Source organism: Talpa occidentalis, unplaced genomic scaffold (genome assembly GCF_014898055.3).
Source record: "Talpa occidentalis isolate TD23 unplaced genomic scaffold, MPIMG_talOcc4v2.1 talOcc4.6, whole genome shotgun sequence".
Taxonomy (NCBI): Eukaryota; Metazoa; Chordata; class Mammalia; order Eulipotyphla; family Talpidae; genus Talpa; species Talpa occidentalis.
The window spans coordinates 117126946-117258360 of record NW_023604972.1 but is presented as its reverse complement, the minus strand read 5'-3'; the positions used below and the strand labels follow the sequence as shown (position 1 = coordinate 117258360).

Below are 131415 nucleotides of genomic sequence, written 5' to 3'. Positions count from 1 at the left end.
AACCAGTGCTGCAGAGGCTGCGGGCAGCTTCGCAACCCAGCGCTCAACTGCTGCGCCACCGGGGAGGCCCTCATTTTTTAAATTATAACAAAGTACTATTCTGTTGTGAATATATGTGCTACATCTTCTTAACCCATTCGTTCATCAATGGGCGTAGGTTGTTTCCATATCTTGGCTATTGTAAATACTGTTGTAATGAGCATGGGTCTTCATATATCTTTTTGAATTAGTGTTTTTGTATTCTTTGGGTCAATATGCAGGAGTGGAATAGCTGGGCCTTAGTGTATTTCTATTCTTATTTTTTTGAGGAAACTTCATACTATTTTACATAATGGTTGCACCAATTTACATCCCACCAGCAATGTCTGAGGGTTCCCTTTTGTCCACATCTCTGCCAACTCTATTGTTTCTTGTCTTTTTGATAATAGCCATTCTAATGTATGTGAAGTTCAGGTATCTAATTGTGCCTTTGAGCTGAAGTTCCCTAACAATAATGGATTATGTGCTTGTTGGCCATCTGTATGTCTTCTTTAGGGAGATGTCTATTCTGATCCTTTACCCATTTTTTTTGTTTGTTTTTGTTGAGTTGATGAGTTGTTTATATATTTTGGATATCAATCCCTTGTTAGATGTGTGATTTGCAAGTATCTGCTCCCAGTCATTAGATTGATCTTTCATTTTGAGGATGGTTTCTTTCACTGTATGGAAATTTTTTAACTTTTAACAGTAATAAAATTCACATGCAATAATCTTGCTTTTCCTTGGGTCACCAGAATACTCATGTTTGTACAGGAGAGTTCTGGTTTTTAGAAATATACCAGAATTTACTGACTTCAAGGTCATCATTAGATCACATGGGACTAGACAGAGCAGCCTTTCAAATCCAGCTAACATAACATTTTCATTAAAATAGTTGCAAACCATTATCTAACAAAAAAGATCTGTATCTAGACTATATGAAAAATTCTCAAAACTCGTCTAGCTAGAAAATGGGCAAAATATATGAACAGACTTTTTTACTGAAAAGAATGTACAGGTGGTATTTAAGGCTGGGGATTGGGAAACTCAATATCACTAGCCATTAGGTAAATTAAAATTAAAACCTCAAAGAAATTTGGCTACCTACTTATGAGAATGGCTAAAACAGAAAACAGTGATAATACTGAATGATGACTAGGATGTGGAGAAACTGGAAAGTGAGTCACTCGAGCTTTGCTCATAGTGTAAGTGATCAAACCAGTTTTTTCGTTCCCACTCATACAGTCAAACTCTGAACCACAAAAATATCTTTGCACAGAGGAGTTTATTATATGAGATGGCCACCAAGGGAGTCAGCAATTTGGTTATCAGCCCAATGAAGCCAGCTCCCCAAATGGTGTGAGTGCTGTGATTATATAGGGGTAGAAGGATTGCGAGCAAGTGAAGGCCATAAAGGAAGTGAAGACCGGAGGTGGTGCCAGATGGTGTGGGCTTCAGTGGTTATAAATATGTAACTTTTTCAGAAGAGAGTGTTCCTCCTTTGGAGATAGAAAGGCTTGCCCGGATGCTTTCCTTAACTCTAAAGGGACATAGAGAATTCTGCTGAAGTAACACAATTAATTCTCAATGTTCCCCGGAAATTGAGAAATAAATCACACTGGAGGGGGATGCCAGGGAGGAGAGCAGAGTGCTCAGTTCAGTATTTGATTCTGCTTAGTTTAATTGTTTCTATTCTAAAAGGTTTTAGACTACAAAATTAAAGGGGTCCAGTTACAGTAGGAATGGAAGATGGTAGAGTCACTCTAGAAAAGTTTGGCAGCTTCTTAAAAATTATACAGATAACTACTGTACAACCCGGAAATTAAACTCCTGAGAGTACTTGATGGTTACTGTTGTATGTCAGCCAGACTGACCATAGGGTGCCCACAAATCTGGTTAAATATTATTTCTAGGCGTGTCTATAAGGGTGATCCTAGAAGAGATTAGTTTTTGAATTGGTGCAGATGGCGCTCCCCAACCCATCATCTAACCCATTAAAGGCCAGGAGAAAACAGAAAGGAGAAGGAAGGAAAAATTCTGTTATCTCCCTTCCTGATGGCTTGAGCTGGGACATTAGTGTTCTCCGGACCTTAGACCAGACTTACACCATGCTGCTCCAGTTCTCAGGCCTTCAGTCTTGGTTTGGAACCACATCACTGCTGCCAGCTTGCTGACAGCAAATCGTGGGACTTTATAGCCTCCACAATCACATGAGCAATTCCTCATATAAACTATACATAATATTCACACATATATAACTATTATGTATGTACTATTATATATGCTGTTATATAAAGTAATACTAATAATTGTTATTATTATTAATTCTGTCTCTCTGGACAACCTTGACTAAGAAATAAATTTATAATGATAAATGGAGTGCTGTTGTAACCAAAACCTAAAAATGTGGAAGGAACTTTGGAATTAGTTAATGGGTAGTAGCTGGTCATTTTTCTTTTCAGGGCTTTCTAGAAAAAGTTGTCATTGCCATGAAGGGCTATTAAATGTAATTCTGGCGAAGCCTCAGAAAGAAAAGAGGAGAGTTGTAGAGAAAGCAACCACCTTCTTAGAGAATGCAAATATTGGCTGTACTTCGTACGGAAGTTTGGGAGAAATATAGATGGTAAAGGTCATCTTGATGAAATCTCAGACAGGAATGAGGAACATGTCACCTGACACTGGAGAAAAGATTATCCTTGTCATAAACTGGCAAAGATCTTGACTGAATTGTGGTGATGTTTTTAGTGTTTTGTAGAAGTTGGATCTTGCAAGCAATGACAGTGGAGTTTAGCTGAGATTGCTAAGTAAAATATTAAAAAGTGGTGGCGCAGTGGTTAAAGACAGCACTATCAAGCTATTGCCAGCCACTGCAGCAAGAGTTCGATCCCTGGGCCAGGGAGCTAACCCATATGGCGCAGCAGACCTATCCTGTCTCGCCTGCTGCTCCCCTCAGCAGTATATTTCAGTGAATCTGCCTGTTCTGCTCCCCACTCTGTCTCTGGTGAATCCTCTCACCACCTGCACCTCTGGCTATACCCCAGTTCTTGTATGCATAAATAAATAATAAATCTTTTTAAAAAGTGATTTGGTTCCTCCTTACTGCATAAGGTAAGATGTGAGAAGAGAGAAATGAATAGAAGAAGGAACAGTTCGGAAAAAAGGAACTAGAACATAAAGATTTGAAAAATGCTCAGCCTGTCCATACTGAAAAATAATGAGAAAGCATGTTCACAAGCGAATAACATGGGAAGCTGACTGATAAGGAGATTAACACAGGTGTGAATTTCAGGTCTAATCATCCATACCTGACTTAGACAATATTTAGATGATACTTTGGAATTCAGTTTTAAGAATTGATGCTGGAACAAGTTGAGACCTTTGGAGATGATGGGATGGAATGAATAAATTGTGCATGTCCAAGGATATTGAGGCTCAGAGGCAGAATGCTATGGACAGAGTATTTGTGTCCCCTACCAATTCATTTGTGATAGCCCTAATCTCCAGTTTGATGATATTTGGAGCTGGAGACTTTGGGAAGCTATTAGTTTAGATGACATCCTGAGATGAAGCCCCTATAATGAGATTTGTTTCCTTATAAGAAGAGGAAGAGAGCAACACCTCCCTCCTTGCCCCATGTGAGGGTACAATAGCAAGATGGCCATCTGTAAACCAGGAAGAGGGGTCTCACCAGGACCCAACAATGTTGGTACCCTAATCTTGGACCTCCCAGCCTCCAGAACTGTAAGAAATAAATTTGGTGATCAAGGTACCCCAACTTATTTTTTTAATTCTTTTTTTAAAGACATTTACTTATGCATACAAGAACTGGGGTACAAGCCAGAGGTGCAGGGGGGGCAGAAGGATTCACCAGAGACAGAGTGGGGAGCAGAACAGGTGGATCTACTGAAATACAGTGCTGAGGGGAGCAGTGGGTGAGACAGGAGAGGTCTGCTGTGCCATGTGAGTAGCTCCTTGGCCGGCTGGGGATCGAACTTGTGCTGCAGAGGCTGCGGATAGCTTCACAGTGCTGTGCTTAACCCCTTGCGCCACCAGGGAGGCCCCAGACTTATTTTATTAAAATAGCCCAAAGTAACTATTTATCCCACAGAAATGAAGATTTATATTCACACAAAAACCTTAAGCCAAATTTTTGTAGCAGCTTTCATCATAGGCCCCAAATGGATGCAACCTAGATTCTCTTTAATGGATGAATGGTATAAAGGTGGTACACTTATGCCATAGAACACTACTCAGTAAGAAAAAGGAACAACTACTGTCATACACAGCAATGTTTATGACTCTCAAGGAAGTTATGCTGAGTGAATAAACATCAGTCTCAAAGCTTATTGTATGAGTCCACTTATACAATCTTGGAATCACAAAATTATAAAGATGCAGATTAGTGATAACCAGAGATTAAGGTAGTTTGGTCAGATTTGGAGGTAAGTTGTTTAGCTATTCAAAGATTAGCTACTATGAGGAATCCTGGTGATGGAACTAGTTTATTCTTGACTATGATGGTGATCACAGAAATCTATACATGTGATAAAATGGCATAAACTAGATAATTATATGTGTGTGCCTCTGTATAAGCACACACAGACATACATACACGAATGAGTACATGTGAAACTAAGATAGATAGCATATTGTCAATTTCCTGCATGTGACACTGTATTATAATTAGGCAAGGAGTTATCATTGGAGGAAACTAGGTAAAGGGTAAATGAGAAGACTCTCTGTACATGAATCTGCAATTATCACTAAATAAAAAGTTTAAAAATCTAAACACATACAAATAAACCTTGTTCCATCTCATTCCATCACTTCCAACCCTTTCCTATCTAGTTCAATTCATTCCTCTCTGGCCAAATCAGAGCAACAACTTACACAGAATTATAAATTAGTGTTGCTTCATTAAGAGAGAGAAGAATAATTAGCTGATGATGTGTTTGTTCTCTTGGGTCTCATTTGTGTGTAAATTATCTCCCTCTCCCCCTCTCTTGGGCCTGCTAAGAAATGTAGTCCCAGCCAGTCAGCACTTGACTTCCATCTGAATCTGGGCTCTAATCCATCTTTGAGTCTGAGATAGCAAGGAATGCTTGGGACCAATATCTAATGCATTTACCTTTTTAATGCTGATCTCTTGGATAGTAAAATCCATAAGGATAGGGATTCATTTTTCCACGTGTTCATTCATTGAGAAGCCCCTCAGTAGGAGTACGATTTCAATTTGCAGTTAAGGCAGAAGAGTGGAAAGAGAAGGTTCTTTCATGGCTTAAGCTAGAGAGAGAAAGGATTGACTGTGAAAGACAATGATAGGTTAGATGTAAAAAAGAGATCAATGGAAAGAATTAAGGGGATGGAAAGAAAGGCATATTTTGAGACTGAGATATAGGAGTTAAAGATAATAGAGGAAGTTCTGGGTGAATAATTACAGCATGCCATGTTTTACTAATTGCACAATTCAACTAAATGGATTGAAATGCTTGCTGGCAGCAGCAAGGTAATGTAATAGATGGAAAATTTATTTCCAGCTATTTAGCATTCAAAAGACAATTAAGAACATCAATGCTTGGGCCTCCCCGGTGGCGCAGTGGTTGAGCGCTGGGTTGCGAAGCTGCCCGCAGCCTCTGCAGCGCTGGTTCAATCCCCGGCTGCTCCCCAGCCACTGGAGGAGGGTCCCGCATGGCGCGCAGACCTCTCCTGCCGCCCGCTGCTCCCCTCAGCAGTGTACTTCGGTCCTTCTGCCTGCTCTGCTCCCCGCTCTGGCTCTGGTGAATTCTCTCACCCTCCCGCGCTTCTGACTGTACCCAGTGCTTGTATAAATAAATAAATAAATAAATCTTTAAAAAAAAAAAAAAAAAAGAACATCAATGCTTAATGTATGAATGTTAAGAAAGAAGTCTTTTGCTATTGGTATGTTCTGTTTCCCTAGCTCTCTGGCTCACTGACCTTTTGTTGGCATGAGGTCAAAACCTAGTACCTTTATCTGTTTCAGTTCTTACAGGGCCCTCATTCATTTTTTTCCTTTTAACAAATATTTGTTGACTGCCTAATAAAACCAGACATTCTGTTAGGTGTTGATGACATATCTAAGAATAAGACAAAATATCTGTTCTCAAGAAGCTTATACTTATGTGCCGCAGTCAGCCAAACAGGTAATAATAACAGAATCATAAACACTATAATTATGTTAAAACTTGGGTCTTACTAGGAGGACACCTAACTCAATCTTGAGTTGTCAGGAAAGGCTTCTGGTGAGAAAGCCCAGTGAAGTGAAGTAGTAGAAGGTATAATCCAAGCAAATGAATAGGGAAAGGAAAGGAGAGGGGTTTTTGATGGGCACAGAGGCATCTCTCACCTTTTTCTAGGTGCCTTCTTGCTCCTCCTTGCTACCTACCACACAGTCACCCTAGTATCCCCCTACCTACAGGATGCTCCTCCCCACAAGGAAGCACTGAATTGAAGTCTCAGCAGTATTTCCTGTTGAGGTGACTTTACACTTGTCAGTTCACCTCAACCTAGTTTCTTCCTCTTCAAACAGGAATAACAAGACCTATTTCAGAGTTAATGAAATAATCAAAAGATGAAAGTGCTGTGTAAACAAATTGTAACCAATCTTAGTGTCCTAAGGGGATATGACATAGGTTTCTGTACTTTTGAGCCCATTAATGGCAATTAAGGGACAAAGAGTCCCTAATCATTAGTATGGATTTATAGGTGCATTTCAAGTCTGACAAGTTTAAGCTCTGAAATTAATTGTTCCCTAAAGCCACTTAAAGTTTTTTAGTTAATTACTGTAATTAATTACTGTAATTGTTCTTCCACTCAAAACCACCACAGAGATGTGGCAGCTAAAGTATCACCCAGCAGTAGAGTGAGCAGGACAGTATCTTGGCCATTGTATGTACAAAACCATCAGTAGAGAAAAGTTTTTGACAACTAGTAGACATTAGAGATTAATAGGTATTACTACTGGAAGAAACTAGGTAAAGAATACAGGTATTCTCACTGCATTATTATAATATGCTAATAATAGATGTTAGAAACACTGAATAAAGGTGAGGTTGGGGGATATGGTGAAAAACATGCTCATTTTCAAATTTAGGATAATCCCTTGAACCATCAACAAAACACATGAATATGATTCAGCAACTTCTGGGCATTTACACATAGTTTTTAAAGAAATTTTACTCCTGGGTATGTATGTATGTATGTATGTATGTATGTATGTATGTATATACCTACCTATCTAACTATCTATCTAGTTTTTTAAGAAACTACCAAACTGTTTTCCAGAGAAACTAGTATCATTTTCATTCCCACCAGCAGTATTTGAGCAATCAGTTTTCTCCCCATCATTGCTATTGAAACTATATTTTAGACATCCTTATAGAAGTATAGCAAAATCTCATTGTGGTTTTGATTTTATTTCCTTTACAGCTAATGATGTTGAACATCTTTTTATGTGCTCATTTTCCCCTTTGGTGAAATATCTCTTTATACATTTTGCTCATTTTCTATTTGGATTAGTTTTAAGCTGTTGAGTTGGGGAATTCTTTGTGTATTCTCTTCATAAATCCTTTGTATATATGTGGTTGGCAAATATTTTCCCCCAGTCTGTAGCTTATCTTTTTATCCTCTTAAACTGGATCTTTTGAAGAGGCAAAAATTTTAATTTTGATGTGGTTCAAATTTATCTCTTTTACCTTTTATATTTCATGCTATTGGTGTCAAGTCTAGCCCTAGATTCTGGAGTACTTTTTCTTTTTTTTCTTGAAAGTTTTTTTTTTTTTTTAAAGATTAATTTATTTATACAAGCACTGGGTACAGTCAGAAGCGCGGGAGGGCGAGAGAATTCACCAGAGCCAGAGAGGGGAGCAGAACAGGCAGAATGACGAAATACACTGCTGAGGGGAGCAGCAGGCGGCAGGAGAGGTCTGTGCGCCATGTGGGACCCTCACTGGTGGCCGGGGATCTAACCGGCGCTGCAGAGGCTGCAGGCAGCCTCGCAACCCAGCGCTCAACCGCTGCGCCACCGGGGAGGCCCTTGAAAGTTTTATAGCTTTACATTTAAAGTCTGGATTCCATTGTGATTTTATTAACTGTGTAAGCTAAGAGATTCTCCCCCACCAATCCCTCCCATGGAACTCCAAATTAGCTTGGCACCATTTGTCAAAAAGGCTATCTTTTTTCCTTGAATTGCTTTTGCACCCTAGACAAAAATCAGCTGGCCACATTTTTGAATAGTATTATATGCCAGACCCTCCAAGGATATCTTTATATGAATTCTTTTATGTTCTTCCAAACAACCTGCAAAATAATTATTGTTTCCATATTTTTATAGTTAAATAAGTTGCCCAAGGGCACTCAACCAGAGTTGGGTTTCAGCTCTCTTCCTGTATTTTTTTTCCATTGCATCTGCTTCTTACTTATCCAGCCAACATTTATTTAGACTCTGTTGTATGCCAAGCACTGTGCTGAACTCGAGAAACAAAAATTAACAAGACTTCCTAGAATGCTTCACAGAGGAAGAAACAAAACTAGACCCTGAGGTCTAGTTTCTTTGCAAAGAAAAGAGAGGTAAGGAGAACATTCTAGGTGTGAAAAAGGCAAGGGGTGTGGAATAGCTTCATATATTCAGGAAGAATCAAGTTTTTTTTGTTATGGTTAAGAACAGAGAGTGGGAGGAAACGGTCTCTTGTTAGATTTAAGATAGGTGAGATTAGGAAGAAACTTTCTTATTAGATTTAAGATAGCTGGGGCTGTCTCAATGGAAATGAACAGCAGGAAGTTGGCTATGTGAGTCTGGAGCTCAGGAGAGAAATTTGGTGGGACATTAAGCTTTGGGAGCTGTCATAGCACAGGTGACATTGAACTGCCAGAAACTTATTAGAGAGACAAGGAAAGGGGGCAAGAGAACATTTTAAACATTTGCACATTTAAGTGATGAAAGAACTGAGAATGAATGGTTAAAGAAGTAGGAGATAGGAGAGTGGTATTACAAGAATGAATACCAGTTAGAAATTCTGATTTTTGCTTTACTGTTATGGGTAACACCTAGCACAAAAAAGATCTTAAAGACATGATGGTTTCACAAAACTATTTTTAAAATATTTCAACTAGAGTGTTCAACAAATTCAATAATTAAGAAGTTAAATGTAAATATGTTAGCTGCTAAAATGGAGTTTTATAATCATGTAGTTTGATAATGTTGAATCAATATAATTTTCATCAATATAATTTTCCTTCTATATAGGTCTATATATACACATATAAAGACAATTATGTGTCTAGGTATAAACATAAAGACATTTGCCTACATATACACGTGTAAAGACACACACATACATATAAATTGCAGGAAAATTCAATAGGTTGGGTCTTTAGTAAGAAAGCAAAGTAAGTATATAAGGCTATCCTTCCATTTATTGGTAGAAAATTATTTTCATCTGAATTTCCCACAAGTAATTTAGATTTTCACTTTTGAACTTGAGAATTGGTAAAACCACCCATATTACAAAAACAGTCTCCTCTCTTACATTGTAGTACCCTGATATACATAGAACACTACTGTAGTGTGTGGAAAGTGTCTCCCCTAAATTTATACCCACTTTTGGAAATACAGTCTTTGCAGCTGTAATTAGTTAAGGATCTTGAGAGGAAATCATCGGGAGTTAGGATGGACTTTAAATCTATTTTCTGGTATCTTTGTCAGAGAAAGGAGGGAGATTTAGACACAAGGAGATACACAGAGAAGGAGGCAATGTGCTGATGGAGAATGTGATTAGAGTCTTGTGTTGCAAGAGAAGGAACACATGGATTGCTGACAATCAAAAGATTTCATTTCTCCAGAGACTTCAAAGCAATCAACACTGCTGACACCTTGATCTCAGATGTCCAGCCTTCAGAGCTTGAGAGAATGCACTGCTGTTGTTTTAAGCCACCTGCTTTGTGCTAATTTTTTTTTTTCTTTAAAGATTTATTTATACAAGCACTGGGTACAGTCAGAAGCACGGGAGGGTGAGAGAATTCACCCGAGCCAGAGCAGGGAAAAGAATAGGCAGACTGATGAAATACACTGCTGAAGGTAGCAGGGGGCAAGGCAGGAGAGGTCTGCGCCCGTGTGGGACCCTCGCCGGTGGCCGGGGATTGAACCACTGCTGCAGAGGCTGCGGCAGCTTCGCAACCCAGTGCTCAACTGCTGCACCACCAGGGGAGGCCCGTGCTAATTTCTTACAGCAGCCCTAGGGTACTCATACAGATCCTATTCCTCACCATCTTCCCAGGCCCCAAAGGTACCATTATATAAATAACTTCTTATTTTTTAAAAAACATAGATTTTTACCATTTACCATGTGGAGAGGACAATATCCACAAAGATATGCTGAGCTGGGTTTCCTGAGGCTCACAACAGCTCTAAACAAAAACTCATTTGACTTAAATTGCCAATTATTTAATTTTGTGTTGACTGTTGACTATCAGCTATCCTTGATCCTCTTCCAATTAATGTTGATTAGTGTAAGCTCATTTAGTTGGTTAATATTTATTTCCTAAAAGGAAATGCATCTTGAAGGATATGCCTGGGAGAAGGGAGCTGAGATCCAGGTTACTGATGGTTGTTGCCTTCAAACCTATCAGTGTTTCCATTATTAAAATCCTGTCTCTTTGAAGTTATTTACTTTGCTAATGATAACTTACAAGAAGGAAGTCTGGAAAATTAATTGCTGATAAAAGCTGATAAGTGCTGATAACTGTCTAATGTAATAACCACAATGAAAATATTAAATTATCCAATTCTCTGGTCTGGTTTTAACTATTGTAGATGTGGAGCAACAAATTGTCTTTAGAGTTCAGTTTTGAATTTTTGGCTGTTGGGTACCTTTCACAGCTTCAAAGTAGACCCAAATGGTGTGTTACACTCATCTAAAGATTTAATCTTTTTTTTTTTTGCTTTCACTGGATTAAGGCTCTATATATTTGTGGGTACCAAGTCTCCTAATTTTGAGAGGGTTTAAATTTCCATGTTTTTCCTAGTCTTAAAATATATTAAAGTGTTGCATCTATAATAAAAAATGTGCATATATAGGAGAGGTACAGTTCTAAAATGGGGATGGGAGGCTATGAATATCAAGGAGGAAGGAGTAGATATCAAAATGGACAAAGTCCTTACAATTTAGTAGGGGCTAGGGGCCTCCCTGGTGGTTCAGGAGTTAAGTCTCAGCACTATCAACCTATCGCCAGCCACTGTGGCATGAGTTCCATCCTGGCCAGGGAGCTACCCACATGTGCAGCAGACCTCTTCTGTCTCGCCCACTGTTCCCCTCAGCAGTTGTATTTCAGTAGACCTGCCTGTTCTGCTCCTCACTGTCTCTGGTGAATCCTCTCACCTGCCCCCCATCTGGCCTGTACCCCAGTTCCTGTATGCATAAATAAATAAATCTTTAAAAAAAAAAAGCACAATTCAATAGGGGATATAATGTTTTGCAGAAATTTTATACAAAACTGTATCTAAGGTTCAGAAGAAATTTGCAAAGAAATGTTTGGCTCTTAATTTAATCTGTGACTCCCTGTATGAATATATTGTGATTACTATGTAGTAATTTAAGGTCTAAATTAGAACCCTCCAAGTGACAAATGTTTTCATCCGGAGCAATGGCACCCAAATTACGTTGGAAACCTAAGCAAAATGAACTTGAAAAATTATATGCTTACTATTTAACTGCAGAAGTGAAAAGTGGTATGTCATCTTTGGATTTATTCTCATGTGATATAGTCACAAGTAAGTCAAAAGAAATAACTTATTTTTTTCAAAAATCTAGTCCTACTTTTGTTTATTTTAATTTTATTTATTTTTAAAAATTATTTATTTTTTACATCATTGTTATTTTTTAAACAATATATGCTTCCCCCCTCCCAGGTGTAGTCCCCAAATGAAATAACTTATTGAGCAGTTAGTGAAGCCAGCGTTTCCCATCAAACTCATTATTGCTTTAAAACCCAGGGTTGTGTCTTTCACTGGCCAGGGACTGTATTTAACCTTGGCTGGATGGCAGTTGAATGACCTTTTTGGGCTGACTGGGCACAAGAGATGTTCTCAGCGTGAGTTTCTCCGCAGTTCATTTCTTTGTAAGGTCATGGACTATCTCTTTGGACTTCTGAGTTTGAAATGCGCAATGTTACTCATCTTCACTATTTCAACTTTAGTAAGAAGCACATCATATAGATAGTCCATGATGGCTTTGCATGACTGAACCATTTTAGACTCTTACTATTCCCACCACTTGGAAGCAGAACACAGGGCACACTCATCCACAGAACTACGTGCAGAGAACAACCAGGTCATTAGATTTCTCGGTCCCTTCGTCGTTAGGTGACCATCAGCTAGGCCTGGCCAGCGCGCCCAATGCCCAAGGGCACTTTGCAGTCGCTGAATATTAACACCAACAGTTACGCCTTTCTCTGGACCAACCGTTGGAAGACCTGCACGCAGATGTCTGTTAATTTTCGGGGCCTGACTTCGTTTCCGAGGAATTTAACTCCACCTCTTTGGCCGCGAGGGTGAAACAACGCCCCCCTGCGCGCCCTTCACCCAGCCGCCTCCCACTTTCTCCAGTGGCTGAAGTTCTGACTTTTCCTAGACAGCTGGAGAAAGCCAGCTCGCAAAAGCAGAGCTATATTATCCACTTCCTCGCTCCGGTGGGACGCTAGAGAGGAAATCACACTTTGTAACTGGCTCTCCCGGGGGAGAGGACAGCGCAGCCCTGAGGTCTTGGGCGCGCGCCCGCCTGGCTGCAGGTTTGACTGACGCGGACAGGCCGAGGGCGCAGGGAGGCGTGGCGGGGGCCGTGGGCCGAGCCTGAGACAAAGGGACTTGGGCTGCCACGCCGAGCAGTGAAGGGCATTCTGTGAGGTCCTTTCCGCAAGTCCGGGGAGGGAGCTGGCGGAGCGGGGCGGGGCGGGGCCGGGGCCTGGCGTGGAGGGGCGCCGGGTGGGGTGGGGTGGGGGCTGCGCGGTCACCAGGCCCTGCAGGCGCGGGGTTGGCGCCTTTTCTCCGCGTCGGAGGCGCCGAGCCCGGGGTCGGCCAGCCCGGTGTCCTCTCGCGGGGCTCCGCCCCGGCCCGCGGGCCTCCCAGCCTAGGTGAGTCGGGGCGCTGGCGGTGGGGACGCTGGGGGCGCTGCGGGGGAGGGGCGCGGCCCCCCACAGGGAAGCCCTGCTGTCTGGGAGCGGAAGGGGGCGGGGTCGGCAGTGATCCGCGCTGGGGTGCCCCGGGGCACCCGCAGACTGTGCACTGCGGCGGGGGGCGGGGGAGGGAAAGGGTTGGGGGGGGAGCCACCCCTTTCTCGCCTCTTGCAGCAGCGACGTGGAAGGGAGTGGCCGGGTGGATTCGGGAACCGTGTCCCAGCACAGCCCTGGGGACGAGGCCTGCAGCCCTCCGGGTGAAGGTTTTGAAACTTTTGGGGGCGGGAGTTGTACTGGGTCGGCTCGGCCTGCAAGATGGGGAGCAGGCAGTCCTGGAGGACTCTCTGCAGGGGGTGCACCCAGGTGGTAAATGGACGCCTCTTAATTGTGTTTGAACCTTGAGGGGGTGCGGGGTGGTTGGCCAACCAGGGACGTAGGAGATGGCGACCCAAAGGTGTGAGTGCAAGTCAGGGCTGCTGGGGGTGGGGCAGGAGGCTTGATGGTCCTGGGCGCAGATTGGGGCCCGGGCTGGTGACGGGGCTGACAGCAAAGGGGGCAGAGCTTGCAGCTTTTTGCAGTGTCGACCCATTGGCTTCGGGGACAGTTATAAATAGCGGTCCCGGGAAGATGGCAGAGTGTCAGGTCAGGTTTTTATAGGGTGTTGTGCCTTTTGTTGGCATGCTGGGCTTTAACATGTGAGTTTACTGTTGCAAGCGTCCTTTATTTGCCCCATGGCAAATGAAGTCTTGTAGGATGGACTCTGGAAGGGTGGAAATGTCAAGAGCGCTTGGGCTGCATACCTTTGCTGATAGGATCAGTCTTCCACAAGGCTGCAAAGGCATTTCATTTTCAAAGGAAATTTCCCGAAACTGCTGGAGGAAGGTGTTAAGTAGATAGATACCCAGGATTTGTTGTAGGTTACCAGCCACAGGTGAACATTCAGTCAAAAAACTTGTTTTCTGCTGTTGTGTGCAAAGCCCAGAGTTAATACCAAATGAGTAATACTGATAAAGATATTGTGTTCACTTAATCCTTACAACCCTATAAAGTAGATGGAATTATGAAGATTAGAGAGTCAGGTCTAGGGAAGTGAAATGACTGATTTTTGAAGTCATACAATAATTTGCAGAGTGGGGGTCTCCAATCACAGTTCTTCCTTTGGGCCTCTGCTGGCCCCTCTAGGTCAGGTGCTTATCCTCCAAGCTTTTACTATTTGGGGGGAGAGTTACCCAAACAACTTCTATTAATCTGCTGTATTAAGAAAATCTCTCTTTCAGTTTTGAATTGTAAAATTTCTCTCCTTTGCTTCAAAGCCATAGAAGCAGATGGAATAATAATAAAACAGCAGAGAACTTTAAATTGAAGATAGGGGAAAATGTCGCAATTAATATGAACTGCTGTCTTTGATGTAAATAAGTACAAGCCTGTGATAAGATGTTTCAAATATTCACTGACTATCTGTCAGGGTCATTTGTATTTGATTTAGGGTGATTGATAGGGATTGTTCTTGGGAATAAACTTTGTCCTGATTACTGCCTTGTGTGTTATAATCAGTGGAACATTTGGTAGAAATTGGCCTCAAGGCTTTGGCCTAGAAATTGTTCAATGTAAAATTACCATTTTACAAGTAGGCAAGGCAAAATTTCCAGACTACAGGCCACGAAATAGTATTTCAACTTTTAAAAGAATGCAAGATTTCGTTAAATCATAAAATTTCTAGGGGCTAATGGGCACGCTCCAAACCACTTTCTCTATGCTCCTTTTATAGATGAGCAGACTGGACAGAGAGATCCAGGTCAAACAGTGAGTGAGTTGCAAACTTAGACAATACATGGGCTCCATTATGTCTAGCTTTGTTTTTGCTGAAGAGGTCTGGGTAAGCCTTGTCAGTCCTGTGAGAATGATGGTTTTGGGGAGTTGGGATCATTTAAGAAGAGAAACTAGGGAAAGTGAAGGAAGTTGTGCTAGGACAAGGTCATACATAATGGGAGAAAAGATCCCCCACAAGATCAGAATTATCTTTTATTTTCTTGTGCATTTCCCTTGGTTCTTGGTGTAGAGTCAGTGAATGATTTGAATGTGTAGCTGAATTCTGAGCTCATTTGCTGTCCTTTTTTTAAAGATTTATATTTATTTATTTATTTATGCATATGGGAGCTGGGATGTAGGCCAGAAATGGGGGGTGGGAGGCAGTGAGAGGATTCACCAGAGGCAGAGTGGGGAGCAGAATAGGCAGATTTGCTGAAATACACTGCTAAGGGGAGCAGTAGGTGAGACAGGTCTGCTGTGCCGGGCCAGGATCAAACTCAGGCCATAGCGGTGATAGCCCTGAGACTTAACCCCTCGGGCACCAGGGAGGCCCCTGCTGTCTGTTCTTAGCCATGAATAATTCTTGAAGTGCCCATGACTGAATGAGGAGACTATTTACGGGACTCAGGGACTCTTTAGTTCTGAAACTAAGTGACATATGTGGAAACATTTTGAGAAGGTAAAACCTATTTAAGTACAAAAAGCTATTCACATACATTTTGATTGCATGCTCAAGCACTTATGCTTGGTGGCTGTGCATTCCATACATACATGGGAATTGCCATTAAAGGCAATGGAGGTAGCCACTGAAGCCTCAATAACAGTGAAGGTCAATGACAGGTCTCCCAGTCTAGTTAGAGCTGACAAAAAAATGACCACTGTGAGAACCACTCACAGATGAGTCCCTAGTTATTCCCACATCTGTAAGCACAAATCTGTGTGATTAAAATAACCATGGAATTTTTCTTTCTTATTGGAGTGACATTGCATACATGTTTAATTTTTTTGAGATGTGCATTTAGCAAATACTGCTTTCCTACTGACTCAGTCTCAGTTCATGGGGTTTCACTGCATGGGCACCTGGCTGTCCTGAATAGGATTTCAGTGTTTTCTGGACAACATGGCGACTAAATAGGTTGCTACTGTATTATACAGTATCTTATACAGTATATAATATATTGTATATTATAGTATATATAGTATATAATATATGTTATACTATAGTACATAATATAAAATATACAGTGTTTTAGCTAATTTAAAGGAAATTCAAGGATAATGTTGATTATATGCAATTATTGCTGCATGTGCTGAATTAGAGGATAACTTTCATGTAACATGTGACTAGACTGTATAGCAAATGCAATTTTGTCCAGCTGTATTAAGCATCTATTAGACTTATGTGACCTAGGTTTGGAATTGAATATTGAGTTTATAACTGCAACTTAAGTGGGAAAATGGATCCCAAATTTTAAATATTTGAACTAGAAACAAACTCTGTGAAGCATCTTATGTAACTTGACTTGACAACTAAATTCATTGTAGGTGTCTGCATAAAATGATCATATTCCAGGCTTTTTGGATTAGTGTTTTTCTTAATGTTTTTGATGTTCAAAAAACAATATATGTTTCTTTCAGGACATACATATTTTATTTTCTTTCCTCTTAGTGATTTACCTTCACGGAAATTGGGGGATTCAGAAAATTGGGAGCTCTTATGAACATGGCCAACCTACTGAGAACAGCGGTGACTGGCTGTTCATGTCCTTTGCTTAACAATTTGGGGTCCTGTAAGGTTTTCCCTGGGAAGAAGGAGTTTTTACGAAAACTTCATACTCATCAGGTGCTGTGGTCTGAAGCCTCTGCAAAACCAGGTAAAGTCTCAGTGTGTGTAAATCTAACCTTCACGTTATAGGTAAGAATGGGTCTCCTGATAAAAGGAAAAGTCATACAGATTGACAGCCTGGTGCTTGTGAGTGATCATTGTCAATAAAAAAACATATGAGTGCTTTGCCAGATTTTCCATATATAGTAAATTCTGGAAAAAAAGGAAAGGTAGTAGAAAAAGAAAAATGATAAACTAGTTGAGTTGTACTATTTTTCCTAGCAGTTCTTCCTATTTCCTAGTCAGTATTGGGGAATTATACTAGATATGTTTCATCTGTGCTCATGAATTTGAAACTAAATGTATTAACTCATCTGCATTAATACTTCTCTGTTTAGTTAATGGCAACTTCATCTCATTTACTCAGAAGCCATTCTAGATCTTTGTGGGAGGTACAGATCAGCTCTACCTTGTATCTAGAATCTGTGCTCATCATCACGGCTGGTGTCATTCTGTCCAAACCACCATCATCTGTCACCTGGACTATTGCACTAGTCTTCCCAATGGTCTCTATGCTTTCTACCTTGCCCCTCTTACAGTCATGTACATGATAGTGAACATAATCCTTTCAATGAAGGAACCTCCTTTTTTTTTTTTAAAGATTTATTTATTTATGCATATAAGAGCTGGGGTATAGGCCAGAGATGCGGCGGGTGAGAGGACCCACCAGAGTCCCCCACCAGAGTGGGGAACAGAACAGGCAGATTGACCAAAGTACACTGCTGAGGGGAGCAGCAGGTGAGACAGGAGAGGTCTGCTGCTCCATGTGGGTTGCTCCCGGGCCCACCGGGGATCGAACTTGTGTTGCAGAGGCTGCGGATTGCTTCATAGTGCTGTGCCTAATCCTTTGTGCCACCTGGGAGGCCCAAGGATCCTCCTCTTGCCCAAAGACTGTCCTAGCATGCTCTCTATACTTACTGGCCAGGACTCTGCCAAGTGCCATATATAGCTGTAAGGAAGGCTCAGATATTTAGTCTTTTTTCCAGAGGGCTTCTGTTATTAAGGCAGACGAATAGGATGGATATTTGGGAGGCAACCAGAAATCTTTGCCACATAGAATAATGCCCTTCTTTTTCATTTAAGCTTGCAGGATAGTGTTTTTTTCCCCCTCCTCTATAAGATAAGGATTCTATTTTTCCCTTAACATAACCACAATGTAAGTATCACGTTGGAAATCCTGAACAGTAATTTCAGTCAGTATTCATTATTTTCTCAGTTTTTTTCTCTTTTCTTTTACAGTTCCCTTATTCAAATAAGGCTCCCAACAGGGTCTACATGGTATATTTGTTACTATGTCTTTAGATCTCTTTTGATCTTATGTCCCCCTCCTCTTGTTGCTTTTTAATTTGTTCATTAAAGAATTTTGTTATTGCCCTGGGAAATTTCTCACATTCTAGTTTAACTGACTGAATTCCCTTGATACTGTTTAACCAATTTCTTGGTATTGTTTAACCAGTTTCTCTTTCCCTTGTGTTTTCTGTAACTTTTAGCTAGACCTAGAGGCATGACAAAACTCAGGTTTGTACTTCTTGGCAAGAATACTTCCTAGGTGGTGCTATGGAATATCTGTGACATTACATCAGGAAGATTAGTCACTGAGTTTAGGTGCTGTCATCTTGAGCCATCTGATGTATTGCCCATCTGCTTTTCATTTAACTTTGGTTGATGATCATTAAATGAATTCATGACTCTATCTCATCTTCATTTATTAGCTAGAATTTTTCTATGAGTGAAATTTTTCCTCTTGTTTAATTACCCTGAAATTGTACTGATGAGATGGGATGCTTGATCTTTTCCTATTATTTACTAAATTTGGTAATCATCAGTTGGCCTTATTTATTAGTTTTTCACTCCTGCTGTTATATATGTAACATATAGCACAAATGTAATTTACCTTTCTGAAGGCCATGTACGGAGATGACTAAAGTGCCTGTCACTAGGTTTATATCCACATTTGGTTGTGGCTATCAAAATGTTGAGTATAGGGTTGTTCTCCAGAGCAGTCAGTTACTTCTGTCTTCCTTGACCATGGGGATAGGGAGACCATAAACCTCAGAGCGTTAGTTGGAAGGGTGGACTTAGCATTTTAAGTGGTCTGTCAACCCATTTTTTCCCCATGAATAAACTCAGTTAGTCATATGCCTTTAGAACCATTTGATTAACTAAAATATTTAGCATTTTCAGAAGAGGGGGGTATAAAATTTTGCATTGCTTAACAACAAAAAAAGGCAAAGCATTATGGTTATGAACCAGGAACATCATTTTGAAAAGTCAGTTGTATGTGTAGTGTATTTTAAACAGACTGCCCATTTCTATTTTCTGAATTCTGTTATTAAAAATCATTGTTTTCTGTCATTTTTAAACCTTTGTAGGAATTCCATATAAGCAATTGACTGTTGGCGTTCCCAAGGAGATTTTCCAAAATGAGAAGCGAGTGGCGCTGTCACCTGCTGGTGTTCAGGCCTTGGTCAAGCAGGGTTTTAATGTTGTTGTGGAATCAGGCGCTGGAGAAGCTTCCAAATTCTCAGATGATCACTACAGAGCAGCTGGTGCCCAAATCCAAGGGGCAAAGGAAGTGCTGGCTTCTGATTTGGTGGTCAAAGTAATTATTTCTTTTTCCCTCTCCCGTTTGTGGCATGCTGATTTTTTGAAATCTGTTCATCAAAAAGTTCAATTACTTTCTCTATTATAACTTTCCATTATTTTCTAACAATGCCTTTGTCTGAAAGAATTGGTTGCGTGTTGTGACTCTAGTTCATGCTCCACTAGAACTTTGATCAGGCAATGTGATCTGTGTTTTCCTATGATGAGAAAAAGTGGTCTTTGTTTTTATATGTGCCTTGTGGAAATTCTCTTTTAACTGCGTAGGAAATAATTGCTCTACATGATTCATAGATACCTTAAGTGCCCACAGGTAAGTAGTTAACTGCTACTAAAAGAAAGAATGGTATGGAGCTCCTCCTGGTACTGAATGTACGGTACTTTTCTAGATACTTAGAAGAAATGATGACTTAACTGACATGGTACTATTTTTAGGAAGGGAGGGATTCTTCTGGAGAAAGCAGTCTGGGAGTAAGTAGTGAGTAGCCTTATGTTAATATAGTGTCTTAAGATAATATAGAAATCTTTGTGTTAAAGGACTTTAGAAAAAATTTGAAGTTAAAAATTACATGGGAAAAGGAAGAGTGATTATATCTGCAATTACAAATAATTACTAGAGTTGAGGGTTAACTTAAGTCTTAAGCTTTAACAAACAAAGTAAACAAAGAAGTAAGGATTTCATAAGCAAGATTGTCACTACTCACTTTTTCAGATCAGTTTTTTTTCTGAGTTGATTTCTAAGGGGGTATCAATCATATATATTTTAAAATATAAGGTCTACTGAATGACTTATCAGGGTCTTAAATAATGTGTTTTTTTTTCCCCCAGAACATACAGAACTCTTTTTTGGGTTTGGAAAATTAATAGTAAAATTTATGACGTGAAATAAATTGTAATTCAGCTAAAATTTTTAAAGTGTTTCGATATACACATAGATAATTGGTAATATAATTTGGCATCGTAAGAAAGCTTAGTGGACACAGAGAAATAAATATAATTCGTTTCAGTGTCCTAGGGATCAAACTTTTTGAGATCCGCAATAAGAGGTTCATAGGGTACGCATAAGTTTTGGAAATGCTCTGTATTCCTTTTAGAGAGTCACAGTGTATTGAGAATGTTAAAGGTGCTCAGAGGATTCTATAATATAGAAACTATTTACTTACGTGAATAAGCTACTTCTCTTTGGACCCTCTCTTTTGAACCAAGTCTCTTACTATGCCAAAGATGTAATGATCCAATAAACACACTCAGGGAAGTGTTCAGTTGGCTTAACTCACTCATATGGCTGTGGTATCATGGGAGCATTTGAGAGGGGCCAAAAGAATCCTTTCAAAGCTATCCTTTAATTTTTATTAAATCTCCATCATGGATTCTCATTGAGGAAAAATAGACCTGTTCGGGGAGTCTTAAAATTTCAGAACCTAAAATCACATGCTTTCCCAGATCAACAATTGAAATGAGGGGCCTCCCCAGTGGCGCGGCGGTTGAGCGCTGGGTTGCGAAGCTGTCCGCAGCCTCTGAGCGCGGGTTCCATCCCGGCCGCTGGTGAGGGTCCCACATGGCGCAGACCTCTCCTGCTGCGCCTGCTGCTCCCCTCAGCAGTGTATTTCATCAGTCTGCCTATTCTGTTCCCCGCTCTGGCTCTGGTGAATTCTCTCACCCCCCGCGCATCCGGCCTGTACCCCAGTTCTTGTATGAATAAATCTTAAAAAAAAAAGCTAAAAAAAAAACCCCACAAAAAAAAAAATTGAAATGAGAATGACAGATAAAGCAAGGTGTCTTGTAGGCAAATTGAGATGAAATGCTGTGAAATGAAAAGTATTGACTTGGTATTTGTATTTCCTTCTTAAAAGTTAGTCCCAGTGCTGTGTTTTTCAGTGCTTAAATGTGCTTGGCTAAAAGTACTTGTTGCAAACCAGGAGGCAATAAGATGATATGCTTTAATTGAAGATTGATTTTAAACTTGGACATAAACACATTTTAAAACATTTTAACAATGGAATTTATAAAATTTGGCTTGAACACATGGACATTTGAAACATTCAAGCACTTGGAGTGTATGTTCATTGACTTATTTGGCACTTATTTTTCTATATCTTTTAAAAAATTGAAGTAACTTTGATGCTAGCATTACATACAATTTCAGGTGTATGTGATACTTCTTAGAAGATGCTTCTTAGAAGAAAATTAGGCTTAAACCTAATTCAGGAGGGCTACTATTTGTTGTGTTCATTTAAGTATCCATTTGGAGTATTAAGGTAATGTAAATCTACACATTCCATAGAGATTTTAGTATACACAGTTTTTGTTTTGTTTTTTACTTTCCTGTGTTTCTTTCCTTTTTTTTTTTTTAACATCGTTGTTCGTTTTTAAACAATATTTGCTTCCCCCCACCTCCTCAGGTATAGTCTCCATGAAATTTCCTTCCCCAGTGCACCCGTGCACCATCACCTCAGTCCCCTGTGCTCCTCCCTCCCCCCTCTTATCTCTCTCCCTCCTCCTCCTCCCCTGCAGGATGTCTCTGATTTTTTTTTTAAAGCTAGTTGACCCTTCTCATCTCACCCCTCTTACTACACTGAAGTATTTTTTATTAAAGATTTATTTATTTTTATTTATTTATACAAGCACTGGGTACAGTCAGAAGCACGGGAGGGTGGAGAATTCACCAGAGACAGAGTGGGGAACAGAACAGGCAGACTGACAAAATACACCACTGAGGGAAGCAGCGGGCACAGCAGGAGAGGTCTGCGTGCCATGTGGGACCCTCGCTGGCGGCCGGGGATCCAACCGGCGCTGCAGAGGCTGTGGGCAGCTTCGAAGCCCAGTGCTCAATCACTGCGCCACCAGGGGAGGCCCTGTCTCTGATTTATAATTGTTTTTGCTTTGTTGTGTTTTGTACTGTTATTTTTTTTTTTTTACATTGATGTCTTATTTGGTTCCCCTATATTCCTGCTATAAGTGAAACCATCCTATATTTTTCTTTTTCCTTCTGGCTTATTTTACTGAGCATAATTCCTTCTAGCTCCATCCATGTTGCTGCAAATGGCATGAGTTTATCTTTTTTGATTGCTGAATAATAGTCCATTGTGTATATGTACCACATCTTCTGATCCAGTCATCTATTTTTGGACATTTGGGTTGTTTCCAGTTTTTACCTATTGCAAATAGAGCTGCAATAAACATAGGGGTGCAGGTGTTCTTTTGAATCAATGTTTATGTGACCTTTGGGTAGATCTCTTGGAGTAGAATTGCTGGGTCATATGGTAGCTCCATTTTCAGTAGACTGAGGAACCTCCAGACAGCTTTTCATAGTGGTTGGACCAGTTTGCGCTCCCACCAGTAATGTAGGAGAGTTCCTTTTTCACTATATCCTCGCCAGCATTTTACACAGTTTTTTAACTCCTTGTACCTCCAATGTTTGTGCTTGCCAAAATCAACAAGAATTGGATCTTTGAACATGCAACAAAAACTTGTCTATTTGTATTAATTTCTTTTAATTGTACTATAGTTACAAGTTTTGGGACAAGTCTGTTGTAGAGTAATATATTTTTTCCACTACTCTACAGTTAATTGCAAACCTGTCCCAACACTGTTTCTTAGGGGTGTGTACTCTTTGTCCAGACAGCTCATAGGTCATAAGTCAGAGAGTAGATGGTGTAGATCCTTGTTTGCTTTTCCTTGCTTAGGAATTTAGTCAGAAATTCACTGCTGAAAGATTTACTTCTGCAGTAATATTTCAGCCATGGTATATAATTTAAGCTATCCTGTTTACTTAAAAAATATGGTAAAGGTATTTATATTTTTTTAATCTGTTACTCTACTCTTTTCTCAGGTTCGAGCCCCCATGGTTAATCCAACGTTAGGTGTTCATGAAGCTGACCTTTTGAAGACGTCAGGAACACTGATTAGTTTTATTTACCCAGCCCAAAATCCAGACTTGCTAGATAAACTTTCCAAAAGAAAAACTACCATTCTGGCAATGGACCAGGTTCCAAGAGTCACAATTGCTCAGGGATATGACGCGCTGAGCTCCATGGCCAACATTGCTGGGTAGGTTGATTCTTTTCTGTTTCAGTTGAACAAAAGCACACGGTACTACAGAAACATCCTTCTCTCTTAGAGATTGTAGCCTTTGAGAACACAAATCCTTTTTAAGATTCTATCATTTCATAGCCTTCAGATAGGAAATAGCTCTTCATATGACACTGCTGTTCATTCCCTTTTAATCTTCATGTGTGGAAGAAAGTAGTATTTCTTTCCATCAAGGAAAATGATGGCATGATAATTTGCATGAGGAATAGGCTATGTTTTCATATATGTATGTATATGTTTATGAAATTGCCTTTTTTTATCAGTCAAAGTGACTGAATCTGTTGGATGTGGTTCAATTTAGGTTTTACCTAGGTAAATTCATAAATTATTTGGTAAGCAGGGAAAATAAAATGTCTGTACCCAAGGAAGCTTCATTGGTGTCAAGACCCATATTCATAACTGAGGGCTAACTGTGGTCTCTTGATTTCCAGGCCAAGATAGCATAAGCTTTGCCCTCCAGCAGAAATGCATTTCCTATTTTTTGTCCATAGTGCTATTTTGAGAAGGATTCTGTGGTACATTCTGCTCAGAGGAGTGTGGCTATGACTGAGTAGTCATGTATGCCCTGGGGGAGGGATAGGAATAGTTATCTGCTTGCTGTGTTGCTGACTCTACATAATAGTGGGGAAAATGTGAAAATTAGATGATACTATGAAATCATCTCAGTTAATAAACTAGTTGAATTATATTTTAAGCATGAAAAGCATTAGTAGTTGATAACTTGCTAATAAGAATGAGGCATCTACAAATGAAAATATTTAAAAAGTAAAACAGTGCATAAAAAAGATTAACCTGAATAAAATCTTTTGTGGCCTAACACACCAAATGAAAGTTTTTCTTGGTTTTATATCTTAGCTGGAGCATATCAAATACACCATATATGGTACTTTGGGTTTCATCCATTCACATTTGATCTAAGTCAGAAGCCATAAACTAAAATGACAAATTAAAAATACATTTTGTTGTCCTTCAAGTAACATAGCAAATGGTTGGTTGGAGGACATTTTTTGTGGTATAAATAATAGACCAAGGGGCAAAATAAATTGTTGCCATATCTATTTAGTTTGCAGAAGAATTAGGTTATGCAATGTAGGACTTAAAATACTATATAGAAAATGTACAAATTATCCCAGAAATTTACATTGTAGTGCAGATCAATGATAAATAATAAAATTTTATTGAAATTAATAAAATGGCTATTAATAAGAACTACTATTTCAAAAAGGGAAAATGTAGAAAGTAAACTTGTAAGGGTGCTGCTGATTTTGTCATGTGAAATGCACTGAGGTGAAGGGTCATCAAAGACAGTAGCTCCAGATCAATGGTTTTTAGTTGCAGAACCTTGTGAACAAATGAAATACCATGAGGCAATGTAAGTACCCCAATAAAAGCAAGGTGGACTTGGTTGAATTGAGGGATAGAGGGGGTTCAGAAACATGTCTGTTTTCCAGCACCACTGTCACCCCAGAGTTGGCTGGAATTTGAGACTTTTGGGATCTATGGGACTCAAATTAATGAATCGTTATCTTCTGTCCTAAGCTGATATTTGTTTACAAAGGGCATATTTTCAGATAAATCATCTAGTCTCTAAAGCCACACAATGTGTAATAAGTGGTTTTCTGTCTGGCTAATACACACAGCCATAGTGAGAAGCAGTGAAGACACGCTCCTTCCACTTCATTCTTGTTCATTTGGAACTTTTTTACTTTCATCATCAAAAGCCCACTTTTAAGCACTTTTTTTCCCACTATCAACATTTTCTTATACTTTTACTGTGTAATCACTTTTATTATTATTTTTTTCAGTACAATAACTGAATATTTTAAAAACATTTATTCCAGAATTAATTTTGTACAATGACCTTTAGATCCTTATTATTTTGCCCTTTAAAAATTTCAGTCACTCTGAATTTCATTTCAAGGCTAATAGTGTATCACTAAAATCTTACTTTCTTGCTCCACTGTGACTTAAAGAAACAGTGGTAACTGTTACATGCTTTGGTATCAATTGTTGTACATGTTATGCCATGTGTTATTTTATAAAATTATTACTGGGGAAGGTGTTATTGTCAATTTAATATTGCGCAGTTGCATTACATATTTCGAAAGAGTGTATCTTACTAAGAGTGTGTAAGATTGCCTTTTAAGTATGAATGATATGAAAGTGAAATTGTTGTTAAAGATATCCCATTAAAGGAAAGATGGTGTACTTTTACTGGTTTTTATTGCATAGTTTGTTTGGTTAAAAGCCAAGCACTTTTTATTTGCCAAGTACTTATGTGACAGATTTATGGTAAGTGCTTTTCCTGCATCATCTCATTTAGTCCTCACAACAGCACTAAGCGATGGATGTTCTTTTTGTCCCACTTAATAGATGAGGAAACCAAAGATTAGAGAATTAAAGATATGTACCCAACATCACAAAGCTAGTGGTAAAACTGGGACTTGAACTGAGGTTGCTCTTTGTCAGTCTCCTACACTGTCACCCATTTGTGATCAAGGGAAGTGTTTTTTATTTATGTTTTTTATTTATGTATTTTTACATTAGTGTTCATTTTTGTACAAGTTTGATTTCTCCTCTTAGGTGTAATCCCCATAAAATTACCACCACCAAGACACTTGTGAACCATCACCACAGACTCTTGTGCTCTTCCCTCCCTTGTTTTGATCCCTCTCTCTCCCCCTCCCCTGCTAAATGATTCCAGTTTATAGTTTGCTTGCTAGTTTTCTTTCTTTTTTCCTGATCCCTTGTTTTGTTTCCCTATATTCCGCCTATAAGTGAGATCATCCAATATTTTTCTTTTTTCTGCTGACTGCTGACTTATTTCACCGAACAATCCCTTCTAGCTCTATCCATGTTGTTGCAAATGGCACTGAGGGTGAAATCTTATGATGTCAAAGCCTAGAGCTCATTTGATTTTTTATTTTAAAGTTTTTCCCCTCTATTATCATTTGCTACATAGTCATCAACAAAGATTTAGATGATATAATAAATTAAAACAGAGTTTGGGGCCTCCCCTGGTGGCGCAGCAGTTGAGTGCTGGGCTGTGAGGCTGCCCACAGCCTCTGCAGTGCCGGTTCATTCCCCGGCCCCTGGCGAGGGTCCCACAAAAAACAAAAAAAACAAAAAAACAGAGTTTGAAATATCAATAGTTCTAATACCAGAAGAAAGTCTTTGCTGGCCTTTTTTGTCTTTCCTTCATTTATTTTCTTCTTTTTTAATCCTAATTGATCAGCAATATTTTTGAAAAGGCCAGGTTCCATCACAGATGAGAGTGTGCCTCTGTAGGCAGGAGGCCTGGCTTAGACTCTGGCTCTGCCATTTACTCCCAAGTGACCTTGGACAAGTCTCTTCCTATCTGTGTCTCAGTTTCCTCACTTGTTAGGTGAAGATAGTAGTTGTCCCTATCCACAGGATTGTTGTGGAGATTAAAGGAGCAAGTATCCATTCAGCACTAACCACATTTTGACACATAGTAGGTACTCCATAAATGCTGGTTTCTGTTCTTTTACAAAGTTTGGTTGTGGACTTATGATGGTATATGAACCTGAGGTCATTCACTTTATGGGTTTTAACCATTTGCTTATTTATTTTTTAAGTTATAAGGCTGTTGTACTAGCAGCAAATCATTTTGGACGATTTTTCACTGGTCAGATCACAGCTGCTGGAAAAGTTCCTCCTGCAAAGGTAGGCAAAATGCCTAGTGTTTCTTCATAATATGAATTAATTAGAGGAATGTTGTGTATGGTCTGAAAAGAGTTATTTGAAGATTCTTATTATGTATAACTTCACTTTGATGACTTTTGTGATGTACTAACATGTGATCATGGTTCAAAGGGGCTTGAAATTACTTAAAAATAAATTTAGACAGTCTTAAAGTTACCCTGTTTTCTTTCCTTCTGTTTTTGACTTACTAACTTGAATTGCTGGATAACTTGTTCTGCATAGCTTATTTATTACTGACTTTTAAAAAAGCTACAAGATACCATTGAATAAACTCAGTTTTCCAATTATTGTGACACTTTGGTGCAGAGAAAAACATTATCTTGATTTCTTCACTTTTGATCATATTTTGGGTCAAGAAGACAAAGTGAGAGGTGGTATGATCAGGATATTTGGTAGGAGGAAAGGGTACAGTTTATTAACTTTTTATAGAAGTATATATGAAATTGTTTAGTATTTCTCTTTCTTCTGACTTATTTCACTTAGCATAATTTTGTCACATTTCTTCCATGTTGTTGCAAATGCCAAGAATTCATGTTTTTGTTTTTGTTTTTAGTAACTGAGTAGTATTCCATCATGTGTATGTACCAGAGGTGTAGTTATTTTTATCTAGATTGAGAGCAGAGACAAGCAGTTCATGAAAGGTGGACTGGCTAGATGAAAGAATAGATTATGCTGTGACCCTTCAACTCTTCTTATGCTAAATGACAATATAAGCACATGGCCAAGGTATAGGACACTGGACTTTAAATGTTGTCATCTACCTGCTCTATAGAATATGGGTTTATCTGGTGCTTCCTGCTTTTCAGTACCTTATTATTTAAGCCACACAAAATAAATCTCATAGGAAAAAATTAAAAGATTGTAGCAACTCTGAGAAATCTAATTATATTCTGCCTTTTTTTTAAAAGATTTATTTATTTATTTATTATGGTACAGGCCAGAGGTGCAGGGTGTGAGTGGATTCACCAGAGTGGGGAACAGAACAGGCAGACTGACTGAAATGCATTGCTGAGGGGAGCAGTGAACGAGACAGGAGAGGTCTGCTCACTGTGTGGGTAGCTCCCTGGCTGGCCAGGGATCGAACTTGTGCTGCAGAGGCTGTGGATAGCTACACAGTACTATGCTTACCCCTTTGTGCCACCAGGGAGGCCCATATATACTGCCTTAAAAACAGGCAAGAAGGAGAAAATGGCAAGTGGTTTAAGTGGTGGCCAGAATATTCAACAGTACGAGCAGAGAGCACACAGAGAAGTGATGTATAAGGTGGTTACTGAAAGAGTCAGAAATGGTCTGGTTATTATGGTGGTGGAAGTTGGGTGCGGCTCTTAAACTGGCTGAATGCTTTGATGCGCAAACCCACTGCTCAGTTTTGGTTAGAATCTTCCTTGAAGTATGTAGCAGTTGAGAGCAAAGTATAAATATAAGAGATTAAAAAGTAAAAGACAAGGATGGCGCTGGAAGGGATTATGCTCAGCGAAATAAGCCAAAAGAAAAAGAAAAATACCGGATGGTCTCACTCATAGCAGGAACCTAGAAAACTTAAATAAGGGACCAGGAAAATGAATAACTATAAGAAAGTGAAAATCAAAATCAACAAAAAACTATGAACCAGAGACACTTTTAGGGGGGCGGGGTGGGAGGGCAGGGATTGGGGTCAGAATGGGGGGCTGCAATTGTATGGGGAATATAACAATAAAATTTATAAAAAAAAAAAAAAAAAAAAAAAAAGTAAAAGACAAGAGGCTTAAAGGAAGGAGAATCAGCTAGCCTTTAAAAGGTAAAAAGTGACTCTCTTTACTGAGTTTATATTTCAGCTTACCTGACTATAGTTACCTGTCAGAAACAGTTTTCTGATATTGAAGGCATGAGTTGGGCTCAGCTAGGTAGGTTGCCTAATTTATTTAGGTTTCCTTTAAGCATGGAGGATTCTTGTCTAGGATGAGCTAACATCAATCAATGGAAGATGTATCATACTCTGGGCACTGTTCTAGGAGCTGGGATATGGCATGAACAATGCAAACAAGGTCCTTCTCACATGAAACATATTGTAGTAGGGGCCACTGGGAGGAGATAAATAAGCAATTAAATATATGAGGCCATTATAATATAAAAGAAGTGAACAAGGTGTTGTAATACTGGGTTGTGGATGCTAGCTGCTTTAGTTATGGTGATGGGAACGGCTTCTCCCATCCTTCCATGGTTAGAGAGATTGGCTAAGTTGCTTTGGATATCAGATACAGTTTGTTCAAAATGGTTCAGAATTAAGTGGATGGTTACATGCTGTTTCTTTTAGCATTTGTCCTCAAACTAGGGGTTGGAACAGATGTTTCACCAAAGTTGCATCCATTTTGAAACTCATTTTGATATTTTATGAACATAGAAAACTATAGAATTCAAGAGGTGAGAGGTAACTGGAAGCTCACTCTGGGAATTTTCGTAAAAGTAGCATTTATATAGCCAAGACCCTGTTAATCTTTAACATATGGAATGCTGCAAGTGTCTTTCACCCTGAGGTGCTGATTATCAGGCTATTTTGAGTGAAGGTTGCTGACCTTCAGGCTATTTTGAGTGAAGGTTGTTAGCAGATGTCCTTCTGACAAATTTTTAAAACAGTGGCTCAGCTAAAGAGTAGTCTATCTGTTATAGGGCAGCCCCGATATTGAACGGGGTTGCCTGGCTGTGGGTCCTCACCCGTGCGCTTCAAAGGGACTTATTAATACTCAACTACAGACACACACAAAAGGTTAATAAAAGGTTTATTTACAAGGGAAAAGGAAATAAGGAAAATGTACAACTCAGGGAGAAAATATGGAAATAAAGTCTTTAATGCTTCCTATCCGATCTGCCGACCTGGAAACCCAAAAAGCACTCTCAGAGCTGGCCGGACGCTGCGAGCTGGCGGAGAGCCAAAATGGGGGACCCCTCCAAAGCCCACGTGTCTGGCTTTATACCAACCTGGCTGCTTAACCCCACCCTCAGGTCCCAGCCACCTTCCCTTTGGTGGTGATGGGATTTGGAGTTCCCAGTGTCTTTGGCTTTGGTCTGGGGTGGGGGGTGGAGTCCACAAAGCCTGTATGGAATTAGCTTTAGGACAGACATCCTTTTCCCCCTAACATATCCACTTGCAGCATTTATGGAGGGCCAGCCATCTCGGGCACTTGGTGTATTATTGAATGCCGTGTACCAGCTATTGATAGTCATCAGTTGATGATTTTTCGTAGTCAGATGATAACACATTGTTGAAAACACACTGGTTCTGCCTTCTTTCCTAGATTCTGATAATTGGTGGTGGTGTTGCTGGGCTGGCCTCTGCAGGTGCAGCAAAGGCAATGGGTGCAATTGTACGTGGATTTGATACCAGGTGAGTGCTTTTCTAGTGACTGCAGTTAAGGTAAAAGGTTTTGTTTCACTGGTTAGTATGTGCTCCTTAGGGTTTATAAATTGAAGCGGCACATTGGAAACTGCTCTGCAAGCTCTCATTTAAAAGTGTTTCCACTTTTTCAAAGTTAAACACAAAGTGAGAAAGTATTATGTAGCAGGGAAAAAAAAGGACCAAGACTCAGTATAGGGGAAGCAATTCATAAAACAAAAGAATTAAAAACTAACACTTTTGTTTATGTGTGTAGATTAGTAGTAGGACAGTTATCTTTGTCTGGTTTATAATAAATTATTTATTACTTTTTAAAAAAGATTTATGTATGTATACAAGAACTGGGGTGTAGGCCAGAGGTGCAAGGGTTGAGAGGATTCACCAAAGACAAATTGGGGAGCAGAACAGGCAGACTAACTGAAATGTACTGCTGAGGGGAGCAGCAGGTAAGACAGGAGAGGTCTGCTGCACCAACTTGTGGGTCACCTCCCTGGCCGGGGATCAAACTCGAGCTGTAGCAGCTGTGGATTGCTTCATTGTGCTGATGCCCAACCCCTTGCCCCACCAGGGAGGCCCAAGTTTCTAACATATTATTTTACTGTGTTCTATTTCTGTTCAGAAATAGGTAGGGCATGAACAAAGATGTTTGTGAGTGTGAATTAAGAATCTTGGAGAAAGAAACATCTTGGAGAACAGACCGGGAGTTAGGGGTAGTGAGGGACATGCCTGCATGGAATAGTTGGAAGCAGGTTAAACTGAGAGGGCAAAGTAGTCCCCAGAACCTTCAACTTGAGTAGCAACACATGTATTATTATTATCATCATCATCATTGCATTATTATGATAAGATCCCTTCTTTTAATGTAAAGATAGAGTTGAATATATTTCTCTGATAATTTTAGAATCCCTAGGTGAAAGTACTTGTGTGCATTGTGTATTTACTTAGACAGCAATATTTTCCTAGAATTTCTATAAAGAGAAGTTTGATTAAAACCCTTCTTTTCAGGGCCTCCCCCATGGCCCAGCAGTTGAGCGCTGGGTTGCGAGGCTGCCCACAGCCTCTGCAGTGCTGGTTCAATCCCCGGCAAGGGTCCCACATGGCTCGCAGACCTCTTCTGCCGCCTGCTGCTCCCCTCAGCAGTGTACTTCATCACTCTGCCTGCTCTGCTCTCCCCTCTGGCTCTGGTGAATTCTCTCACCCTCCAGCGCTTCTGACTGTACCCAGTGCTAGTATAAATAAATAAATAAATAAATAAATAAATAAATCTTTAAAACAAAAATAAATAAAACCCTTCTTTTCAGAAGACATTGATATTAGATTTCATTAAATTTTTATTGAGCATTATTATCATTTATGTGTTCCAGTACTTTTTTGAGGTTGAAATGTGGTTATTTATTATTAGTTGAGGAATAGGGGAATACTACCAACTTAGTAATCTTTAGTATAGAATGATCAAAAAGTCACCAAAGTTGGAAAGTGTTACTTTTCTGAGTAAAGAATGTTCCATAGAACATTGGACATGACTTGGACTTTAAAGAAGCTATGTACTGATTAAAAAGTTGGCCTGTTTAAATGAGAAAGGCATTAACAAAGTTACCAGGATGAAACCAAGGAGAGCCAGAATTAAGCATGCCATTAGTCCTATCTTTTAATTTTGTATGTTGATGTAAAGTTTTTGAACCCTTCAAGTTTGAAGAAAACAGGTTCTTGAAGTTTTCATTGTAGTAGACAGCATTATATAGTAGAAATGTAAATACTTGACTTAGAGATGATTTGAAATTTGGTGTTGGGTTAACTATTTAGAATTTATTCTTCTATCAGAGTTATTGTTTTATATTGTGTACAGAATAGACAGCTAGAATAGCTGCTGCTTCACTTCATTTTTATTTACAGTTTAGTAATGTTACTCAGGTGTACTATGAAAAAGATGTGGCTGATCTGCTATAATACTTTTCTGAGAATTTATAATCCAATTAGATTAGATTGGAGAACACACTTGATAAATTCTTATTGGAAGAGTGAATGGTATATATTAAGTTATACCTCAAAAATCTTAAATACAATTCATTGCCTTTTGGTATTAAAGGGGTGCAAATTTTAAATTCTTTCAAACAATGACTAGGAATTTTCCCTCCTTACAATAGTGATTATTTTGCTTCATGACTATATTATAAGTGTAGAAATTAAAAGCTTTAATTTTTCTTTTTTTGTACTTATAGCTATATTTACAAAAACAATTGGCATAACAATTTGTTTTTGCCTGTACTAAATGCTTACTCCCTTCCAGGGATTGTACTTTACACCTTACTTTACTTGTAAGGTGTTTTTTTTACAATAACTATATGAACTATGAACAACTAGTCCTATTTTATATAATAATAGGCACTGTGTATCAATTTTATTGTTTATCCGCTTTCTTTCTAATCATAAAAACAGTATATTGCTTATTGCCCCATTTAGAAAAAACATTTAAAAAGTACAAAAAATGAATAAAAAACTCTAAAATCTTAGTGCCTACTATTAACATTTTAGTATATGTTCTTTTTCTCTTTATTAATAATATAATTTCACTATATGTTGATATTATAATTTAACTTATTTAATAAAAAAACCTTAGCAGTAAGTTATCCAATTGGTCATCCAATTATCATACACCTCCTAGCTAGCATTTATTTATTTCTAAAAACTGAATATAGTTGTATATAATTTATATATGTTGACTTCACATTTTTACCACTTATGCCATTTTTAGGTTGCTTTTTCCAAACGCAACTGAATGAGACATGGGGGGAAAAATCAAGCAATTAAAATATTTCTAAGTAAAAGTTGTTGATGTCGGAAGAGTCCCCATAAATCAGAACATTTACAGATGGAAAACATCAACTTGAGTGATATGAATGAAGTTAGACCTTAATGTAGGTTAGACTCGCATTACATTGACAGTGGGGCCATAAGAAACATACCTGGTTACATGAGTTGTCAATAGTAAAATTCCTTTTGCAAATTAACTAAGCAGAAGTTGGAATTTCCTTTAGTGTTTTCCCCCCAAGGAAAAATATCATAAAAGCCCTCCTACCTTTAGACTCCGTGTACTGCATAAGTTTGACCCCAAAGAGATCAAGCCTTGCATCTCTTGAGGTGCCACATCTGCCTTGGCCCCTTGGGTCTATGCATAAAAGAGTTGGCGATGACATTGCCAAGGCACTGGTAATTGGAAGGGTCTGAGAAGGACAGTGAAATGGACCCTGCACAACAGACAGGCCCAGATTGAAGTGTTACCTCAACCTCTGTCATCGTTAAAGCCCTCAAGGAACCAGCAAGAGACACAAAGAAGCAAAAGATCATTAAACACCATAGAAATACCACTTTTGATGAGATTGCTAACATAGTCCGTGATGCAGTCTTGATCTTTAGCTAGAGAACTCTCTGGCACCATCAGAGAGATCCTGGGCACTGCCCAATCTGTGGGCACAATGTCGATGGCCACCACCCTCATGAAATCATGGATGACATGAGCTGCAGTGTGGTGGAGTGCCTCATCATTTAAGAGCTACAGAGGAAATGTTTCAGTAAAGGATCATTTGGCAAAAAGGGTATATGTAAATGCAGATATTGATTTCTGTGTTTGGGACCTAAAATAACTTGTTTTTCCTTATTACCAGAGCTGCAGCTTTGGAGCAGTTCAAATCTCTGGGTGCTGAACCCTTGGAGGTGGATGTGAAGGAATCTGGTGAGGGACAAGGAGGATATGCAAAGGAGATGTCTAAAGAATTCATTGATGCGGAAATGAAGCTCTTTGCTCAACAGTGCAAGGAGGTGGATATCCTGATCAGCACAGCACTTATTCCAGGTACGGTAGGAAGGCTGTGGTTAGTGGTCAGATACTTTACTAATTACATTTTTTTTTTTATTTTAAAAGGACAGGTTTGTTAGGAAAAAGAGAAAGAAAAAAAGAGGTACCAGCATAGTCACAGGTGGGCAGGAGACCTGTGTTTTGCCAATGCCACTAAAAACATTTTAAATTGAGGACACATCATTGGTTAACATTTGAATTTCTTTAACTTAAGATTGACTTTTCTACTTATGAAAGTGCTGGAAAATAAGACATGCGAGGCAGAGAAGACGACTTCACTAAAGCCCTTTCAGATAAAGGGTCACTAATCATTTGGCATATTTTCTTCCAATCTTTTTTTTCCTGTGTATTTTTACATAACTGTGTTTATCAGCCATATTCTGTGTACAACTCATAAGCAATTTTCTCTGTTTACACTCTTTTTAAGTTGACTTTTAATTCATTTCTGTTCTCATTGTTCAGATACAACATTCAAATTTTTGTACTGAAAATGTGAAGGAAAAAGTACAGGTCATCTGGAATTCTACCAGAGATTACCATTAGTAGTATTTTGATGATCATTTTTCTTAACATGACAAAGAAAGGGCTACTTTGTGTGTGTGTATTTACAGAATTTCCAGTGTATATTTCTCAATGATATGACACATCACTAACTATTTCCTTTGACATGTTTGACCTTTGCAAACAAATTGTGAGCAGTTTGATGGCAAGAACTACTTTTCAATCCCTTTATAGCTTCCTCTGCTAAAAAAATATTTTTCACTTAGTGGATGATTGATATTAAACCAGTAAGTACTTACTAATCAGTGGCTTGATCTTACAGGGTTTATGTGTTGGATCTTACTAAAGGATCTGGGGGACTGAACAGTTATGAAAAGTTGCTTTGTCATGAGGTGGTAGAACAGGAAAGTTTTCTACTGGCTTCCCTCCTCCCCCCCCTCAACTCCCCAGATCTCATTAATATAAGCCCAAGGGCAGCCCAAGGAAGTTAATTGGCATTATATCCTTGAGCTTGTAGGGGAAACATGACTGCAGGTCTTTGTTTCTGGCCTCTGTTTACTCAGGTGGTACTTGATAGGGGAACTGGTCTTGATAGGTGAAGTAGGTCTCTCCACACACTTCTCCCCTCACCAGAACTGTCTGGGTGAAGCAGAGAGACGGAAGGGTGAGAGGAGATAAGACCATAAGTAGAAATGAAGCCAGGGTGCATACAAGTCAGGTGAGCCCATGCACCAGGATGACACGTGAACAGACAGTGGCTGGAGAACTCGTCAAGGTCCTTCCTTTCCTTTTATGGCAGTGGCTCCTGGTTCAGCTTTGAAGAAAGGGTGGCCTAATGCTGTAGCCACTATCTGACCTTTGAAAGATTAGCGAGCAGCATCTTGGTGAAAGGAGCCGTTTACTGACTGAATGCAGCAAATGGCCAGCAGAGGGCGCTAAAACATTTACTCACAGGAATAAGTGGTGCGACTCGAGCTCCTTTTGCTCATGTCAGTCTCTTAACAAAGAACTGAGGGTAATTTGACAGTGTATAGAATTATTATTATTATTATTTAAGATTTAATTTATTTATTTATACAAGCACTGGGTACAGTCAGAAGCGCAGGAGGGTGAGAGAATTCACCAGAGCCAGTGCAGGGAGCAGAGCAGGCAGACTGACGAAGTACACTGCTGAGGGGAGCAGCGGGCAGCAGGAGAAGTCTGTGTGCCATGTGGGACCCTGGCCGGCGGCTGGGGATTGAACCGGTGCTGCAGAGGCTGTGGGTGGCTTCGTAGCCCAACGCTCAACCGCTGCGCCACCGGGGAGGCCCTGTATAGAGAATTATTAATGATTATAAAGCTCAAAGTGAATGATAGAATGCAAGCAAAGCTTCTTGTATAAAACACATACTATGTACTTTAGAAAAAAAATATTATGTATATTCTTTAAAAAGACATGTTAAAGAATTTTTATTGATCTGCTACAGAGTCTTCATTATTCAACCTTTTCTGAAGCTATGATCTACTTCACAGCCTGTTAAACTTGGCACAGTCTCTGACTGGTGGATCAGCCCAGAATTCATACTTAGAAGGCTTTCTGAAAAGGACCTTCCTGTTATTTTTTTAAACCTAAATAAATAAATGGGAAAGGTTAATTAGAATATTATAAGGGGCCTCCCTGGTGGCGCAAGGGGTTGAGACACAACCTATGAAGCTGTCCTCAGCCTCTGCAGTGCAAGTTCGATCCCTGGCCAGCCAGGGAGCTACCCACATGGTGCGCAGACCTCTCCTGACTCGCCTACTGCTCCCCTCAGCAGTGTACTTCGGTCAATCTGCCTGTTCTGTTCCCCACTCTGTCTCTGGTGAATCCTCTTACCCCCACCCCCCACACCTCTGGCTTGTACCCCCGATCTTGTATGCATAAATAAATAAACCTTTAAAAATAGAATATTATAAGGATGAAGATGATCTTTCCAAAGATCTTTCATACTCCTGGGGGACTGAAATCTGAAAACATGAATATTTACAAACAATTGAGAAGATTATATAAATGTATAGCTACTCTCTAAAAGCTGTGTCCTCACCATTGCACCTTTATTGGCTTCTGTCCTCAACCTTATCATGAATCACTTGATGGTGTGTCCAGCTTCTGAAAGACTTTCAGAGCAGACATTATTCTAAAGTTTTCCTTGAGCGTCTCCAAAGAGAATTAAGGAAAATATCAGGAGTTCTCTAAGATGAGACTTCTTAGAACAAGGTGTGGCAGGGATGAGAACTTTGAGAGAGGGACACAATTAGCTGGTTTCAGGTAGCATCCTGTGAAGTTGGTAAACTTTTGTTCCTCTCAGGTACATATCAGTGGATGGGCTTTTAAAAGCAATAATGTTGAGCTCAGATAGGGTTTACTATGCTGCCTGATAGCTTGCACCATATGCTTTAGCATCATCTCCAACCCTCTTTTTTTTTTAAAAAAAAGATTTTATTTATTTATTTATTTATTCAAGCACTGGGTACAGTCAGAAGCGCGGGAGGGTGAGAGAATTCACCAGAGCCAGAGCGGGGAGCAGAGAGCAGAGCAGGCAGAAGGACCGAAGTACACTGCTGTGGGGAGCAGCAGGCTGCAGGAGAGGTCTGCGCTGGGACCCTCCTCCGGTGGCCAGGGAGCAGCTGGGGATCGAACCGGCGCTGCAGAGGCTGCGGGCAGCTTCGCAACCCAGCGCTCAACTGCTGCGCCACCGGGGACGCCCATCTCCAACCCTCTTGATTGGCTTGGGTGATGGAGTCAAAGCTAGAGTTGCACTTACTGTGGAAGGCCTCAGGTGAGGGCCTGACTGACAGCCTTGTTTTTTAGTGGTGCTTTGCATACTACGGAAAGCACCCATGCTTCCATTCTTTGACCTTTGGGGTCACCATTCAAAAGCAAGGCAACACTGCCCCTGGTTAGTTCAGTCTGTGCTGAGAATTTTTTTGCTAAACCTTTGGAGGCAGACAGATTTTTCAGCATCCCTATTGCTCTGGAACCCTTTTAGAGGGACTTTTCATATTCCTTGAATATTTAATCAGGAGAAGACAGAATGAGGTTGAAAATCTGATTAAGTTTAGGGAGGGTTGGGGTGAGGTAGGGAAGGATCATAGTGGTTTAACATTAACATGACATTGTTAGGCAAATTTCACCTACATTCCAGCGAGAATTAAGAGTACCTTAAGGACAAGTTCAGCCTTCCCTGACAGAAACAATCTCTATTTAAAACCTTTCCTGGTGACCATCTAGTTACAAAATCATCAGCACCTTTGGGTCATCTAGCTCTCCTCTCTCACCTTCCCCACCTCACGTCTTGCTCTCGCTTTGTAGTTGAACCAGAGCTACTGGAAAGCCTGGGGTTTTGGTTCAGTAATGAGGACAGTATCTTGGAGCACCCGGACTCCCAGCATGAGATCCAGGTATCTGAACTGATCAGGGTTGGATCTTTGGGATCATTTTCCCCTCCCTCTCCCACACTCCCTATGCTTAAAAAGTTTGTGCTCCTTGGTAAGAGATTCTCATTTCTAATCCTGATGTAACTTTCAAATCTCCTGTTCAACTAATCTTACTCTATGTGGACTTGATTTCAATCCTACTGGCTGCTTTTAGCTCCTGAAGTAGGTCAAGGCCTTTCAGGCCTTTGCACTTATTGCTCCTTCCCTTTGGAATGCCATCTCTGCCCTTCCTGTCCTGTGAAATCCTACTCAACTCAGTTACTACTTCCACTGTCCTTCCTGCTATCTCCTACTTAGTAGCAAACACTCTTTTTTTGGCATTCATAGTCCAGTCCCCCTTGCCTGTTCCTCTTACTCCAGTTCTCAGCCTCCTTGGCCCCCAGTTGCCCCCTAATTGTCCTCCTTGCCTCCCACATGCAGTGTGAGGGCCAGCTTGTGTCTGTCAGGGTAGAGCTCAGCACGGCGCCGTGTCCACAGTGGTGGCCCAGCACATGCTGTTCAGCTGTATTTTGATTTTGGGGCCTTCCTTCGGGCCCAGTTGGTACAAACCCTTTTATTTTTCCAGTGCTATCCAAGGAAAGATAAGAAAGAACACTCTGTCGACTCACTTTTGGATAGGGGCCCTGCAGAAGCTAATTTGAGTCTGGGAACCTAGCTTTCTTAAAATTTCAAAACTAGGACACATGCCCAGTTTGCAATATGAGGTGGTTCTATCTCTTAGGAGACAGAATTAGCAAGTGGTGGAAGGTCTCTTCAGGGGTTAGTGTCCTGCCAGCCAGGAAGGAAGCTTTTCATTGCTTGATTATAAACTCTAGTTTCTTAACCATATGTACTTGGGCCTCTTTTTAGGCACAATCCAAATGAGGGTAACAGTACTATTTATTTTGATCTCTACCTACCTGTTAGCATCTGTAGAATACTTGTAATTATACATGAGATCTCCCCTCCCCGGAGAATCAGGAGTGTGTGTTTATCCTGATATACCAGGCCTTGCACATAGGAGACCAGACCCACATTCCCCTGGTCGTCAGCCTTGGCTTTCTGTCTGATGCTGCCTTTCTCTGTGAACCCATCTTTCACATGGAGTAGAATATAAGATAGTACAGAAATTAACCTTTCATAGTCATTTTCAAGCTGGCTTTCTGGCAAGATAATAGTTGATAAAGTGATTTGTGAAATTCCACAAATACATTATTGTCTTGATGACTACACAATGTTTTTCCCTAAAGCAAAGGTTTATTTTTCTTTCCCCTTTTCTGTCAATAGTATGGGCTTATGAAACTATATAGATCAGTGATTTCCAACTTTGGGGAAATTATTTGACTTAATTTTACTGAGTCATCTCATTCCTCTATCCTCTTCCCCTTCCTTAAATATGTTGTGTGATTGCATGGAATTTTGTAATATCACTTCTACAAAGTTTCATTTGTTTTGAGAATTTTGAAGGACAGAGAGAAATACTTAAATGTTGCAACGTCAAGGGCTGGTAACCACAGGCTGTCTACATACCTCTTGGTAGCTTTCAACACAGACAGGGCAACTTGTCATCAAGAGGATGATGCCAAAATTGTGGAGTTTCCCATTGTCATTTATCAGTGTTGACTTCGTAGAGGGTGTTTGAGCACACTTAGTGAGGGACCAGGCCAGATTTAACAAATATTTTATTAGAAAAATTTATGGCAAAGAATTACATTCTGGTTTGGTCTATTATTTCTCTAAAATTATGTTGCAAGATTGGAAAGCCTTGTGCTCCCCTCCCTGGCAGTCCCTGGAATGAAAAGGATGGAGAGGCCAGCAGCCTCTGGCCAAGCAGCATCCGACAGAGTTGCCTGGAACAGCTAGTACATCCCACTTTTTGTGTGTCTCTTATCTCCTTTCCACTCTCCCCCTACCTTCTTGTGCCTCAACACTAGTTAGGGCGGTCTATCTGCTATAATAACTCACCCCAAAGTTATAATGGCTCAAACACTTAGATATTTACTTCTTGCACAGTTAATCATAATGGGTGGTGGACACAGGGCCACCTGGGATCCAGCTATGAGTATTGCCATCAACACTCTGAGGCTGGGACACTCACTCTGGACACAGTTTCTGTTCCAGCTAGCCAGAAGGGAAGAGGCCTGGAGGATCGTGGCTTGCACCTGAGGTCTTAGAAGGGGCACACACCGCTCGGCTTCTGCTCACTTTTCTTTTGCTAAGACTTAGTCACTAGACCAAACCTGACTGTGAAGGAAGTTGGAAATTGTTGCTCACTGTGTGTCCAGGAATGAGAGGACATTGCCTAGCAGTTTGCTAAGGCAACTGTCTCCATAAGCTACAATCTGAGTGACTTAAACCATGCAAAATTTATATTTTCATTGTCTTGAGGGTAAGAGTTCAAGGTCAAGTGTTGGCAGGTTTGGTGTCCTTGCTTTGTGGAAGGCCCTGCTCTGCTGTGTCCCCATGTGGTCTCAGTGTCTCATTTTTTGTCCATATTTCCCCTTGTTTTAAGGACACCATCAGATTGGATTTGAGCCCACCTTAATGGCCACAGTTTAATTTAATCACATTTCTAAAGGCCTTATCTTCAGATACAGTCACATTTTGAGGGCTTCAATATATGAATTTTCTGGGTCCAAAATTTAACCCATAACAAATGTGGTTTTGGTGTACCTAATAATAGTCTCTTTTCTACTTCATAGTAGAGCATGCTCTTTTATCTGCTGATGTTTAATTCATTCTTGGGGGATTAAATCATGGGTTTAGAGCCAGAGAGAGTAGATTCAAATTCCAGTTTCTGTAGAACAGGTGATGAGTCTCTCTGAATCTCAGATTCTTCATATCTGTAAAGTGGATAAAAAACTCTGTTGCAGAGTTGTTGCGAGGAATAAGTGAAGGGAGAACCTGGCATATAGAATTATTAGCGCAATTCCTCTTTCTTCCATTGGTGATACTTGCTCTTGCAAATGGTGCTCTGAATTAAAAAGCTTATTGACCTTGGTGTGGATAGTAAAACCATCATCTATTAGATGGCTATCCATCACTGGTTTCCCAGGAGAGAAACGTGACTTGTTTTTTTTATCTGAATTTTCTGAAGGTATCTATTTCATTAAGATTCTTTTTGCAGTTAACCTCATTTTGATCTAAGTTGAATGACATAGGAAATGTTATTTTAAAATGTTATTTTAATATTTTTTCATTTTTAAAAACAATGTTTTAATTATTTTATATCAACAATAAAATCACAAAATATTCATTGCTTCAGTGTTTTAGGAATTTTGCAGCTAATGTACCTCTAAACATATATTGGAGGGAACACAAAGAATATTATAATTTATATAAGACCATTAGACATTTTCTTACTTATGCTGCCATTTGAGTTTGGTAGCTTGTTTTCCTTTTTTGAGAATTCCCATAGCTTATGGAGTTGTGATAAAATGTTGACTGATTTTGATTTTTGTTTGTACAGAATTTTGCAGCTCTGAGAGTTAAATTAAGATAATTCTTTAAAATTTTATAAAAATGTTCTTGAACTATCAGGTAAAAACTTGTTTTTAGTTTTTTTTCTTTAAATAGATCTTTAAGGATTTCTTTAGTCTGCTAAAATATGCTCTCGATGAATCATGGTTCATAGGTGTTGCGTTTAGAAATATCTCAAAGACATAAAACTTGTAGAAGCTGACCGGACTTTCTGGTTCTGTATACAAATAATTTTTTTTAAAAAGATTTATTTATTTATACAAGAACTGGGGTACAGGTCAGAGGTGTGGGAGGGTGAGAGAATTCACCAGAGACAGAGTGGGGAGCAGAACAGGCAGATGGACCAAAGATACTGCTGAGGGGAGCAGCGGGCGGCAGGAGAGGTTTGAGCCCCATGTGGGACCCGTGGCCAGCGGCAGGGTATCAAACCGGCGCTGCAGAGGCTGCGGGCAGCTTCTCAACCCAGCGCTCAACCGCTGAGCCACCAGGGAGGCCCAGGAAGTCCAGTCTTAATGCAGATGGCTGTGAGGCAGGGGATTCTGTGTTCCTGTGTGCTCTGAGCAACACCCTTCTTTTGGATTTGGGTTAGGGTTTATCCTCAGTGTAGCATGGAATGCAGCAGCATTGTCAGGTGCCTGTTCACACAACACACCACCAGAGCACAAAACAGGCCAGTTCGTCTGATGACTCCCTCTTAAAGAGCAAGGAGCTGTCATTTTTTTGGAAGCCCTTTAATGTTACGTTGAAACTTCAACGTTATTTTAAAAATTATCCTTGTCTTTGAGGTCCTTGTTCGTGAGAAATCAATTTTGGTTTGGAGAAATACATTCTATAATTTAGATTAATAATCCCTTTGTTGCTATATTGTTAACTATACTATGTTCTTGTTAGAGCAGTAAGTTTTTCTTGAGCCTGTCTAATGTGACGCCGTACAGGCCAGGAAATTAGGAATTTCCCCATCTGATTACATGCCATTGAATAATTCCAGTAAATAATACTCAATGGTCTTTGGAATCATAAAGTTTTGTGGTAAACCCATTTCATCTTGGTGTCTTGTTGTTCTTAATATTTTTAGTGGTTTCCTCTTAATTTTGTTCTTTTTTTTTTCATTGTGATTAAAGTTGTCTGTGAGGGCTTGATTCTCTTCCCAGTAAGCTAGATTCTGAGAATTTATTGATTTCAGATGATCATTTTAGGCCTGATTCATTCAGAGAGGTATAATATATTGCAAAACCTTCTGGCAAATCTTTAGCCTTTGGTTTTTAGTTTAAGCTAAATGACTTTATGAATTTAGTGTTGCAGAGAGGCCAGTGATATACAGCAGTGCCCTTTGTCTATGGTTTCCCTTTCCTTGGTTTCAGTGACTTGCGGTCAATTGAGGTCTGAAAATATTAGCTACAATAAGACATTGAGAGACAGAGAGAAAGCAAGAGTGAGAGAGAGAGAGAAGACCACATTTCCGTAACTTTTATTACAGTCTATTGTTATAATTGTTCTTTTTTATTAGTGTTATTAATCCCTTACTGTACCTAATTTGTAAGTTAAACTTTATCATAGGTACGTATGTGTAGGGGAAAAAAACAGCATGTAGTATAGGGTATGGTATTATTCACAGTTTCAGGCATTTACATGGGGGTTCTTGATCTGGTGGGGACGTCTATATTTATTCTTTTGTGACATAGCACAAAGTTTTTAAAGCTATTTTTAGAAATGAGTAAATTTTTCAGAAGTTCCTCAATTTAATGCTTTTAACACTGTATCTTAGTATTTATTTAATGAAAAATTACAGTCCATGAAAAGACAGTGTGAATTCAGTTTTATTTAAGAATGAATTTGTATCCGTCACAACCTTAGGGACAGGCATCTAGAAACAGTGCTCATGGATGAGGGTTTTATTCAGTCAATATTCAATTCTTGGTGCATATAGAGATTCCAGGATACCTCACATTAATCTGTGGCACCCCCTATTCACCCTAAATAACAGCCAACCAACTGGGAAACTCTTTAATTAAAATAATGTATGAATGATATAAAATATCTCAGTTATTCATTAACCTTTGAATGCAGACTTCTAAACTGTTTGACACAGTGCTATAAATAAATTTTTCCTTCTCATGGCAGATACTAAATAAGTATTAGTTGAGTTAATAAATGAATCAATATTTGAATGATGACTCTGAGTGCATGATGTCCTACCATGATTTTGGCAAAAGTCTAGAAATAAACTCCCAAGTGGGAAGGAACTGAGTAATCTTACTAGGGAACTTAATGTCCATGAACCAGAAGGAACCAAGAAATATTTCATGAAATTGGATAGCAAGCCAAATCTTTCACACACAGTTTCTATCTTGCCAGGAAATACTTTTTTTTTCCTTTCTTGTTGATTTTTTTTTCTAACATAGTGACTTTTTTTTTTAGTGTTGTTTGAGGAAATGTAATAGTCATAACTTTTTGTATGTTGCCATCTTTTGAAGATAAATGATAAAACTAACAGAATTGAGCAAAGATCAAAGCCTAATTGTACTTGTAAAAAAAATAGGCCTTTTCTGTCTTTTTTTACTAACTCTTCAGCCTTCTGTGGTTATGTCTTGAAATACCTGATATGCTCATTTGACCTTTAATCCTTGTATCTAGCATCTTTACCAGGCTTTCTCTGGGTATAATGAGGCTTCTTTTCATATTTGGAGGGTTTACATTAAACTTTGGACATAACCTTCTCTCTTATGTATTGTAAAGAATCTCCGCACATGTTCCTGCTTGTTCTCCATCCTTAGTTGTGTCTCGGTATCTCTTTGAAAGACTGTCCTCACTATGTAGCTTCATTTGCTCTGGCAGGATGGGCACATGTTTAAGTGATGCCTTTTCAATTGGTAAGTAAATGGGTTGGTTTAATGCAGTTTGTAAGTAGTTCTAATTACTTAGAAATCCATATCCTCAACTTAATTCAGAAACTGGTTATTATGCATGAGTGCTTTTTCTTTTAAAACAAACATACTATGTGATTTTTGTTGGACTTGCAGTAAAATATAAAATAGACAATAAAGATCACCTGTGATCTCTCTACTTAGTGAAAGATGCTATTAACAGTTTACTCTTTCCTTTTAGCCTTTTTTTTCTGTCATTTTTATCATGTTGAGATCAAGATATCATATTAAATGGGCACAGTAAGATACTGTATCATAAATTTTCCCTGTTAATATAGTGTGATGAGTCATTAAGAACTTTTTGTGAATATATTTCAATGGTTTTTCAGAATGTTCTTATTTGAATACATTGTATTTTATTTAACTATTGCCTGAAAAAAGGGCTTTTGTGTTTATTTCCATTGAAATAATTGAGAATAATGTTCTAATACTTTCTTCTTCATAATTCCGTTTATGTATTTTCAATTATTTCCCCAGGATTAATCAACTCTTAGAATTACTGGATGGACAAATATAAAAATTTTGACCAAATGCTTAATAAACTATGCTTTTCTAAAGAGTGGACAGTTCATAATCTTGCCAGTAGATAATTGTATGATTTCAACATTATTATTATGATTTTTTGACTTTTTCACTTTGGGAATACAATAAAAATGACTTTCATTTTTTTATTCATATCTTTTTCTTATGGTGAACTATATTTTAAATTTGGCTTTACCATTGTCTTTGAATTGACCATTTATTTTTATAGTTCATTTATGTAATAGGATGTTAGTGTTTTGCTTTTATTTAAATTTCCATTAGAATTTTTCATATTTGTTTTTTAGATACATAAAGTATAATGTATACATTATAATATATACATTTTCATAGAAATCTATTTATGTTTTTCTTTGTAATTTTCCCTATTGCTTTAAGTTTAGAAACTGCTTTGTAATGCAAAGACTAAAGAGATAGTCACTAAAGTTTTCTTATTTTCTTCATGGGTTGATTCTCTTTTACAATAAATTCTGATCTGTAGAGTTCAAGTTTAATTTGAAGTGTAATATTAGTTTTGGTTAGATTTTTCCCTCTGAATACCTTGTCATCTTATTTGTTCCTTCTATTTTGTGATACCATATTTATCATACATTACATTTTTTATCATAGTAGGCCATCAGGGTGAGAGGGGATTTTGAAATTGCCTTCTCAGCCTTTCTCTCTCTTGACCTATTCTTTTGAGGATTTGTTCATTTGGAACTTTTATGTACTATTCTGCTCCTCTTTTGGCTTTCTTTTTTGCCCTTCTGTTTCCAATTTTCTTTTCTGCACTTTTCAGAAGTAAAAAAAATTGAGCCACATGTGAGTGCTTGGAGGCAGCTGCACTGTTATATTCATCATTGTATTCCCTGTTGCCCTTATTAAGTTTTTTAAATTACAAAATTAAAACAAGCTCTTATAGAATATTTGGGAGATAAGAAAAGGCACAAAGAAAAAAACAAATTATTCTTGATCTCGCGACTCAAAAATATATTGGTATCATAGGCCATATAATATATATAATATTTTATGTAAACATATCTAAAATCATTCATTTGAATGTGTATATATATTTACAGAATAAGCACATCCTATGCATACAATTTTGGGTTTTTTGAAAGATTTATTTATTTATGTATACAAGAACTGGGCTATACAGGTGGGGGTGGCATGAGAGGATTCACTAGAGACCGACTGGGGAGCAGAACAGGAGGATTCACTGAACTATACTGCTGAGGGGAGTAGCAGGGGAGACAGGAGAGGTCTGTAGCACCATGTGGGTAACTCCTTGGCCAGGGATTGAACTCATGCTGCAGTGGCTGCGGATAGCTTCATAGTGCTGAAACTTAACCCCTTGCTCCACCAAGGAAGCCGCAATTTTGTTGTGTTCTTTACTTATAAGAATTTCATTTCTTTAAAATATTCCTCTGTGATTTTTTTCCATACCCCTCAGTCATTTGGCTATACATTAAATAATCTGAAAGAATATGCTATCTTTCTGAAAGTAATTGAATTTAAGATAATAATATGTATAGAACACCTGTTATCCTCATGAGTGCACTGTGTACATCTTATTTATTGATAAGTTTGTGTCAGCCGCTGCATAATTGTTTTGTGTAGGCTGGATGAGTAAAATCAAAGAAGACAGATAGTTTGTATATCAAATTTTTTCTAAGAAGCCTAAATGATTTTGGCCACTTGATGTCTTGAAAAGTAGGCACTGTTACAGTCCAGGACTGATCCTTAGCTATAGATGCCTCAGAAGAAAGGAGAAATCTAGAATTTCTAGGGAAGGAGAAATTAGATGCCAAATCAAATATGCAAAATTGATGGTGGTAAAGTTGGTGCAATTAGAAGGCAGAGGGAAGTGGACTTGGATCTAAATTGAAAATAGCCAAAAGAGTAGTTTAAGACCTATTACCCTGAGACTGGAGGGTACAGGTAAAGCGGGAAGAACAGCTTGAACAAACAGGAGACTGTTTAATAAGAAAGAGGCTCTGATCTTGAGAAGGGGATGGATGATGAGATTAACTACCTGGAAGGTACAGGTTAGCACTTTAAGTTTGCCTCTGTATGTGGCTTCAACCTTACGAGCCTTTGCTTTAAATTACTGCAGAGTTGAGCAGTGTGACCTGTATTTTGGACAAAATCTTCAGATGTAAGTGGTGTGTATCCCCAAATTCTCATGCTTGAGTAAAATTTAGTTAAATGTTCAAGATGCCTTTGTTTGATTGCAGTGGGCAGGGTAGAGCAAAGGAATATGTCCAGAGAATTTTGAGAAGTGGAGAAACTACCAGGACTTCAGGATGTTGTCTTTAGGAAAAATATCTCCTCATTTTTGCTCTCTCATTGTGACTTAGAAAAGAGAACCAGAGATCATCTAACACACCATGGTGGCTGCCAGGTTCAGTAATGAGAGGGAGGCCCAGGGAGGAGGGCTTCAGTAAGGGAAGGCTTAACATTGGGAATTTATCTTGGAAGTATAAAGTTTGCGTGGAGAAAGAAGGGTGTACTGTATAAACACCCACTTAGACTTTACAACTTCTTTTCACATATGCTACAAAAAAGTTTTTCTTCTTTTTTGAATCATACGTATTCTAATCAAGTAGATTGAAACACAGATTATTATAATGCAAATTTTATTTTAAATTGATTTCCATTTATAAATTTGACAGTTTTTACTGAAACTCAATAAACACAAGAGTTGAAAACTTTCCAAAGAAGAGGTAATGAACGATGATTAGACCATTAACTCTCTGCTTTCCTTACAAGTTTATTTTTCACAAGTTTATTTCCTTTTTCTTTTGACTTACACATTTACAATGTTTCTGAGACCCGATCATGATTATACACTGGCAGCACAGTTCTCATGGAACATATTGATGTATGTTAGCTTGAAAAATCCTAATGTTTAGGACATTATCTCCTGTGTATAAACTAGTGAATGAGTCTGAAATGTGTATAAACTAGTGAATGAGTCTCCTGTTCACCAGGAGAATTGGATGTTTTCTGTTTATCAATCAGTAGATTCCCAGTACCAACAATAGGGCTGACTTAATAGACGCAGAATCTGGTGACTTCTGTTGAGATATTTAGAAACATTTATTTTGTAATTCACAAATTACTGTTACCATTATGAATTGTTCTATACTGGTATACATATTTTCATTATTGTCTTCTTTTTCTTCTTATTTTTTAAAGATTTATTTATTTATGCATACAAGAGCTGGGGTACAGGCCAGAGATATAGGGGGGTGAGAGGATTCACCAGAGACAGAGCGGGGAACAGAACAGGCAGAATGACTGAAATACACTGCTGAGGGGAGCAGCGGGTGAGACAGGAGAGGTCTGCTTTGCCATTTGGGTTTCTCTCTGGCCGGCTGGGGATTGAACTCGTGCTGCATAGGCTTGGATTGCTTCATAGTGTGGTGCTTAACCTCCTGCGCCACCAGGGAGGCCTAGTGGCTTATTATTATACATTAAAAAATGTCAAATGTTTATCACTTCATGAATAATGCTGGGTAGAAACCAGGTGGGAAGAGATTTCAGTGTTGAGCATATTGCAAGGTTTGCTTTCTGGCTAATTCTCCTGTGTACTGGCTTGCTGCTCCTGTTCATATTTCTTGGGAGAATGACCAGTCTTACCTGTATTACAGACTTTAGGGGTTTCTTGAAAGAGTTGAAATTATAGATGTTCAATTCCTGAATGTCCAGAGACTACTGTAATAACTTGAATATTGAGTTTTGAAAAATTGTAATTTGTACTGTTTTCTTTGATTTTATTAGGTAAAAAGGCTCCAGTTTTATTTAGTAAAGAAATGATTGAGTCAATGAAGGAAGGTTCAGTTGTTGTGGATTTAGCTGCTGAGGCTGGCGGAAACTTTGAAACCACTAAGCCAGGAGAACTTCATGTGCATAAGGTACAGCAAAATGCTTCTTGCTGTGTACCAGTTCCCATATTTTTAGCGGTTTGTGAGAGGTCCTTATTCCTTTCAGTCTATAGGGAAGTTGAAGCCTGAAATTTTTAAAATTAAAAATAGACACATTTAAATCTCCTTTTGCAGTGTGTACTTGTTTGTGAGTCTATTTACATATTTTTAAAGATCGGTAATTTCAAAACTTAGCTCAGACTATGAATGAGAATTGTCCTAAGAAGAATGTGAGCATGTGGTAATGCCCCTTTTTGACTATATTTTTGTTTATTTAGGGAATTACTCACATCGGCTATACCGACCTTCCCAGCCGAATGGCCACGCAGGCCAGCACCCTATATTCTAACAACATCACTAAACTCCTGAAGGCCATCAGCCCCGACAAAGATAATTTTTATTTTGAAGTGAAAGATGACTTTGACTTTGGTACAATGGGTCATGTCATTAGGGGAACTGTGGTCATGAAGGTAAGTGAGGAGAACTGTTGCTTTTTGTGTGGCCAGTGCAAATGTATTTTAGTATTTCTGGTTATGGGAAAATTCTATTTTGGAATCGAGATATATTCTAGTAAAGTATTGATGTATTGGGTTCATGCTAATAAAATTGTTTAAAAATGCAGAACAATTTAAAGAAGGATATGGCAGAGACTTACATGCATATGATTCACCCAAAATATGTGTCACTTTTGAGAAACAGAAACAACAACAAAACTCCAGAATTGAATAAAGTAAAATTAGATGTTTGCTTTTGCTCTCACCTATCTGCTTTTAATGTTTTGTTTTTCCATATATGTTCTATATACATTATTTATCCATGTATTCTGTATAACACTTTTTTTTTTTTTTTTTTTTTTTTTTGTGGGACCCTTGCTGGTGGCGGGGCATTATACTGGCGCTGCAGAGGCTGCGGGCAGCCTTGCAGCCCAGCGCTCAACCGCTGTGCTACCAGGGGTGGCCCATGTATAACACATTTTTACATACTCATGTCATATGTATATAAAATGATGTTATGAATTGTATGAATTTATGTCTCATATAAAGTTGCTTTATTTTTTTTTAATTAATAAATTTTATTTTTATATTCCCCATACAATTGCAATCCCCCCATTCTGACCCCAATCCCTCCCCTCCCGCCCCCCACCCCCCAAAAAGTGTCTCTGGTTCATAGTTTTTTGTTGATTTTGATTTTCACTTTTTTATAGTTATTCATTTTCCTGGTCCCTTATTTAAGTTTTCTAGATTCCTGCTATGAGTGAGACCATCCGGTATTTTTCTTTTTCTTTTTGGCTTATTTCACTGAGCATGATCCCTTCCAGCGGAACATTTTCCCACCACTATAGCCATCTTCTGTGTTTTTAATATGGAATGTTATTTATTTTTATTTTTATTTATTTATTTTTTTAAAGATTTTATTTACTCATACAAGAACTGGGGTACAGGTCAGAGGTGTGGGAGGGTGAGAGAATTCACCAGAGACAGAGCGGGGAGCAGAACAGGCAGACAGACCGAAGACACTGCTGAGGGGAGCTGCTGGAGAGGCTGGAAAGGTCTGCTGCACCATGTGGGTTTTTCCCTGGCTGGCCAGGAATTGAACCACGCTGCAAAGGCTGCGGACAGCTTCACAGTGTTGCGCTCAATCGCCTGTGCAACGGGGATGCCCGAATATGTTATTTTAAATGCTATTTTTCTGATTTCTGCTAGGATGGTGAAGTGATTTTCCCTGCTCCCACACCAAAAAATATTCCTCAAAGTGCCCCAGAAAAACCAAAGACAGTTGCTGAGGTGGAAGCTGAAAAGGCAGCAACAGTGACACCCTTCAGGAAAACGTTGACAGCAGCTTCTGCTTATACAGCAGGTGGGGATGCCATTAATAAGGATGTAGTCCTGATAATTTGAATTCTGTAAATAATGTATTGATTGTCAAAATTACTAATGAAATGTTGGTCTTCTTTGGATTCCATTTGGAATGGGGCCTGCTAGAATGGGGCCTGTGATTTTTCATAAACAAGTCACTTGTCCTACCTCTGTGGAGTTGGGACTGCTCTGATCGCCTGCCCCAGGAGGTACAGGCACTGGGCCACCCTCTGGAATGAATATGTGTGAAATAATATACAGACAGTTAATATTTTTCTTTTTATGAGAAGTATTTTAAATAAATTCGTTATATTTTTGGTACATCAAATATTTTGAGCAGTGATGTACATCAAAGTATATTGATTTGAAGTCCATATAAATAATATCTATTAATTTTTTTGTGGTTTATAAAATATCAGTTGTGATAATCTGCATGTTGGATAAGAGACTAGGTAACCAAATGTTTGTGCTGAAGAATCAACACTATGCTACAGGTATAGCCTTTGAAAGTTTGTCTGATATTTTCAGTTATTCCTTAGTTAAAAACTCAATTTCAAAAATTTTATCTTTCTCTTCAATTTAGTATAAGTTCTTTGTTTTTTTAATGCATATTCATGAAAAACTAAAGAATTACTGCAAAATAATGATAAATATACATTCTGGCTCTGACGTATTAGTCTAAAATATGAATATTTGATTTTCAATTGCTTTTGCTGTCATAGAATGAACTAAAAATGTTTAGATGTGCTTAGGACCAAAACAAAAACAAAAACAAAGGCAAACTATACAGAATTAAGGGCCAGCACTAGGCACACAGAATTTTTGTAGTCTCTGCATTCTTCAAATTCCCTTGTGAGTCCAGATGTTTTAAAGCTAAATATGTAACTCTCCTTGAATAAAGAGCAAGTCTCAGCAAAAAGACTGAAAAATCCTCCAGTTGAGAACAACATTGTGAATAGATGGGGCAGTGTCCCTGTTTGCACTTGTTGAAAAACAAAAATGAACCAGGTTATTGTATTGTAGTTCGAGTTTATTATCAGTAAAGTAGATTTGTAAATTTCCCTTTCTCATTGCGATTATGAGGAAATATAACAAGGCATCTATGATTCATTTTTCTAGGTTTCTCATATTTGTTAAGTCAAAGTTTATCGCATTTTAATAGTTATGAAAATGGCATGTTTCAGTGAATGAAAGAATCACTATTTGTCTGTCAACTATCATCTGTCTACCTATCTGTCTCATTACGTATATTTTTTTTGATATGTATGTATATATTTTCTCAAATTTTGAACTTTCTCCTTTATGTTGAAAACCAATGTTTTTCTCGTATGTGTTAGAAGTCTATTACAATGACATTCTTCAAAGAATGTGATTCGCTTTTTTCCTCTGTTACGCAGAGTATAGAGATAACACTTTTGACATTAAGTGTAATATAGAAAAGACATTATCTTATTGAACAGTTAATAAGAAAACCTTCAGATGTATGGTTTCTGTCTTGGGTGCTCAACACAGTGGGATGGCGCTTATGATAATCTGGTGCTTCTTTATTAATGTAATCATGATAATAACCAGTGTTTAGTGAGTGCTTGGCATTGTGCTAAACACTTTACATGTCTTAACTCATTTATTCTTTGTAAAAACCCAATGAGGTGGGTATAATATTATTTTCCTTTTCCAGATGAGGAGAAAGTGGGTCAGTAATATTACAGATGAGGACACTGTAGACAGAGAGGTTAAGTAATTTGCCTAAGATCACACAGCAAACAAGCAGCAGACCCAGGATTTGAACCAGACAGTCTCGCTTAAGAAAACGTATTTTTAACTAAAATCCTGTATAGCTTCTCTAATGTTAAACTGGAATGCAAAACAATATTCTATCTCTCCCCCCAGATGGTTAACAGGCCATGCATTGGTATCCAGATATCATTTATGCGGGTGGGAAAATACAAATTAAGATTACAATCTTATTGAATGATTTCAAGTAAAATTAATGTCAATTACTAGATGTTCTAATGGTGCCATTTATATAAAGAAATGGTACATATCAAGGAACAAAGTACCTTATTCAGAAAAGCTAAATTTCAGCTTCCTTTTCATCTACTATCACTCTGTTTTGACTGACCACTAGGTAACCCTTGTATTGCAGAACAGCCATCCACATGTTTGCTATTAGGAAAGGCGATAATTAAAGATGTATGTTCAGAACTGACTGTTTGTATTCTTCACATTCTTAATTTAATTTGTATTTTTTTCTCCTTTGCTTTGTAAAACCCTGTTTGCTGACTTGGTGTTTAGGCTGGAGATGACTGCTCTCGCCAGCAGTCCAGTCCAGTTTCGGGAGCAATTGCAAAACCTCTGTCCCGGGTGGGTGGAAGCCATATGTTTTGGGGAGGTGCTGGAGTGAATGAAATCCTTCCTACTCTTTTAAAATCCCTCTTCCACAGCCAAATCTGAGAGTGACATGAAATTGGCCTCACAAAAGTCCTGTCTTATAAAAGTTGTGTCTTGCCCAAGTAGAAAGTGCTTTGGTAGATCCCTTTAGGCCTGTAATTCTGGAATAAAAACACTTGTACAAACACATGTGGCATTGTCTATAAAAATTAAAACAGGGAGGAGGACAAACTACTCAGAGGAAAATGTGCGATTTGTTATTAAGGTGACTTGAGTGTTTTACTACATCTTTACAATTTATTTTATTTTGGGAGTGTTGGTCAGAAAGTAGAGTTGTTCATAATCCCTCTGTGTGTGCACCCCCACTAATTTATGAAATATTATAAAAAATCTGATTGTTATTGGCAAGAGTGTGGAATTTAAAAGCATTGATAATTCCAGATGCTTGCGTGTGTGCTTTTAATCTTCCTGAGCTAATCAGATGTCAGCTCACACTTTCTCCTCTTTCTCTAGGTCTCTCTGGGATGCTGGGTTTGGGCATCGTGGCTCCTAATTTAGCCTTTTCTCAGATGGTGACCACTTTTGGCCTGGCCGGCATTGTGGGGTACCACACCGTTTGGGGTGTGACCCCCGCTCTCCACTCACCACTGATGTCCGTGACTAATGCAATCTCAGGTTTGTTTCTGTCTTGTTTTCCCTCACTGTAGGTTTTCATAAGTTTATTCAAATCTAGGAATGCTTTCGACGAGGCTTATAAGGTGTGTGTTTTCAAAGTGTATCGGTTGGCATTTGAGGTCATGATTGTGGGGAATCAGGCTTTTGGAGGGGGTAGGGGGTGCCCTGGAAGCAAGAGACTGAGAAGTCTGTTGGGCCTTTGGCTGCTCCCATTTCAAGCAATTCATTGTCACTGTTAATTCTTTCAGTTGTGATTGCCTTTTAGTTTATTTTGTTTCCACATATTAAATAGTTTTATTTGTAACTTTCAAAACATAAAAACAGACATAACTTTATGTTTCTATTTGATTTACTCACACTTGAGTGAACAGCTGTCTCATTCATTTGAAACTTTATAAAAACCACCCCAAATGTCCCCCTTTTATATCTGAGTAATTTGCACAATTTCCTGGGATTTTGGGTTCTATAGTTCAGTTTCCCGCTTCCCGGGTGTGGTAGACAGTAGGCCGAGTGCTGAGTGTTAACTGATTTTTCCTTCAAATACATCACTCCCTGGGCCTTTGGTGCTGGTAGGAGAGGGTGGTCATGGAGAGAATGGAATGAAATAAAATAGAGTCCTAGTGACAATGATCTTTGAGAGACCTTTCAGAGAAGAATACAAAATGCAGGGCCTCCCCTGGTGGCACAGTGGTTGAGCGCTGGGTTGCAAGGCTGCCCGCAGCCTCTGCAGCGCCAGTTCGATCCCCGGCCACCAGCGAGGGTCCCACAAAAAAAAAAAAAAAAAAAAAAAAAGAAATACAAAATGCAATATGATTTGTTAACATTGATCACTTCTTTAAAAAGGATTCCTCTGAGGGCCTCCCCGGTGGCGCAGCGGTTGAGCGCTGGGTTGCGAAGCTGCCCACAGCCTCTGCGGTGCCGGTTCGATCCCCGGCTGCTCCCCGGCCACCAGAGGAGGGTCCCACATGGCGCGCAGACCTCTCCTGCCGCCCGCTGCTCCCCTCAGCAGTGTACTTCGGTCCTTCTGCCTGCTCTGCTCCCTGCTCTGGCTCTGGTGAATTCTCTCACCCTCCCGCGCTTCTGACTGTACCCAGTGCATGCATAAACAAAACAAACAAACAAATAAATAAATAAATAAATAAAACATGCCTCTATAAAAAAAAAAAAAAAAAAAAAAAGGATTCCTCTGATAACATTTGGAAACTAGTGTTTCACAGAATCCTATTTGCAACATCCTTTAGGGCTTCTCTTTAGATTTAACTAACATTCCTAGCAAGTATACAGTAGGCCATGTGGCATCAGGTTTCCTTGAAGCTTATGGAACAGAAAACAGCTGGCTAGCGGGGCAGCGTCAGACATTTCTCTTCCATGTGAGCCTTTGGAGTGGCCCAGTTAGTGGTCCACATGGCTGTCCAGGACGTGTTCTTTTTTGTCCTCAGTGATGACTCAAATCTGAAGGGTGAGGCCCACATTGGGCAGATGGAAGGGCTACCCTGGCTTGGAAGCCTCATGGTCCCAGTGGGCCTCTCTTTTAGCGTGGCCATTGCTGTAGCAGGAAAACTACAGGAAACACTCAATTCTGAGAGCCACTGTACTCAGGAAGCCTAAAGCTGTGGCTTCACCATCATGTTATAGTTCCTGAATAGTTTTTTCTAGCTGAGATGCGATTTATCTACCAGGGGTCCCTTTTTACCATCAACTATATTGTTTGCTAGCATTATTAATTTATGTCTACCAGGAGAACAGAACTAGAAAGTTAAAGGAGGTCACATTCTTTTTCAGAAGAAAAAAGTTTTGTTGGGTCTCCCTGGTGGCACAAGGGGTTAGGAAGCAACCTATGCAGCTATCTGCAACCACTGCAGCACGAGTTCGATCCCTGGCCAGGGAGCTACCCACATGGTGCAGCAGACCTCTCCTGTCTCGCCTGCTGCTCCTCTCAGCAGTATATTTCAGTTGATCTGCCTGTTCTGCTCCCCACTCTGTCTCTGGTGGATCCTCTCACACCCCGCACCTCTGGCCTGTACCCCAGTTATTGTATGCATAAAAAAATCTTAAAAAAAAAGAAAAAAGTTTTGTTAACACTGCCACGATCACACTTCCATGGGAATGGCATGTGAGAACATCCTCCTTTATGAGGATGAGGCTCTGTGCATATGAGGCTCTTCAGCTTTGACATCTGATTCGGTGTCATTTCTATAGCTAATCACTCTGTTGATGCTTCCTTCCTAGGCTTGACTGCGGTTGGTGGGCTGGCGCTGATGGGAGGACATTTGTATCCCTCCACAACTGCTCAGGGCCTTGCTGCTCTTGCTACTTTCATATCCTCAGTCAACATTGCAGGTACGTGATGGTGAAAGAAGCCAGACAGCTATTTCCAGTGAGAAATAAATACAACAAATTTCCATGAGAAACAAATATAAATCGATAAAAATAGATATCTTTTTTTTTCTTTTTCTTTTTTTCTTTTTTTTTTGACTTTTTTTTTATAATAAATTTTATTTTTATATTCCCCATACAATTTCAACCCCCCCATTCTGATCCCAATCCCTCCCCTCCCGCCCCCCACCCCCTCAAAAGTGTCTCTGTTTCATAGTTTTTTGTTGATTTTGATTTTCACTTTCTTATAGTTATTCATTTTCCTGGTCCCTTATTTAAGTTTTCTAGATTCCTGCTATGAGTGAGACCATCCGGTATTTTTCTTTTTCTTTTTGGCTTATTTCGCTGAGCATGATCCCTTCCAGCGCCATCCATGTTGCTGCAAATTGCATGTGTTTATCTTTTTTGAATGCTGAGTAATATTCCATGGTGTATATGTACCACATCTTCTTGATCCAGTCATCTATTTTTGGGCATTTGGGCTGTTTCCATAGCTTAGCTATTGTAAACAGTGCTGCTATAAACATAGGGGTGCAGGTGCTCTTTGGAATTGATGTTTCTGTGTCCTTTGGGTAAATCCCTAGGAGTGGAATTGCTGGATCCTGTGGAAGCTCTATGTTTAGTAGGTCCAGAAATCTCCACACAGCTCTCCATAGTGGTTGGACCAGTTTGCACTCCCACCAACAGTGCAGAAGAGTTCCTTTTTCTCCACACCCTCGCCAACATTTGTTGTTGCTAGTTTTTTTAATATGTGCCATTCTCACTGGTGTGAGATGGTATCTCATGGTAGTTTTGATTTGCATTTCCCTGATTACAAGTGATGTTGAACATTTTTTCATATGCCTGTTGGCCATTTGCATTTCCTCTTCAGAGAAGTTTCTTTTTAGCTCTTCTGCCCATTTTTTGACTGGATTATTTTCTTTGTTGTTGTTGAGTCTCATCAGCTCTTTGCAGATTTTTGTGATCAGTCCTTTATCATTAGTGTTGTGTGCAAAAATGTTCTCCCAGTTGGTAGGGTTTCTCTTTATTTTTGTTATTGTCTCTTTTGCTGTGCAGAAGCTCTTTAATTTGATGTAGTCCCAGCTGTTTATCTTTGCCTTCACTATCACTGCTTTGGGTGATGTGTCTGTAAAGATGTCTTTGATGTGCAAATCACGTAGTGTTTCGCCTATATTTCCTTCTATATATTTTATGGTTTCAGGTCTTATGTCTAGTTCTTTAATCCATTTTGAGTTGATTTTTGTGTATGGTGTGAGGTAGTGGTCAAGCTTCAAAAAATAGATATCTTGAGCAAGAATTTAATTTTGTCTTTAAAAAATGTTTCACTCAGCTATAAATATTCTGTGAAGTTATTAGTTATTTTTCCCAATCTGTAATTTTTAGAAACCCTTTTGATGCAGAATTTCCTCTACCCCCTCCAGTGCCCTAAAACAGACAAAATGATGTCTTGCTGCAAGTTAACTGGAAAGTTATTGAATGTGTAGTTTTGAAGTAAGTGACTTAGAGCTAGCACCATAACATCTCTAAATGAGTATAATTTGAGATAAAATTTTAGCTTTTTGCCTGATCCTAGTCTGTGTTTGTCCTTGAAAACTGAAAGCCTAGCATATCATTTGTTTGTGAAACTCATTTGATGCTATTTTATGGCCAAAAAATCTCTAGTTTGTCCAAGAAACCTGGTGTCTGTTGATAAGGTATTTATTTTCTTATATCATTTTTTATAGGGCTTAACAAACAGAATAATTTACTAGAAAAAAAATTCTGGCTTTTGATCTGTTGCATTCCCAAGATATTTGAATGCCTGTTTACTTTTAGTCATGCAGAAATAGTTGGGTCTGGTTTCTGATAGCAAGTTTTCTTTCTGAATATACGTAATTCCCTCCCCCTACCCCCCCATCCCCGTTTAGTGGAGCTGGCTTGAATAATAGAATAACTTTTAATTTGGGGGGTTCTTAAAATGTTTCTTAAAATTATTTTTATCCCTAGATTATAAAGATGTGCTTAAAATAGAAAAAAAATACAATACTTTAAAAAATAATGTTGCTCCATGAGATAACCCCTTTCTGTTTTCTATTTGCTTTGATAAGGTGGCTTTCTGGTGACACAGAGAATGCTGGACATGTTCAAACGCCCCACTGATCCCCCAGAATACAATTACCTGTATCTACTCCCTGCTGGTACCTTCATTGGGGGATATTTAGCTGCCCTCTACAGTGGTTATAACATTGAACAAGTAAGAGGCTCCTTTGAATATTTACATTTTTGCCACTGTGTTTTTTTTCCAGTTGGGATTAACATTATTATCAGAATCAAACTCGATCAGGCCAATACAACAGTAACTCTAGAAACATCTTGATCAAGTAGATGAAATCAAATTCCCATCCCCTACGGGTCAAGAACCCTGGATTCTAGAGACAGATTTACCTGCTAACTGAATGGACAAATGTGGGTTTACCTGTATAGATAAGGTATTAGTGTCCTCTTTATGTATCTGGCTAGATTGTTGTAGGTATACAATGGAATAATCAGTAAAAATTAGAAACTTTTAAAATTAAATGCTGTTAGTCATGTTCCTACTTTCTTCTACAAATATGGAGCACCATCTCTTATGGACAAGAGATATTATGCCAATTAATTTAAAAAATATAGTTTAAAAATGAATGCTGTGTAGGGCCTCCCTGGTGGCTCAATGAGTTAAGACACAACCTATGAAGCTGTCCACAGCCTCTGCAGCACGAGTTTGATTCTCTAGGCTGCCAGGGAGCAGCCCACATGGTGCAGCAGACCTCTCCTGACTCGCCAGCTGCTCCCCTCAGCAGTGTATTTCAGTAGATCCAACTGCTCTGTTCCCCACTCTGTCTCTAGTGAATCTTCTCACCTCCCCGCACCTCTGGCTTGCACTCCAGTTCTTGTGTACATAATAAATAAAATAAATCAGAAAAAAAATAATGAATGCTGTGTAGAAAAACAGATATAATCAAATGGGACCTTGAAAGCTCCGGGTCTAAATATAATGATAATAGAGCTCAACTCTGTTCTGAACTCAGTATTTCCATATTTCTTTTTAATTACTGTGGCTAGGTTGCCAATTCTTTGACAGCAAAAAAAAAAAAAAAAAAAAAAAAAAAAAAAAAAATCATGTCTTTCTTTGTTTTTACTGTTTCCAACATGCAGTATTTGTTGAAAGAACAAAATCTTTTTGAGAAGAGTTGGTGTGGTGAGTCAAAGGAACTAATGCCTGAATCCCAGATTTTCTATTTACTGATCATTCAACTTTGGAAAAATCATGTAACCTCTTTAAGCTTTGGATTTTTTTTTGTTAAGAGAGATGATGATTCTTTCCTCCTGTGACTCTCATAAGACTGAGTTACAACATAAGTGAAGTAGAAGGCATAATCCCTGGCATTTAAAACATCAGGGATTTCCTCTTTCATAGCATTTAGTTAGGTCCAGATCCTATAATTACATTTATATTAGGTACTTTATATGCCTTTATATATGCTATCAAGTCCAGAAGAAACCAATTTACATAAATGGTGTAATTACAAGTAGAATTTAAAGTATTTAAGATGTTAATATACCTAGTAGATAGGAAAATACATTGAAATATCAGAAGAGATCACATTAGTGCTCTACTGTCTGCAATTAAAATTGTCCTAAGAGAATCATGTATCCTAAAGAGCAGTCTTGACAAGATTTTTTTAAATCTTTCTTCCCTTTCTTTGGAATAGATCGTGTACCTGGGCTCAGGTCTGTGCTGTGTTGGTGCCTTGGCCGGCCTTTCCACCCAGGGAACAGCTCGTCTTGGCAATGCATTGGGCATGATTGGGGTGTCTGGAGGCCTGGCGGCCACCCTTGGAGGCCTCTCACCAGGGCCAGAACTGTTAGCTCAGATGTCTGGAGCAATGGCTTTGGGCGGTACCATTGGTAAGCTCTGCTTGGGTTTTGCCTTCATGTGAACCCTTGTCCCCTTTACCCATGAAGGCAGTTATGCTCGGACATTTAAGAATAATTATTAGTAGTAAGAACTTTTAATAGCACTTGAGTTTCTGAATATATATATATTTTCTGTTTAAGGCATTATGTCATTAATAGGAATTAATGGAGTAATTAAATTACCTTAATGGAAATTGCTTCAGTAAATATTGTTTTGGAGAAAATTCATCACAGTTGGTATAATTGTCATTCAAATACAAACATTTAAAAATACTAAGTCTATCAATTGAGTGTAAAGATTATTGTGCTGTAAAAATACTCTGTGATTTGTTTGCTTTTCTGATTTTGTCCAGTTAGCTGATAATAGAATGGGGGATTGGAAAAAAAAGTATGTGTACACACACACACAGCCGGTGTCTTTATTTTCTGTACAGCCCATGTAGAGAATATTTACCACAGTGAGAAGCAGATAAATAATTACTGGTCACAGTGATGGAACCTTTAAGTATGATCTTTCTTGCGGTTATGTCTCAAAGGTCTGTCAAGTTTTAATTTCTCTTTTGGCCTTCCTTTGCCAACAGGCTTAACAATTGCCAAACGCATCCAAATTACAGACTTACCTCAGTTAGTTGCTGCTTTTCACAGTTTAGTGGGCTTGGCAGCTGTACTCACTTGCATCGCGGAGTACATTGTCGAGTATCCACATTTTGCCATGGATGCAACAGCAAACCTCACCAAGATCGTGGCCTACCTCGGAACTTACATCGGTGGTGTCACATTTAGTGGGTCTCTTGTTGCCTATGGAAAATTGCAGGGTAAGTGCATAACCATCACATAGAGGCAAATATTTTTTTAATTTGGGGTGCTTAGGGGTTCATTTCAATTTCAGAAAATAGATGAACAGTAGAACCTGTTAGGTGAAGAGTTTTTATGTAGTACTCAGAAATACATGAGCTTTTTTTCCCTCCATAAAGATGACTTCCTGTTATTTGTTTCCTAAATCTTTGAAGTTGTTTCTTCTGCAGTTAGTGGAGGAAACTGGTGCACAGAGGTTTGTGCAGAGACTAATTGACATTTGAATAATTGACAGAATAATTGAAATAAAGATAAAGATAGTATCTCCGTAATCCTTGGTTAGAGATGCCCTTGTAAAGTTTGCAGAAATGAACTTTATACATTTTCTATAAGAGAGAAAAGTTTATTGAGTGCACTTATTTTTTTTTTAAATGACTATTTTTTTTTAAGATTATTTATTTATGCATACAAGAACTGGGGTGGAGGCCAGATGCGCGGGAGGGTGAGAGGATTCGACAGAGACAGAGCCGGGAACAGAACAGGCAGACTGAAATACACTGCTGAGGGCAGCAGCAGGCGAGGTCTATCGTGCCATGTGGGACCCTCGCAGGTGGGATGGGATTGAACTGGTGCTGTAGGGGCCGCAGACAGCCTCATAACGCTGTGCTCAACCCGCTGCGCCACCAGGGGAGAGACCAAGTGCATTTATTTTAAAAACAAAATCCATACTTTAGGGCCTCTGTCAGGATAACTTTTGCTCCTCCTAAAGCCAGCCCTGAAAAGAGCAGTGTGTATGTGGGACACCTTTTAGCGTTGTCACAAAAAAGTTAGTCTAGAGGAACTAGTTTTTCATTTAAAAATCTTGTCTTCCTTCTCAGTAATCAACTCATTAAAATTAAGTGGGGAATTTCATGAAACTTAAAAATCACAAAAGAACTTTAAACCTAAAACATTCGTGTCTCATGCTTTGTCCTTGCAAACAACTAGCAAACCAGGGCTCTTCTCCCTTGGGTTCAGTTGATAGAATCAGAAATGCTAATGTCCTCAGACTCTGTTTTGAAGTTGTAAATAAATAAAACCACACTTCAAAACTTCTGTGTTGGTCATACGGGAGAAAAAAAATCACTTTTCAAGATTCTATGACAAAGAGTAAAGAAATTGTGGGATCAAAGTAAAGAACAGTTAAGCCATACTTTTTCTATTTCCGCTAATATTTGATGTGTGTAAGAACTTTATTTGCTTTTATGTTTCAGTATCTGGTAATATAATGTGATATTTTAAAAATGTCATATTTTTATTCTATATTGTTGGGGTAGTTTAGAATTAATTGACATACACTTCAGGGTGCATAAATGAGGGGGTTTCTTATGAAAGAAGGGAGTGGGTAAGAGGGGTTCAAATGGCCTTATGATATGTTCTGGGTTTTGACCACCATGTGCTTGGTCCTAGGTATCCTAAAATCTGCCCCTCTCATACTCCCTGGAAGGCACTTACTCAATGCAGGCCTGCTGGCTGCTAGTGTGGGTGGAATGATGCCGTTTATGATGGACCCCAGCTTTACCACCGGCATTACCTGTCTGAGCTCTGTGTCAGCTCTCTCTGCTGTCATGGTGAGAAGTCAGAGATGGGGAGCACATGTTTGAGAGTATTTTGTTCGATTCCAATCTAATCCTAATTATCTAATCTTCTAGACCTCTGATGGCATAAAAATATTCTAAATAATGTGAGGGGTTCATCTTCTTAGAATCTGGAAAATATAAAAAAACTGCAAAGAAAATCACTTTTTTAAACCATTTTGCTTATTGAGGCAGTGTTGATTTACAACACCATACATGTTTTATGAGTACAGATTCACACCTCTACAAATGTATGTTCTCAAACCATGCCCACCACCAACACACTAATAATCTCGCACCATAGTCCATTGAGTCCCCTCCGTGCTTTACTCCCAGTTAAAAACCACTCTTTCAGCTTAATTATTTCTTTCAAAGTTGTCACATGTGATATCATTGTTGCTCAGGGGCTTTTTACTGATTAGTGTGTTGATGAATAAGATTTCTAAAAAGCCAAGTGTTTCAGTTTAATTCCCCAGGTGCCTGCTGTGTGGCAAGTCCTGCAAAATAGTGATTTGGGGTTTATGCAATAAGTGTAAGACAGTGCCTGCCCATTAGTTGCTCTCACATTTGTTCTAAGCAATGATACCAAATCACATAATTGTATAAAGTGAGATGCAGTTATAAACCCTGTGTGTTTGCTGAGGGAGTTCAGTGAAGTCTTTCATGATAGGTTTGGGTTTTCCTCTTCCTCTCTAATTTTTGCATTTAGTATGTTGAAACACATAGTTTCTCTAGTTGTCTGCATGTTACAATTTAGCATGTTATTATCAGTGTGCAAATGCCATTGCATTTCTGTGTTTGTGTCATGTTTATCTGTGGTTTATAGACAAGGTTTATTATTTTAATTTTTAAAAAAAATCAACAGTACTTTGCACAATGAGAAATAAAATAATTGTTTAAAAATACTGTTTAATTGAGAAACATAAGATTTTAATGTTAAAATCATGCTTATATTTTATGTAATCCATAGATTTCAGCCATGTTTTTAACGCAGAAGCTTTAGAACACCGGAAAGTAACCGGAAATTCTATTTCTGTGTCATTACTGATTATCCGATTTTGTCTTGGCTTATATATTGTTGATTTTTATTTTATTTTAAGCAAAAGTAAAATAGTTTTGATATTTTTAATTAAGAAGAGGAAAAAAGTCTCAAAATCATACAAATGTAAAATTTCAATATTTTTGAAATTATTTCAATATTTTTGAAATTATTTCAATATTTTTGAAATTATTGTTATTTTTGAGAAGAGTTGGATTTGATTTTTAAAAGAATGCCCAAGTAAGATAAATTTTTTGTGGACTAATTTTAGTTGCTTTTGATTTAATTAATGAATACACAAATTCACATCATAACTAACTCAAAATAGCTGGGACTCTATAGAATAATAAACAAAAATCTTTCTCCCTTTTTTCTTTCCATATTTAGTGATTTTTGGTTGCATCATAGACATTGTTATGAACGATGCATTATAGAGTCTTTGGATTCTGTTGCATTTCTCCAGAATGTTGATTATTATTTATTTATTTGTTAGTTTTGTAACTGATTTTTAAAATTGATATACTGGTTCCCCTGTGGTGGGAGTTGGGGCAACTAAAATCTGTTATTTTATCCTTAGCAGGATTGCTTGGTATCAGCTCACATGGGGCAGAGATATGGATAGAGTTTATATACAAAATTTGGGGCTTCCTTTCCTTAGCCTTCTCCTTGGCAGAATTTCCCTTCTCATTTTCTAATTGCCTCAGGCCCCTTAACTAAACCCTACCATTGACTCTTCAAACTAGTGAGATTTTTTGTGCTGACATTTTTAACTGCTTCACTTGGCACCAATAGGGACCTGCCCTTAAGCGAATGCCATAAAAACTGGGAAATTCATTCAGTGCTATTACTTTTTTTCCCAAGTGTCGACCTCTCTCTAGTTTTTTCCTGCTTCTCATCACTGCCTTTTAGGGATATGGGATTTTTGTGTGTGTGGCGGATTGGGGGGAGTTGGTTCAGTGTTTACAATTATATCAATGAGCAAAGGGTCAGATAAGAGACAGTTATTACCGGCAGTGGAACTTATATGTAAATACACTAATTGGAAACCGGAATGATTTGGAAGCAAAATATTAAATGGCAGAAGTTTTATTGTTACATTACTAATTTTGAGTTCTGTTTCGGTTTCCACCTAGGGTGTGACTTTGACTGCTGCCATCGGGGGTGCTGACATGCCCGTGGTTATCACTGTGCTGAACAGCTACTCTGGCTGGGCCTTGTGTGCAGAGGGGTTTCTGCTCAACAACAACCTGCTGACCATCGTGGGTGCGCTCATTGGCTCCTCTGGTGCCATCCTGTCCTACATCATGTGTGTGGTAAGACATATCTCAAAGGAAAGAAAATGGTGCTATGAAAAATAAGTGTTTTTGTCCTTTATTTGCAGTAAATATGATGCCAGTTTTTCTTCTTTCCAGCAGAAATAGCAGTGTCTCATTTGAATAAATTTGCAAGACCGCTTTGAAAGTAACCAAGGGTAGATAATTAGGAAAGTAAACTATAAACATTAGAATCTTTTGACTCCTTCCATCTGGAGATGGTCTATTTCCTTATATTCTTTTTCTTCGTGTACTAAATATCTGTGTATTTATTTTTCTGATCATATTATATACTGTATTATATACATTTCATTTTTTGAAATCTTACAAGTTATCATCTTGCCATTTCCTTATCGTTAAAATGATTCAAAACATATTTAAGGGACTTTATGCTTGTGTGTCATATGGATATACAAAATTTAATTTTCCACAGTGCTATACAGTAGCTATAGAGTAGGTTGTTTGATTTTGATTTCTTTTTGTACATAAGCACCTCACTGGCATTTCTTACTGTTGTGTTAGGATTGATTGCTCAAAGGGTGTGCTCTTTCTGATGGGCTTTTAAGTACTTAATGCCATGCTATTTCCAGAAAGCTTGTGCCAGTTCACACTCCCACTTGTCATTGATGAGCGTGCCTGTCTGCAAGTGTCATGGTCAGCATGGTTTTCTTAAAAAAGAAATGAAAAAATTTATAACATAAACACTTCCCAGCTTCCTTTTGTTTGTGATTCTCTTCTTGATGGCAAGACTATGCAAAAACAGATTTGACTAGAAAACTTTTTCAAATTCCAACTATTCTCTAAATAATAGTTTTGAATGACGGTCAAAGTACAACCACAAAACTGTGAAATCAGAATGTGACTTTAACTAGATAAATAATTCAATAGAAAAAGGAACTTACTCTACCTTCATTTTTTATTATAATATTAAAAAATTGTTTTACAACTCAGAATCCTTCTTATGTCTAATTGGAAATCTCATTATATAGTGAGTGCTGAAGTTATTTTTTAATAATAAAAAAGTAGGGCCTCCCCGGTGGCGCAGCGGTTGAGCGCTGGGTTGCAAAGCTACCCGCGGCCTCTGTGGCGCCGGTTCGATCCCCGGCTGCTCCCCGGCCACCAGAGGAGGGTCCCACATGGCGCGTAGACCTCTCCTGCCGCCCGCTGCTCCCCTCAGCAGTGTACTTCGGTCCTTCTGCCTGCTCTGCTCCCTGCTCTGGCTCTGGTGAATTCTCTCACCCTCCCGCGCTTCTGACTGTACCCAGTGCATGTATAAACCAAACAAACAAACAAATAATAAATAAATAAATAAGACATGCCTCTAGAAAATTAAAAAAAAAAAAAAAAAATAAAAAAGTAGTTTTCTTTTTGGTAATTTTAGTAATTTTTAGTAATATAGTCAAGATTCAAAACAAGAGGTTTTAAAATGAACTCCCCCAAGTTTTCAGGGAATTCAGAAAGGTGGAGGATTGTGCCTCTTATTTGAAAAGTTTCAGGCTTTGGGTTTTTTAAAAACAAGTATATGTGAAGAAGGGGGTGGGGGGCGGGAGGGGAGGGATTGGGGTCAGAATGGGGGGATTGCAATTGTATGGGGAATATAAAAATTAAATTTATTAATAAAAAAAAAAACAAGTATATGTGAAGAAGAAAAACATTCAATTGCATTAGAAATATTTTCCTTAAATCTTTTAACCAGCAGGGGGCAGCAGATTCTCATTAAAAACTGATTTTAAAATTATTTCTTAATCTTAAGAATAAAGTTTATTTAAATATATAATTTGGTTTCCATGTAAAGCGTAACACCAACAAAAACAATAACCAGTAAATTTCAGTTTGGAAAACAAAAAATTTACACAACTATTAAAAATCTAAAAAAATAACCAAGGATTTGAGATTTAAACCCAGTGACACACTGAGATGGGGAGTGGTGGAGAACTTGTATCTAGTTCTTCAAGTACTATCATGCTTTTATTATACTTTTCTTGAATGATTTTCTTTAGGTTTTTAAATATATCAATTTAGTGTTTCCTAAATTTCTGTTTCTCTTTTATTTTCTTTCCTTTCCCTTCTTCATTTGTTTTTTGTATTATTATATAATAATACAGTAACTTTTTAAAATCAAATTATGTTGATTTGCACTTACATAACTGTAATTTTGGAGTCCAGTGTCACATTTGTATACATGCTTCATTCCCCTCCACCCCAAAGTTCCAGTGGACAGTGACTGTTATAGTAACAATTTTATAACAGTAACTAGAATAAGGAAGAAGAGACACTCATTGAAAGTAGTCTTTTCTTTGTGTATTTCTATAATTATGTCATCTTTCTTTTTCAATTCTCTCATATATTTTTATCTTTTTTTCTAGTTCTTTGTTTCTTTTCTTTCTCTCCACTCATCTGGCATGCTATTTATTACCATCCCACCACCGATATTTTTTATTCCTATATTGTATGTAAGGTTAACATGGTATTCATATAGGAATAAAACCTCATTAACATAATAAACTGTGTAGAACCCTGAAAATCATACTGGATCAGATTAATATTCTGTAATAGTAAACTATGTTACTTTGGATTAAAGGACAGTTGAACCATTTTTTTTTCCTTTTTTTTTTAACCCCCCCACCAAGACAGTTGAAGCTTTACATTTTTAAAAATATTCAGTTACAAAAATAAAAAATGCTTGATGTGGGAAATTTGGAAAAAAATAGAAAAATATAAATCAGAAAATAAAATAATTTATAATCCCATTGCCACTTAACTATTGACATTTAACATTCTAGAGCTAGTCTTTTTATATGCATACGTTTAAATACATTCTGGTTTAATTTTATCACTAATATTTATGAGAGTTTTGTAATAAATTATTTCAGCATCTCCATGTTATTATTTCACATAGACATTCTGTAATTTATTTATCCAAACCTACTTTCTTCATTATTTTTAGCTTTCTTTTTGCTACATTATTCCTCCTTGTTTGTCTTTGATTATTTCCTTAGGTCAGATTTTTAAAAGTACAATTCCTTGGTCTAAGGAAGTAACATATTTCTGTTGTCTGTTGATTATTGATAAATTGACCTCCCCAGAGGAGTCTCCTGTCAAAACTCTTACTGGAGATGCCTGAAGTGCTTATTTTTATTGCATACTTTCTACTCTGAAGTCCTATTACAAAACAAATAACAACCACAAAAATAAGCATGCTTTTCAATTTTGAAGATAGACATTTTCTTGCCTTCTCAAATTTTGTGATTTCTGACATGTATTAATCTTCATGGATTCTTAGCTTGTGCTTCATTATAAGATATTGTTTTTTTTTAATGGCTAGAGCTTAGCAGCTCAATGTGGTCATAATAATAAAATAATAAATAATAATAAACAATAAGAAAATAAAAGTGAAATGGTTGCTCATAATTGGTAATAGCACACTACTGCAGATACTACATTGGGTGTTTTTTTTTTTTTTTTTCTTTATAGAGGCATGCTTTATTTATTTGTTTTTGCTGGTTTGTTTGTTTGTTTTGTTTATACATGCACTGGGTACAGTCAGAAGCGCGGGAGGGTGAGAGAATTCACCAGAGCCAGAGCGGGGAGCAGAGCAGGCAGAAGGACCAAAGTACACTGCTGAGGGGAGCAGCGGGCGGCAGGAGAGGTCTGCACGCCATGTGGGACCCTCCTCCGGTGGCCGGGGAGCAGCCGGGGATCGAACCGGCGCCACAGAGGCCGCGGGCAGCTTCTCAACCCAGCGCTCAACCGCTGCGCCACCGGGGAGGCCGTACATTGGGTGTTTTATACATATTAGCTCATTTACTCCCAACACTAATTCTGGATGTGGGGAGCATCCTCATTTTACAGAGAAGATATCTTAAGATGCTATTTGTGTTTATGGAGCCTGACTTAGCTCCTGGCACATTCAAATGAATATTTGTTAAACAAACATTAGATGGATATTTTGTTAGCTTATTACATATTTTGGAATTCTTTCCGGGTAGGTTATGGTAACAGATATACCACATATCAGTATCATTTAATACTGCTTGTATGTTTACCTTCATTATTTTGTTATTTATTGAAGGAAACATGCAAATCCAAACCAGAACAGAGTGGCTTTATTATGTGAGCGGGAATGGAATGCTCCCCAAGTTTCTAAGCAGCAATCCCTAAAATTGAATTTTTTTCAGACAAAGAATTCTTTTGGGTGTCCTCTGAGCTAATGCTGTGGTTACACAATACTCAATTTTTGTTATAAAAACTGAAAAATGTTGATAGTGTTCAAACTACCAGCCCAAATGAAGGATTTGCTTTATACCCAGATGTCATATAGATGCTAACCTCAGGATTTTATAGTTCATCTATTTGAGATTGTGTTTTGGTAAGTAGAGGACTTGCAAAATGAAACAGCATTTTTTAGATCAACTTTTCTGATTTTTGTATTTGCCCCTTGTTTCCCAATGAAAATATAACAAAATGAAGTGGCTCAAAGCCAAACCAAAAATAATTGTTTTTTGCCTTGTGATCAATTAATTAGCACCTACAAAGCACAGAAATGAGAGATGCTAATAAATACTACTTTGGCTTTGTCTATTTTATGACCTTTCCTTTGTTTTCAGATTTATTTCTTATAGTTTGTTTGGAATTATGTGGATTAAGGTTTTCTTTAATGTAGCATACAATGTTCATTAAGGGGCTTAATAACTTAAAAGGACCAGTTTTGGACAATGTTGCAAATACTTTGTCTTGGAAACTGGGAACTCTTCATTCTGTGGATCAGTGGTCACAGGGCGGTCTCATTCATCACTTAGGCCAAAAAAATAAAAAAGGGAGAGAGAAACAAAACAAAACTCCAAACCCTAAACATTTGTTGAAAATGTGATGTTGCAATGGTAAATTCAGAGATGAAAAATAATTTAGTTTTTAAGAGACCACATGGAATTAACTTAATGGTGATATAATTGTGGATACGTGTTTTAGCAAGTTGACTTTGATTGTTAAACTACTGTGTGGTTCTCTTTTTTTCTTCGTAAGATGCCATCACAATCGGGTACACGTTAATTAAATGTTCTCAGAAATTCTTTCTCCTCCATTCAGTTTTATAAGGAGTAAAGACTGGTGCTTTAAAGTCAAGTTCGAATTAAATGTTTATATCCTTCTCCCTCTGTCCTTGTACATTCTATCTGTTGGTCATTTGTGCATCACACAGCTTTGTGATGCAGTGATGGAGCCTCTTCCCACATTCAACTTTTTAAAAAAGCCTTCTATGACAGAAATATCTCTGTGTCTGTAACAGTTCTAAAGCAATTCTAAAATTTATTAGAACATATTTTTTTGCAATTTATTCTCAGAATCCTGTAACTCAAAACTAGAAAGAGTTTATCAAAATCAACAGATGTTGATAATTTGGAAAGTCTCAGGTATGACTATTTGGATTTCATTAAACCTTGAATTTAAGTTATAGCAGTTGTGTTAGGAATTTTAAACATATCAGACTGGGAATGAACTTAACTAAAGCATGCTAATTTTATCGGACCCTCTTATCCATTCAAAATATGCATAAAGAGGGCCTCCCCGGTGGCGCAGTGGTTGAGTGCTGGGTTGCGAAGCTGCCGGCAGCCTCTGCAGCGTTGGTTCGATCCCTGGCCGCTGGGCGAAGGTCCCACATGGCGTGACAGACCTCTCCTGCCGCCCGCTGCTCCCCTTAGCAGTGTATTTCGTCAGTCTGCCTGTTCTGTTCCCTGCTCTGGCTCTGGTGAATCCTCTCACCCTCCCGTGCTTCTGACTGTACCCAGTGCTTGTATAAATAAATAAAATAAAATGAAAAAAAAAATTCTATGTTGTTTTAAAAAAAATATGCATAAAGATATTCTGGGCTTTATTTTATATGTGATAGTCCTAGACAAACTTATTAGACTTTGGGCATGTAAAATATGAATGTTGTTCTGATAAAGGAGCATGGGTCAAAAGAATGATTTAAAATTCTCACAACATATTGATCTATCATCCTTGAAACCTGTGGTATGGGTATACTTTCTCCAGTCATGTGTGACTCCGCTCAATTCTTCTGTTCCTTTTCCTACCTGCCTTGACCTCCATCCAGCAGAAGCAGTGTATTCAATGTCTCTGCTGAAGAGGAAACAAGTTGGACTGTCTTGAATGAATGGGTTTTCTTTTCCTATGATAACTGAAAATCTTCAGATCATTTAAAATATACAGTATTACCTTTTTTCATTAAATAGTAGATTGATACTTAATGTAGATTTTTTTTTCAAAGATTTATTTATTTATTTATACAAGCACTGGGTACAGTCAGAAGTGCTGGAGGGTGCGAGAATTCACCAGAGCCAGAGCAGGGAGCAGAACAGACAGACCGATGAAATACACTGTTGAAGGGAGCAGTGGGCAGCAGGAGAGGTCTACGTGCCATGTGGGACCCTCGCCCAGTGGCCAGGGATTGAACCGGCACTGCAGAGGCTGTGGGCAGCTTTGCAGCCTATTGCTCAACCGCTGTGCCACCAGGGAGGCCCTTAATGTAGATTTTAAATGGCATGAGCAATGGATTGGTGATCTTTATCATAACCCTTAAAATAGAGCTTATTTTTTTTCTGCAGTGATAAATTCATTTATGCTGATGCTTTGTAGAATTATGCTTTGATCACATACAGTGATTTACATTATTAAAATGTATTTGCTCAAAACATCTAGCTTTTACCTATTCTATTTTATTTTGCCTCCAGAGGTCTATAAAAAAATGTTCGTAAGACCAGATCAGATATTGTTGCATATTTTAGTTGTAGCATTTGTGTGGTACATGGTAAAATGAACATGTGCCTTCCTTAGTTTTTCCTTGAGGTTATTTTCTAGTTAAAAGGGTGGTTGTAAATTTTAATGAGGCCTTGTATAAACTTACCTATCTATTGGAAATTAAGTATTTTAGTTGCCTAATGATGAGTCTAGCACTTCTATTACAGATTCATGGAGTTGTAATTGATTTGGAAAATAGTGTCGACTCCCACATTCCTTTTTTCTTGACAGCAGAGGGCAGCAGAGTTCTAAATGAAAGAGCCCCTATTTTTTGATTAGTACCACTTGCTTGACCACTTGCAACTGGTTGCAGAATTCACTTGAGATGTGTTAGGATAACCTTGCAAAATTTCTTACTTCTGTCATTCTCTTTTATGCAGGTGAAATACACATAAATGTGGAGGTAGTATATAATTGCTTACAGAATATAAGGTCACTGTACAGATCTTGATTTTCATTAATTTCTTAGAGTTATTGGTAATTTTCCATCAGTTTTTTTTTTTTTAAATTTACTCTTTCACTGACATTCTGTCATGTGCAGTTGATATTCTAGAGAAAAATGATGTAGTTTTCTAGATGTCTTCTTGTCTTTTAGATTTTTGAACTAGCTTTTAAAAAGTTAGGTGAAAAAAAAGAGTTAGGTCAAATTTATCTGGTCAAAGTGTTTTAAATAATGAGTTAAATCTATTTAATGATATAAATATCATATATACAAGTTCATACCATTTTCAAAAAGTGGATTTAACCTTACAGCTGATAATTTTGCTCTCTAGGCTATGAATCGCTCCCTGACTAATGTGATTCTTGGAGGCTATGGCACTTCTTCAACAGCTGGTGGAAAACCCATGGAAATTACTGGCACACATACAGAAATCAACCTTGACAATGCAATTGACATGATTCGAGAAGCTAGTAGTATTATTATTACTCCAGGTAAAAAACCCAAACAACCGAAAAGCAAACAATGTTTGATAGTGGTGTGGTTGATTGCATTAATATACTTTATATACTTTCTTATAACAAGAAAAAATAGAATTGGGGCTTCTTTATTTCTGAAAACACAATGGAAACTTAAAACTGTATTACTAAGTGAAAAAATTTTGAGAATTCTTGGTTTAGTTTAAAATTTTAGGGATCACATAGAAATCCTATAAATTGATGCAGTAGTAAATTCTAGTCATGTTATTTTATGATTCTGTAAAAATGTGTAAATCATCTTTGAGTTTTGGTTATTTTTTTTCCTCATTGATACATATTTGTCTCACTGATACATTTTTCTTTTTTTTGGTAACTTGTTAGGATTAAATTATTAAATAGATTAAATTATTTATTTATTAGATTAATTATCTATTAAATTAGATTAAATCATTAAATTAACAAATTAGTAAATTATTAAAATAGTACATGTAGCTGTCTAGCTAACTTATTAGACTCATTCAGTGTTCATAAATGTTCACCTTTATTTTTCAAATGTAAGTACTTTAAAAATTGAGAATCATATTTTTCCAAAAAGATAAGGTAGCAAAACCTAGTAGAAAGAGCTTTGTCTTGGAGTAACAATACCTCACTTTGGTACTTAATTTTGCCTCTAATCATCAACATAACATTGATTGAATCATTTAATCTCTCCAGGCCTCAACTTTCTAATTTTCTGGGTTCAGATTTTCTTCACTCTAATCATAATTCTATGATATTATAGGAAATACATTGGTTTCAATTTAAGATGTTAACTCTATCATGTTTTCACAAAGAAAATCTATTAATTTGATATGTGGGTAGTTTGCTTGTTCATTATATACTAATTTGTAAATAACAAACATTAGCAGAATTGAGTGCTCAAGTGCCAGTCTTCCCAAGGTAGCAATACCACTTTCTAGGGGAATTTGAAACATGTGGATTTGGGTGTTTCGTTGTCTCCAAGATGGGGCTGCTACTGTCAATGAACTTTTGGGAAAGATAGACTAAATATGCTGTAATGTCTGGGACCATCCTGCATAATGAGGTGTCCCAACCAAAGTGGCCTTGGAGTTAGCTGTTGGAAACACTGCTAGAGAAAAGTGTCAAGATGTAAAGATGTAGAGTATGGTCTTTCCCTGTAGGCATTTTTCCCTCTAGTGAGGAAATCAGGTGCATAATTAATGCAGGGTGGGTTATGATGTGGGCAAAATTGAATTGTGTAGATAATTTTTCATCTGAGGGAAGCTAAGAAGGATTTGGGCCCCAGGGGAAGGATGCTGCTGAGGTGAGAGAAGCTAGAGGGAATAACTTGAGCATAGACTTGGTATTTAGAGAAATGGGTGTTGAAAAGTGGAGATAGATGTCAGATTCATTGTGCAGGTAGAATGGACAGAATGTAGGGATTAAAGGAGAAGGAAGATGATGGAAGTTTTTGATTATCACTGTAATAACATTGCAAATATGGAGTATTTTCACTTTTGGATGGGGGGGTATATTATGTTCTTTCTAGAGACATTAAATTTGAGGTAGAGATGGGACAGTGGACCTAATTTAAAAAAATTGAAATTTACCCAATTTTAAAAACGTTCCTATTAGAAATTTACTTTCATTTCTAGTCCTTTTCATTGATTGCCTCTGTTGGCATAGAAATGTGTTGATAAAGAGAGTAGTTGTTCATAAAAATTAAAAAAAAACATATTATTCTTCCTAGGCTATGGTCTCTGTGCAGCCAAAGCTCAGTACCCCATTGCTGATTTGGTAAAGATGCTCACTGAACAGGGCAAAAATGTCAGGTAAGTGCTTTTAGTATGAGACTTGCAGTATGTATGTGAAGGCAAAGGAAAGTGGAAGACTTTTTTAAAAAAGATCATTATATATTTTATTTTTATTGAGGTAATATTGATTTCCAGAGGCACAGATCACACCTCCTGAGGTACGTGTCACCACATCACACCCACACCAAGGCGCCCCAGCCCTCCTTACAGTCCTTCATGTTTCCACTCATTGTTTTTCCTCTCCCCTTCTTTGTTTTGTAGCCCGAGTTCCACAGTCAGATTTCTAAGGTTTGTTATTAGTTTGTTTTTGTCTGACCCTTTGTTTTGTTCCTCTATATTTCCACATTTAAGTGAAACCATCCAGTATTCTATTTCCCCTGCTGACTGACTTTGCTTAGCATTATCCCTTCCAGATCCATCCATGACATTGCAAATGACAAAAATTCATCTATTTTTTTAATGGCTGAGTAGTATTTCATTGTATATATGAACCATATTTTTCAAACTTACTCTCTGTCTTTGGGCACCTGGGTTGTTTTCATAACTTGGCTGTTGTAAATAGAGCTGAAATGAACAGAGAAGTGTATATATCCCTTTGATTTAGTGTTTTGTGTTCTTCAAGTAGATACATACGGTAGATCTACTTTTAATATTTTTGAGAAACCTCCATACTGTCTGCTTAGGGGCTAGACTAGTCTATATTGCCACCAGCAGTGTACACAGGTTCTTTTTTCTCTACATTCTCACCAACAGCTGTTGTTCCTGGGCTTTTTATTATAATATGGGTCATTCTCTCAGGTGAGATGGTATCTCACTGTGATTTTGATTTGCATTTCCCTGATGATAAGCATTACTGAACATGTTTTTCATGTGCTTGTTGGCCATATCTGTGTGTCTTCTTTGGAGAAGTGTCTATTTAGTTTTCTGCCCATGTTTTGATTGGGTTTTTTGTTTGCTTTTTGTTCAGTTTCATGAGTTCTTTATGTATCTTCTCTATCAGCTCTTTGTGAGATGTATGATTTACAATTTTTTTTTCCTATTTAGACAAGTGTCTTCTTTTTACAATTTTTTTTTCTGCTGTGCAGAAACTTTGTAGTTTGATGTAAGTCCATTTGTTTATGTTTACTTTTGTTTCTCTAGATGGTTCTTTCTTTTTTAAAGATTTATTTCTTTATACAAACAAGAGCTGGGGTGCAAGCCAGAGGTGCGGGGGGGTGAGAGGATTCACCAGAGACAGAGTAGGGAGCAGAACAGGCAGATCTACTGAAATACACTGCTGAGGGGAGCAGCGGGCGAGACAGGAGAGGTCTGCTGCGCCATGTGGGTCACCTCCCTGGCCGGGGATCAAACTCATGCTGCAGTGGCTGTGGATAGCTTTGTAGTGCTGAGATTTAACCGCTTGGGCCACCAGGGAAGCCCTAGATGGTTTTTTCTTTTTTCTTTTTCTTTTTCTTTTTTAGATAAAGAAAGTTTATTGAGGAGAAAAGGGACAGAAATAAAGTGGGACTCCTAGATATAATTTTTTTCTAGATGGTTTTTTCTTAATATGCAGTTTTATGTACGTAATCCTAGGTAAAAGAAACTAAGTTGCTGTAGACGACTTTATTCTAGTCTTAGCCTTCCTACTTAGTTTTTGCAGTTTCTGTTTAATGGCTTCAACCCTAGATATGGGTTCATTTTAGAAAGGGAAATTTCATGCTAAATTCCAGGATATTCATTAATGGGGAAAAGTAGAAGTTTTATTTTCTCTGTGGTTTGATTTGGGGAGGGAGGTTAAAAAATGCATTTGAACTATGTCAGGTTGTGTCTTTTGGGTTCTGCTGTTCATAATGAAGAAAAACATCTCAAACAAAGATCTTTGACGAGTAAAAGATCCAGTGGTAAATCAGTGGGCTGGTTAATATTTTACTGATTTTGCTCTCAGGCTCATGGGGTGGAAATTACTACTGAACATGTCATTTTTCTAAAACCGCACTCTTTTCAAAATGTGAATTAGAGCAGCAGCTGTTTTAGTCACTGGCCATTTAGACACTAAACTCTGCTCTGGGGAAGATATTAACTCTGCCAAGTTGAGGACTGCATTTCTGGATTGTTCCCTATGACCTTGGAGAAAGGGTTTACAGAACATACAAATGAGGCCACTGGATGATGAACCCTCCCAGTACTTTGTTTCTGTCCTACTCACCTTTGTTATTTTATTTATTGAAGTAACAATGCATTTTAATATTGTGTAAGTTTCAGGTGTGTAGCATTGAAAATTAGCATATGTTTATAGTGCATTAAGTTCACTAAATATCCAGTTCTATCTTTCACTGTACCATTGTATTCTTTTCCCTAATTTGTATTGTTTGTATATAGAAGTGCAACCAAATTTTGTATGATGATTTTGTAGCCTGCCATTTCTCTGTAATGATTTATTGTTCCTAATAATTTTTTAGTGGAGTCTTTATGGTTTTCTGTATATATTATCATGTCATCTGCAAATAGTGATAGATTTGCTTCTCTTTCCCAATTTGGATTCCTTTCATTTCCTTCTCTTGACTAATTGCTTTAGCTAAGACTGCCAATGCTATGTTGAATAGTAATAATGTCCTGTACCTCATCTTAGAGGGAAAGCTGTCAGTTTTTCACCACTAACTATGATGTTAGCTATGGGTTTGTCATACATGGTGTTTATTATGTTAAAATATAATCCTTCTATCCCCATTTATTGGAGACTTTTTGGTCATAAATGAATGTTGAAACTTGTCAAAGACTTTCTCTGTGTCTATTGATATAATTGCATGATTTTTATCTTTTGTTCATGTGATGGATTACATTAATTGATTTGCATATGTTAAGCCATCCGTCATCCCTGGAATAAGTACTGCTTAATCATGATGTGTATGATTCTTTCATTACCGTGTTGAATTCAGTTTGCTAAGGTTTTGTTGAGAATTTTTGCATCTATATTCATCAGGGACATTGTACTATAATTTTCTTTTTTGTGGTATCCTTGTTAGCTTTTGGTATCAGAATATGTTGGCCTCATAAAATGTGTTTAGAGGCATTTTCTCTTCCTCAATGTTTTTTGAAGAGTTTGAGAAGGATAGGTGTTAATTTGTCTTTGAAGATTTGGTAAAACCCACTAATGAAACCATCTGGTCCTGGACTTTTGTTTTTTATTGGGAGACTTTTGAGTGTTGTTTCATTTTCCTTGCTTATAATTGGTGTGCTCATGTTTTCTATTTCTTCCTGATTCAGTCTTTGGCACATTGTATGCTTCTAAAAATTTGTCCATTTCTTCTAAGTTGCCCTATTTATTGGCATAACGATGTTCATAGCAGTCTTTTATGATCTTCTGTATTTCTGAGACATCTGTTGTAACTTCTCTTTTATTTCTGCTTCCATTTATTATTAGAATTTCCTCTCTTTTTTTATTAGTGAACCTAAGTAGTAGTTTTTCTATTTTGTCTGTCTTTTTTAAAAAAAATCAGTTCTTGGTTTCACTGATTTTTTTTGTACTAGCTTTCAGTATCTATTTTATTTATTTTAGCTCTAGTCTTTATTATTTCCTTTCTTCTTGTTGATGTTTTTCTTTATTGTTTCCTTCCCTCTTGCTGATACTGGTTTTATTTGTTCTTCTTTTTCTAGAAACTTACAATATAAAATTAGATTATTTACTTGAACTTTGTTTTTGTTTCTTGATATTGGCCTGTATTGCTGTAATTTCCCTGTCAGTAGACTGATTTTGTTGTTTCTTATAGGTTGTTGAACCATCCTTGCATCTCTGGAATAAAGTCCACTTGATCATGTGTATGATTCTTTCAATGTATTATTGAATCAGTTTGCTACTATTTTGTTGAGCATTGTCACCTATGTTCTTTGAAGAAAATGGCCTGTAGTTTTCTTTTTTTGTGGTGTCATTTTCTGGTTTCAGAATCACGTCCTGCTTATTTTGGACCCTATTCTGGAAACTTGCTGGTAGGAGTCAGTAAAGGTACTCTCTGGCATATCTCTGGAAGAACTGCTATGTTTGGTAGGGAAGCTGGTTCACTAGCAGTTTCAGTGACATGGTACCATAAGTCAGAATGAGAGAGGATAATTAGTTTGATCACCAGGATGTTAATATGTGTTGACAAAACTTCTAAAGACTTAATAAAAATTCCTATTACATGTCAGTTTTATACCATTTTCTGGGGCAGATGATATAAAAACAAGCCAAACAGTATACCTAGAACTAGTGAGAGTATTTATGTAAGACTGGATGCAGAATCCTAATCTTCAGCTTGAATATTCCAGCTATTAATAGAGCTCAAAAAAGAGACTAAGAGGATAAAGTTGGAGATTATTTAAATGTTTTCATGTCAGTAATTATATCAGCTTCATTTTATTTCTTCTCCTTTTTTTCTTTCCCTTCTCCTACCTTTCTTTCTTTCTCTTCTCTTTCCCTATCTATCTTCCTTTAATATATTATGTGTTTTTCAAGTATACAGAATGCTATTTTATGATAGGTCCAGAATTTCTGTGATGTAGATTTTAGTGATAATCTTTGGTGTATTGAAGATAGAATAGGAAAAAAGTCATTGATGTTATTTTTTTACTTTTACATAACAAATCTCCTTTTAGTAACTCATTTCTATTTTCATATAGGGTTTAAACTATGCTTCCCTTTAAGTCATAGTCTTGCCATTTAGAGCATTTGCAGACGTACAAGTGGAAAGGATGTGTTAAAGAATCTTTTATGATTTTTTTGAAAAAGAAATTGTTTTTCTTTATTCAATCCACATGTGAAAAAGTCTAATGTATTAGTAATGCCTTCTATCACCACATAAATGTTTAGGAGATGAGTGGCAATCGTAATAAAATAGAGAAAGATGGCTTTCATGTTTTAGTTATCCTTAGGAAAGGGAATGATTAATTTGACATACTTCTCTCATTACCCATTGATCAGCCTAGGTTAACCAGACATCTTGGAAAATCAGTCCAGTGCTAGGTAGGTGGATACAAAATTGGAGAGCATCAGAAGACTGTTGAGAAGCTGGAAGGAAGGCTGAACAGAAAGGAATATGAGGAATGCAGAAAAATGATTTGAAAAGAAAAGAGATAAGATAAATGCATTTTTAGTTTCTAATAGTCATTTTTATTAATGAGGACATCATATACTTATATATATATTTTCAGGATGACTTCTGTCATGCTGTATGGGGAAAAGTCATTATTTGATTTAGATTTTGTAGGAGATATTTAATTAAACATGATTATTTTCTCAGTTATAATTTTGATTTTTGTTGAAGCAATTTTGTAAACAGAATGGTAGGCTTTTCATGAGAGAACTTTTTATTTTACATATGTGTCTTTATAGTTTGTTTACATAATTTCTTTTTTTTTTAAACATTCGTTTTTATTTATTTATTTGTTTGTTTGTTTGTTTGTTTGTTTGTTTATACATGCACTGGGTACAGTCAGAAGCGCGGGAGGGTGAGAGAATTCACCAGAGCCAGAGCGGGGAGCAGAGCAGGCAGAAAGACCGAAGCACACTGCTGAGGGGAGCAGCGGGCGGCAGGAGAGGTCTGCGCGCCATGTGGGACCCTCCTCAGGTGGCTGGGGAGCAGCCGGGGATCGAACCGGCGCCGCAGATGTCGCCGGCAGCTTCGCAACCCAGCGCTCAACCACTGCGCCACCGGGGAGGCCCTACATAATTTCTTGATGAATTTATTTATTATGTAGCATCAGAATACAATTATTATTTCATCTGATTTCCTTATTTGTGGGTTAGGAAAAGTTAGCCATTTTTTTTGCTCTATTCATATTAAAGATGAAACTATATATTAATGTAAATTTTAACATGGGCTTTGTAAGAAGCTACATAAAACTCAGATTTTAATTAAATGGAAGAGAGCTATTCTTGATGACAGATTATCATATTTTTCCTTTCTAGCTTCTGTGTGGTAATTTTTTTAAAGGGAATCACCGAAACCTTGTTGATTTTGCTTTATGTGTGTCATCATCTTTTTATAGGAGAAATGCAAATTTTCCTTATGAAGTTAGGGAATATGTACATCCATAGATGTTAGATTTTTTTTTTTAAAGCAGCAAATGTCTATTTGAACAAGAGATGGCTGCAGTGGTTACCTCGTATTTTAATGAAATAAATCTGTATTTACAGTTTGCGGTCATTTAGTCCTTTCATCACTCTGTGGAGCTCCCACGGTGTTCATTGAGTACAGCTGCTGGGCCTCTGGTTTTAGTAGATCATTGTGCCTCAGGACCCTAGCATGCCTAGCATCCAGATGTGGTGACATATTCACACACATCCCCCATGGAAATGTGCCAGTGTGGACATACGATTGTCATCAATTAGTTATGCCCAAGTGGTGCCAAGAAAAATTGCATCTGTCATACAGTCTGTCTGGCTTCATGGCCCATGATTGATTTAGAGACACTCCTGTTTTCCTTTACTTTGGCCATAGTCATAACATGTTCGCAAAGAGCTGAGATTATATAATAAAGCACATGACATTTCATGACCAGAACTCATTTCAGAGCATCATGAAAATTTACTGACTTAAACTTGCGTTAGTGACCAGGATAGTGTTGCTTTCCAGTTGCCCAGAATGTCTGCAACTTACCTAACTGTGTTTGATCCCTAAAAGCATTTTGTCACGAAAATCTTATGATGTATGAGTACAAGCATTTTTTCTCTCTTTCTCAATCTTTGCATTATAAAGAAAAAGGTAGTATTCCCCATGAATCATTTTTACATTTTTTTCTTTTTGCAATTAATTGCTGCTCGATTTTGTTTCTATAAGTCACAGAAGTTGTTTGGATTATCACAGAAGTCTTTTGACTTCTTGACAAATTGGTGTTCCATAGTACTTTCATGAAGATATTCAACTTTATCTTCCTATCAGTAATCTATTAATAGAATTTTACTGTAGAATACAAGGATATAACAACTCAGTTCTTGGGCCTCCTTGGTGGCGCGAGGGGTTAAGCACAGCACTGTGAAGCTGTCCGCAGCTTCTGCAGCAAGAGTTCGAACCCTGGCCAGGTAGCTACCTACATAGCGCAGTAGACCTCTCCTGTCTCACCCGCTGCTCCCTTTAGGAGTGTATTTCAGTCAATCTGCCTGTTCTGTTCCCCACTCTGTCTCTGGTGAATCCTCTCATGCCTCGTACTTCTGGCCTGTACCCCAGTTCTTGTGTGCGTAATAAGTAAATATTTTTTTTTTTTTTTTTTAAAGAACTCAGTTCTCTTAAAGCCTGGAAACAGAGAGAAAACAAATCTTTGAACAAATGAGTCAGTGGATGACACTGTAGTGTGATGGTAAGCTAGGACGAATAGAATGCAACAAAGGGGAGGGATGCAACAAAGGGGATTGACTAACTGCCCAGGGGACATTTTAACTTTTTATACTACTTCAAAAATGAAATTTTTGCAGTTTTTTATAAATATTTTTTAATCCTGTGAACACATTATCTGCCTATATAGTATTTGCAGTTTTATCATCTTATGTAATGTGGCTATAGATTTAAGTATATGATATATTTTTTGCTAAGAAATTCATTCCTTAAAGGTACTTGAAGAGGAAATATTTTATCAATATAAATGGGTTATTCCTTTTTCATAGATTCATTGTGATTCAAAGAAAAAATTCAACCTTCTTGACTTTGCTAGGTTTTGGGGTACAGAAGAACCAGGGTATGTAAATTCATAAAGAAAGGCACATGCTTCTGAAGAGAATAGAAATTAGGCTAGATAAAAGACCTAGTTTAGTATTTGAATACAGAAATAGGCATTATTTAGTAGTTTCATGTCAGCTTTGTGATAATTTCTTTTTAGACACAGCTATTATTGTCAATGACCATTTGCTGAATAAATAATCACATAGCACTTTGTGTCGGGCACTGCTCTAGGTGCTGAGAACATACCAGTGAATACAACAATTAATTCCTAATCCTGTGGAGTTTACATTCACTGGGAAGTTAGTTAATAGGCTTCAAGTTATTTGAATCGGAGATACTTACAATCCCTTTGTGTCTCCATTCAGATGCTTGCTGAAATGAGAAAGAACAGCTGTAGCATAGTTTTTTTTTTGTATCCGGGTTTCGAGTTGCAGTTGGCACTTTTTGGTGCTTCCAAAAGAACATGGTGCACTGAATCTGCTTTTTTTTAAAGATTTATTTATTTATGCATATAAGAACAGGGGTGTAGGCCAGAGGTATGGGGCATAAGAGGATTCACCAGAGACAGAGTGGGGAACAGAACAGGCGGATCTACTGAAATACACTGCTGAGGGGAGCAGTGGGCGAGTCAGGAGAGGTCTGTTGCACCAGGTGGGTCAGCTCCCTGGCCAGGGATCGAACTTGGGCTGCAGTGGCTGCCGATTGCTTTATAGCACTGAGACATAACCCCTTGTGCTACTAGGGAGGCCCTGAATCTGCCTTCTTGAAAGACACATCGCAGGAGGGTGAGTATTATATGTAATTAGTAAATGTAATTAGTAACATGTAATTAGTAACACGTAATTAGTAAATGTGATTAGTCAAATGAGTGAAACTCTTGGAGGAAGAGAGGAAAACCAAAGAGAATATTTGTATTCACTCACATATATGTTCAATTTATTGTAAAGACTTGACAGTGATTCTTCAGATCGAAAGTATCTGTTGTGCTTCTAGAAGGTGGCCATCTTCCTCCTGGATTCTGAATTGACCAGCCTGCCTTTGGTTTTCCTCTGTCCACAGCATAATGGTGTGGTGGAGAGGACAGAGGAGTGTGTCAAAACAGTTAGGTGCTTTATGAAGCATCTTCCAGTTATGCTATTCTAGGACTAATTCCTTGGAAACTCTTGCCACAGGCATTCCAGTGGTCCTCTGGGGAGAAACTTACTATTGAGGAAAGCAGTGCCTCCCACCCCAAGGGTGATTTTTGGCTTCTTGTTCTAGTATTAGTCATAAAATCTCTGAGCTGATTTTCTTCAATGAGGTTCATGTAAGCATGGCAGACTAAATAAATAAAAGCCCTCTTCTCATTTCATGTTCAAATTCTTCAGTGTCTTATAATTTCCATTTTATTTATTTTTTATTTTTTAAAGATTTATTTATTTATGTAATTAAGAACTAGAGTGTAGGCCAGAGGTGTGGGGTGGCAAGAGGATCCACCAGAGACAGACTGAAGAGCAGAACAGGCAGATCTACTGAAATACACTGCTGAGGGGAGCAGCGGGTGAGACAGGAGAGGTCTGCTGAGCCATGTGGGTTAGCTCCCTGGCCGGGGATTGAGCTCATTGTAAGTGGCTGGCAATAGCTTGATAACATTGTGACTTTAACCCCTGCACCACCAGGGAGGCCCTATAATTTCCATTTTATGGTGCTCACTAACCATCACATTCTAGCAGCCATTCAAGAACATCATGAAAGTTACTCAGATGGAAAGATGAAATCATGTATACTTTTTCCTAAATCTCTATGTATGCTAATACATAGTACTTGAGGACATTAATAGCAATAGGATTTTATTTATACCTCCGGTGTCTCTCTTACAGAACTTGGTTATTTTGAAAAGAAAACCGTGTCAGTTTCTATTCTGAGCTTGGTAGTTGGATTTGATTGTGTGATGGAAAAGCCAGATTTGGGCACAAAGTGTAATAATCTTGGATTAAAAATGTTGTATTGTGACATGGTTCTGTAGAGGACTGTGTTGATATTTGCAAAGGGTTGACCTGATCCTCTTTAGATCACTTCTCATCCATTTGGGTGGCCTCAATGTCACAGACTACATGTAGACATGAGAAAATAACCATAGCCTCTGCCAGACATTTCCCGCTTCACTGTTGGTTCCATTATTCTATATTAGAAAAATTGTACCCCTGAGATGTTTTTACAAGTTCTATAACATTCATATTTTTTTCCTAAAGAAGGGAATGCCATGAATGAACACCAGATTTCAGATCTTAGTAGTAGTTTAGCCCTTATTTGCCATCAACAAAAGAAAAAGAGGAACATAATGTTCTTTAATTCTGGCTGTTGGAAAGTTCTAGGAAATTAAATGAACATTTTTTTTTCCATTCAGAATTGTATGAGTGAGTTCATCTGAACCACTGTTTCTTAAGAAGGACTTTCACAATTTTAAAAAGATGAGTGCCTATCCTTTTGCCTAAGAAATCTTGCCAGAAAGTTGATTCTACAACCTCTCTCATCACATTAACCAGTTTTTGTGGACAGCAACTACCTTGTAAGGAAGATTTTTTTTTTCCTTCATTAGCTTATTTCTCTTCAGATAGAGAGGCTAACCTTATCCAGCTAGTCCCTGCCTTTAAATCAGCAAGGCTAATTTGTACAACATTTACCACACTTACTAAATATTTTATATTGTACGGCATTTACTAAAATTATTACTTTGGAAAAAACACTTTTCCATGTACTTTTAATAAGTGATGGATAGCTGTCAGTCAGAAGCTCTGACTAGAGGTTATGCTAAGTGAACTAGAAGGGGTTATGCTAGGTGAAATAAGTTAGGAGAAAGACAAATAACAAATTATTTCCCTCATGTGGCATACAGAGAAACAAAAAGGAACAGACAAAACTAAACCAAAACAAATCCTAGAAATATGGCTGCAGAATTGAGGCTGCCAGAGGAGGAGAGTGAGTATGGGAAACAGAGGGGTGGGGTGGGCCCAGTATGGTTGGAGGACTGTGGGTTCTTTGATGATGGGTGTTCTGTGGTAACATACCTCTGGAGAGATGTGAACCTATTGCCTTAAATTATGTACAGTATTGTTAATTGATGTTACCTCTGATCAGTATGAGATAAACCAAAAAACTTGGCTTTTCAGTTATCTCATATTTTTCACAGGTGAAATACACAAATAAACAAATAATGAATATAGTAATAAATCTCTTTATTGACTCATAAAGATTCCCCCCCATATTCTCCCCCCCCCCATAATGGAGTGTTGTCCCTTACAAGTAGAAAGCAGAGGTCTTTAAGGTGAAAAGCAAATCGGACTCTATTGTATCTACAGTGGGACCCCTGGTCTGCTGGTGATAGAATGTATTTGGTGTAATTCCAAAAAAGGATTCCTTCCTTAGGAAACATTGGATTAGGGGATCTTTTTGGTCTTTTTAAACTCTTTTTATTAATTTGTAAATGTTTTTGGTTTGATTTGGATACTTGGATTGATTTATAAATATTTTTGGTTAAAAACAGGAGGAATACATATACTTAACAAATCAGCCTTCTTTTAATTTTCCCTTAGGTACGTCATTTCCCTAGTTAGTCCACCTCCTAGGAACAGAATAACATATTTACAAAAATTATGGAATGGTAGTACTAGGGAGGCCGAATTCCAAAATGCTACCAATGTTACATCACCCTGTTTGATTTTAAAATATAAAACAGAATAAAAGAAAGGAAATTAAACCTTTGAACTTCTTCAACATGAAAATAGATTTTACATAGTGACTTCCTGAACAAGTAGACAAATCATTGAAGGTTGTGAAGAGCTTTTTTTTTTTTTTTTAATCTGGAGGTCTTTTTCATTATACCTATAGCAAGTGGCTGCAAAATGGAGAAAACACTCCAAATATGTTAGAATTAGACCCAGTTGCCCATGTCATTTTTTTTTTTTTTTTGGTCATAATTGTTGAATTGGTATCTTTGGCTCTTCTTCATGGTTTATTGCTGAACTAAATCTGGATATTTCCATAAAACAAGAAGGAAAATGTAGTTTATTTGCACAGTTGTGGTAAGATCCATGTGGTGAATGTTTTGTACTCTTTAATAGTCCCACATGTCCAAGAACAACTGTGTAATGCATCCTGGTCAGGACTTATTGTCTCCATGGCCCTTGATTATAGGAATTCACATTGTTGTGTTCCCTTTAGAACATTTGGTATCTGAAATCTAAGTGAGGTTGCAAAAAAGTAGAAGAGTGGGATTTATATCACCATATCTTATAAAAGAGGTTTTAAAAATATGGTGTTTTTGAATTGCTTCTTTAGCAAATTTTATTCAGTGCACATGGTATTTATGAATAGCTCTTATACTCTTGTTTTTCAATTTTTTGTAGATATAGTTTATTTATTAAAGCAGTGTCTTTTTTTTTATTTGAGGTAACATTGGTTTCAATACTGTATAGGATTTAGGGGTATAGGTTCACTTCTTCGGGTGTATATTACCAAATTGTGCCTGCTACCAAAGCACCCGTAATCCTCCACCATAGTCCATTGTGCCCCCCTGCTTTATTTGCCATCCCCATCCACCCCTTCAGGTAACCTATAATCTGTAGTCAGCTTTCTAGGGTTTGTTTGGTTTAGTTTTGTCAGCTCCTTTGTTTTATTTCTTTATATTCCTCATGAGAGTGAAATCATATAGTATTTGTCTTCCCCTTTCTGACACAGATGATGCTCACCATCACTTATTAGCAGGGAAATGCAAATCAAAACCACAATGAGTTATCATCTCATACCTGTGAGAATGAGCCATATATAAAAAGACACATATCTGCTGAAATTCACTACTGAGAGGAGCATCAGGGGAGAAGGAGAAGTCTGTGTGCCGTGTGGGTCAGCTCCCTGGCCGGGGATTGAACTCATGCTGGAGTGGCTGGTGATAGCTTGATAGCACTGAGACTTTAACCCCATGCCACTGGTAGATCTGCCTGTTCATGCCACTAGTAGATCTGCCCACTCTGTTTCTGGTGAATCCTCTCACCGCCCCATATCTCTGGCCTATAACCAAGTTCGTATATGCATAAATAAATAAAATAATCTTTAAGAAAAGATACATATCAAGAAATGACAAGTGTTGGCCAGGATGTGAACAAAAATGAATCTTTGTGAACTTCTAGTGGGAATGTAGAATGGCCCAATGCCTATGGAAAACAATATGGAGGTTTCTCAAAATAATAGGACCTAATAATTCTACTCTGAGATAGCTGCCTGAAATGCAAAGGCACTAATTCTAAGGGGTATGTGCACTGCTATGTTTGTTGCAGCACTATTTACAATAGCCAAACCATGATATCAGCCTAAGTGTCCACTGACAGATGAGGGAATCAAGAAGTTGTGGTATAGGGCCTCCCCTGTTGGCGCAGCAGTTGAGCACTGGGCTGCGAAGCTGCCCACAGCCTCTGCAGGGCCGGTTCAATCCCCAGCCACCGGCGAGGGTCCCACATGGCGTGTGGACCTCTCCTGCCATGCCCGCTGCTCCCCTCAGCAGTGTGTTTCATCAGTCTGCCTGTTCTGTTCCCCGCTCTGGCTCTGGTGAATTCTCTCATCCTCCCATGCTTCTGACTGTACTCAGTGCTTGTGTAAGTAAATAAAATAAATCTTATTAAAAAAAAAAGGAGTTGTGGTATAATACACATAACGGAGTACTACTCAGCTACAAAAAAGATGTTTTAAATTTTTTCTTGGCGTGTTTAAAAGGCTATGATCAGGTTATTTAATTTGAGTAGATTATTCTACTTTTTAAAAAACTGTGCCTGGGTGTGTGTGTGTATATATATATATATATATATATATATTTATTTAAAGATTTATTTAAAAAATAAAGAGACAGAGTGGGGAACAGAACAGGCAGAATGATGAAATACACTGCTGAGGGGAGCAGCGGGCATGACAGGGGAGGTCTGCTGCACCATGTGGGACCCTCGCCGGCCGGTGGGGATCGAACCAGCACTGCAGAGGCTGTGGACAGCTTCACAGCACAGCACTCAACTGCCTGTGCCACAGGGGAGGCCCATGCCTGGGTATATTTATATATTATATATATATATTTTTTTTTTTTGTGGGACCCTCGCCGGCGGCCGGGGAACAAACCAGCGCTGCAGAGGCTGTGGGCAACCTCGCAGCCCAGCACTCAACCACTGCGCCACCAGGGGAGGCCCTGCCTGGGTATATTTTTAATTGGTAACTGAGCCTTAACTTTTACTATATAATGCTCCATGGAAGACTTTATCATTTTCATATTGAGAGAGGAAAATAGAAGTGTTGAAATTGTTCTTTTCAGATATTAAAGAGATTGCCCTGAATTGATGAAGATATTTGTTGTGTCTGTTGAGGAAACAGTACTTTTTTTGCTAAATAATATCTGGGAGTTAAATGTGGCTTTTGAAATTTCACTCTATCAAAATAAATGTGTATTTTAATATTAGTTATAATGAGTTCCCAGTGAGTGCATTATTTACCACTAATGAGTCTTACACTGTGTATTTTCTCTAGTATTTTAATGTAGCTATTAGTACACAGAATTTTTGCTTCTTACTAGTCTATGTTGACATTTACTAGAATTTCAAGATCAGGGTTAGAAAACCAACTTGGGAATCTCAGTGTTGTAAACCAGTGTTACCTAGTTTAAAAAGATCAAATAAATTAAAAAAAAAAAAAAGAAAAAGAAAACCAGCTCAGAATATTAACATCAGACCATTCTTTGTTTTAAAATGTCATCACAGTAATTTTCTGAAGAGGTTTTATTATCAATCCCACTGAACATACAGAAGTAATTGTCCAAATGTTTTTTTAAATTTATTTATTTATGCATACAAGAGCTGGGGTACAGGCCAGAGGTGTGGGGGGGTGAGAGGATTCACCGGAGGCAGAGTGGGGAACAGAACAGGCATATTAACCCAAGTACACTACTGAGGGGAGCAGCGGGTGAGTCCGGAGAGGTCTGCTGCACCATGTGGGTTGCTCCCTGGCAGGCCGGGTATTGAACTCTTGCTGCAGAGGCTGCGGACTGCTTCATAGGTTGCATCTTAATCCCTTGCGCCACCAGGGAGGCCCAGTTGTCCAAATGTTTTGACACCATGCAGTGCCACCCTGGAGCTTTTAACTTCTACCCTCTACTTCCCTAAATTCTTTCTCCAAAGAGTAATAGGAAGCTTACGAGTAATTTGTACGTTATTGGGAATAGTAGGTTGTTTAAAACCCTTGCCTGTCCTTCCTCCCTTTTTCCCTTCCTCCTGTTAGTTATATCCCTATAATTTAGTGCCAGGCACTGTGGGCATTGATAAATAGCACATGTTTTCTGTACTCAAGGAGCTCCCAGTTTGGAATCATACAACCAGTTACTATGATGCAGTGTGTCATAGGAGGAGGTACTTAAAGAAAGAGTTCTGGGACCATGGAAGGTCTTTCTGTGATCTCATTCTAGTAGTTATTTTCCTTCTGTAGAATTTTGTTGTAGATAGGGCCAGCTGATTCTGTTTTATTCAGTACATGCACAATAAAGATAATTTTTGTGTTTTAAAGGAAAAGCTTAAAAGTTTGTAGGCTTGCTATTTTGAAATTCTGGATATTCTTCATGTGATGATGGAACATTGATGAACTTTGGCCATCAGTTCCTGGAAATTGAGGGTGTGGCCAACCAGTGTCTGATATAATTAACTTTATATTTTTTAAAGATTTATTTATTTATTTATTTATTTATTTATTTATTTATACAAGCACTGGGTACAGTCAGAAGCATGGGAGTGCTCAACTGCTGTGCCACCAGGGAGGCCCTGATATAGTTAACCTTAATGCACACTTTGGAGATTGGCCAATTACCAAGGCCAGAATTGTTATAAATCATACTGATTCATCGGCTTGCACATATATGTTTCAATAAATTTAGTGAGTTCTGTTACTTTTCTCAAAACATTGAAATTCTTATATAATAGCATGCATGTATATTTCCCCAATCTTAGAGTCTCAGAGTTCATTGTTTATTATATAAAAAGATATAAAAGATTTATCCTTTGGGATATTCATCATACATGTTAGTTTTGTGATTGCTTACCCTTTAGTACTAGCTCAATAGAAAGTATCTTAATGTAGTCTGAAGCTAATCAAATATTATAATAACAACTAATAAATTTAGAGGTCTTTCAATTATAATTTAGCCCAAGACACCGCAATTAAAGCATATAGAAATAGCCAGATAGATTAATATAAAGTAAGCAAAGGCAGTGTTGAAAACAAAAAAATAAATAAAAAAAATACCGGACTCCCTGGGGTGCAAGGGGTTAAGACTCAACCTATGAAGCTATCCACAACCACTGCAGCACAAATTCGATCCCCAGCCAACCCACATGGCGCAGCAGACCTCTCCTGACTCGCCTGCTGCTCCCCTCAGCAGTGTACTTTGGTCAGTCTGCCTGTTCTGTTTCCCACTCGGTCTCTTGTGAATACTCTCACCCCCCACACCTCTGGCCTGTACCCCAGCTCTTATATACATACATAAATAAATAGATCTTTAAAAAAAAATACTGGAGTCAAGTGTATGTTGATTTATTTAGCTAAAGTAGAAGCCCTAATTCATGGAATTTTAGGACTAGAAAGGGAATTTCTGGTAAGCTGAAAAATAGCCCTAAAAATGTCTACCTCCAATCCTCAGAACCTGTGTATATGTTACCTTGCTTGGCAAAAGGGACTTTGCATATTTAAAGTGAGAATTTTGAGGGGGGGATATCATCCTCAATTATTCAGGTAGGATCATGTAATTAATCATTTCAGTTTTTAAGAGGAGGAAGGAAGGACAGAGTCAGAGAAGAAAATATGACAGTGAATCAGAGATCGGAGTGGTGCAGCCATGAGCTAGTGAATGTGGGCAGCTGCCATAGCTGGAAAAGACCTACAGTGGGCCAAAAGGCATATGTGAACTGTTGTATTTTCTGATATTCTCTCTGTGTATGGAATAGGCGAGGAAAGAATTTTCCCTTAGAGCCTCAAGAGAAAATATAGCCCTAACAATACCTTGATTTTAGCCCAGTGAAACCGATTTTGGACTTCTGACCTCCAGAACTGTAAGAGAATAAATTTTTTTTATTTTAAGATACTAACTTTCAGGTAATTTGTTATAGCAGCAGTAGGAAACTATTGATAACATAGTCCTTAAATATCATGTGGTCCAGTGACTCAGTCTTTCTCAAGTCTTCCCAATCAGATATTGGTAAGAGGATGAGCACTGAAAAAACACTTACTGATGATCAGAGCATTGGGAGATCAGGAGAAAATTTTGGTGTAACGTAACATCACAAAAGAGAACAAATGAATAATTCTTGACAATCAATACTGTAAGACTGAGGTAGGGCAAAAATGTTCAGGAAACCTGAGAGCATTTCAGCTGCTTCTTTCTTATTAGTAGTTGATACCATTGGTTGAGATCCCTCCCCCATCTCTCATAAGTGAAGGGCTGTCTCAGCTGCCATGATGTCAGTGTCTTGATTTTGTCTGATCCCAACAACCATCCTTTGTATTTATATGTCACTTACTCTTGAATCCATTTTGTACTGGACTGGTAGGTACTACATCTGCTTAAATTAATGAACCTCTGTTTCCCTGACGACAGAAAAGAAGTCTGAAATTTGCCCTAATGAGGCCATTTGTTTTAAATTATTAACAGCCTTTTAAAAAATTTAATTCCAATTCTTTCTTTTGCACTGAAAGGCCATGTTCTTCTGTTTTATGGAAATGAGGAATATTTAGTTAACTTCTATTTTGTTTAGTTTTCTCAGAAATCAGTTTTTTCCCCAAGTAAAATTATCTTATGTCATATAGTGTGTGTTATTTTCGAAGTTAGGTATTTTGAATTTCTCCTGAACCTCATCCAGGTACCCTTGTGAGCCTTTTAAGATGCAGTTTCCTGGATTAAATCTAGCTATTTAGTTTTATCATTGGTTCTAGTCAGTGATAGAAGTAGTAGTACCTTTCCTGAATGTGGAAAACACCCTGTGTTAATTTAAAATGTTGATATGAAATGGATACAGTTGAAATGCAAAATGGCATTACCTTTGAATGAAAATCAACTGATTAGCAATGCAATTTGATACTTTAGATATATTACTAAAAACCTCTGTAAATTGAAATGACCTTTTCAAATGAAAAATTTTGATTTTTAAGATATGTTCTTTGAGAAATTGTTTTGTTCCATCATTATTGAAAAATACATATTAGGACACTAAAATTTAATTATACGATCTCTGCCTTTGTTGTGGCATATTCTCTGTGCCTTGAGTTATTTAACATTGAGTTAAAATATTCTGTCAGTCCTCATGTACTATTTGGGAAAACAGTACATTAAAATACATAATAAATTACAGTTGCAGTTTAACTTCTTTACTGAGATTCATATTGTTAAGTTTAGCAATCTATTTTGTGAGGTATTTACAAGGAACTATTAGCAGAGGAGAAAGAGAAATATGGACTGTGTTCACTTAATCACATGCCCATCAAGCAAAAATGTAGATGCTTATTATTTCTAACAGATGGTTACTGTTTCTAACAACTGCTCATTCTTTTTATCGATCAATTTCAATCAAGTAGCTATCAGAGAAAGCACTGAAATTCTTATTTTTTCCCTTTCTTTCTTGGAGTAAGAGTAAAGAGGCAGGGGGGACTTCTTTGACTTCTCTATAAGATTTTGCATATATCCTGCTTCTTCTTGAACTTGACTCCTCGATTGAATACTTGCTGATAATTTGCACTTGAACAATCTTTATTATGATGGTTGCAAAGTGACAATTTTATTATCTTACCACTTTAATCAATCCAGTCCATAGCATGCCACCCTAGGGGAGAATGTTCCTTTCTTCTTTATTTACTTACTTGTTGACTTGTGAATGTTATCAGATTGCCTCATAAATTCCCACTTACCCAGGGGGTTCTGACCTCTACTATCCTTATTTATTTTGATGTTCAAATTATTTCAGATTTTAAAAAAAATTGTATTTTTTTTAACCGCAGTAAGTTTACTATGCTGTATGTAATTTAGGGTGTAGGTTTATTCCTTCAGAGGTATGCTATCACACCACATCTACCTACTACCAAGACACTCATAATCCTTCACCATAGCCCATTGGGTCCTCTCTCCCCTTAACTCCATACTCCCTGACTTTCATTCTGGTATACTCCACTCTATAGTCAGATTTCTAGGGTTTGTTTTGTCTGTTGTTTTGTTTTGTTTCTTTATATTCCACATATGCGTGAAATCACCTGCTGTGTGTTTCTCCTTCTGACTGATTTTGCCTAGCAAAATTCCCTTCAGTTCTATCTGTGTTGTTGCAAATGGCAAGATTTCCTCAGTTTCCCATTTTGTCTATATACCACATCTTCTTAATCCACCTGTCTGTATTGGGTACTTAGGTTGTTTCCATAATGTGGCTACTGTAAATAGGGCTGCAATGAACATAGGGGTGTGTCTATCCTTTCAAATTAGTGTTTTACATTTTTTAGATACATACATACAGAGTGGAATTATACCATTTGGTAGATCTATTTTAATATTTTGAGAAACCTGCATACTGTTTTCCATAGGGACTGGACCAGTCTGCATTCCTTGCTAGCACTTGTGTTTTCTGTTATTATTTGAAATGAGCATTTTTCAGGGGTATAAGGTAGTATCTCATTGTGGTTTTGATTTATATTTTCCTGATGATCATTGATGTTGAACATTTTTACATGTGCCTTTTGGCCATCTGCATGTCTTAAAGAAACTAGTTTAGCTCCTTTTCCCATTGTTTCATTGGGCTGTTTTCTTGCTGAGTTGCAGGAGTTCTTTGTAGATCTTGGATATTAAGCCCTTGTTGGATATGTGATGTGCAAATATTTATTCCTCCTTGTAGGATAGAATGAAATATATGTGAGAAACCACTTGTAAATTGTATCACTATGTAAAAGCCTGAGGTGTTAATTTATTTTTAATGAAGTTCATTTCTTCAACCATAAAACTGTATATTTTCATAGAAAATTTATTAAAAAAGAAGGGAAGTAAAACCACTATTTGTTGTTCATACATGTAGGGATGAGTCTTTAGTTTGCATTTAGCTACATTTCTGTTTCTTAAAAATTAGAAACATTCAGTAGTCACAGAAGATTATATAAGGGGGAACTTGGTAAAAGAAAATACCTGTCACTTTATGTCTTTCCTCCTCCTACCCCTATCCCCAGTTATAAACACCCAATAATTCAGGCTTTTCATTATCAGTTTTAAAGATGTAGAAAACCAACAGTATTTAGACAATATAAATGACTGTTACATAGCTCTTTTTAGGATGGCTTTTTGGGAAATGTCAATTCCTACATTTTTTTTAAAAATAATTTTTGCTATATTTTTCTGATATTTTCTCTATGCATATAATTATGCTTTACATTATAATGATTAAATTCTGAATTGAAAATTTTATTATTGAAGATTATTAATGCAGAGTCTGACTTAATTAATGAAAGAACTGTGTATTGTGTTTTATGCAACTAGATACCATCCAGCATATTGTATTCACTTTGGAGGACTGAGGGTTTTAAGCTGGACATTCACAATGTAGATGGTGTCTGGGGCAGTAATGGGCTGGGATGTCCTGTCTTTTCTTACAACACTTGAAAGAACTGAAGATGTTTGCTTGGGAGGCATCCTAAGATGGCATAAGAGATTTGCGTATGAACGAGGGAGGATACTCCTTCCTCCAGAGGGCAAAACCACAAGATGAAGTTTCTCTTTGGCTAATATATAAATATATATTAAAGAGATTTGGCTAATATATAAATATATATTAGAGAGAGAGAGACAGAGAGAGAGAGAGAGAGAGAGAGAGTTATTACCCCCTCTTTTCTCATCTATCTGCTTATCTAAACTCATTGGTATTGTCTTGTAATGGAAGAGACTTTAGGAAGGAGTAAGTTTCTTGTCATGGAAGGATTAAAGCCGAGGTTGCATGGATCCCAGCCAAGTGAAACTATAAAAGGCATTTCTCCGTTGGATTCATTCATTCGTTTTCTCCCTCGCTTGCTCATCACTCACTTTTTATTGAGCCCTTCTTATGTGCCAGGCATAGTGCCCAGTGCTGAGAAGACAGAGATGAGTATTGTGGGCAAGACACTGGATTAAATGACTCCAGAGATCCTATTATAGCTGCGGTTGAAACAAACTGCTTGATGCTTCAGTTTCCTTTGACTGAATAAGAGTGGAACTCTACCTTGTGTATTTCTCTGTCTTTTAAACACTCTTGTGTGTTCCTATCACGTTTCTTGTTTGACGGGAAGGAACACTTCATATTACTCTGAAACTCTACCTCATGTACCTAATAGTATTTTATTTCTCTCCCTTTGAACATAGAGGTTAAAGTTGAATGTGGAGTCAGTTTTTGCTGGACTAATGTTGATTTTTCATGGCAAACATTTAATTCCAGTCCAATTTATATATACATTTAAAAAGATTTAACATTGATCAGAAAGTATTATGAGAGAACACAATGCTTAGGAACTGTAAGATGATACTATTTTTTAATTTTTTTGGAAGTTCATTGTACTTAAAACATATATGGAAGAGTCAGATTCTTAAGTTACATTTATTTTTTTCTGAGAAGAGTTATAGTTTGTATATACTGAGATATTGAATATCCAACTTCAATATTTGTAGATTGACTATGTATCTGGATTAATTGTATTCCTGCCTGTAGAGATCAGATAGTACCAAGAGAAGTAGAGGGGCCAAGAAGAAAGTGTGCAGATTTGAAGATAATATTGGGTTCTCTGTACATTTTGGCCCATCAAGTAAGGCCAGCTGTTCATTTGTTTCATGTCTAGGTTTGGAATTCACCCAGTTGCAGGCCGGATGCCTGGTCAGCTTAATGTGCTGCTGGCTGAGGCCGGCGTGCCATATGATATTGTGTTGGAGATGGATGAGATCAACCATGATTTCCCAGGTAAGTGTTGGGGGTGATGGTGAAGTTTAAATACCCTTCAGATGAATAAAGCAATATCAGTCTTAGGACATAAATTGTGCGATCGCGGAAGATCTAATAGTCAGGTGAAGAGTAGCCTGCTCCTTGTAGATATACATGGAAATTAAATAAATATGATACTGTACTGAATAAGGTACAACAGATTGGTAAGCGGATGGGTAATTTTAATCCTGTGAGGAGATCTGAAGGGATCTGCCGTGGAGCGGGTGGCACAGACTCTGCTCAGATCTGGGCATCCAGGTCCTGACTCTCACTTGAGTGTGGCCTTGAACTAGGTACTCAACCTTAGGTTTCTCACTTATAAAATTGCTTCTGCATGGTTCTTGCCAGTGTCTTGAGTTTGCACCAATTCTATGATCAGCAAAGTAGTTTTCTGCTTTCTTAAAAGTTCTATGATAGGACTTCACTGGATAAGGTGCTATACTTTATGGCTGTCAGGGGGTAGATATTGATGCTAATGACATTTGGCCCAAGATCATGTTTGTTAAAATTAAACCAGTTCCCTCTGGCAAGTATCCACTGTAAACTTAAAAAATATTGCTTGAGAAAAATAATGAAGTCGTGTGTATGTCTACATTCACATGGCATTTTTGGCAAAGTTCTTAGGCAGTTTATATTATAGTCCTTAAGGAGAGAATTTAGGGCATTTTAATTTTATACCCCCTTTCACATTTCACTGTTGCTAAATTATGTGTGAAATCTGCCAGTTCTAGGAATTATGGACATAGCTTTAATACAATACAGGCTTAGAACATTTTCTTTTAGACATTAAATTGCATCTTAACTGGGATGCAAATCTTGTAACTGAAAGATAATCATTATTTTGGAATAATTAAATAACTGTAAAATCAGATTAGGTAGATCCATTTGCTGGGGCTGGTTGGGAAGCATAGTAATGCCAGCTTGCTCTTGTCAAGATGCTGAGGATCAGATGCAGGACCTGTTACTTTTTAGCTGTGTATCATTGACCAAGATAAGATACTGAACCTCTCTGATAAAGCGCTTTGTACAGTACCTGGCACATATGTGGGTCTTATAAATACTAGCTTTTGTTATTGTTGTTATAAATTCAGATCACTATCATTTGCCTGAAAAGAAGTGAAAGTGACCCTTTTGAGTTTCATATTTTGTCTTTTTTTTTTCACATCCTCTAGACACTGATTTGGTCCTTGTTATTGGAGCTAATGACACTGTTAATTCAGCAGCACAAGAAGACCCCAATTCTATAATTGCAGGCATGCCAGTCCTGGAGGTCTGGAAATCAAAGCAGGTAAAGTTTTAGATTTGTGTTTCATTCTAATAATCACAAATCTTTTAAAATACACAGAACTATTCTTGGTCACTAGATGAGAAATGGTGATGCCTTTAGGAGGCCCAGGAGTTAGAGGATATTAGGACCTGGTTCTCTATCTATCTTCTGTCTGTGATCACCAGAGACCTTGAATGCCTTGCTCACAAGTAGAACTAGATGAGATTATATGTATAGACTAACAAAATCTGTAATCACAGCTGAAAAAGGAGCTTTGAGATTTTGGAATGAGTCTGGCTGAATTCCAAACTGAGTCCAGTGAAGCAGATGGCTTCCTTCTGGGACAGTGAGTCAGTATCATTGCCTTTATATATGAACACGAGCACATTTTTTTCAATTCATTTTTTAAAAAGGAATTTGTATGTTGTTATGGGGTGTCTAAAAGAAAGGTGATTTAGAAATCCAAACAACAACATGGCATGGGGAAGCAGGCTCTGCTTCTGCACAGTACTTCTGAAAAAGCTAATTGCTAGATTGTAGAACACTCAAAAGGCTGTAAATTTTACTCTACCCTAGCAGTGGGCACTTGTGCTTTACCACTTCCAAGTCATAAGCGCATTTTAAGAATCATAGTAACATTTTTCCTTTAATTTTATTTCTCTTCATTGCAAATATGTGAATTTGAAACTTATTATGTTTCAAATGACATGTACTTGTTCATGTGCAACTGAGGGGCAGGCAGTTTCCTGGGTGTGTGGGAGGCGGTAGTGGACCTCTACTCCTTGCACAGGGGCTCATGAAGAATTGTTGCATCCATTGTCAGTACAGGAGAGTATGCAGGAGCATCTTTGAACCAAAGCTGCATGAAGCATGATTGCACTGCTTCCACTTGTGGGTAAATTACATGTCACCCTACAAAGGCTTTCACTTCATTAAGAACTGACTTGACATTCAACAGGACAGTAACATCCATATCACATATGATTGTAAATATTAGGTATTTGCAATATCTAATATTGGCAATTTAGAGATGGACTTACTCCTTCCATTTTGCTTTGTAGGTGCATGATATTGGCTATTAGCTCTGTCCTTGTGACAAGCTAGAGTTCGTGTTGGGCTTTTGTCTTAGACCTTTCTGGAGTGATGGCATAGAAATCACATCATTTTCGCACTACGCTACATTTATACATTTATCTTAGGAAAGAGAGTGGAGCTTAGGAACTAAGGTTTTCTTTAGCACATTTGTAGAAAAATACTTATTTTTCTGACCAGAAAATGTTATACATAGTCCTCATAGGGAAAAATGCTTAGAAGAAAATTACTTCTAATCTTATCATTCTTAAATTATGGTAGTGTGACTTTTTCTAAAATGTGTATGAGAATATAGGCACATTCTAAAAATTAAAGTTAACACATTGTAAAAATTAAAGTTAACACAATGTAAACATGCATTTAAAATGCTCCTTGTACTTGTAAAAAGTCTGTGGACTAAGAAGTAGTAGTGGTACCTCCCTGTCATTATGTTAGGGCAGGGCAGTATTTGTGTGCCTAACAGGCCCTAGCCAGGTTCTGTTAAATGCGCTGTCTTGGGCCTTCCTTGGTGGCACAGCGGTTGAGTGCTGGGCTATGAAGCGGCCCGCAGCCTTTGAAGTGCCTGTTCAATCCCCAGCCACCACCAAGGGTCTCACATGGCACTCAGACCTCTCCTGTTGCGCCCACTGCTTCCCTCAGCAGTGTATTTCTTCACTCTGCCTGTTCTGTTCCCCGCTCTGGCTCTGGTGAATCCTCTCACCCTCCCGCGCTTCTGATTATACCCAGTGCTTATATAAACAAACAAACAAACAAACAAACAAATAAATCTTTAAAAAAAATGTGCTCTCTTTTGATCTTTGACTCTCAGGTTATCGTAATGAAGAGGTCCCTGGGTGTTGGCTATGCTGCAGTGGACAATCCAATCTTCTACAAACCTAACACGGCCATGCTGCTAGGAGATGCCAAGAAGACATGTGATGCCCTGCAGGCCAAAGTGAGAGAATCCTACCAGAAGTAATCGTGAAAGACCAAGCTGTTCTCTAGCTGTTCTCTACCAAAGCTGCCTCTTTACTTGTGGAAACTGGCAAATCAAGTCTTGGTACTTACAGCTAACATATATCTGTAGCAAAACTCTTGAAGTAAAGGAAGACTCTGAAGAAAGCAAAACAAATACAGGGAGATTTTTCTAGAACAGTGATATCTCCATTTGAAAAAAGGATTGAAAATTCTAAATGTTTTTCTATGCATATGTTTCGTGTGTGTTATAAATCAAAAATATTTTTAAAAAGGAGAAAGAACAACATCATTTTCGATGTAATCCATTTGGATTTTTTAAAAATTCCTCCATTAACATCTGGGGAAGACAAGCTACTATGAAATAAACTGTTTGCAATTAAGTTTTTTTCCCCCCAAATCAGAGTATGTTTTGAGATCTTATTTAATTGATGATTGGTGAGCAGTGGTGGCACTTTTTTTATTTCTTAGCTACCTCTTTGTTACTACACACCAATAAAGATTGTCTTTTGCCTTTTGCCTCAACAGTGTCGATTTTCTTTGTGACTTTGCTACTTTGCCCAAAGCAATAGAGAGGTTGAATGTGTGATAAATACTTTGTTGACTGTGTGATGAATGCTTTGAGCATGTATCTTTATATATTTAATTCAGCACTAAGTTTCCTGAAATAATTATTAACACATAAGATCTATCCCTGAAAGAAAGAAAAAGCAGTAACTGCTGCAAATTTTCATGTTCACGCTCATATTTACTGAGTTTACAATTCACAGTATCTGCTGGTATGGTAATCAATTTCTGTTTTGCTGTGCCTAGGATTAAGGTAGGGCTGTGTGTGTGTGTGTGTGTGTGTGTGTGTGTGTGTGTGTGAAGGAAGATAAGATTCCTTTTAGTTTTTTTAGCAATAAATGCAATTTGTATGTGGATATTAGGTCAATGGGAGCCTCAAGACTGAATTATATCATAAAAATTCTATTGGAAGAAAATAAATAGTATCTTTCCCTTTTCTTTTTATTTTTTTTAAGATTTATTTATTTATGCATACAAGAGCTGGGGTACAACCCAGAAGTGTGGGAGGTGAGAGGATTCACCAGAGACAGAGTGGGGATCAGAACAGGCAGACTGACCAAAGTACACTGCTGAGGGGAGAAGTGGACAAGTCAGGAGAGGTCTGCTGCGCCATGTGGGTTGCTCCCTGGCCGGTGGCTGGGGATTGAACATGTGCTGCAGAGGTTCGGCTCTCCTCTCCATTTCTTTTTCTCAAAGTAATTGTAGGTTTATTTGGGAAACAGCATCTTGAATTTTTTGAGATATTTCCTGAATTCAATTTAAACTAAAAAACTATACTTGGATATATTAATTTATTTTCATCATTTATAGTTAATATTTCTATATTTTTTAAAAAAATAGGTGATATTCCTTGATACTTACTAATCCTTTGTTGTTTTGTTGACTGAATTGAAAATTCATGCTCTAGTTGGTTTTATTTTACTGCATTGGTTAGGATACTTAAGGGATTTTTGGGTACATAGTTTCTTAAGTTAATATGCCAAAAGTTTGGTGGTAGCCTTAGATTTTTAATCATAGCAAAGTCTAAAAGAAAAACTAATTTTAACACATCATTTTATTATTCTTCCTTGTCTATTTTAAAGAGTTACATTTAGTAGATATGACTTATTTTTATTCTTATATTATTCACTATATCTTTTTGATATTTAAGTATAACTAAAAAATTTGTTGTTCCCTATATTATGGTACCAAACAAAAGAATTTATACCTAGGGAGTGAAATGCAAATGCTGATGTGTACTTTAGGCATTATTAGCCACCCTTTGCTTTCTCTTGTTCTTAAATTAGGAGGTTTTTGTTTGTCTATGTAAAGTATGTATGTAAGTAAATATTTAATTTTTATAAATTTTATCTATGTTTCTATCTATCTGTTGGTCTATCTCCTGATCTATTACTTTGGACAGTTTTCTGTATCATTGTTTATACTCTTCTAGGGATTGCAATAGAGAAAACTAATAGGACTAATCTCTTATGCAGTGGCTTTTAGACATTTACTGAGTCAGGGAATATCAGTTAAATGTTTGATAATGAATCTGGAAAGTGGACTTGGATCTTTCTGATTCCATCCAAGCCATGACGCCAACTTTTAGGTTTTGCTCTGTTTTCTCATCCAACAAATATGGGATATGTTACATATCAGTCAGCTTTAGGGTTTAGTTCAATTTATCTCATCCCAAAGCTTCATGCTGCATAATTAATAACTCATAACCCACAAGTTCATCTAATTTAGAGGCAAAATTTCTAGTCCCCTAAGGCAGAAATCTTATAAATTAAAGCATTTTGGTACTGGAAAGTTGGACAGCTCTTTTGTATAGTGAGGGAGAATAGTTCAGATATCTAATTTATAGCTCTTGCCAGTTTTTGAGAGTCTCTGCCAATGAATATTATTGGGTCAGAATAATAATAAAAAGAACAAACCAAAACTCTTCACTCCAGTGGCAACGACTTGCACAATCCAGCTGCTCTTTAGATTCTCAAAGGAAAGAAGGATTAGGTTAATTAACAAGGAAGAAATAAAAACTTTTCAAAATGAAACAAAGTGTTGGTTTAATAAGGCAAAAGAAATGGTCAAATTTAAATTTTGAAGTACTCAGTATTGCTGTTAAAACTCTATCTTAAAAGTTACATGTTGGGTTAAGGAATTGAACTTTTCTTTACTGATTATAGACATTTAATATGGTGTATACTGTAATTTTGGATGGCAATCTTTTGGATGCTGATAAAATAATGATACAGATGATGAGACAGTAATTAGGGTGACCAGTATTTGGACCTTGTGCATGTAATAGTTAAGATTGTGGTCAGAAGAAATGCTTAGATCATAGCAGATAATTTATTTGGGGGAAGATTGAAAAATCATATTGGGTAGGTAATGTCAGTTTCTGATTATGGGCAATATTAAAAGCTTGAACCCTAAGTAGTGGGGAGATGTTACATCTCTCATGCTGTCAAAATTATAAGTGCTTTGTTCTGTATAAAATATTTATGCTTGATAGTTTTAGAGATTACAATCTTGAACTCAGCTTTTTAGTTCTTTCCAAAAGCCTATCTGTGAAGAATATTACCAAAGGAAAGATTGCCTAAAAGATAAGGAGCCCAATTTGCCCTCAGATATTTCCAATTTCTGCCATGGACCAGACCAGACCTCTAGAGAGCTCAGTACTTGAGCTGTATTGTTTGGGTCATCATGCATAACAAAGACATGGGGGTTCTGGAATTGAGAGAGGGAATATGAACCCACTCACCAGAGGTGCCTAAGGGTGGGGACGGGGAGTACACAGGACAGCAGTAAAATGGCAGGAGTTGAAGCGGTTGTCCTGGGTTTTGAGGAGGGGTATGGGTTTGGGTTATGCAGGTGACACGTGGGGTGATAGTGTCTCATTCCCCTCCCACAATGAAAGTTAGCGAAAAGCAAAGTGAGAACTCAGCAGGGGGTGGAGGTGCTCCCTTTTTCCCTATTGTAAAGCTGTTAATGAAGACCTAATAAATATTTTCTCATCTTCCTTCCTGTTGCATTTGGGAAGAGGAAAAATTAGCAGCAATGTGGCACGTTGTAGGGGATATTAAACCCATGGAAATGGACTTTTTAGAACTTGAAAAAAGGCATTTTTATCTCCTACTTTGGTTTTGGTTTCCTCTAGGAATATCAGGCCTTGAAAAGTTCTATAATACGATGTAGAACTGGAGTTAGCCAGTGAACTTTTGTCCAACCCAGTTCTTTTCTGGAACTGATTTAACAAAAGCTAGTGAGTTGTTTTTTGTTTTTTTTTAAATTTCCCTTTCTGCCAATTTGGGAGTATACTTTCCATAAGAATGCTTATACCAAAAATAGCAGGGAATTGTACCTACCTAATTCATTTTTTTTTGAGGATTTATTTATGTATATAAGAACTGGGGTACAGGCTAGAGGTGTGGGGGGTGAGAGGATTCACCAGAGACAGAGTGGGGAACCGAACAGGCAGACTGACTGAAGTACACTGCTGAGGGGAGCAGCAGGTGAGACAGGAGAGGTCTGCTGTGCCATGTGGGTAAGCTCCCTGCATCTTAATGCTGTGTCTTAACCCCTAACACCACCAGGGAGGCCCCCCTACCTAATTCTAGTCAGACCTTGCAATTCTAGTCCCCTACTATACATACAGAAGCTTTTTCATCACTGAATTAGAACTGAAAGGTCATGTCTAAAAATCCAGAATAACAGGAAAAACTGTGATTATAACCCCTTTGTATTTACTGTGTCAGGAGGGAGATAATGTCTTTCCCAGAGTTATAAAATAAAATGTCATGAGTTTAGAATGTTTTGTCACTGTGCTGTGAGTTTACTGGAACAATATACTTTAATCACTCTAAAACAGGCTTTTACAAACTTTTAGGGCTTTACTGATGCAAAATTTTGTTCTTGTGAATTATAGCTGTCATTAGCTAGATTTACTTCGTGCCCACATTCTTATGTCTGATTGGGGATTACTGCCTCATTAGCGTTGGCTTTAATTTTTTAGTAACTTAGAAACTTGGTCTTATAAAGATTAGAATCATCACTGCAAATGAGACAAAGAGAACTTTTATAGAGTACAATAGAAAATCTTACAAGGATGTACTGGTAAAAATTTCACAGTGCTCACACTGGCTTTCCTCCTTGCTATAATGCATCTTACACAGGATACTACCAGTACAAGCAGCTCCAAAGGGTAGATTTTAGTGGTGAACCTGTTACAGGGCAACCTTCAGAGAGCACACACAGGCTCACGGACTTTCAATAAGCCCGCTTCAGTCTGATACTCTTGGCCTCCTCTCTTTTCTAACACAACCCTCATATGAAATGGGTTGCCTGACTGTGGGTCCTTTCCTGTGCACCTGAAAGGGACTTATAGTAAGACTCAACTGCAGGCACACACAAAAAGGTTTATAAAGGATTTATTTACAAAAGAAGGGTAAATGACGAAATGAATAACTCAGGGAGAGAGAGAGAGAGATAAATTGGTGAATGCATCCTACCAGTTCTGCTGAGTTGGAATCCCAATGGAACGCTGAAAAATGGCAAAACCAAGACACCCCCAAGGCCCACATGTCTGGTTATATACCAAGCCTGGCGCTTAACTCCACCCTCAGTTTCCATCATCCCTTCGGTGATGATGACATTATGGGATTTGTAGTTCTTGATGTCTTGGATATCTTTGGTCTGGTGTGGGTGGCGTCCATAAACCTATTTGTGGAGTTTGTTCGGGACATTATTTCCCCCTAACAAACCCAGGATGAGTGGTTGGGTAATAACATCACTATGAAAGGCATTGTTGTTTTCTACACAATGAATCTGGTTTGGTCATGCTTTCATTTCTACAGTGCATCAGCTTTTGATAAACATGAAACCATTTTAATATATCACCAAGCTGGGCAGAAAGAATGGGGAAGTGCATTTGTACATTTATGTGTGTTTCACATTGACTTCTGCTCAGGATTCATTTGGAAGTTTATCTTAGCTTTAAAAAAATTCTAGATGGAAAAGCTCTGCCCCTGTTTTCATTTTCTTTGAGGTATAATTGACATATGCTGTTATGTTATTTCAGATGTATGACATAATGATTATATACTTGCATATACTGCAAAATGGCCATCAGGTTAATATCCATTATCATAAATAGTTACATTTTTTTTTTCTGGTGATGAGAAATTTTAAGACCTATTTGCCAAACACTTTCAAAATAACAGGGGGAAAGTTTAACTTCATAGAGAAAACAAGGAGCTGCTGTTTTTACAAAACATTTCAAAGGTGCTGTTTATCCAGTCATGAATTTTCTCTCACCCCTTCTTTTTTTTTTTATTATTATTTTTTAAATTATTATTATTTTTTTTAATAGAGGCATGTTTATTTATTTATTTGTTTGTTTGTTTGTTTGTTTGTTTTTTGTTTATAGAGGCATTGGGTACTGTCAGAAGCGCAGGAGGGTGAGAGAACTCACCAGAGCCAGAGCAGGGAGCAGAGCAGGCAGAAGGACCAAAGTACACTGCTGAGGGGAGCAGTGGGCGGCAGGAGAGGTCTGCGCGCCATGTGGGACCCTCCTCAGGTGGCCGGGGAGCAGCCGGGGATCGAACCGGCGCCGCAGAGGTCGCGGGCAGCCTCGCAACCCAGCGCTCAACTGCTGTGCCACCGGGGAGGCCCCTCTCACCCGTTCTTGATCAGCAGCTGCTGCATTTTTTTAAGAAGTGGGGTACAGGCCAGAGTTGTGGGGATGAGAAGATTCACCAGAGAGAGTGGGGAGCAGAACAGGCAGATGTACCAAAATACAATGCTGAGGGGAGCAGCAGATGAGACAGGAGAGGTCTGCCGCGCCATGTGGGTTGCTCCCTAGCCGGCCGGGGATTGAACTTGTGCCGCAAAGGCTTAGGACAGACTTACAAGCTACTGCATTTTTGCCTAAACACAAGAACTTATATTCTGAGGATGCTTCATACTTAGGATCACAAATAGTAACATTTTAAAAAAAGATTTATTTATGCATACAAGATCTGGGGTACAGGCTAGAGATGCGGGGTGTGAAAGGATTCACCAGAGGCAGAGTGGGGAGCGGAACAGGCAGAATTACTGAAATACACTGCTGAGAGGAGCAGCAGACGAGACAGGAGAGGTCTGTTGTACCAGGTGGCTTGCTCCCTGGCCGGCCAGGGATCGAAATAATGCTGCAGAGGTTGCGCATTACTTCATAGTGTGGTGCTTAACCCCTTGTACCACCAGGGAGGCCCACCTTCCTGGGTTTTGCTTTCCCTATGATCTACCTGCTTACTCTTCTTCCTGTTTTGACCTCTGACACCTTCACAGTCAGGCAAAAGCTATTTGCTCTGAATTTTTCATCCCACAGGCCACAAACTGAGATGTCAAAATATGGATTTAATTTTCTATAACTGATGGAATTCCTTGACAGCTCTGGTGTCCCCTGGTAACGGAAACTTGATCTTAATTCAGGGTGTCCTTTTCTACTCCTGGGATACCTCTTCATTCAGAGATAAAGTGGGGTGAAGCACAAGGTGAATTTAGGTAACATCAGTGTTTGAGAGGAGTGAGTCAGTCTTTGAGTTGCATTTATTGTCTGGCATTATCTGAGATGTGTATTATCTTATTTAGTCTTGGTTACTAGTAATATTGCACACTGGCATCCTCTAATTCTTTGGTTTAAATGAAAAAAAAAAATAAGATATTAAGGGGTCCTTCCTGGTGGTGCAAGGGGTTAAGCACCGCACTATGAAGCAATCCGAAGCCTCTGCAGCAGGAGTTCAATCCCAGGCAGGCCAGGGAGCAACCCACATGGCACAGCAAACCTCTCCTGCCTCACTCCCTGCTACCCTCAGCAGTGTATTTCAGTCAGTCTGCCTGTTCTGTTCCCCTCTCTGTCTCTGGTGAATCCTCTCACCCCCCACACCTCTGGCCTGTACACCAGCTCTTGTATGCATAAATAAACATCTTAAAAAAAAGATATTAAAGCAATATGGAATGGGAAGAAAAATGCACATGGTAGAGGATATGATAATGACAACATATTGATAATCTCACCTATTGCTACATTCATATTGGGATTAAACTTTTTTAAATCTTTGTATGAAAATGGAAAGTTAATGTCATTTTCCTAAAGAAAGTAGTAGATGCTCTATTATTTAAATGATTTGAAAGGGAATTGATCCAAATGCTTCAAGCAAATAAAATTTAAGGAAGAGACCTTTATTCTCCAGAGAGAACTTAATTGCTTCAGTTATCTGTGTCTTAAAAAAAAATTGTGCAACGTTGAGTTGTTTGGGGAAAGGTTTTTTTTTTTTTTTTTTTGCTTCTATGCCATGAGAATTGTCAAATGCTCTATCATCTAATTTCTATTAGTTTATCAGCAGGACTTGGTTATTAAATCTATTGCTAAAAGTTGAGCCATTCATTCACAATTGGAAGGCATCTGAAACAAAGAAAGGTCAAAGCACAGCTCTTCTGATAATCAATGTCATTTTAATATATGTGCTGCCGAAGCAAGCACAATCAATGTCATTTTAAGAATACAACTTAGTATTTCTAGTCCATCAGTTTTTTTTTTTTAATACCGATGAACTATTTTTTTAACAATAGTGATTTCTGTGTGTATTATTAACATAATTTCCACTGGAGTAACTGGACCACAAATCATCATAATCTCCCCATTATTAGTGCGGCAGATGGAACAACCAGAATCATATCTTCTGCCAATTAGCTAGCTTTTTCTTAAATTACAAGTGCTTGGTCATTTCCGTAAATGTCATGGTTCCTATTTCATGCATTAACTTTTTATTCTTCTGGAATAATACCTCATATCCTCCTCCCATGGAAATAAAGGATATTGAGCAAAATGGCACAAATAAGATGAACATGTTTAAAACTACCATGATTTAATATTTTAATGTTATTAACTAAGCATGAAATTAGAGTAGATTGCAAGTGAGAGTTTAGCATAATAGGTGTTCCCAATATGGCTCAGCCTGTGGGATGAGGGGTGTTGTCAACGTGGAACACAGGGTGAGAAGAGAAAAGTGGGTGCTGCTGAGCATGGGACATGTCTAAGATGGGGAGGAAGAGCCCCTGGGAAGAGAGATCAAAGGAGCATTCCTTTGGGTGAAAAACATTAATTTTCAACAAGACAAAACATAAGTATGGAAATAATATTTAAATGAGGAGCTAGACCAAATGTCTACAGAACATACCACCCCAAAACTGCTGCATATGATTGCACATAGAACATTTTCAAGAATAGGCCATCTCTTGGTACACAAGGCAATAGCTAATAAAATTATTGAATTTATATCTAGTACTCAATGTTTCAGTTTCTCTGGAACAAACTCAACCCCTCTATTTTGTCAGAGATCCTAATCATGAGTGTCCATTTCCTTGTCTCTAGTTAATAACCTCAAACCCAGGAAAATTTGGAACTCAATTCTATACATAGAAAGAGACACAGGGGGCCTCCCTGGTGGCACAAGGGTTAAAGGGAGCACTATCTGGGCCTCTCCGGTGGCGGTGGCGCAGCGGTTGAGCGCTGGGTTGCAAAACTGCCCACAGCCTCTGCAGCGCTGGTTTGATCCCCGGCTGCTCCCCGGCTGCTCCCCGGCTGCTCCCCGGCTGCTCCCCGGCTGCTCCCCGGCTGCTCCCCGGCTGCTCCCCGGCTGCTCCCCGGCTGCTCCCCGGCCACCGGAGGAGGGCGCATACCTCTCCTGCCGCCCGCTGCTCCCCTCAGCAGTGTACTTCGGTCCTTCTGCCTGCTCTGCTCCCCGCTCTGGCTCTGGTGAATTCTGTCACCCGCGCTTCTGACTGTACCCAGTGCTTAAATAAATAAACAAACAAATAAATAAATCTTTTTTTTTTTTTTTTTTTTTTTTTTTAAAGAGAGCTCTATCAAGCTATTGCCAGACATTGCAGCACAAGTTCAGCCTGCCTGGGAGGTGACCCACATGGCATCACAGACCTTTCCTGCTTCACTCTCTGCTCCCCTCTGCAGTGTATTTCGGTCAATCTGCCTATTCTGCTCCTTGCTCTGTCTCTGGTGAATCCTCTTACCTCCCCCAGCATCTCTTGCCTACACCCCAGCTCTTGTATGCATAAATAAATAAATCTTTAAAAAAAAAAAAGTGACACAGTGTAGGGTAAGGAAAAATGTCAGGCTTTTCTGCCCTCCCGCCATCAGGATAGATGATGGATCCTTGCGGTCCTGAATGCATGCCTGATGGTGGGCACCTGGAGTAGGGTGTGGGCATAGGTAGATGGGATTCACCTGGGCTGAGACTGGGCTTTTAAGGGCGGCGTCACGGGGACACCAGCAGAAGCCAAGAATGAACGGAAACTGAAGAAGAAGAGAAGCAGAGAGAACGCCAGAGAGCCCAGATAGAGTGAGGATTTGCTGGGGGCTGGGAGGACTGCCAGCCTCCTGGCCCCCCAGCACCCCGGCCTGCCATGTACCCACTAAATCCCAGTAAAAGACCTGCAAAAAACCACTGAGGACTCTGACTCCTCCTTTACCAGGTCTGCTGGATCAGAAAACCTGCACTGTGGTCTTCCTGCCCCTCCACACAGGTAAGAGTAACTGGAATAAAACCACTGGTGTAAGTGATAGAACCTTAGATTTTACTGGTTTCTGTAGCTGTAACTGCTCCTAAACTCTTGAAACATGTGCAGTTAGCTGCTAAAGCAATAGGTGCCGAACACATATCCTTAGGCTCTGAACACAGTTGTTAAAAACCTTGGTTGTCTTCCAGCTAAGTGCTGAGGTGTCTGTTCTAACTCACACCAAGCACTGGACCTGGATTAATGCTTCTGGAGCAGCTGAAACTTGGTTACATAGGATCACAGAGAAAGCTACTTGCTTAACAGGGTGACTCTGCCGGGCCTTTCTTTGATGGGTTGGGCCTTGGGGATCCGGGCTCTGAACTGCACTCCAAACATTGGGAATTATCCTGCTTATAGTTACAATAATCTCCTGCAACATATTCTCTCCAAGCTTAAATCCATGTTTGTAGCTACTAATTACTAAGTAAAAGAGCTCCCAGAAAGTGGAGCCTCAGAGAAGGAGGGAGAAGGTCTTGGAGTATGTGAACCTGACCTACTGATGTAAATGACCTGTAAATACCACACAGGATCAGCAAAGAACGAAAAGTAGCAGCAAGATTGGCTCTGGTGCCTTAAATTTCCCTCAAATATCTCAACTTGAGTCTGATTAAAAGGGGATTATTGTTAAAAACAGGAGCAAAATGGAGTCTTTCAAGTTGGGTCCTCCCAAGATTTAATACCTAATCTAAGTGCAGTTCCAACCTTTCCCAGATTTAATCTTTAAACCGTCAAGAGTTTCCTGATTAACACTGAAAGGTGTAGGCCTGTGGGGAAGGATCGACCCAGTGGCAGGGCCTCGCCTGCTCACAGGCCTCACCCGCGCACTTCAGAATGTGCGACCCGATCAAAGCAGGCGTGTGGAGAGAAACACAGTGTATTCATACCGGAGTGAAGAAAAGGGGAACCGGGAGAGAGCGTAGGAAAAGAAAAGTTATTAGCTGGCACGCGGCCAGGTGTCACATAACCCACGCTAGGTAGCTCTGCTCATCCGAGCAGGTGCGGGTGCCCGCAGGGGCTGCCCGTGAGAGGGAGGGTGAGCGCCCTCGGGAGCGGCAGGTGGGAGCCGGCAGAGGGGAGGGGAGAGCTCCAAGCTAGGCCTGAAGCTTGGGTCTTTAAAGTGCAGGAGCTCGCTCTGCTCCACCCGTCTGTCCCGTCGACCCCCACTCAGCGAAGCCAGGATTTGGAGCTGCAACACCCCACTCTCTCTCACAGGATCAGCGAGGTAATGAACAGAATGACCCCCCAGGCCCAGCCCCTGAGGAAAGGTGGCTTCATACGAGATAATCTTTCTTTTCTTTCTTTCTTTTTTTTTAAGATTTATGAGACTGAGTGGGGAACAGAACAGGCAGATCTACTGAAATACACTGCTGAGGGGAGCCGCGGGTGAGTCAGGAGAGGTCTGTTGTGCCATGTGGGTAGCTTCCTGGCTGGGGATCGAACTCATGCTGCAGTGGCTGTGGGTACCTTCATAGGTTGCATCTTAACCCCTTGCGCCACCAGGGAGGCCCAATAATCTTTCTTTTCTGTTGTTAATAACTTTGTTCACAGTCTTTCAGTGTAAAAACCCTTTATTTTTCTGCAAACTCTTGCAGTGCCTTTATACTTGGTGGATGGGATGCAGCCTAATTCGTGATTTAGTGTAATCAATGTAAGAGAGAGAGAGATCGAGAATATGAATTACACACTGGCATAAGATTTTTGGAAGGCCTGTGGAGTAAGGAATTGCAATTCAAATGACCAAAAGCCATAAAAAAAGCTAGTGGCAGCTGTAAACAACATTTCGTAGATTGTATGGTGATGTGAGAAATTGCTTCTGTTTGAAATGTGTTAATTTTATTCCCTATCCTATAGGGATTTCCCATCTATAAAATATATACTCAAGGTGCAAAGACAAGCCTAAACAGTTATCATTTATTGTGTGAACTGTGCTGTGTCAGGTAAAAGATACAGGTGACATGTGTAGGGTAAGGTAAAACGTATCAAGCTTTTCTGCCGTCCCGCCATTAGGATAGATGATGGAACCCTGCAGTCCTGAATGCATGCCTGATGGCGGGCACCTGGAGTAGGGTGTGGGCATAGGTAGATAGGATTCACCTGGGCTAAGACTGGGCTTTTTAAGGGTGGCGTCACAGGGATGCCAGCCACAGCAGAAGCAGAGAAGCAGCCAAGAGAAGAAGAGAAGCAGAGAGAATGCCAGAGCAGAGAGAACCCAGATAGAGTGAGGATTTGCTGGGGGCCGGGAGAACTGGCAGCCTCCGGGTCCCCCAGGGCCCCTGCCTGCCGTGTACCTGGTAATCCCAACAAAGCCTGAAAACCCGCCTAGATCTCCAGGACTCTCTCCTCCTTCACCCCGTCTGCATGGGATCACAGAAAACCTGCTCTGTGGTCATTCCTGCCCTTACACATGTCTCTTGCAGTGTAGTTTGGGATGCATATAAGGACAATTAAATTATAATTTGGTATTAAGTGCAAATGTTACGTGATTTGCAAGTTATGGGGGTAGCTTGTAAAAGAGAATAATTGTCCTTGCCTGGGGCAAGAGTAGGGAGTTCTGGGGAGCTTTTGCTGAGCAGCACTCTGGAAGATCTTTAAGAGATGGTCAGATACACAAAGAGAAATGGGCATCTTAAATGAAGGAGAAAGCATGTGAACAATTATGGAATCAAGAAATTTCAAAGACAGCAATTGTCTCTCTTCAAATATGTAACAGATAAAGGTTTTTAAAACAGTTATTAATTTTAAATTAAACTCTTGTTCTAGAAGACTATCATTTTCCAGGTTTTTGTGAGGAGGAGGCCTTGCTTGGGTCAAGATTCTTGGAATAACTTCCCTCCTTCATTGCCTATCTCCCTCCCTCCTTCCTTCCATCTGCCAATCTTGGTATTGACTGATGAATCTCCTTTTCCCTTTTGCTCTCAAGCAAAAGTAAACTAAAAAGTAACATCCTTAGTATTTTTCAGTATGTCCCTTTTCTTTGTCAGATCACGAGTGGATCTGGAAAGAGTGAAGAAGGAAATCTATTCTTTGTGTCATAGAATGTTCAAGTTACCAAGAAAATATTGAGACAATTGAAACTGGGCAGCAACAGTTCATTACTAGTAGTTTTTCTCTCTTCTGTGCCTTCTAGGCTGAGCTGAGAAGATCAGGCTGAGACCAGAAGGCCACCCTGTTTCTGATGGGTGATAAGCATAATTATTGTAGTGCTTTATTTTTTGTCAGCTAAATTAAGCTGGGAGTGCCTGTCTCAGAATACACTTTCTTGTTGAGTCTAGGTTAGTCTGGAGAGGAACTGTGTGAGATTTGGAAGATGAAGTGAAGCAGTAGTTTTCTCTGAAACCTTGTTCAGAGCCCCAGGCACCCCGCAGCTCCCTGCACACTGAGGCCCATCTCCTGGCCTCTTTGCTGGTCTTGCCCACCAGTTGCAACCTTGGCACTTTGCCCTCTTGCTGGATCTGCATCTTCAGCTTCTCAAAGTCCCAGGCAGGGCGTACATGCAACTCTGACGAGGGACATTAGCTTGGCAGGTCACCTGTGTGGTTGAATATGAGAGACAACAATGGTCCTGGTGTTTTGTCCTTCTGCTCCCCTACTTCCTGTCTGGCTGCCAGCCCTACTTACTATAGTCATAGCCAGAATCAAAGCCCAGAGCCTTTTTCATGGACTTCCTCACCAGCACCCACAATTGTGTACAGCTGAATTCCTAGTTAATGCCTTTTTTCCGATTACTCATAGCGGTTCTGCTTCCCTGGTTAAACCTTAACTGGTACAGCTCCCTTGCAACACATCATGAATGCTAATATAGCTATTTGGGTTTATTAGTGGTGATGAGGAATTAGGATGGCATGTCACTGAAATTACAGGCAATCTAAACATCTCTTTCAATAACTCCAATCATTTCTCCTAACACATATCAAAATTAGGTAACTCATATTTCACCACCTTTTACAAATGGATTGAATGATGAATTCAGTTAATGAATCTCCCAGATAAATTATTACTTTTTCCAAAGAGCACAGTATAATCCTGTGGGTGAACTTAAACCACTTGTAAAAATCTATCTTCTTTGTGTCACAGAGTTGGGGAGTGCGAGAGAATGTTTACAGATATTATACAAGGAGGAGGCCAAATATTTTCGTGATGATTGGTAACTAGCATATGTGCACATATGGAGAAAGATGGGTGCTATTTTAAGAAATTCCCCATGTTTTTCCATAAGTGAATCAAACCTTCTTTAACTCTGGCTTGGTCATGTGAATTGCTTTGGCCAGTAGGGCATTTGCATATAACATACAGACTGGGCCTGGCTAAGTACTTGTGCACTGGGGCTTGGCCTTTTGGAAATCTCCCTCTTGGATGCCTATTGCCATGCTGTCAGGAAGCTTGGGCTAAATCATGAGAAGCAGACTGGAGGGAATCTTGGAGAATTAGTTGTTATCTTGGCTCTACAGCTGAAGGCCGTATAGCTGAAGCACTATCTGCAGAGAAGGAGAACCACCACCTAAGCTTCACCAGAATTGCTAACAAGTGGAATTCTGAGAAAGTAAATTGTTTGAAGTGGTTTGTTACACTGTAATGGCAGCCTGAAATAAGCTAAGACAGATTGTTAGAAACAAACTTTATTCTTTCTTCTTTGAAAACATACTATAGATCAGCTTAGTACTGAATATTCCCTTCCTTGGTTTCCGCCATATTTCTTTCTGTTGTCTTCATTTCCCCCTTCCAAGGGAAGCATCATTCTTGTAGGCAACATGATTGAGAAGCCCTGCTCACACTGGACTATCTTCCATACTAGCCTGTTTTGGGACTTGAAACTTCAGCATTATTAAAATAATACATTTTTTCCTACTTGGCTAAGAATTTCCATCTCCAAAAATGAACATTCAACCAGCTGTGGACACAAAATATTATTCTTTGTCATTCACTGTGGAGCCAGGGTTAGTTTGTCAGTTTGCTTTCCTAGAAAATGGCTAACCAGGTCTTCCCTTGCCGGAGGGCCTTCCCCACATCTACTTTTGCCTGCTGGTTTCTTCCAGTATTTTGTCATTTAATTAATGACTGCTCTTCCTTCAGCACTTGACTCCATTAATACTTTCTTATGTAAGTGTCCTGGACCCCTGATTAAGTCAATTCTATTATAGGCCCTCATGGAACCAAATATGTCTTCTTCAGATTCCTTTATTATAATTTCACTTCAATCTTTTAAATATGTAATTATATTATGTTTACATACCCTCAAACTATAAGCTCCCAAGGGGTGGAGATCTTGTCTATTTATGCATACTTAGTTTTCTCAGTGCTTAGCATAAACTCTGACATATAAAATTTACTCAATAGATATTTGCTAAATGAGTGAATAAGTCAATTAACTGAGAATGCTGAACAATTTTTCTTGTTTACTTTAGAAATTTTTGTGCCTGATGTTTGGGTTTTATTATTCTTATAGGCAAGAAAGCAGACACTTGGCATTTTAAAAATTTTTTGAGTTGTTTCAGGAAGTGCTATGCTGAAACTGCTGAAAATAAGGCTTATTAGAGCAATGTGGGCTCTCTTAGAATGCCTGAGCCATTTAAATTCTAACCCATGGATGCAAACATTCCCAGGAGCAGGAAAACTAATAAGGGTGAACATGCGTACTAGAATGCATTGTAAAAACATCACCGGGCTGCCACACATATTTTTCCTGTTTTTCCATGCAATAATAGTTAAAAGCTTCCCTTTCTTTTATAATGAAATAATTTTAGATTTGTTAGGGAAGAACTATAATGCTTTGATATACTTTGTAATTTTCAGATTTATCTTCATTAAAGTCCGCCATAATGCACTTAAACATAAAAATTATTTATAGCGGGTTTACTAATATGAGCAGAAAAAGGAAGTGTTAGAGCTTTATGTTTATTTTAATATTGCTAGTCTGACTTTGAATGGGTTGAGCAACATAATAACCATGAGTTAGCCAATATTCAACTTATGAAGACCATTTTTATAATCCTCTTAGAAGTTGTGAGTCAAAGTCTCCACTTTTATTTCCGTAGGGATGGCTGCTGTTTATTCTTCAATTTAGAATATCTGGGAAGTAATGGACCTAGAGAATCATTTCCCAAATTGATGCCAAATGTCAGGTAAGAGAAAAGTGGGTTCTATGATCACAAAAGGTTCGGAAATGCTGGATTAAACAAAATTCAACAGTCTTTTCCTCCTTTTAGTCACAGGACTTATAATAGCATGCACTACAAATCTCCGAGAAAGGGTGTAGTAACATTTCTCATTTGCATCTGATCCCTGAGTTTTTAAATGTAATTAAACATTTTAATTAATTAATGAACTGAAAATTAACCTGGCATGCTCTTTGTAATTTAAGTGTGCTCTGCTAAACACTCCAGGAGATGTAACCTAGAGAGAAGTCTCCTAATGCATATGGAAAGGTACAGGCATTGATGAATCCCTGGGGAGGTATTTCTCTCCTGTTCTTTCCCATAATCATGGTTCTGAATCCTATTCTAGGAATTGCTGACTGTGTTCCTGTCACAATAAGTGTGCTAGTTGTAACATTAGCTAAAATGCATTGAACACTCACCTTATACCAGGCTCTTTTCTAAAGATTTTCAGTGTAATAACCCACTAGTCAAAACAGCAATCATTTTAGTAGGTGTCCCATTTATGGATGCAGAAGCTCAAAATCCATCTGAATTCATAGATGTAGGGTCAGGATTTGAACCTAGGCAGTCCAGCTCTCCTCTTGAAGCACAATACCATGCTGACATAGCACTTATTTGCCAACTAACTTTTAGGAAATGACTTCTTGGTGAATTGAGAACTACTTGTATTTTGTCACCACTTCAGGATACTAAACAAAGAAGCAATGAAGTCCAGTTTAATGTGCCATCATTTGCAATATTTCTTCCAGCCATTTCTGGAAAGTCAAGAATATATTAATCCGTTATCAATCTTGTTTTTCTTCCTTCTTTCTTGATTCCTCAAAGATGGTAGACAAGGGATTCAGCAATCTCAGGGCACATTCTGAAATTATATTTGGAAACAGCATGTATGAGTCTTGTATGGGTGCATTTTGGAAGAGTTAGCAGGTTCTTTATAAAGTCTTCTACCTTTTTTAAAAAAAGATATATTTATGTATACAAGAACTGGCGTGCAGGCCAGAGGTGCTGGGGGTGAGAGGATTCACCAGAGACAGAGTGGGGAACAGAATAGGCAGACTGACTGAAATACACAGCTGAGGGGAGCAGTGGGTGAGCCAGGAGAGGTCTGCTGCGCCAGGTGGGTAGCTCCCTGGCCAGCCAGGGATTGAACCCGTGCTGCAGTGGCTGCAGACAGCTTCATAGGTTGCGTCTTAACTACTTGCACCACCAGGGAGGCCCCTCTTCTACCTTTTCTAGTTAAATTTCACTATAGAAAAAACAAAGGAAAAAGGATTAAAGGAGGTCAGTTTTGTTACTCCTCATTATTATGGTATCATTTACCATGGTACAAAGACTTGTACCACTCATTTTTCTCTAAATACAGTTGAAAGAGCCAGATTTACTATATTTGCCCACAATCTGGAGTTTATCTTATACTTTCAGTTTTTGCACTCTATTCTGTATCTCTGTGCTTCTTTCTTTCTTTCTTTCTTTTTTTTTTGGTGGGACCCTCGACAGTGGCCAGGGAACGAACCGGCGCTGCAGAGGCTGCGGGCAGCCACACAGCTCAGTGCTCAACTGCTGGGCCACCAGGGGAGACCTTACATTATTCTTTTTTAAAAGATTTATTTTATTTATTTGTGCATACAAGAACTGGGATGTAGGCCAGAGGTACGGGGTGGGGAGGTGGTGAGAGGATTCACCACAGAGTGGGGAGCAGAACTCCTGATCTCCTGAAATACACTGCTGAGGGGAGCAGCGGGTGAGGCAAGAGAGGTCTGCTGCACCATGTGGGTTAGCTCCCTGGCCAGATCGAACTCATGTCTGTTAGGACTCATGTCGCAGTGGCTGGCTATAGATCGATAGTGCTGAGACATTAATCTCTGTGCCACCAGGAGGGTCCCTTTATATTATTCTTGGTTATGAATGCTTTCATTAACTTTTCCTCACTTCCTTCTGAGATCTTAGGAATGATGTAAATTGCCTTTCTTACATAAAACATAACTATGAGCATCAGTAAAGATTTCCAGGCTTAAAAAAGAATTAGAGTAAGAACCGGAAAACATCATCCAGCAAATGTGGAAGCAGAGTCCTTCTGGGTTTTTTTATGTTTCCCCCCCTAATACTCTACTTTGACACCAGTTTTCAAACATATTGACTGATTGATGTAGTATTCACTTAATTGTGTAATTAATGCTGTGTAACTACAACTAAGACTGGCATAAATATATTGGGGAACAAAACCTAAGTGTCTATTGTTAAGCATCCAGCTGAGCTGGTAGGAACAGAAGTCCATGGGTGTATCAGAGTAGCCTTCTAGCTTTAAGCCTTCAGTGTGTGTGTGGGGCATAAGTCAATATATTTTACATTCTTAATGGAGCACTCTGGCTAGTGTGTTGAGTTTGTTGCCTGGAGGTTACTGTACTTCTTGTCCTCTGAGGAAATCACAACATGATGCCAACTCTATGTAGCTCTTCTGATAGAATTGATGAATTCTACTGTACACTATACTCTATCATAACACCTGCAATACTTTATTTCACTCAAGTTTATCCTGGATTGTGAGTTCTTGAGGGCAGAGTCTGTCCTTGATAAATAGGTGAATATTAAAAAAAAATATTTATATGTAATATAATATATAGATGTAATGTGATAAATGGAAAGGGGGAGCAAGAAACAGAATGGAATGTTACAGAAAACCAAACTTCAAAAACCACTCGGGGTATTGGTACAGTGAAATGTGCTATTTAAAGTGCTATCCGAGGACCCATAGTCACTGGCCGTGAAAGGCCAGTGGGAGTTAGAAAGCAAGCGAATACTCATGTTCTCAAAATTCAAAACAGAGACAAAACTTGACATACATAATGTATTTAATCTCAGTAGTAATATTTGCATTAAGCAAATCTTATTCTGTTTCAGAACACTGATAAAATGGCGTTGATTAGGGCTTTGTTAATACAGATCAATCAGCAGGAATTGTGCTGTAATTAATTTGTTTTTTCACTAGATGGTGCTTGTGAGCCAAAGAGAAAAAAATATTTTTAAAATTTATTTACCTTAAGGGAAACCAGGGGAATTTGTGAATTAAATAGAATAAAGCAATGAAGAATTACAAAAAAGTCTTTTGTAGTTAAGTTAGAATACTTGGAGAAAATCTCATCTTCCTTTTTGGTAAAAATGTCAACCTTTTAGAAGAAAAAAATTACCCATTAAGACATTGTAACCACAAAAAACTGAATGTTTGGTAGGCTGTCTAAACCCAGTGAATTAAAAATTCTTCTTACTCTATTAAAATACAACATAAATCTTTGGTTAGAAGCAAAACCATTTAAATGGCTATGTGATGAGAGCATAGTTTCATTTCATAATGTTAGTTTGTGAAGTGGGTTATTGTCTTGATTTTAGATGCTGTCTGATAGGCAATATTCCTTAACTTTTCTCAGGGCACTGTAGGAGTTAAAGGGGAAGGCTCTACATTCATACTGCTTGAGTTTAAGCCCAGATATACAACTTACTGGCTGTGTAAGCTTAGTGCCTCACCTCTCTAAGGTTAGAGGAATTTCCTTTCCCTCATCCTGTAAAATGAATATGCCATAGTTTCCATCTCATAAGATTATTGTGATTTAATAGATATAAAAGATTTAGAACAGTGCCTGGAACATAATAGCCCTCAAAAATGTTAACTCATGACATTTCTCTTCATTTCACTTACTAATGAAGGAATACCTTCTTAGTCACAAAATAATCCAGGGAAATACCAGTTTAATTAAGTCCATGCTTCTTTCCTTCCTTTTGCTATTCTAATATTCTAAACTATTTCTACATTGCCTCCATCCATGAAACTGACATATTTTACCCACGTATTTATTTAGGGAGCAGCCTGTATCTTGAAGCGTACTGGAAGAATTTATATTCTAATGTATGATGTTTGGGGTAGTTCAGCTTCTTCTGAATCTGAGAAAAATAATTTTGTTTTCTCATTATAGTTCTCGAGATTGAACAATTACAATGACTAAAAGTCAGCTTTCCCCAATAGAACTTTGTTGTTGACAGGTAACAGAAAGTTACCATAATGGTTGATCGGTATCACAACAAAGAAAGAAAAATGTATGAGGAAGAAATTATTCAAAAGGAATATATATATATATAAAATATATATTATCAAAACGGTGGTGACATGGATGTGAAAAATAACATAGAAGGATAAATATTCAAAACGATACATTAAAAGCTGAAGATAGATTATGTCTGTATCTGGGAAGAATCATGAATCAATTTATGGGTCACAACTTCTGTTTACAGTTTTATTTTTAATGTACATGGAACCCTAGTATCCTATTCAGTTATCAACATGTGATATGATGGACAGAACCTATGTCCTGTGCTCTCAAATATAAGAGATAACATGTAGATAAGCGATTTCTTTGAGGAAAACAAATGGCAGTATTTACCAGAGATATTTACAGCAGCCAGTATTTACCAGAGATACTCTGTGCTGGGTGGGAATTCTATTTGAAGTATCATATTTAATCCTCCAAGACTTTACAACTCCACAAGGTAGCCATTATTATCATTCCCATTCTAGAGGTGAGGAAATTCGTGTTTGGAGAAGTGAATAGGTTTTCGTAGATTACATAATCAGTGACTGATAGAGCTTGTATTCAAATCCAGTTCCGTCTGACTCCAGGGCCTCAGCATTTAGCCAACATGTCAGTTCAAACAGGCGTCATTTGAGTTGATTCTGTATAGGCAGCACCCTAAATGACACATTTCCTAATTGGTCTTCCCTGCAGAGACATTAACTTGTCAACATGGCGCATTACCCTTCATCAGTTGCCTACATGCCTTGGTAGTTAAAGAATCAAACTGTCCTTCATAATTTGAAGATGATACCACTGCATGTGAGGCTGTGGTTGAGAAAAACCAACATCTGACAAGCAGCTCTTTCCACATCATGTATACATGCAGATTGCTCTTTGGTTTGTGGCTCAAGCCTCTGTTGGCAGAGACTTGCTTCCGTATTTTGTTCTGCCAAAGTGTGGTTAGCAGAAGCTTAGCTTGAAAAAGGCTACATACACAATCACTGATGTTATATATTCACCAGGGCATCCTCAGCCATTCTTAACTTTGCCATACTATCCTTTGAACTGAAGGATTATCAGAAGTCTTGGCCTTCCAGGTTTTATATGTGAGACCTGTTTAAGTAGTATATTGTGGTCACATTTTAATAGATATCTAGTCTACTAGACTCAAGCTCAAGGCTATCAGACTGAATGAACTTGCAACCTTGATTACTGGGTCTTGCCCTTTTTTGCTCTTAGGCCTAAGCTACTTGTTCCTGGGATAGGAGACGGTGGCCATGTGTTAGAATTCCAGGGAGTTTTGTTCACTCTGTTTTATAAAATTTCATTTTGATCAGGTGCTTGACTGCTCTTTCACAGCTTGTCTCTCTGTAATTCTTATCTGGTCACTCTGTGTTCAATTGTCCATGCAGAAAGACAACTTAAAACTTGTTCCAGTGGGTTTGAACTGATTTTATCTAGCTCTGGCTGTTTGCTTCTGTTTCTGACTGTTTTTTGAGACACTTTGGGCTATTTACTTCCTATTCTGGGCAGTTTTGAGCCCCTTTAGGGGTGCACTTGATAACAATAGACCTTGATGGCTTAACATTCACCATAACAGAAAGCAGCTGCAGTGAACTTACCTCCTTTGTATAACATTATCCCTTCCCTTCTTCTTTTTCCAGAAAACTAGTATTGAAGGCATACTATAAAATAGGCATTACACTGAGTCAGGATTTTTTAGCTTCAGCACCTTTAAAGTTTGATACAAATAAGCCTTTGTTAGGGAGAGCTGTCCTGTGCTTTGTAGGATATTAAGTAGCAGCACCCTAGACCGTTACCTACAGAAAACCCCTACTTGAGACAATCAAAAATATCTCTAGACATTATTAAATGTCCCAGGGTGGGGATTATCCATAGTTGAGAATTACTGGTCTAATGTTATTATATAATTTAATCCTTATAATAATACTATAAAATAGGTAGAATTATCATTTCCCATTTGGAGAAATAGGTTTATAATGTTAAATAATTTGCTTAGGGTCATACAAAGAATAATTTCTGAAACTGAGATAATAGCTCAAATTTGATTCCAAATTCCGATATATTTTACTTATATGCCCCACAAAATACTATTATATGAATTTTGGATTCTTTTAATTATGGAGAGAGAATGTTTTCTGCTAATCTACTATTGGAGTTGAAATCATCTCCTCCCAGACTGTATTTAACTACTTTCAATCCCTGAATATATATATATATTTTTTTTTTTTTCTCATGATTCTATGCCTTTGTTCTTTTTTCTGCCTAGGTTTATTTTGCTCTGCATTTCAGCTAGGGAAAGCAATTTAATCTTTATAGCCTGAGCACTAATATCACCTCCTTATGACAATAGACCTGCCTACTCACATACTTACGCACTCCCATGCCAAGAAGTTGCAATCGTGTTTTGTATTTGTAGAGAACATGAATGTGAGAGTTACGTGACCTTCTAACCATGAAAAAGAAATGAGATTGCATTCTGAGAGCTAAAATGCATAATAAATGCATAGCAGGTTAGAGATTTATAAATTTACTTTAAAAAGACTAAATTGATCTCTGGTTTAAAAAGTTTGAGTTTCCTAATGAAAGAATTAACCACATTGAAAGAAAAGATAGTCCATTAGAACAGAACTTAGAAACAGAGAAATAAAGTCAGAAACAACTGCTGCTGCTGTCTCTCCCAGCCCTGTCCAGAGGTGAAGCTGTCCTATCACATTAGTGGGAGCCTTCAGTTAAGTCTGTGGATATCACTCCCATAAGGCTGGCACATCAGAGCAGCAGCGTCTTATTTTGTCAGGTTTTTGACCATCCATTAAATCACTGATTCTCAAAGAATGTAACATATACTACAGGACTATAACAGATGTGGGTGATGCAAGCATGCCATTAAATAATGTGGTCTCATATGGTGGGAATGTTATCCACATAATTTTCTATCAGGCATTCTGATACATAAACCAGAAAGTTTCATTTTTGGCTCATATGTCTCTAATGCTAAATGCTAATTTCCTTTGTAAGAATAGAGCAAACCTTCGACTTAGTTCCCTTGCAAGTAGTAATTCTAGTTAAATGTAAAATGATTGCTTAGTTTCCATTTACTTTCATTTCTATTATAGTTTTTCTTGACTTGCTCAGAGGCAAGTTATATTGGTTTTCCATTTCGGGTAGTGATTTTAAAGTTTATTTTAAAAGTAATAAACAGCAAAATGAACCAATTAAAAAAATTAAGTAAATAATCATGTAGTTAAGGCAAGCAGATATGGCAAAGTAAGTAGGATTAGGGTGACCAACTCATCCCAACTGAAAAACAGGAAGACTTGCATCCCAGCTCACTCCTGTGCAAATTGAGACAGCTGGTCACCCAAAAAGAAGACAAAAATGCTTGGTGTTTCAAAAATTTAAATGACAGGAAACTCATTTCAATCCAGATAGTTCTTTTTTTTTTTCTTTCATTTCATAGTTTTAAATTTAATTAAAATTTAAAAGTTTTTATTTATTCATTTTCCTACATCATTGTCAATTTTTGGACCATATAAGATTTCTCCCTTCAGGTGTGAGTACCACAGTTCTCCCACCACTAAAGCTCCCATAGTCTGTCATCATTGTCCCCTGTACTTATGTGATAGCTGATGGGAACCACATACAACAAGAGGGATTGATTCATGGGCACTTAACAATTTCTAATAGATGGAAAGTCAGGGTATATGGTGGATGCAGTAGGGGAACATGTGGTAATTACTCTTCTGATGGCTTCTATTTTCTTAGTGAAAATGGAACTAAGACCCAGAACTGAGAGAGAGGAGGCAGAGAACATGTTTACTCCTCAAAGAGTAAAGTGTGAAATAGATTCCTAGGAGAATAGGACAATGAGTAGACTAGGGAAATGAGAATTGCCAGTGAGTAGCAAGAGCTTCTCTTTGGTTACTAGGAATAAGTGTAAAGTAAGGTCCATTTCATGGTGATATCCTTTTCTCTATCCACACTGAGTTTCTCAGGTTATGTGCAGAGTAGGCATATAATTGGATTTTTCAGGAAACTATGAAAGGGGCAAGAGAGTTGAGAGTGTATGCATGGAGTGAATTTAAAATGAGCCATGAAACTGAACTTGTATTATGAAGGAAATGGAAACTTGGGGGAGGATGAGAGAAAAAGTGAAAGTAGTAGGGTCAGTGGATTGGGATCTTATATGGGTCCAAAAAATTGTTGGTAGGGTATTGAATGGGATAGAACCATGAGATGCTGGCTGGATAAGAGGATACTGTGAAATTAAGATAAGGTGTTAAGGTGTTATAGTGATTGGTAGAACTTATTTTTCTTGCTTGGAAAGCTTTTTCCTTGTGTTTCCTGTAGGCAACTTCTAATGGTCCTTCTGGATTTAGCCTACCCTGTCCTCTCCTAATTATTGTATGTCAGATAACTTCTGGTATGGAGCTTTGTCATAGCAATTTTCACATTTTATTTAATATTTCACGCAACCGCTGTGCCACCAGGGAGGTCCTAAGCTTGCATTTTTTTTTGAGAGATAGGATAATGTCTAATTCATCTTTAGAGCTGTAGTTATCAGCATATATTAAGGCTTAAAAATGTCTTGGTGAAAAAAATGAATGTATGACAATAATTGAATTGAATTGATAACAATCTAAGTTTGAGTATTGAGGACTATAGATTTAGAGATTCATCCAGTTTAATCCTTTCTCTATAAGGATCTTCCCAGTTCAGAGATTTTTGAAGCTCAAATTCCTGGGTGCCTGTCTCTAGAATGACCAATCTTGCTTTGTCCTCTTTTGTTCAGGACCTGCTTTTGTTTTGTTCTTGACTTTCACTAATTTAGTCTGTTACTAAGAACAGACATACAGACAATGGAATCGAATAGAAAATCCAGAAATAAACCCACAGATTTATGGTCAACTAATCTTTGACAAAGGAGCAAAGACTATGCATTGGAGCAAAGAAAGTTGGTTCAATAAATGGTGCTGGGAAAACTGGGTCGCTACATGCAAAAGAATGAAGCTTGACCACTACCTCACACCATACACAAAAATCAACTCAAAATGGATTAAAGAACTAGACATAAGACCTGAAACCATAAAATACATAGAAGGAAATATAGGCGAAACACTACGGGATTTGCACATCAAAGACATCTTTACAGACACATCACCCAAAGCAGTGATAGTGAAGGCAAAGATAAACAGCTGGGACTACATCAAATTAAAGAGCTTCTGCACAGCAAAAGAGACAATAACAAAAACAAAGAGAAACCCCACCAACTGGGAGAACATTTTTGCACCCAACACTAATGATAAAGGACTGATCACAAAAATCTGCAAAGAGCTGATGAGACTCAGCAACAACAAAGAAAATAATCCAGTCAAAAAATGGGCAGAAGAGCTAAAAAGAAACTTCTCTGAAGAGGAAATGCAAATGGCCAACAGACATATGAAAAAATGTTCAACATCACTTGTAATCAGGGAAATGCAAATCAAAACTACCATGAGATACCATCTCACACCAGTGAGAATGGCACATATTAAAAAAACTAGCAACAACAAATGTTGGCGAGGATGTGGAGAAAAAGGAACTCTTGTGCACTGTTGGTGGGAGTGCAAACTGGTCCAACCACTGTGGAGAGCTGTGTGGAGATTTCTGGACCTACTAAACATAGAGCTTCCATATGATCCAGCAATTCCACTCCTAGGTATTTACCCAAAGGACACAGAAACATCAATTCCAAAGAGCACCTGCACTCCTATGTTTATAGCAGCACTGTTTACAATAGCTAAGCTTTGGAAACAACCCAAATGCCCAAAAATAGATGACTGGATCAAGAAGATGTGGTACATATATACCATGGAATATTACTCAGCATTCAAAAAAGATAAACACATGCAATTTGCAGCAACATGGATGGCACTGGAAGGGATCATGCTCAGCGAAATAAGCCAAAAAGAAAAAGAAAAATACCGGATGGTCTCACTCATAGCAGGAATCTAGAAAACTTAAATAAGGGACCAGGAAAATGAATATAAGAAAGTGAAAATCAAAATCAACAAAAAACTATGAACCAGAGACACTTTTTGGGGGGGGGGGGGCGGGAGGGGAAGGATTGGGGTCAGAATGGGGCGTTTGCAATTGTATGGGGGAATATAAAAATAAAATTTAATATAAAAAAAAAAAAGATTTGAGGGGGAAATGGAAGAGTTGATGTCACAGTAAAATAAAGAACATTAGTTGAGTAAAAAAAAAAAAAAAAAAAAAAAAAAATTTAGTCTGTTACTTAACCATTTGACCCTCAAGCATGGAACAAAGCAAGACATCAGAGCTTTTTTGTGACTGTTGGTACTGATTCTTAAACTTAGGAGATATTCAGTAAGTATTTATTTTTGATAATGATATTTACTGATGATGAGATCCAAAATAACAGGATTTTTTCACTGACTTCTGTGTCTGTGATCATCATTATCATGATAAAAGAATTTGCTATTTTCTTTCTAAAGTCTTGACAATCCTGTATTGGGTTGAAACAGAATTCAAAGGTATTCATATGTTTTAATATAGGTAGATAAGGAAAGATCTAAGACACATAAACAGTAAAACAAAAATCTAAAACAAATACAACAAAAATTCACTAATTTGGTCTAAAAAAGTCAAAAGTTCTGTTTGTATTAATAAAAATGATTCTGGAAAAAATGTAATTTTAGTTTTGTGACTTTAAAGTACCTTAAAATACTGGGCTACTTAAACAGACTACTGAAATATTGCTTATGGAAAGTTCCCAGGGGTTTTACAATAAATTAATAGATCAGAATATTTTTGGAAGTTAATATATTAGGTTGTTGGTAAATGGGTAATGGTAAATCCTTCAAATTTAATTAAAAACAAAACAATACATAATCTAACAATTTTATATTTTGTGTGATATCAATTTATTCTTTTTTTATTTTAAAGATTTATTTATTTATGCATACAAGAGCTGGGGTATAGGCCAGAGGTGTGGGGGGTATGGGGATTCACCAGAGACAGAGTAGGAACAGTACAGGCAGATTGACCGAAGTACACTGCTAAGGGGAGCAGCAGGCGAGTCAGGAGAGGTCTGCTGCACCATGTGGGTTGTTCCCTGGCCGGCCAGGGGATCAAACTCGTGCTGCAGAGGCTGTGGACAGCTTCATAGGTTGCGTCTTAACCCGTTGTGCCACCAGGGAGGCTCTCAATTGATTTATTCTTTCATCAAAGATCATCTATTGATGTACCTTGATCTAGATTAAAGCACTGGAACATATAGATGAATAAGACATGATCTTTACTGGCTGAGAAGTTGTATTTTTATTTCTACTACCAGTCTGTCTTCAGTTTCCTTATTTTATATGTTTTTTTCTTTAATATTTTGAGGATTTTCTTTACTTTGATTTAGATGGGAGTGCTCTTTTCAACATGTCTTGAAGACAAGGTCTCATGTTTGCTAACACCTTCAGCTTCTGTTTGATTGGGAAGGCCTTTATTTCTCTCTTGTATCTGAAACTGTCTTGCAGGTTATAGTATTCTTGGCTGGCAGTTTTTGATCTATAAATGTTTTAAGCTGCCATTCCATTGTCTCCTTGCCTGTGGAGTTTCTAGTGAGAAGTCTGATGTAAGCTCAGTGGTAGTACTTTTCTTAAGTTGCATGGTTTTCCCCTCTAGCTGTTTTTAGTATTCCTCTCTTTGTCTTGAACTCTTGCTAGCTGCACTAGTATGTGTCTCGGTGTAGGTCTCACTGTGTTTGAGTAACCAGGTATTCTTTCAGCTTCAGGGACTATTATACTTAATTCCCTCCCCAGGTATGGAAAGTTTTCCTCTATTATTTCCTTGAGGAGTCTCTTTTTTTTTCTCCCTCTCTTCCTTTTCTGGGATGTCCATTATTCTTAATTTGTAATGTTAAATATTTCTTGAATTGCTCCTTCATTTTGTTTTTACATCTCATTTCTCTCTTCCAACTGTGTCCTTAGTGCATTAATACCTCAACATCACTGATTTGATATTCAGTTTTATAGCTTTCTTGGGATATCTTGATCTCATTCATTGAGTTCTTTACCCCTGAATATCTGTTAGTTTTAATTTAAGGCTTCCATGTCAACCTTCTGTTCATTGATTTTATTTTTGAGTTCATTAATTTGTTTTTCTGAATTTTGTTGTATTTTTAACAGCTTTTCTGAGTTTTCTTAGCATTTCTTTGACTTCCTTTTTTTTAAAGCTATACAATTAACATTTATTAGACAAAATTATTAGCAGCAACACAAACACAGTTCATATAATCTGTTAAGTACACTTGTTGAAATCTCAGTTTTGTGCTTCTCTAAGAAGCTTCAATCTTTGCATTAAATGTTGTCTTTCTGGTAGATGCAACAATATCCTAAAGGCATAACTGTTAATCTTAGAATTGACAGTAGGTAATCAAAACCCTCCAAAAATCAACTAATAGGATTTCATTGTAACCTTACACACTATTATAAAAGGTAAATGATGTAGAGTTTATCGGATCTATGCCCTGTTTCTAAGGGAAAAGAAATAGCTCCAAAATATTTAGGCAATGCACATGTCTTTGACTTCTTTTTCTAAGTTCTCTTGTATTGCTTTGATTTGCTTTTTTTCTACCTCTTAGTTTCTTTTTGTATAGAATTTTTGAATTCTTTATCTGATATGGAAATATAGCCTTCAACCTTTTTTGTGTTTGGGATCTGGAGAGATGTTCTCATCTTATAATGGCATATTGAAGTATTATATTTTCATTTGTTATTTTTACCTGCCCAATTTTATCCTTGAGTTCTCCCTATTTTAGAATTGCCTTTAATAATATCTTTAGCAGTAACTTTGGGATTAAATTATTTTACTTTTCCTGCAGGTGGTGCTGTGGTTTTGTTTATTTTATTTATTACTTGTTTATTTATTTTTGGTCTTGCTGGCTTTTAATGTACTCAGCTCTGGTTGTAGTTGCTGAGTCAACAGAATGGGGGAGGGGCTTGGAGAGCTCCAGATGTTGGTGTGGGTTAGTTGGCGTGGGGTTGGTTCATGTTTGTGGTACCCCTAATGTCACTCCTCTCTGGAGTTTGGGATTAGAGTTTTGATAGTCTCTGTGGCTCTCAGTGTACCTCATAAGGTGAGCACTAGTCCCAGGGGTGTGGAACAGGAATGCAGATTTGAATGCCTGTTCTGCTACAGTCTTACTGGGAACCCAGACTGTGTGGCATTTCCCAGTTACTCTACAACATTTTAGCTTCTTTTCAGAAGTGTGCCTCCACACCACCTCCACTCTTATATTCCTAGGATCTCTGACTGTGCTGACAGCCCTGCCAACCAGTTGCTCTTACTCCAGACCATAAACTCCAGGTTCATCTCTACACCTACTTCCTGTTTGATGTAGTATGAATCTCCTCACTCTTAACCCTGTTGAAATCTGCACTGTTCTCTTCTGTCCAAGGGATAATCAATTCCACTCCTGTCCACAGGACTATCCAAACAATGTCTATATTCTCACTGTTCCCAGAGCCACAACCAGTGGGGAACAATATCCTGCTGTTGTCTCTACTGGGACCTGTTTCTGTCTCTTGGTTGGGCCTGTTCTACTGCTTGCCAGGGCTTACTGGGTCTGGACTGCTTCCAGGACCTGCCGGTATACAGGGATCTGTCAGGGACAACCACATGAGAGCTGCTTGCCAGTTCTACTTTGCTGCGTGTGGGGTCTGCTGGGTTCTACTTTTCTCACCCAGGTTACCTGCTTGGCTTGTTTCACTGCTTGTTGGGCCTCTCTTCCCTGGACTTTGCCCCTAGTGTGTGATGTAATTATCTCCTTTTTCTTGGGCAGTTACTGACTTTGTTCTATTGCAATCTAGCTTTGAATATATGAAGGCGGTGTGCCCAGTGTCTTCCCTCTGCTGCCAATTTGCTGCTTTCTCAAGATTGCTTTTTATTTTTTAAAATTCATTTCTTGATTATGTGAAGCATTATATGTCCAAAATCAAAACCTTAAAATAAGGTACATTGAGTCAAGTCTGGTTTCCATCCCTCCTTCTTCCCCACCTTTGCTTTGTTCTATTTTTTTCAAAAATATAAATACAAGTACATTATTTATAATTCCTCGCTTTCTGAATAAAAGGTAGCATAGCATATTCTAAGTACTTTTCTGTACGTTGCTTTTACTATTTAATGTATTTTGGAGTTTCCCTATAGCCCTGTGAAGAGATTGTAAGAGCCAACTTTTAAATTTTATCCAATCTTAGGACTGGTAAATGAAATAGTGTAGTTTTGATTTACATTTCTCTTGTAGGTGAGATTGAAAACCCGCACACATATTTAAAGGTCATTTGCATTTCCTTTTCTGTAAATCATTGGTTCTCAATTGCAGGTGATTTTGCCCTAAAGGGACATTTGAAAATATCCAGACACATTTTTAGTTGCCACGACTGGAGGGTACTGCTACTGGCATCTCATGAATAGATGCCAGAGATTGCTGCAAAACATCCTATAATTCATGAGGCAGCAGTCTCACAACAAAGGATTATGACTGAAAATGTCAATAGTGCCAAGCTTGACAAACCCTACTGTAAGCATACTTACTGGTCATTTTTCATTTAGAGTTTAATTTCTTAGATTTCTTACAGTTTCTTCATTGCTAGAAACTTTTTAAATAGGGTTTATTATTATCGTTCACAAAAATTGATAATCCCAACTGTAGAAATCAGCATCTCCATAAGACTTGCTTTGGACACTAAAGTGATAACTGAAGTCTGTTCTTAGATGCTTGTGGGCCACCACATAGTTGCACATGCTCTTTTCCCTAGCCTCTGCCATTGTGGAAGCATGTAATGAGAGGAAGCCTATATCAGTTGGGTTCCTGAGACAATATGATGATAGAACTCCCTGCTGACCAATTATGGACATGTAGTGTGTGAGTGAGAAAGAGTGGTGTTTTATGCCACTGAAACTCTTCAGGTTGTTTGTTACTATGGCAACACCTAGCCTATCTTGATGGACAAAATCTTTTTATATTAAGGGCATTGACAGTTTGCCTATGGTATAAATTTCAAAGAATCTTCTCAGTTAGTTGTTTGTGTTTTCACTTTGGTTATGGCATCGTTTTTGCCTTGCAAAAAATATTTAAAAACTTGTAAAAAAAAAATGTAGTCAGACACATC

At 38.2% G+C, this 131415-nt stretch overlaps 1 protein-coding gene across 2 annotated transcripts; it reads left to right on the top strand.

Annotated features, from left to right (window-relative positions):
• The first annotated feature begins 12604 nt into the window (after positions 1–12604).
• Positions 12605–100406, top strand: NNT (nicotinamide nucleotide transhydrogenase). 2 transcript variants are annotated; one of them, XM_037530510.2, is made up of 22 exons: positions 12605–12819; positions 16682–16886; positions 19270–19499; positions 23331–23548; positions 27190–27277; positions 30589–30677; positions 34349–34536; positions 49185–49318; positions 49606–49797; positions 51031–51184; positions 54088–54249; positions 56479–56589; positions 58713–58858; positions 60357–60552; positions 61143–61376; positions 62806–62966; positions 65145–65324; positions 72893–73052; positions 74788–74869; positions 96397–96515; positions 97709–97824; positions 99704–100406. In XM_037530510.2, the coding sequence occupies exons 2-22, from the start codon at positions 16730–16732 to the stop codon at positions 99851–99853; spliced, it is 3267 nt and encodes a 1088-aa protein (XP_037386407.1). In that variant the 5' UTR covers positions 12605–12819; positions 16682–16729; the 3' UTR covers positions 99854–100406. The 2 variants fall into 2 exon arrangements, with proteins under 2 accessions (XP_037386407.1, XP_037386408.1); XM_037530511.2 differs by lacking the exon at positions 12605–12819 and adding an exon at positions 13085–13161.
• The last annotated feature ends 31009 nt before the right edge of the window (positions 100407–131415 follow it).

What these genes read in the sequence shown, in the direction of transcription:
- NNT (XM_037530510.2), top strand. Translation starts at nt 16,730, where the DNA reads ATGAACATGGCCAACCTACTGAGAACAGCGGTGACTGGCTGTTCATGT. An exon ending in CGTGACTAATGCAATCTCAG is followed by an intron (nt 54,250 to 56,478) that starts GTTTGTTTCTGT and finishes CTTCCTTCCTAG; the next exon opens with GCTTGACTGCGGTTGGTGGG. An exon ending in GTGGTTATAACATTGAACAA is followed by an intron (nt 58,859 to 60,356) that starts GTAAGAGGCTCC and finishes TCTTTGGAATAG; the next exon opens with ATCGTGTACCTGGGCTCAGG.